Source organism: Sceloporus undulatus, chromosome 6, assembly GCF_019175285.1.
Source record: "Sceloporus undulatus isolate JIND9_A2432 ecotype Alabama chromosome 6, SceUnd_v1.1, whole genome shotgun sequence".
NCBI lineage: Eukaryota > Metazoa > Chordata > Lepidosauria > Squamata > Phrynosomatidae > Sceloporus > Sceloporus undulatus.
Genome location: NC_056527.1, coordinates 105,106,569 through 105,250,747, shown reverse-complemented (window position 1 = coordinate 105,250,747; position 144,179 = coordinate 105,106,569). Strand labels below are relative to the sequence as shown.

The 144,179-nt window shown below is 42.3% G+C and overlaps 4 protein-coding genes across 8 annotated transcripts; 2 read left to right on the top strand and 2 right to left on the bottom strand.

The window, feature by feature from the left end:
- Positions 1-658: 658 nt before the first annotated feature.
- Positions 659-38,874, top strand: LOC121933791 (immunoglobulin superfamily member 1-like). Its single transcript, XM_042473781.1, has 20 exons — positions 659-865; positions 985-1,020; positions 2,233-2,532; positions 4,676-4,966; positions 7,453-7,566; positions 8,704-8,741; positions 10,384-10,524; positions 15,559-15,694; positions 17,263-17,556; positions 19,889-20,173; positions 21,665-21,955; positions 22,773-23,060; positions 24,627-24,731; positions 24,868-24,905; positions 25,406-25,590; positions 29,632-29,669; positions 35,945-36,250; positions 36,879-37,181; positions 37,778-38,080; positions 38,681-38,874. The coding sequence occupies exons 1-20, from the start codon at positions 835-837 to the stop codon at positions 38,857-38,859; spliced, it is 3,702 nt and encodes a 1,233-aa protein (XP_042329715.1). The 5' UTR covers positions 659-834; the 3' UTR covers positions 38,860-38,874.
- Positions 38,875-43,277: 4,403 nt separating this feature from the next.
- On the bottom strand, positions 43,278-63,866 carry KMT5C (lysine methyltransferase 5C). 2 transcript variants are annotated; one of them, XM_042475744.1, is made up of 9 exons: positions 63,819-63,866; positions 57,953-58,100; positions 57,631-57,796; positions 56,671-56,780; positions 55,960-56,123; positions 51,187-51,206; positions 50,286-50,422; positions 49,598-49,782; positions 43,278-49,074 (listed from the first exon to the last, which is right to left on the bottom strand). In XM_042475744.1, exons 2-9 carry the CDS (start codon positions 58,060-58,062, stop codon positions 48,269-48,271), a joined length of 1,698 nt encoding a protein of 565 aa, XP_042331678.1. In that variant the 5' UTR covers positions 58,063-58,100; positions 63,819-63,866; the 3' UTR covers positions 43,278-48,268. The 2 variants fall into 2 exon arrangements, with proteins under 2 accessions (XP_042331678.1, XP_042331679.1); XM_042475745.1 differs by lacking the exon at positions 63,819-63,866 and adding an exon at positions 63,474-63,532.
- A 7,520-nt stretch (positions 63,867-71,386) lies between these two features.
- Positions 71,387-78,466, top strand: TMEM150B (transmembrane protein 150B). Its single transcript, XM_042476915.1, has 6 exons — positions 71,387-71,466; positions 73,014-73,073; positions 74,263-74,330; positions 75,427-75,554; positions 76,501-76,678; positions 77,594-78,466. Exons 1-6 carry the CDS (start codon positions 71,402-71,404, stop codon positions 77,791-77,793), a joined length of 699 nt encoding a protein of 232 aa, XP_042332849.1. The 5' UTR covers positions 71,387-71,401; the 3' UTR covers positions 77,794-78,466.
- A 5,865-nt stretch (positions 78,467-84,331) lies between these two features.
- Positions 84,332-143,503, bottom strand: BRSK1 (BR serine/threonine kinase 1). 4 transcript variants are annotated; one of them, XM_042475685.1, is made up of 20 exons: positions 142,947-143,503; positions 122,343-122,437; positions 119,377-119,462; positions 113,808-113,948; positions 111,636-111,752; positions 108,954-108,987; positions 106,389-106,457; positions 105,079-105,225; positions 103,122-103,153; positions 101,146-101,310; positions 99,064-99,161; positions 97,725-97,875; positions 95,247-95,307; positions 92,658-92,748; positions 92,325-92,558; positions 90,614-90,662; positions 90,090-90,213; positions 89,698-89,878; positions 87,183-87,272; positions 84,332-84,902 (listed from the first exon to the last, which is right to left on the bottom strand). In XM_042475685.1, the coding sequence occupies exons 1-20, from the start codon at positions 143,062-143,064 to the stop codon at positions 84,718-84,720; spliced, it is 2,268 nt and encodes a 755-aa protein (XP_042331619.1). In that variant the 5' UTR covers positions 143,065-143,503; the 3' UTR covers positions 84,332-84,717. The 4 variants fall into 4 exon arrangements, with proteins under 4 accessions (XP_042331619.1, XP_042331616.1, XP_042331618.1 ...); XM_042475682.1 differs by lacking the exon at positions 92,658-92,748 and adding an exon at positions 89,073-89,087 and having other exon boundaries at positions 92,325-92,532; XM_042475684.1 differs by lacking the exons at positions 92,658-92,748; positions 142,947-143,503 and adding exons at positions 89,073-89,087; positions 123,364-123,445 and having other exon boundaries at positions 92,325-92,532.
- Positions 143,504-144,179: the final 676 nt, after the last annotated feature.

Here is a 144,179-nt window from a genome sequence, read left to right as displayed (position 1 = left end):
AGGAGCCTCTGGAGACTATCTGTTCATATCTGAGATGCTACCCTGTCCCCATCCACAGTAGAGGAAAGTCATAGTTATCACCATTTCATGCTTCATTTCCTGCAAAAGGAATTAAAACTAGAAGAAATGGCACACCCATGAATGGTTCCTCTTTTGGTAAAATACTTCCCTTCCCCTGAACTAGAAACTGGATCTATATTTATCCTTCACCACACGCAGCACATTACATCAGCCCCTCAATTTTCTTTGTTAAGTTGCTGACGCCTTCCCAAAAGAATAGCTTCCGTCAGCCAACTTGGTTTGCAGCAACTGAAATAAACTGAGGACAAAGTGGGAAGAGGAAAGAGAAACTGGTGCATTTGAAGAGCAGCTGAAAAAGTGAGACAACAGAATGCAGCTGCCACATTCATTGCCATCACTGAAGGTTATCTTATAGCAGTCATGTGTGTAAGTGTTTAGTCCCATGCCCCACCAACAAATTTGTTGCTTGGAAGTCCTCCTCTTTTTAAAAGAAAACACCAGGTAATTCAGGAGCTGGTCTGAGTTCCAAAGTGCCCCAAATGTAAATGTTCAGAAAGGTTCGTTTTCTTATTTTTGTGTGTGTGTTGTCACTGAAACCCAAAAAGGGATGTGGTTTGTCAGATGACATCGGAGGTATTTTGGACAGCAAGTGCTGCGAAATCACAAATTTTGTACATGACTATGAAGAACTGGCTGGCTAAACACAGTTAGTTGTGTTTCAGAAGCTGGGTCCCTTTGTGGAGATCTTTGCCTGCAGAACACTGGAGATAACCGACGGATGCTGCTGGCAATACAGGCAAGAGACCTCTCAACATGGAACCATCTTTAAAAACCCTCTTTCTTGGTTGGTATCTCATATGAACTAGCAGCAAGACAAGAAATATGCATTGGCAGTAGTGGGACGATCACAAACTTTGTATTAAGTCAGTTGCTGTGCCACTAATGGAATAATTTCCTTTCCAGGATGGTGGATGCTTGGGCAGTTGTGGATGTCTAGAGGTGAGTATGAAATAAATCCTGTTTTGCTCATCATAGGATGTCCCCACACTGCATAATGAGAACAGTTTGATACGACTTTAACTGTCATGGCTCCATCCTGTGGGATCCAGGGATTTGTAGTTTGTTGAGGTATTCAGCCTGGTCTGTCAGAGAGCTCTGGTATATCACCAAACTACAAATCCCAAATTTCTGTAGGATAAAGTCATGACAGTTAAAGTGTTGTCACATGGCTTTCATTCTACAACCTGGATACACCTGTAGTCATTGAAGTGGTGATAATGTTTCCATTTGCCTTGATTTTGTTTTCTCTCCAAAAACCTATTTCCTATTTCCAGCAAGGCAGGTTAAGGATAGGTAAAGACATAGTTTAACACCCCTTCTAACAGGCAGATCCAAAGATTTGCAGAGAGAGGTACCTATGGCAGATACTCAAAGTTCCCAGAGAAAATGATGGGAGGAGGACCATTTAAGATTCAAGTGGTGTGATTACAATACCTAAGAAGCAAATTACAAAATACACCAAGAGCTCCATTCTTTTCCCTTCATTTGACAAAACCAAACTGTGGCTCAGAAATGACATGGAGGTAAAGTCAGAGTGCCATTCCCTTCCACTGAGCCACCAATGTCATCCTTATGTGGCTTCTAGGAAACTACTGTCTCATTGCATTATGTCTTCCAAGAAGCATTAGTAACTCTGTATTACAGCATTTAAAGCAGCAATGCTTTAAATGCTGTAATTCAGTTATGTCAAAGTACAGTATGATTCAAAAGCCCCAAAACAGTGGATACCTCCAAGTAATAGCAAAAGCCACTTGAGATAATGCAAGCCTGTGACTAACATGGTCATTTTATATTTTTTTTCCTATTGTATGATTCTTAACACTTTTGCCTAATGAAGAAGCGAGCGGAGCTACAAAAGCTAGCATTATGTATTTTGTGCATTTTGGTCAGCCAATTAATGGTATCACTGTTTCGTGAATTTTGGATGTTATTGTACTTTGCTATATGGCCAACATGGCTGTCCCTAAATGTGATGCCCAGTCCATCAAACTCTCCAAGGAACACTCAAAATGCATGTGATATTCTTTAGCAGATTTTACCCCTTCCAAGCACCAGATCGAGGGCTACCTTCTTTGTTCCTCCCAGACTTTACCGATGTTTCATCTTCCCTAGCTCACTCTTGATCTATTTCTTTATCTATTTGCCATCCAGGAGAATCATTTTCCAAACCTTCCATCTCTGTTCACCCCAAAGGGATGGTTGCTTTGGGTGGAAATGTCAGCATCCACTGCCAGACACAAAGTGAACAATATGTCGAGTTCTATCTCTCAAAAGATGTAATTTCATCTAAGAGCACAGCAGAAACCAAAGATGCAGATCCACATGAGGTGATATTTCCTATTTTTAATGCCAAGAAAACAGATGGAGGAAAGTACTGGTGTTTATATCACTTCAAGGGAGACCAAATTAAATGGTCACCTCACAGTGACACTGTATATATCAACCTAACAGGTAAGATTGTGGCTTAACTTTCTATACAATGACACAACTAGTTTTCTGCACCAGTTAAGCAAATGGAAGTGTTTCCTTGTTTATGCTATGGAAGAATCCTGGGAATTTGTACCCTTCCAGACGATGTTGAACTACAACATCCATCTCCCTAGTCAGCATAACCAATGGTGAGGAATGCTGGGTGTTGCAGGTCAGTTATATCTGTAAGGCTGTACAAGGCTGTATAATTCTCATCCCTGCTATAGATCACAGTATAATTAGGAAAAGGGACAGAGGGATTATGTTACTGCATTCAGCCACAATAAAATATTTTTCATTTTTTCCTTTTTGTTCACTTTGTTGTTGTGAACCTTCAAGTCACTTCCAACCTAAAGTGATAGAATCAGAGAGTTCAAAGGGACCACAAGGGCCATACAGTCTGACTCTCTGCAATGCATGAATATTGAATTAAAAACAAAAACCCTATCAAGGGCTGAGGCTTGAGGACAAGGAACTGTCAAATTACCAATCTTTAAAATGCTCTGAGAGCCTTTGTGGCTGAAGAGAAGTGTACAAACATTCTCAAATAAATAAATAAATAAATAAATAAATAAAGTGTGTGGCTCACTCAAGCTCACTCAATGGGTTTCCATGTCTGAGCACAGAATTGAACCCTGATCTCCAGAGACGTAGTCCAACTTCCACCAACAACAAAAAATATTTTCCCCCCCTAAAGCTGGATCTCCATAGAAAGGAATTCAATTCTTCCTAGCTCTAGATTCTAAATTCTCCAAACCTGCCATCAAGTTTGAAAGTACGAGAGAATGTGCCCTGCTTTTGAATGTCTCCATGATGTGTCAAGGGCTGGAGAATATTCTGACCTTTGCATACATCAAGGACGCAAATAGCATAGTGGACTGTCAGATGAGGTGGAGATACAGCTCTGTGCCCTTTCTGATCACTTTGAGGTACAGTCAGAGAGACTCTTGTGGCCCCAGAGTAATGGAACTGGTAAAGGGACCCACAGACCCCTGGAGCTAACCTTCTCTTGCTTTAGTATCACAGAATGTCATGTCTCAGTCACCTGTCATAGGGGTGGGAATGGTGGGGTGGGCAAGAAGGACAGAAAGGCTTATTATTGGTAGATGACCCATACAATTAGGACTTTATCACACCACAGCGTTCTGCCCTTAAAATTGCGTTCTTTTCAAAAGTGCTATGTAATCAGGACTACTATCTTCTTTATCCCACATTCATACTCTTCACAATCTTTCTGGCATTACAACCTTGGTTAGAGCTAATACCTTATCACACGCAGCATTTGGCACTGCCTACTCAGTACCACCCAGAACTGACCCATGTGTGCCTAGTTTGTCACACAGACGCACAGACACCCCCCAAAGAAATATATATTAAAAGGAGTCTTACCTTTAAAAGGGCCTTTTTTCCCTGGGAATGAGAAGACCAATCAGGGTAGACTGATGGCAGTTCAAAGTGAAGTGTCGGAGGCAATAAGTATCACCAAAGGTTCTTTTTCTGGCTATAATCACAGTTTAAAAGCCGCATGTAGCAATCTCCTTAAGTTTCTGATATAGAATATCATCTAGAAATCACCATCTTTTTTAAAGCCCTGCATGTATTTGACTTTCCTCAGATATTATTTCTAAGCCCTGCCATCCATTGATGTCATGCTTTCTCTGGTTAATCTTATCTTACTAACTCAGGAATTTACTGGCAGGCAAAAGGCAAGGAATACCTAAAGACCAACCACAGACCACCCAGAATTAAAGCAGAATTGAGTTATTGCCTTACAATTACTAATACCAACAAAGCAAGAAAGCAGGTCATTCATGTAGATTTTGCATGAATGAAAAGAAACATTTCACATCAAGTTAACAACTGATAGGAGGTGACATCATGGGATAGGTCCCAGCAAAAGACGCTATTGCCTGGCTGTTATTGCAGTTTATTGCCTGTGTGTTATAAAAGTGCTTAGTGGAATGAAGCACTGTAGTTTCTCCAATTGTAAAAGAAAAAAAGAAAAAGAAAGAAAGAAAGAAAGAAAGAAAGGCGGGAGGGAGGACTATTTGTGACTGGATTCAGTAGCAACTGTCATTTCTATATTGAACTATATCAAGGCTCATTAAATTCTTTCTACATTTAGATCCCACATTGCCCAAACCCTCCATCAAGATGATACCTACAAGAGAGAATGCTCTGGGGTTGAATGTTACCATCCAGTGCCAAGGGGCAGAGAAAGGTCTGACTTTTGCCCTTCAAAAGGGAAGTATGCAGATAGCATTTCAGGCCACAGATGCTGAGATGGACACCGCTGAGTTTTCTTTTGTCATGTTGAGGATGGAGGATGCAGGGAGCTACACTTGCCAATACCACCACAGAAGCAATCCATTTGTCTGGTCAGAACCAAGTGAGCCTGCAGAGCTGGTCTTGAGAGGTAAGACACCAAACTCCAAATACTTCACTTTCTAACTCTTACTGAAGTACTAAGAATGACAGGTTGGAAAGAAATTCTGGTGGAGTTTATAGCATGGTATATCAGAAGCTGGTGCTTAGGAATCACCTTAGCATGAGCAATCAGCAGCAGCAGCAGCAGCAGAAACAGCAGAATAGAAAGAAAGAAAGAGTCAAACCAGAAATTAACGAGAATGCCTTGAAATGACTTGAAGGCACACAACAGTAACAACAACAACAAACAACAACAGTGTTGTGTACCTGCCTTTCTGCTGGCGTGTTTATTTACATCAGGGATGAAGGAAGTGTATCCTGTGAGCCACAAGCACCTTCTACTCTCACTTTATATCTCCTAATCCCCCCTCCAGCACTAAATTGGTGGAGTTGGGGTGGGCTGGCAACATTTCTTTAAAAAGATTAATAGTACAGACTAGTCTTTTAAATCTCTATCTCCCCAGAACCTCTCCCCAAACCGGAAAGTGTTCCCCTAAACCCAAAAGTCACAACCGGTGTGAAAGTAAGAGTGGTGACCAGACTAAAGCAGGCCACAGTAACTAGCATCTACTAAGAAGAAGTTTGTCACTCTTTAGAGGAACCTGCAGTCAATGTCCTCTTGTTCCAGTTAAGTTGTAAACAAGAATCTGAACTTGGGCTTGTGAATGATCTGTGGTTCTTTGGTACAGTGTGTGCTCATATTAAAGATTATATAGAAAAGCTTGCTGCTATGAGATAAATGTCAAAAGGGCATTGCTAGAAAGATCTTTATTTTCTTGGTAAAGGTGATTGGCCAGGATGAAGATTCAGGGATACTCTGAAAGTTTCACTATTAAGATTAGAAAAGGAACATTCTTTGTTTGATGGTTAGGACTTCTCTTGAAGTTCTTCTCCATGTAGGTGTTTCAAAGAGTGCCTCATTTTCAGTATCAACTTTGACAACTTTGACATTGCAAGGCATGTCTGGGTGTAATTGTTGGCCAACAGGGTTACAACAGGCTCTGAAGTGTGCAAAACTGCTTATAGCCCAGCCTTCTGTTATCAAACAGCTAAACAAGAAGACAAGAAACAAGACAAGAGAATAAAGAGGAAACTAAGGATAGAAAGGAGGGGATGTGGGGGGGGGGAATAAGATTTTTGTATTTCAGCAGGGCAATAGAGAACCAAAATCTTGCTCTTCTAAGACCAAGTTCAGTTTCTTGTTTACAATGTAGCTGGGACAAGAAGACATTAACAGCAGGTTCCTCTAAAGAGGAATCAAAGTCTTCACCAAACCTACAACGTCCAAATGGTTTGAACTATAGCTCCCACTTTCCTCCACCATCATCTGTCAGGGGATGATGCCCACTGTCATCCAATGCCTTGGGATAACAGTGGGGTGGATTAGAATGGCGTCCCAGATCACTGCAATTGCTCTTCAAGGTATATTGTTGTGATCTAGAAAAGTATCCTTTTACAGCCCCTCAAGACCTCTCACTTTTTCATTGTATTTTAGGTCTGAGGGGAATCTCTCCATCTTAAGCTGGGGCAAGACTCCCCTCCCCCCTCAAATAGAAAGTGACATTTGAGCCACTTATAGTTTGAAATTCCTGGCTCTGTAACCAGTGAACCATTAAAGGCCATGGACACAATTCTAGGCCAGCTACTTAGATAAGTATACTTACTGAAGCAGCATCACCTGGTCTGACTCCTTCTGATGCCGACTTACCAATGAGTGACAGAGTTCTTTTCTCCTGTTGATCACAGTGCAAATAAACCTCTAGCCCCCTCCTGCCAGCAATTTCTAGTGCAACAGTCAGTAGCAGGATCCATCTTGCAATTCCTCCTTGTATTGGAGATTGCCCATGAGAGGGTGTGTGTGGAAACATCAGCCTGCTGCATCCTGATCAACATGCTCACAGCGGTTGATGGCGTGTTAGATAGGATTAGGTGACTTTTACAATGTCTACATATTCTCTCACTATTGAATACGCAGTGGTTGAGATTATGAATCAGTTGTATATGTGTAACTGTAGGCTACACATTTGTAACTGCAATTGTGAATTCTGGCCCATGTTCTCAAAATATTGATTCTGGGTATTGGTATCATCTGGCATGGAAGTAGCGGGTTTGGGCACGAAAGGGACAGGCATGATATTGTGGAAGGGAAGGAGAATTGGTGTAAATGTGCTGAGGAAGCGCTGTGAGAGAAGATGAATAGACTGATAGCAGAATCTCTGCAGATAGCCTTTGGGTACTGCCTGGGGTTGATGTGCAGAGATCATAATTCTGTGGCAAGGATTTGCATGCAGAAGGTCCTAGGGTTGGTTCATGTCATCTCCAGATAGGACAGGCAAAGACTCCTGTTCAAAAGCTTAGGGAACTGCTGTGAGTCTGTGTAAAGAGTACTGAGATAGCTGGATCAATGGTACAAGCCAGCTCCTGAGATCTTTAGAGTAGTGAGATTTGAACTCAAAGGTTTCCACAATTTTACAGATCGCTCCACAGCAACTATACCAGCAATCATACCAGTCAGTATTGCTGCAGGCCTTCTCTTCTTGGTTCTCCTCTTGTTGCTTGTCTGTGTACTGCAGAAAAGAAAGAAGAAAGGTAAGTGAAACACCGGATAGGTTAATTTATAATAGCTTAGGTCATAGTTAAAGTGTACCATATAAATATCTTCAATAAATAGTATACTGTAATATACTACCAGCAGTTAATGGGCAGTGTTCATAATAATTGTTGCTAGTACTTTCTGTATTCAATTTCATCCAACTCCCAGCTATGTATATTTGAATCTTGAAGATTATACTCCCTGCATCTGACAAAGTGGATAGTGATCCAGAGAAGGTTGTGGTATAATTAATCTTTTAGTGGTAGAATGTCATGTGACTATTGTTATTGTAATAAAGGTTGAGCCTCCCTCATCCAGAATTTCAAAATCCAAAATTCTCCAGAAATACAAAATTGTCCACATGGTTGCCTGAGATAGTGACACCTTTGCTTTCTGATAGTTCAGTGTATTTGTTTCATGCGCAATTGCCAGTTCATTCATAGGGACAGGTGGGGGACAGGGCAGCTACAGGTGGGTGTTGTTGTTGTGCAATCGCATGGCCAAAGCTGCTTCTTTCAAAGGGAAATTATGGTTTAAAAGGCATGTGTGATAATCTCCTTAAGGGCAAAACAACTAAAACTTAAAAACAATATTGAAGATAATTCTTTATACAGTTTAGGACGTTGCCAGTCAGAGGCCACATACTGAATTGTGCCCAGAAAAAAAACAATGAGAGATTGTTCAGGATGAAGAAATTTTGTTGGAAAGGGGAACTCGAGCCCATAGTTTGGCAGCCCATAATTTGGGAGCTGACAACCAATGCGGGGAGCAGGGCTTGCAGGGATGAAGCCGAAAAGGTACACCCCCTCAACTTGTTGCTGTGCACCATTTTACTTGCAAGTAAACAGGTGTGTGTAAGGGAGGGTTGCACTCAGCCAGGTGTCACCTCTCTTCTGGGGTGTCACCTAGTGTGGTCCCCCCGCATCCCCACCCGTGACACTACTGGGCCCAACATGGTGCAATTTTTTTTTTCTGGCACAGCATTTATCATATCTAAGAGACAGAAAAGCAAGGAACATCTGTCACTGTGACAAGGCATAGTTCTTAGAATATGAATTAGGATGGAGCTGAGTGTACAAATCAAATTTGAAAGAAATTAGCCAAAGATTTAATGTTGTCTCTCTGATCTACAGGCTCCATTGCAGAGGAAAGAAGTCAACCAATGAGCAAAGTAAGAGATTTTCATTTAAAAAACCAAACAAAAGTAAATTCATGAGTATGACTGTCTTGTTATTTTTCTGCCCTACAATATATGCACCCTTGAAACTGGAAAATCTTTCCCTCCCTCCCTCTCTTCTCCTCACATACCTTGATCACCTGAAGAAGAGTATGATTCTGCTGAGAAACACTAGGCAAAGGGATCTTGTAGCACCTTTGAAACTAACTGAAAGAGAGAAGTAGAGCTCTGTCAATAAAGTAGATGTATTCCTGGGCATTACTTTGCTAACAGAAAATTTGGTGCCAGAGGTAGAAATAATAGGGAAATAATTGGAATAGGTTTTTGCACACCAAAAAAGAAAAGTAGATCAACATGTTTCAGTAAACCTTTTATCTAAAACTGACGATATGCACAAAAGAGACGATATGAGATGAAATGGCCAGGGCAGGTAAGCCTTGCAGAAAAAACAGAAAGCCTTTGAATCTTCTCGGGACCATTTGAGGTTCCTCCCAAAATGCACCAAGAATGATTCCTCCACCCTTCACTAGCCTCCACTTTTCCTCCCACAGGGGTGGCAAACCTATGGCATACATGCCCTCTCTGACATGCAGAGTTTTCTCTGTGGGCACATGTGCCATCCATTGCTTCAAGAGGAGTACCATAGCAGCACTACTCTTCTTCCCTGGCCCTCCCATCCATTTAACTGCCTCCCCAAAGAGGAGGAACAGGTGTGCATGCCTCTGGGGAGGCAGTTAAAGGTACAGGAGGGCAGGGGAAGAGCCAGTGCACACCTGTTCCTCCTCTTTCCCCATTCTCCCATCCCTTTAACTGCTAGCCTGAGGCTGAGAGACAGTGCCTTGGTTTTTTTCCCCTGGAAGTCCCACCCCTGGATATCCTGGCCCCAGAAGACAAATGTCCCCTCCCCCCAGAAGTTCCCCCTCCCCAGCACCGGATGACAACCGGTGCAGGAATGCCACTGATTATGGGCATTCGTCTAAAAGGTTTGCCATCCTAGGATTTCCATTTTGGTCTTCAGAACTTTTCTTTACCATGCTGGGAATAATTGGTGAGCCAGACTAATCTCCTTCCTCCTTTCTATTTTGCTGTTCATACATGCTCAGGAAGGTATTCTGGAGGCAGCTATTGCTTACCTTGCCTGGTGTAGGCAAGCACACACAGCTACCAGCAGAATCCTATTTTTCACAGTTCAAGCTTTATTGGCTTGTTTACTGCAGACATTCTGCTCCAACCTGACACTGAAAGCCTGTGTTTCTCCACCCCTCCATCACCATCCTCCCTATGAGGATGCTTTCCAAAAACCTACAGCTTGACTAAAGACAATGAGGAAAATGTGGGGCTGGGTAGGAGTAGATAGATGATCAGGAGTATAAGAGTAGGCTGGGTTGGAGTAAAAAGACTTTGTAAAAAAGGATCTTCTTTGTCAGAGGCTTTGTTAACTGAGATATGCCTGCATTTTGAATAAGGCACAGTGACATATGATTCAGGAAGTCTACCAGAAACCCTACAACTGTGCATGTGATGCTGTAGTTCAAAGGTCTTATTTCTATTGACCATCTCCTCTTGTTTCAGTTGCAACTACTCTGGAGAAAGGAATGGAAGGATTATACCCTAAGAGTTTCTTTTATTTCTGTAGCCCTTACAACCTGATGCTGGAGAAGAGCCTGATGAAGTCTCCTATGCAGTATTGAACCACCAGTCAAAGAAAACCAAGCAAGCATCCAGTCTTCTTGACAGATGTCCCGAGGCCTGCGTCTATGCATCTGTTGCCAAAAATTAGAGTCAAGAAGAGACAACAGTGAGCACTTTTCAGACAGATGGATATTCTGGCACCTTGACATACCCCTGAATTCTGTGGGAATGATTCCTGCATGCATTCCTATTTATTTTCTCCTGAAATGCATTTTAAAAAAAGAATCACATGGCAACTGACTCTTTTTTAAAAGAAAAATGAGGACAAGGAAATTTGTGAATATTTTTAAACATCCCTAACATTGAGGCCCCATTCAGACACATCTATTTGCGCAGGATGGAACTGGGCACATTCAGGCACCCTCCTCCCGAATCCCTCCAGAAGCAAGTGCCCACTTTGAAATACCTTATTCAGGGTTATTTACCCCTGAATGCCATTGCAACTACTTCCAGAGATTTCAAATTTGTGCGACCAGTTTAAAATGAAGACGTCTTTGCTGTCAATCAAATTCAGTTCCGCTGTTGTCAAGGTGATGTTTCCTGCAGCCATTGCGCAACCAGATGTGTGCTTCCTCCCTCCTTTTTTTAAAAAAAAAACAGGCACCAGTATGCGCAGATGCTGTCAAATTTAAAAACTTCCAGGTGTGTGTGTGTGTTGTGTGTATTTTGGTCAATACAGATTATGGATCTTCCCCTGCCTTTGTTTTCAACCCCAAAATGCAATCTAATGCAATCTCTGCATCCTCCCTCCTTGCCACCCCAGAATACCTCATACACATACAATAATAATAATAATAAATAATAATAATTCATTCCTCACCCCAAATGGCATCTATCCTTTTGCTTTCCTTCAGCCACCCTAGTTCCTTACAGACACATACAGTAGCAAAAGCATTCTGTATCAATTTGCCAAATTGAAAGAGAAACATTTGTAACATTCGCATTGTGGCATTTGCATATCAAAATAATTTAGAAAAAAAGTACTGTATCTTGCAAAGTGCCATGCTGGGAGCAAGGAAGTGAAAGGGAAAGTAGCACAAGCAGACACACATTCTATCTGTATATGTATCTACCTGTAGCAAAAAGCATGCGCATAGTCTCTCAAAAATTCAAAAAAAAAGAGGGAGAAAGCTGCCTCCGAGAGCAGAGGCTTACTCAATTCCCTGCCCTCCCTCTGACCTACCCTGAATTGACCCTTTCTCCGGCTCCTTCCTCCTCTGCCTCCTGCTCCCCCATTACCCCGATTCTGCCCTTGGCACCCCCGGCTTCATCGTAACCCCAATTGCCCTCGACACCCATCCTTCAGCTCCTGCCTCCTCCTCCTCCTCCTCCTCCTCCTCCTCCTCCTTCTTCCGATGCTGCCCTCCATGGCCCCATTCTTTCCCCCGGCTTCATCGTCCTCCTCCTCCGTCACCCTGATTCTCTTGGCACCCTTTCTCCAGTTCTGCCCTCCCTCTGACCTAAATCCCTTCTCTGAACTTGCCCCAATCATGATCGGGGACAAGTTCATATTCACCTGACCCTTTTTTAAAAAAGATACAGCTTTTACTCCACTTCCAAATGACCCGCACTAAGGGGCATTTGCCCCTCAATGGGTGTGCAAGCCTCAGATTCACTTGTGGGAGATTCGGAGCCAATATGAACTTCATGTGCATAATTCGGTTCCTGATCTGGGGTAAAAGGTAGTCTGAATGGCCCTTCAGACAGTTCATTACATATAACCATCTTCCAGGAGAAACATAGATGTCCAAAAATGCCAAAAACAAACAGCCAAAAATCAAGACAAAATCCAAACAAATCAGTTTCGAAGAACAGGATTTTTGTTTGTTTGTTATGTTAAACACTATGGAGGTGCAACCTATTTAAAAGGTGAATTATTGTTTTTGCATGGCTTTGGCAGAAAAGGCTGAAGATTTTGTAAAATTACAAATCCCATGGAGCTACAGCATTATCAAATTGCATTATTTCTACAGTGTAGAGGCACCCAAAGACAGGGTGAGTATGTGATAGGTTTGGGAGCAGTGAATGAGGAAAGAGTTCAGAGATTTCTTGTTTTGGATGATAAATCTTGTGTTTACAAGTACACAGAAATCCAAGAGTGTCCTCCATCTGGGAGTGATATTCCTCTGCCAGGGAAATCTTCATTGATTGTTCAATCATTTCCAACTTCCTTTCCCATTCTTCTCTCATGAAAAATCCACTCTAATCCTGAATTCTGCCCTGGAATAGGTTTTACAATATAAACATGCCTGCTTGGACACTACCAATTTGGTCTTGCTTGAGGTCAGACAAACCCTTTTTGTCTGCATCTTACCTGAAAGCTCTGCTTCTGGGAATCGGTATACTATTTAAAATGTATTGTATAGTATGGTGTTGAAAATGTGAAAGGTGTGTGCCGTACTTACATCCCTTTAATATGCTGTATACCACCTTCTATATTGTTCGTTCTTGGATGTGTGCGGCATGGACGGTGACTTCCTTTTGATTAATAAATAAAACTAATTTGAACCTCGTACTCTGGAGTTCTGTTCTTTGAACCGGTGTACACAGGCTAGATCCCCACTTCAGTTGCCCAAGCCTTCTTGCTACTTTGAAATGAGCTAATAAAATTCTCCCATTAAATATACATTGAGGATGCCCTCCTTTAGGCCCTATCTCTAAATACATGTTGCAAACATCCACTGGCTTCTTCATCAGGCAAAGGTGTTAAAAATCATATAGGAGGGGGAAAATATGACAGTCATGGCTCCAAAAACCAGCTCTAAAACAGCTGGCTTCAGAGAAGGCAGCAAACAGTCAAGGAACTCAGCTGAACAGTAGCTTAGGACTCCCAGAAACTCATGTGCACTATTCTATTGTAGAGAAACTGAGGCTGCATACGTACTGCAGAAATAATCTAGTTTGACACTACTTTAATTGCTATGGCTCAGTGCTATGGAATTCTGGGAAGTGTAGCTTTGCGACACATTTCGCTTTCTTTGTGAGAGAGCTCTTCTGCCAAAACAAACTACAAAAACCCTAAATTTTAATTTCCATATAATTATTGAAATAAAAGAAAGTGGGGGGGGGGAGGTGTAACCATTTTGGACAATTTGTGTATAATTTCCTTTAACACTAAGATGGGAGGATATTAAGAAGGGAAATTCCTTTTTCTGTAAGACAGTGAAACAGGACCTCTATTTCTCTTTCACTGAATGCAGAGGAATTTGCATGTCATCATGACTGTTTTTAGAGCACTACTTCCTGTCTCATTCTCATAAAAATGGCTCCTCAAGACACAAAAAAGGGGAAGGGGATTAAAAGTGCAAAGTGAGTCCTTACATAAGGCAAAGTTATGCAGCACACATTGGGTGACAAGTTTTGGAACAAATCCTAGAGTCCATATTGTGTGATGTGACAGCTTTATTTATGCAGTTTTAAACAAGTAACAACTCAAAAACATTAATTTCAGAACTTGAACATTTTATGCCCCATCTATCCATTTTCTTCTTTATCTCTGCCCTCTCTTCAAGTTCCTTCCTCCAAACTGGCCTTGTCTCAATGCTTTGCACATACCTTTTGCCACATACATTTCTGGAATCTTAAAGAAGAGAGGATCACTGTACACTCCAAAGCTACACGGAGTAGTTAGTTTACTTACCCAGCACTTCTCAGTGTAGAAATTAAGCCTGGCATGGGTTGATGGGTGGAAAAAGATATAATAGGGGAGAACAGAGATGGGCCCATTATTAATCATGCTTTTTGCACCATCATTATAACCAAAACCCAACAGATTGTCATTTTGAGGGCAAATAACAAGTTGGGGTTGCGTCTGCATTGCAGAAATAAGGCAATAATGTCACGACTCAATGCTATGGTATTCTTGGATTTGTAGTTTTGCAAGATATTTGTCCTTTTCTGTCAGAGAGCTCTTTGCCACAACAAACTACAGGTTCCTGGATTCCACAAGTTGGAACCATGACAGTTAAAGCAGTGTCAAGCTGCATTATTTTGGCAGTGTTGCTTCTGCTCCATTGCCTCGACAAAGAAAAGAAAGAGAAAATAGCAACTCATTCTGCAAAAAGTTCCTCTTTCATCAAAAGAAGGAAGCAAGGTTTATACTTATCATTCCTGTCAGACACACAGTACAGAACTCTCCTAAAGTCTATTTAATAAACCTCAAAAGCATGACAGCATAAAAAAGTGGCCATTTGTGATTTGTTACTTAAGACCTCATAACTGCTGGAGATTCATATTTACAGCTGCTAACAATCTAATGTGACATCTAAAAACTCCCTTTTCAGTCTAATAGCATCCCAACCAAAATGTTTCTAAGCCACTGAAGATTGGGTGCTGGGGAAAGAGGTCTACAGTGCTCTCCTGGTCACATGGCACACTGAGCCAAGGAGTTGTATCAGGATCCCAAGAGGTGTCTTCGGTTGCCTCTTCTCAATGTGCCCCATGCCCAGGAGAACACTGCAGATGCTATCTCATAAATACGGAACAGGATTGCCCACCAATGTTTGAGATAATGCACGAAATGATTATGATGACCATGCTGAGAGGGCAAAAATTACTGTCCATATCAGATGAAAGCAAGAGCGGAAGAATCACACTAGTAACAGTGAAATCTGAGATTTCTTTACAGTACTGACTACTGGCAAAAGAAGACATTCTTCAATTTAAGTGACTTGTTGGTTATGATGTAAAACCACAGGGGTTTGATAACTGGAGTTTTAACATGTATATTTGTTTTGCTGGTGTTATTCTTTCCAAATACCATTTGAATAAAGAAGGAACAAATCTGTGTTCTGAGAACTGTTAACTTCAGCTGGTTTTTGCATCGTTGCCCTATGATCTGGAGGAGGTTGTGGTTTGTCAGGCGTCATAACAGCACTGAGGTTGCTGAGCTGTGTAGTCAGATCACAACTAAACTGTATGTGAGGGGAAAGAACTGTCACGGAGCATTCTTGTATTTTGGAAACTACCCTAAATGGAGATATATTTTTTTTCATTCTGGAGATAGGATTGCTATGAAGGACTAGGCTGTTCCTGGTTACAACACCTTCAGCATGAGGACTTCGTTCAGCATCATCTTTCTTCTTGGTTAGTGGGATCAGACGGTTGGCAAGAAAGGTAGTGGGATCAGAGGGTTGGCAAGCTTTGTGGGGAAGGATTAGAGATTCAGCATCAGGTTCTGCTGCTCAGATACCTTGCAACTAATGGAGTCATCTTTCTAGGGTGGTGGTTGACCAGGCAGAGATGGATGGCAAGAGGTGAGTATCAAGAGAAAATGAAAACATTTTTCTTGCAGGTGATAGGGGAGGAAGGGAACTGGAATTAAATGCAATGATCTTCTTTGGACGAAATTTCAAAGAAATACTGTACTATATACATAGACATATGCAAAGGAATCTTGTAGCACTTTTGAGACTAACTGGGAGAAAGAAAATTGCAGCATAAGCTTTGGCAGACTCATTCTCAGGGACATCATTTGGAGGGTGTCAGGATTGAGGGCCGCACCAGCTGACATCTTAAAATGGGTGACACCACTGATCCCCAAACAGCTACCTTTGGGCAGGAACAAGCTGTGGCTTTTAAAACACTGGAGCTCAGTGGAAGAGATGGTGTTAATGGGTAACACCTACAGTACTGGATTATGCCAACCTAGTGATGCCACTGCCCAGTCTTCTTGATCTGATGGAGTACATCTTATACTACATATCTTTTAGTCTTAAAGGTACTACAACATCCCTTTGTATTCAACTAAATTTGTGGCATCTATAAAACTTTTCCTGTTCTACAGGAGCCCCCGATTCTTTGCCTCTGATGAGAGATTTGTGAGAGCTTAGTTTCTGAATAAAATTGCTAAAATTTGCAGATTTCTTCATATTTGCCATGGAAAGAACTTGACATCTAAATAAGCAAGAAAGTGAGAGATTCATCTGTTTAGGTCCATCTTAATTCTTAAAGGTTTTGATGCCACCATATGAGAATGTTTGGAAATAGGTTTTTATGGTTTTTTTTAGGCTATGTGGCCATGTTCTGTTTATTCTTGACATTTCACCAGAATGCATTCTCTGAAGATGCCAGCCACAGCTGCTGGCGAAACATTGGGAATAAACTCTCCCAGAACATGGCCACATAGCCCCAAAACCCCACAAAAACCTATGGATGCTGGCCATGAAAGCCTTCAAGTTAACATTGTGGAAAGTTCAGCTAGTTCAAAAGCTGCAACCAATTTTTTAACTAGGGCTGTTTACAGGGAGCACATGACTTCCTTGTTGAACAGCTCTGGTGGCGATTGTTTGGGCATAATTGTGAGTGTTGGTTATGTTCTATAAAGCCCTACATGTCCCAGGTCCAGACCATCTGAAGAACTGTTTCTCCCCACATAAGCTCTTAGATCTTTGATGGCAGGTTCTTCACCAGAATGTTTGGTGGGAATGTGGCACAGGGTCTACTCAGTGCATACTCTCTAACTGTCCTGATTTGGCAGGAACAGTTCCCATTCATCCTCTATCATCCCACTTGTTCAGAAACATTTAAAATACCCCAGTTTCTCCTTCCTCCTCCCTCTTTCCCCCTTTGTCCTCAGCTTACCTCTCTTGCTGCAAAGTGTAAGAATAATTTGCACTCAAGTAACTCCTCAGAAGATATGAGGGGAAATCTTGCCCTTCTCAGTAGGCTCAAGCAAAAGCAAACTGCTGCACATTGACGCAGTTTGTGTCTTCTTCCTCTTTACCATATTGTAATGTTTTCGAGACATACATGTCCTGATTTTAATCAGTGAAATATGGTGTCCCAAATGTTTCAGTTTCTCATATATCGTTTTGTAATCCAGGACAATATTTACTCTGTCCTTCCGTCTCGGTGAGCCCCAGTGCAGTAGTTCCTGTGGGGGGAAATGTCACCATCAGTTGTAAAAGTGAAATGCACCAGCATGTGACATTTGAGTTGGTCAAAGAAGAATCTGCATCATTATCAACACTGAGCAGTAATGTGGCAGAGAAGAACGAGGTGACATTTCTTATTGCCAACGCCAAACACTCAGATGAGGGAACCTACTATTGTATCTACAGAGAACCCTCTCAAGCATGGTCACCTTACAGTAACGAAGTACATATCAATATAAGAGGTGAGGGTCTGGCTCAGTACACATATGTTTTCACTTGCTTCTGTGTGCCTTCCAGTGTTTTCCAGCTTAAAGAAATTTACTCCATGGTTCTGTGATTCTAGGGCCTTGATATGGATATGGATCCAATCTGACTAATGATTTAAAATGCATTTAATAGAGTAGGTACTATGGCCAGTGTGGTGTAGTGATTTAAGCATTGAACGACAACTCTGAAGACCAGGGTTTGAATCTTGGCTTGACCATGTAAACCCACTCTCAACCTCACAGAGGTTTGTAACAATAAATGTCCTCTGAAGAAACTTAGCAAGAAAACCCCATAATAGGGCCGCCTTGGATTCTCCATAAATCGGAAATGACTTGAAAGTACAACAACAACAACTGTGGTTCTTAAGCTCTTCTGGGACCTTTTTAGATTTTGTTCTTACACTAGTGTAGTTCAGGGGTTGATGTGGGAGTGCCTTTGAATAGGCCAGTGATGTATTCAAGTCTTCTACTCCAAGTCTCAAGTCTCTACCTCAAGTCTCAAGTGGTGTCTTAAGTCCTTGCAAGATATTTTCAAGCCGTGTCTCAATCTGAGAGCCTATTTCTAACAGAAAAAAGAGGTGGTGGTGTGGTGCAGTGCGGTGTGGTGCAGGTTTTCTCCCCCCAATAACTAGAATATCAAGATGTGCACAAAGTTAGGTTTAAAAAAATTCTCTGAGCAGAACAGCATACATGTTAGGCAATGGGCTTGAGGTGGAAGGCAGGGCTGGGGAGTAGTGGTGATTTTGGGGTTACTCCTTGTCCTACACTGGAGTAAGATATTTTTTCTTAATGTTACTCCTACTTCTACTCCTTCAAAAACCTCTTCTTCTTTTACTCCTTATTCCTTTCTCCCACTCCTACTCCCCAGCCTTGGGGGAAAGCCCTGGTTGCTTTGCAAGGCTGGCATGTGTGTGTGTGTGTGTGTATGTGTGTGTTTGTAAATGTCTCTCTTTGCCTCTCAGTCCCTACCCCAGTGCAATATAATGTGTGTGTAACTTTATTACGGCCATTTGGCCAGCACAAGTGCAATATAATAAAATTGCTTTTTGATGTTTGTGTGTATAATATAATGACAGGAATAAGGTGTAACAAATATATTTTATTATCCTTTATTCCTACTCCTACTTCTATAAAAACCTCTTAGTCCTTTACTCCTATTCCTCAGCCTTGGTGGAAGGATCCCTCTAAAGCTTTTTCAAAAGCTTGAGAAAGATCCTCTGATGTACACTGGGGACAGGCTGCTGAGTAGACCTCAACCTCCCCCTCACATCCACTACCTAATGTATTTGCTGATTCTGGATTAAGTTAAGACAGCAAGTCAGTCACTAAAAATATGCAAGTCTTGAGTCAAGTTGAGTCAGTGCTTCATTTATTGCCAAATCAAGTCCAGGTCAAGTCATTGCAGTAACTTGAGTCTGACTTGAGTCCACTTGAGTTTACTTGACTAGAAAAGGCTGTTAATGTTTTGACCACAGTTGGTTATCAAGAGGCTATGACTCAGCAGGACCACATGACTGTCCTTTTGCAAGAACTCCAGTCCCTTTTCTCTTTCCTAAACTCAAGGCAAAGTACAGATCATTATATTTGAAGCATAAACAGCTTATTGTTGCATCCTCTCAAACAAGTCTGCTGTTTTTGTCAAGAGGCTCTCTGTCACTTCCTGTTAGGAATACAAAAAAGTCTGCATCAGCACTGTAGTAATAATCTAGTTTGATACCACATTAACTGCCATTGCTCAATGCTATGGAATCCTGGGATTTATTGTTGCACAAGAGCTCTCTGACAGAGAAGGCTAAATTGCTCACAAAACTACAGAACCCAGAATTCCATAGTATGGAACCATGACAGTTAAAGTGGTGTCACCTTGGATTCTTTCTGCAGTGTGGATGCAGCCTCAGTGACATTTTGAAGGGTGACAGGTGAGATCTTTCTCCATAGCTCTGTCTACACTTTAGCAATACCCAGCCTAGGGAGACCTGCCTGACCCCTTCTCTGATGTAAAGAGTCTTCTTTGCTGGTAGTAAAATTCATTATAATTAACACTGGAATTGTTCAACACTAGAATAAATCGACTGAAACAAATGGAAGTTAAATTATTTGTGACTAAGAAACCAACTGATTTGAATATGGTGGACTAGCACTCTATTGGACCCAAAAATTGAAATTTCTATGGTCTGAGAATGTGGATATTGCTCTGTTGATTCAAATATGAGTATGTGAATTTTACCAGAGATATGACATTGTATAGTCAAACCATTGAGAATACCCCAACCTTAAAATGTCACTTTTGTTTTTATTTCACATCCAGAACAAGTTTATCCCAAGCCATCTATTTCACTGAATCCAAACAAAGTAATTGCACTGGGTGAAAATGCTACCATCCGTTGTAAGAGTGAACTGTACCGGCGAGCAGAGTACTCTCTCATTAAGGAAGGGGCTCTTGATATTAGACAAGTCAAAACAGCAGAATGGGAAGACGTTGTATTTTCCATTGCCAATGCTAACCAATTGGATGCAGGAATTTACTGGTGTGAATATGGACTGAACACTCGATATTCCTATTTCAGTGAAATAGTGTACATCAACTTAACAGGTAAGAACAGTATTTAAATACCCTTCAACATTTCACAGATGAAAACTGGGATCTTTATGTCCAAGCAAGATCAGAGTGTGATCAAGATGGCAAAAGTTATTAGTCAGGAAGAAAACACCAACTAGGAAAGGCTGCAGCAGCTTGCTTTTTCCTGAGCCTACTGGGAAGGGTATGATTCTGCCCCTCCTCTGTCTTCCAAACTGAGTTAATTGAGTACAAATTACCTTTGCACTTTGAACTCAGTTTTCAGAATTTGAAATAAGCTGAAGACAAAAGTGAAAAGTGGGAGTCTGAGAGAGAAACTGGGACATTTTAAAAACAACTGTCAAAGTGAAACAACAGACAATTAATTGGGACTATCAATGCCAAATTGCAACAGTTGGAGTTTATGCGCACACTATTCATATATGCTGCTTCTAAGATGACACGCCACTACGTTTTGCATTTGTCATATCCTGAACACACATTATATTAAAATATAAATTCAATTTAACAGACTTTCTGGTAATTTATGCCACACTTGAATATTATGAGCAACATTCAGAAACAATTCATTTTGAACTAAACAAAAGTTTGTCTGCAACAGTGTCTAGCAAGGTATATACAGTGGGCACCCATCGTTGGACAAGCAATCCATGGATTGCAGTGACTGCAGCTCACCATGCCACATATTATTCAGTGGTAATGTGATGAACCCAATGAACAGATGTCACAGCCCACTGAATAATATAGAGCATGACTGTGTCAGAGTGTCAAGGGTTAAAACACAGCACACAGGGAAATGCTTGATGTGTGTGTGTTTGACCATGAGCATTCAGCAGAAGGACAAGGTTGATTAGCACAGCTGATGCTCATTGGCTCAAGGACACTTTAGTGTCTAAGTGCAGGTAGCCATGGATGATGAAACTATGTGTCTGGATTACACAGGGGACACATGACATGGCTGCACACAGGAACTCACTGGGTTTGGGAGACCACATGGTCTGGAGTCTATATAAACCCAGCGGTTGCAAGTGATAGCTTGTAGGTTTGTAGTAGGAGTTGGTTTGGTATGGTTTGGAGTTTTGGAGATCTGTACAGTATTTGTATATAGCACTTTGAATAAAGAGCACTTCGGGAGACTTGGCTTCTCTGGAGGTTTATCACAAGAAGTCTGGCATCGGCTTGCTGTGTGTCCCCGGAGGTTCCTGCGTTGCTTCAGTTCCTGGAAGACATCCAGCTGCTGTTATCTCAACTGCCTTTGGAATCACGGTTCTGCTTCTAAAATTGCTAGCTCTGCTCAAAGGTCTGATTTAACCACAGGGCTCGTTTGAGTTACTGGCAGTGGTTGTTGGACCCCAGCAGTTGTGCTGACAGACTGTCCATGCTTTTTCCCATCCGTGGGGTAAAGGGACTGGAACCAAACCCTCACATATGGAAAGGGTCCACTGTAGATGAATAACAAACTTACACAACACTTTGGATTTCATTTTATTCTTTTCCTACCTCTAGATCACAGTTTCGTCAAACCCACGATCAGAATGAGACCCAAAGGACAGCATGCTCTGGGTGCAAATGTCACAATCCTGTGCCAGGGGCCAGAGAATGATCTGACATTCTTCCTATATAAATCAATGGACCTGAGAGCATCACAGGAAACAGGGCCAGAGAGTAATATGACTAAGTTCTATGTCCTTATGATCAGATTGGAGGATGCAGGGAGCTATACTTGTCAGTACCACAAGAGAGGAAATCCCTTTGTGTGGTCAGTGCCCAGCAAGGCTGCAAGGCTGGTTGTGAGAGGTAAGGAACTGGATTTGGAATTTTTGATGGCACCGCCTTTTAGGTTGGAAACAATTCAAAACATGTTGTTTTTTTACATTGAGAAATTCCAAAGAGACGAATCCTGGACTAATGAGGATCTTTGCAGTTTGGGATTTATTCTGCACAAAATTTGCATGTAGACATTTTACACAGAAAAAAGTACATATATATATACATACACACAGAGGTATTGCATTTTCTGCATGAAAATATTTCTATGCAAAAATATTATTTTCTGCCCAGAAAAAGTTGTTTCATGTGTTGAAAATGCTGCACTTGGGAGATGATTCTATGTAAAATGTGCATGTGGTTGATTTGCACAGAAAACATTTTTGACACAGGACACAGTTTTATTCTGAATAAAGGAAGAGGCTGTTCCCTGCACAGAAAATACCTTTTTCTTTGCAGAACAACCACATGTGAATTTTGTGCCGAATAAGTCCTGAATTTTGAATTCAGCTTCAGACACTACATGGTTTTCATACTTTCTTCCCTTAGGAGGAAAACTGCAGGATTCTAAGTATCTCACAAAACTACAAATCTCAGGATTCCATAGGATGGCGCTATGCCAGTGAAAGTGGTATCAAACTGCAGTAAAAATGGAAACGTAGATCTAAACCCAATGTTTTAAAGAGTAAAACAAGTGTTTCATACTGGGGTTTGTTTCTTTGCCTTGTTTCAAATAAGCAAACAACGAAAACAGACAGGAGCAGCAGATAAAACATGTCAAAATTCCACCAGTACAGAACAAGCAATATATTTCCAATCGTTCTCATTGTGGTTTCCTTTCCTCTAGACGCCAGCCTTTTCAAACCCTCCATCAAGGTAAGATCTACTCAGCAGACCCCTTCAGGCTTCAATGTCACCATTGAATGCCAAGGTCCAGAGACAGATCTGATCTTCTCTTTGCACAAATCCATGGACCAAACGGCACCACAACCAAAGAAACACAGAAACGTGTCTACCTTCCAAGTCTTCATGATCGACTTGGAGGATGCAAGACACTATGCCTGTCAGTATCACCACAAAAGTAATCCTTTTGTGTGGTCAGAGCCAAGTGATCCCCTGGAACTGGTTAAGAAAGGTGAGGACTTGTTTTGCTTTCCTTCTGCCTTTGCATTCCCTAGGTATATTTTAAATTATAGCAGCCAGAGCCAAACACACCCATCAGGGCCTGCAGGGAACAAAGAAAGCAAGTGTCTGGGTTAAACAAAGTGCCATTCCTGGGTTGCATGCAACATCTGAGGCTGCTTTTGCTCCCCGTGATTCTAACCCCCCCTGAAAAAATTCAAAAATTAGGAAACAGCATTTCCCCCAAATCTCCAGGAAGATGCAATTGGCTTTGTCAGAATAATGGTTGTTGTTTGTTTATTGCCTTCACGTTGGCGTTGACTCATTGTGAGCTTGTGAATGAGATACCTCCAAGTCCTCCTGTCCTCTCAGCTGCTCTGCTCAGATCCTGCAAGTTCAGGCCCAGGACCTCCTTGGTTGAGTCTATCCATGTAGCATGCAGTCTTCCTCTCTTTCTAGCATTATTGTCTTTTCTAATGAGTCATTCCTTCTCATGATGTGGCCAAAGTACAAAAGCCTCAATTTCATCATCTTGGCCTCCAGGAAGAGTTCAGGTTTGATCTGCTCTAGGATCCATTTGTTTGTCTTTTTGGCTGTCCATGGTATCTTCAGCACTCTTCTGCAGCACATCTCAAGTGAGATTATTTTATTTTTTATCTACTTTCTTCATTGTCCAGCTCTCACATTTGTACAAAATACTGGGCAGGGGGAGAAATACTACAATCATAAAGTTGGAAGACTCAATCGACTATTGAGTCCAACCTCCTGCTCAACGCAGAATTTCCAGCAAAATCATCCCCAATAGATAGCTATCCAGCCTCTTTCTGAAGAAGTCCTCCCTGGGAATTCCACCATCCCTCTAGGTAATTGGTTCCATTGCCAAATTGCTCTTACTGAGGTATTTCAAGAGTGCATTCATGTCACATCTCATTCTTTCCTTCACCAGAATGAACATGCCCAGCTCCCTCAACCTTTCCTTTTCCTATTTTGTTCTCCATAATTTGTATCATCCTTGTTGCCCTTCTTTGAAGTAACTCCAACTTATCTATATCCTTCTGAAAATGAGGCACTAAACTGAACCAAATAGAGAACTGAACACAGTACTTCAGAATAGGCTTGTTTTGGCCTCATCATGGGGAGGGGGCTTTATTCAAAACTGGAAGTGACCAAACAGTCATTTTTATTTTTGAAAGGGGGTCCTTCCAGCCCTAAAATAGACCTGTACTATCCACTGGAAACTGGAAACAGATGAGGGCTGTGATTGCCATTTTTGGCAAATGGCAAAATGGCTGAAAATGGGAATCCCATCTCTTGGATGTTTCCTGTGGATCCTATTGGACATTCAGGCAGCATTTGTTTTTGCAAAACAATTAGGAGGAAACAATTAGGAGGGAAAATGCAATGTATGGGATGGGTGTGATCCTCTGGGATCCTTTAGGGGACTGATGTGGGGACATTTTTAAAGCAGCTGAAAAAGTGGTACGGCAAGGGATTAATTGGGGCTGTCCTTGACAAATTGGGGCAGTTGGAAGGTAAGCCATTAGCAGCATTCTAACTCTTAACAATTTCTCTATTACAGACAGATTTACCATAATTATGTGGGCGAGTATTGCTGCAGGGTCTCTCCTTCTGGTTCTTCTCCTGCTGTTACTTACCTTCAAACTTTGCAGAAAAAAGATGAAGAGTAAGTGGACTCTCTATGGGCTGCTTTATACTGAATTATATTAAAGCAGGCATAATTGCAGAAACCACAGTATGTGTACCATTGTAATTAAGAAGAGAATGTGTGAAGCATCTCACAAATTCTTCCTGATTTGCAGGGTCTACTGCTGAAGAAGCAAACCAACCAGTGACCATGGTAAGAGACAGTTCTGTAGATAAACAACTCTAATCATGACTATTACCCTCCTGACAAAATTTGATCCATAGATCTGAACCTGTAAAGCACAAGCCAATGTGTTAGCCTTCAGTTTAATTTATTTTTAAAGTTTCTAGACCCTAAGGTTGCAAAGTTTGTATATATGACCAATGGCAGCTGATTAACATTTCAGAAACCATGGGTTTCTGAAACAGATTTCTAAGGGTCAAATTGTCAGCATCTTTAACACTTTTTTCACTAGTCATACACCTAGCAGGAATAGAATAAATCCAGAATGTTGGATTTAGGGGGAAAGAAGAAAAAGAATTCACAATCCACAGTCACCATGAAAGGGATTGTCACCTGGCACATTGGAGAATATCAGACTGAGGAGTGTTGCTATCAAGTACCTTCTTGTTTTTCCACTGAAACAGCATTAGAGCAAGTGGTAACAAGTTTGCACCCTAACTTTATCTTCCCCCCCCCCTCCATCTATGTAGCCCCTTGAGCCAGTAGCTGAAGCAGACCCCAATGAAGTTTCCTATGCTGTATTAAACCACTACTCACTGAAGATCAAACAGGCAGCTGATCCTGACAGGGCCTCTGAACATTGTCTCTATGCATCTGTGGCCAAAGATAGAACCAGGAACCAAGAAGAGCCCATAGGCAGGATTTCTCAAGAATGGTAAACACTGCTGGGATGTTCCTTTGGATTCTGTCGATAGAACATCTTCAGACTGCTTCACAGCAGCAAGCCCTGCTTACTTTCATGACACTTTGATATATGTGTCTGCAGCCACATGAGATGTTGGTATATACTATGGTTCCAGCAGCTGATGACAATCCCTTCATCCATGTTCCAAATGTTACCTCTCAGGCCTCTGACGGAGAGAAGGGCAGCCATACACAGCTCCATTGAGCCTTGGCCCAACAGCTATTGAGAGTCCCTGACTGCAGGCTGCACAACCAAACAAAAAACTGAAGAGAAACGTATGCACCAACTAAAGAAAGTGAAATAAAAAGCTGAAATCAAGGCACAACCTTGGTGGTGTCCCCCTCTGCTGTTCAAATAGATTACAGCCTTAGACACATCCGTTTCTTTCTTTCTTTCAACACCTTCATTTGCTGTTATTATATGCCTTCAAGACAGTTGTCTTGAGTTATGGTGACATGCAAGGAGGGAAGGGTGAAGAGTGCTGATTTTATGCCTGACATTTACTTTACAAGTGTTTGCTTAAGCTAAAAGAAATCTATAAATGCTCAGTGTTTTCAGAATAAAGTTTTCCATCCTGACCACTCTGAGCTCTTGGTTGGACTAGGAGCCTCAGTGACTGGAACTGGAACACTTTGGCTTGTGTGTGTTTGTTGCTAATCAGATTCAGGGCTCATCCCAGCTCCATGTCTTACCTGGGTTAAGTTAATATTTTGGTCTCTACCAACAAAGCCACAGCCTATCTCTGCCAAAAGGCAGATATTTGGGGAGCAGTAGTGTCACTTTCTCTTAGGGTCGTAACTGGTTTGGCCCATAAGTCACACAAAAATCAGTAGCAAAATGCAGTTGATATTATGGCCACTAGCTTAAATAATAATTGTTCTTTTCTTTTTTAAAAAAAAAACTTCATTTTTAACATATCAAAATCTAAAACAATCACTTCTACATATATATAAAACAATTGGATTATTGTATACAATAATCCTAACCAAACAAATACATAATATAGTATTTTAAAGCAAGTTGTTTTGGTTGAACGTATGATCACTGAAAGAGTTGTTTCCAAACGGCATTTCTTACACTATAAAATAAAGTGATTAAAAAGAAGCAACTGACACTGAATGTTGCCAATAAATTATTACAGTTGAAATATTTAAATTCAAACAGTCATTGTTGCTCTAGAAAGAGTATGGAAAATAGTAACAGTAGCCAGAAAAAGAATAGATTTTTAAAATCAGGAGTGTTTTGGGTTTTAAAAAATGTTATATGGCTTAAACCAAATGATGCAACAGGGAGACCAGTGCATACACATCAGTAGCCCCAGAAAGAACTACGAAGATCCAAGAAACATAGGCCCTAAACAGACTGGTAATTTGTGCTGGCCTGGGGCCGAAACTAGGGCTAGATAGAGTTGGGCGTCCAAACAGTGCTCCATGGAAGGGGCATTACCATGGTGCGTAAGTGCACCTGTGATGCCTCTTTAAAGAAGCTGCCTACAGCGGCTTCTTTTTAAGGAGTGGGTCGATGCTGCAGCATGTGGCTGCTGTGGCACCAACCAAGGGCAAAGACAGGCAGCTTTTAGCCGCCTGTCTGTTGAGCCCCATAGTCTCTAAGGTTGCCCATCCCTTCTACAGAGCACTCTCAATTACCCTTAAAATTTCTAGGCTAAAAAGGAGCTTATTGTTTTGAGTGGCTGAAGGAATAGATTTTGCTAAGAGACAAGAGACTTTTGGAACTTGAAGTTCATGATTTAATTAATTAGCATTGAGCCCTGGCAGTTAAAGCCATGTCAAACTGCATTAGTTTTGCAGTGCAGATGCAGCCCCAGGGTAGCCATTAGTCAGAAATGACTTGAAGGCACACAATCACAACAAATAGCAAGACAAAGGAGATAAAAAAGGAGGAACTAGAACGGGAGTGAAGACACCGATGTCCTAACCACACTGTTTAACACTCAAATCCAATGTTGCCATCATTGTGCTGAAGTAATCTGGGAGGAAGTCACATGTTCCATCTGTTTATACTCCATTTCTTCAAAACGAAGGAGTATGAAAAAGACCAAGCTTCTGAGGAGTTCCTCTTTCTACCAACTTAGGAAACAGGTTTCATGAAAAGCAAGAGATTAAAGAAAGTTTGGTCTTGAAGAAACTCGCAGCTATTCATTCCCAACCTCCCCCCTACTGTAACTTGTCCCATAACTAAGCTTAAATAACTTAATATGGAGTATTCCTATATTAACCCAGCTATAGGTGCTTCCAGACTGATCTAAAGAAATGTGAATTCATGTGAATTAGTTCCTTAAATTTTGCCAAGCACTGCCGGTTGTAATTGCCTCCACATTCACTCATCCCATTCTTCCATCCATAAGGCCCTATTTACAGAATTTTTTGATTATTCATTAAGGCTGCATCTGCACTGCAGAAATAATCCGGTTTGACGCCACTTTAACTGCCATGGCTCAGTGCTATGGAATTGTAGAAACTGCTCTGGTGCCACAACAAACAACAATTCCAAGAATTCCATAGCATTGAGCTATTGCAGTTAAAGTGGTGTCAAACCGGATTATTTCTTCAATGAGGATACAGCCTCAGACCCTTCAAAGGTTTTTATTTTTAAAGGCATGTTGAGTTTAGGTATGGTTTAGAAGGACAGTTTCCTCCTTTGAATTTTTAAAAAAACTTTTATCACACGGGGGGAAAGCTGGGATTAAAAACTCATTTTCCAGGCAAAGTCCCGAGATCATAGCAAGACACATCGCTATTAGAGAGGACTTATCCCAGGAATAACCAGGGAATAACCAGCAACAAATCATTCATAGAGAAATGTATCCAGAGAAGGCTTATTGTTGCCTTCTTCTAAGGCTGAGAGAGTGTGACTTGTCCAAGGTCACCCAGTGGGTTTCCATAGCTGAGAGGGGATTTGAACCCTGGTCTCCAAAGTCATAGTGCAGCACTCAAACCACTGCACCACACTAGCTCACGGTTTATCTGTTAGTGGATAATGATAAATGTGTAACTCCTGTTGCAAAGTTTCTTTTCTGTGTTGCTAACATTCATAAAATTATGATTCAGATGTATATTTAATATTTAGGATTTGTCTTATCTTTTTAATTATGTCTGTTATGTTTTGTAAAAAATTAAATAATTGATGAGTTACTCTTGTCTGCAACTGTACAATAAAGATTGATTGATTAATTGATTGGAAAAAAACTTACTTGAATGTGGGGATAAAATTTTGCAGCTGGTGCAGAAAATTGCCAGAAAACAATCCAAGGCCTCATTCCCACTACCTTTTAAAATGGAGTGCAAATCAGTTTGAACCAGTTTAAATGACCCTGGTTCACACTTGAACCAAATCGCTGAAGCAATTCAGAGAGGGGGGCCATACACTAGACCCATTTAACCTAAATCTTTTTGACGCTGATTTTTTCTATGTCTTTTTGGATAAATTGATTCTGCACAAGTGTGAACCAGATGTGAATTGGAATCAATTTAAATTAGCTCTTTGGCCAGCTGGAGCGCAGGGACGTAGCCGGGGTGGGTGGGTTCTGGGGGTCTGGACCCCCCCTTCCATTAGAAAAATGAATGGTGTGTGCTGCTGCGCCGCCGCACTCAAGCCCCATTATAATGGTGGCACTTAGTCAGGACCCCCCCCCTTCCTAAAATCCTAGCTACGTCCCTGTGGAGCAGGTCAATTTTGAATCCATTCATCAATATGAACCACAAATGGGTTATTTTATTTTATTTTGCAGCAAGAAAATATGATTGGTGCAAATGTAATGTCAATCACACTCTGCTGCTGAATCAATCCATTGATTTGGTTCACAAAATGATTTATTTGTAAGTGAGAATGCAGCCCAGGACAGCAGAAGTGTTGTTTGGATGAGATCATGAGAATGTGAGCAATTAATACAACAATTTGTAACCGTTTCTAGAAGACAACCTCTGGAAGAGCCAGAGTGACCAGATATCCTCCTTTTCAAAGACTTCTCCTCTATTTCAACCTTCTCTTCAGGGGAAATTCCAAAAAGTCCTCTATTTTGAGCATGACTAGTAAGAAGCTCATTGAGTAACATGACATTTGCTGTTCCCCTTTGAAAAATGTGTCTATTTGGCAGCCTATCCTTGCGGCACATAGTGGGATGGGATGGATCCTTCTAAAGTTTCTTTTTCCTAGGAGACAAGACTTACTCCCAGAGCTCAGGACACATTCATTTCTTGGAAGGGAAAAGGACAGGAAATACATTAGGCAATGGGCTGGTTGAGGACACAGTGCAAATGTTGAAAGGGCTATTTTCCTTAATTTCAGCACAATGGGAAAATGAAAGGAATAATTTAAATGTCAAGGGCTTGTTGCTGGTAAAGTACAATTTTAAGCATTTGTCTTTCTCGAAGATCTGTAAGTATATTGTAATCCAAAAAGGCATTTTAATGAAAACATGTTCATCTGAAAAATATGGTTGAGTACATAATAACATTCAGTATATGTAATATAGCTGTAAATAAACCATGTGAAACTAATGTATATTTATATGAGTGTTTTACCTTTTACAGTGGTACCCCGGGTTACGAAATTAATTCGTTCCGCGGTTAATTTCGTAACCCGAAATACCTTCGTAAGCCGAATTCCCATAGGCGCTAATGGAAAAATAGCTCTCTGCTGCCCTCCGGTGGCGGAAAATAGCGCCGCGGTTTTTTCGTAACCCGAAGAAACCTTCGTAAGCCGAAGCAATAAATCCCTATGGGATTTTTTCGTATCCCGAAAAATTCGTAACCCGGCGCATTCGTATCCCGGGGTACCACTGTATATTGTAATGTCCTATATGTAATGTACATTTTTCTTGAGTGTCCTGTATTTTGCGGTACCTTGTCCTCCTTTGCAGTTAGGCTATCTGGTCAACCTGGGAAGGGTGGTATATATGGAATATATATGTCCAATTTCTGCATGCCACCATTTCAAATGGCAAAAGGGTTTTGCTTTCTGTGAAGGATGTAAGAAGGTGACTGTTATATCACACACTAATCCAGAGAAAAACTGTAGCATCAACAAACTTCAGCTCCTAAAAGTCACCATTGGGCTTTATTTTATTTTATTTTATTGTCATACGTTATGACAAGAAAGGACTTTCACTGATGAGGAAATGACTTTGGCAACTCTGCCCTTGCCTGTTAAGCCACCAAAACCCATATATCCACATAAGTAAAAGCTAAAAACACTAAAAACAAGAGTTCCTCCCTCCTCCCCTGTGTTACGCATGCTGTAGCTGAAAGGGATGTGGGATTTCCCTCAATGTTGGTAACCACAGCTGTCTCTGCTATCAGAGCAGAGAGAAATCATACATTATGCGGAAGAACTTTGTTGCTGACTGCATTGTTTATGAAGCCACAGCTCTCAAAGAGTATCTTGAAGGGTTCAGCAGAGCTAGGAGCAAACGGACACTGCTGGCTACGGAAACCTCACCATGAGGACCCCTTTCGGCATCCTTTTACTTGGTTGGTATTGTTGCCCAAGGGGCAGAAGGTCTCCCAGGTGTACTGTGGCAGGGTGGCCAGTTTGGACAGCCAGTAGCAGTTTCTATTGCTGATATTTTGCTGCTAATGGAAATATCTCCTTTTCAGGATTGTGGTTCACCAGGCAGTGGCAGTTATGCAGAGGTGAGTTTGCTATTGTGTGCCTTCAAGCTGTTTCTGACCGCATTGTTTCATCCCTAAGGGGAACTTATCACAAGGTTTTCTTGGCAAGATTTGTTCAGAGGGATTTGCCTTTGTCTTTCTCTGAGGCTGAGAAAGTGTGTCTGGCCTAAGGTCTTTCCATGGGTTTCTATGATTGAGTGGGGATTCAAACCCTGGTCCCCAGAGTTGTAGTGTAAGAGAGTGGCAATAACCAGACAAAAGAATAATTAACAAGGGGCCAGAGGGAAAGTTGGAAGCTAACTACTACTTCCCAATCAAGGATTCCAAGAACTACATCATGGAATTACAGAAGAGGACAGGAACTTGAGGGGCTAGTCTACATGATTAAAATACTTTTCATTCCACTCAAATGTGATCTGGCCACACATGATTTGCAGCGTTTCAGGCTTTTTGCACCCACTGGACTTATATTAACTACAAATTCCAAGTCAAACAGTTCTTAGCAATTTTATCCACATAATCCTATGAAAATTTTTCCGTCACCTGTCAAATGGTCTACATTCTCTTCCCAAAGACCACTTTCTTCAGTGCCTTTGAGCAGTCGAGGAAGCTTAGTTTCTTCACCACAATGTAAATTTCCAAGGGTGCTCTAGCCTATATGTGGTCTGACTTGTTCCTATTTTGCACCATCATTGCTGTAGTTGCAATCCCACTCATTTTATCTGTACTGTTTCTCTAGAAAACCATGAGCTAAATTGGCTCTCATCCCATGAGAGGGGACATTCAGGACCGATCATGTCAGAACATTTTCCCAATGCAGAAGTTAACAAGGGCTTCAGCAGAATCACTTGCTGTGATGACTAGAAAATCTCCGAGAGTGGACAGTAAAATAAAACCTCTCTAGTTAGTGATATGTCAATGATAAAACCTCTCTAGCTAGTGATATGTCAATGATGATAAAACCACAGAGAACATCCCTACTCTGGACTCAACATCATTCAGAAAACAAGGTTCAAAGTGTGACCGGGTGGATGAACGGATGGATGGATGGATGGATGGATGGATGGATGGATGGATGGATGAGTGGGGTCAGAAACCAGTTAGGACAGCTGCCATAGCATACATCAAAATCTGTGTCCAAGAGGGCAGCATCAACATGGGTGTTGAAGTCTCCCAGCTCAACATGCTGAGGCCATCCTGCCTAGTTCAGAAATAGTTATGTTGGCTGAAGGAATCCAGCAGCAGTAGTCCTAAAAAGTAACTTTCCCAAGCTCTGGTTCTTATTCACTCTCCTTTCTCACATATCTTGGCTTATTTGAGAAAATGAGCAGCTGAGTAACTAATTCATTGCTGTCAGATGACAGAGATGAGGCAGTTCAAGACCACTTTGGTTCTGACTGAAGCTACATCTACACTGCAGAATCAATATACCACTTTAACTGCCATGGCTCAGTGCTATAGAATTCTGGGGTTTGTAGCAGGATTTCAAGGGAAGGAGCCATGACAGTTAAAGCATTGGAGTTTATCACATGGGAATTTTAGCAAATTAGATCCAGGATGACTGCAGGTCTAACAATGCAAATTCACGTCATAACATGAATGTTTTATCACACCTGGTTGCCCTTCCAAATTGAGGGGGAATTGAATCCAAGGCACGCGATGCAGATTCATGCAAAGCGGAGTGAGTGCACATTGTATTACCACACCGGTGCATACCATGCAGATTCAATGATTTGAATTGGGAGCCTTGCACATGTTCAGTGGGGCTCTGGACGCATCCTGAACCTTTGCACTTCCGGGGTTAAGAAGGGAGCCTGGTTCCACTTTCACCTGAATGCTAGCCGCACATGAAAGACAGCTTCACCATTCTTCCTCCCTTCTATTTTCCCATCCCTGGCAGCCAAATTCAAAGGGGTCCTCCATGCCAAAACCCCCATCCATTTCAGCTTCATCTACATCTATTCTCCTGTCATTCTCCTCATCTATTTCATCTACATCTCTCCTTCTCTTTGTAACAGTTGCCTTCTCTTAGGTTGTATCCACACTGGGGAGATAATCCGGTTTAACTCCACTTTAACTGTCCTGGCTCAGTGCTATGGAATTCTGGGAACTGCAGTGTCGTGAGACATTGAGCCTTCTCTGCCAGAGAGCTCTGGTGCCTCTGCAAATTAATAACTTATTAATATCATTATTATTATTTTAAAATAATAAATTATTATTATTATTATGGGAGTTGGAGTTTGTTGTGAGGTCCTTGGCTCGAGGCTAAACTGCAGTTCTACTTGGAAGTAAATCCTTTGGATCTGAAGGAGGTTGCATTTGCACTGGGAAATAATCCAGTTTGCCTCCACTTTAACTGTCCTGGCTCAGTGCTATGGAATTCTGGGAACTGTAGTGTCCTGAGATATTGAGCCTTCCCTGCCAGAGAGCTCTGGTGCCTCAGCAAACTAAAAGCTTATTGTTGTTGTTGTTATTTTAAAAACAAATTATTATTAATATCATTATTATTATTTTAAAAACAATTTTTAATTATAATTATTATAATTATTCTCCATGCTCTCCCTCCCTTTGTAACAGTTGCCTTCTCTTAGGTTGAATCCGCACTGGAGAAATAATCTGGTTTAACTGCACTTCTCTGTGGAGCCTTCTCTGCCAGAGATCTCTGGTGCCTTAGCAAACTAATAACTTATTATTATTATCATTTTAAAAATTAATTATTATTAATATCATTATTATTTTAAAATAATAAATTATTATAATTATTCTGGGAGTTGGAGTTTGGGGTTCTTGGCTCGAGGCTATGGAATTCTGGGAGTTCCCTCTCTCCCTCCAGCCTCCTGTTTCCTTCCCTTCACACCTGTCATCTATATGTAAATCTACCCTTGGTTTCCTTCTCTCCATCCCTTTCCAGTTTCACATGAATGCTAGCTTCACATAAAAGATAGGGAATGTCACCTATCCCTACAGGCCCGCTGTGTCATCCGAATGTATCACCTTTCTCTAAATGCCCTCTGCTTCATCCCAATGTATCACCGGCAAAAACTGCAGGTCTACTTGGAAGTAAATCCTTTGGCTCTGAAGGAGGTTGCATCTGCACTGGGAAATAATTCTGTTTAACTCCACTTTAACTGTCCTGGCTATGGAATTCTGGGAACTGTAGTGTCCTGAGACATTGACCCTTCTCTGCCAGAGAGTTCTGGTGCCTCAGCAAACTTCTTCTTCTTCTTCTTCTTCTTCTCATTATTATTATTATTATTATGGGAGTTGGAGTTGTGAGGTCCTTGGCTCGAGGCTATGGAATTCTGGGAGTTGGAGCTTCCACCACAGCATCCGATGGCCCCCTCCTTTGCTGCCATCCAGCCTCCTGTTTCTCTTCACACCTGTCATCTGGATCTAAATCCACCCTTCGTTTCATTCCCTCCAACCCTTTCCAGTTTTTCCATGCACACAAACAGCCTTCCCCAACATCGGAAACAGCCGCTTCCTCCCTCCTTGCTAGCATATCTCCTGTTCATGTTAAAAGTGAATACATTCATTCTCCAGTAGCTCTCTTTCTCTTTCCCCAGCAGCATCGGAAACACCTTGGCAGCAATGGAAGGGGGGGGGGGGGGGCGAAGAGACAGAAGCAAAGTTGCATTCCACACCAGACCAATTCGGAGTGAAATTGAAGGGAGCTTGAATGCATATCCTGTGAATTCACTTTTTTAGCAAATTCATTAAAATGAGGAGTCAGTTAGGATTCACTGTGGAAGCACTGCGGAACCGCCACGGAAGGAGCTCCCATAGCAAGGAACCTGGTGTGATAAAACATTCACGTTGTGACATGAATCCGGATTGTTGGACTCACAGTCACCCCGGATCTGAGCTTCTAAAACCCTGTTTGATAAATGCCATGGTCAAACTGCCTTGATTCTGCAATGTGGCACCAGCCTCAGGCAATGGGTAGAATCCTTTGGCTCTAGTTCGGTTCCAGGCCATATTAAACACTGGATAGTAACCAGGGATTTGATTATTTTAAGAACAAATAAGTATTATATTTGCCACTGGTAAATGTTGTAAATAGAGGAAGCACAGTCCAAATGGATACTTATCCTCTATGCTAAACATAGCCTCTTATGTTCTCCCAAATCAAGCACACGTCTCCCACATTCAAGTTAGATTGTTGTAGAATGGTGTGGGTGGGCAAAGAATGGAGGCTAGGGGGTGGCATTAGCCCTCCAAAAAACTTGGGAGAGTTTCACCCCCCAACTCCTCTTGAATTCCCCTTTTAGGTCAAATGGCCTCATATACTCTCCATCTGCCTGGCCTGTTCATGTCAGGTTTCTAAAAATGGCTTCTCCTGGCTCTAAAATGGCCCAAGGGAAACCAGTGTGACAAAGATGCCTCTGGAGGGTTTTAGGGGCAAGAGAAATTTTAGAAGAGGAAAAACCGGGCTCCTGGGGGCCCCAGCAATGGAGCCAGGAGTGGTGCAGCGTGTGAGCAACAGACCTCACTTTGCCCACCTTTGCAATCTTCTCTGAAGATGCCAGCCACAGATGCTGGTGAAACGTCAGGAAGAAACTCTTCTAGAACATGGCCACATAGCCTGAAAAACCCACAAAAACTATGGATGCCAGCCATGAAAGCCTTCGACTTCACTTTGCAATAGATAGTTTGTTTTCCAAGTCTCACTTGCCTTCTTTTCCCTCTTCTAGGACAATACTATTATCCCAAGCCTACTATAGATGTGAGCTCTGGAGAAGTGGTCCTTGGAGGAACTGCCATTATTTACTGTGTAAGGCCTGTGCATTATCAAGAGGCAAAGATATTCAGACTGTTCAAAGTGGTGAATTCCAAGCCAGTTTTACAGAGGGAGGTGCCAGAGGAGTGGAACGTGGTCAACTTTTCAATTCCCAATGCCACCCAATCATTAGAGGGGAGTTATGTTTGTAACTATTGCTCATCAGCCTACAATGGCTATTGCTCTGAGTACAGTGACAGGGTCTCCTTCAAAATAATAGGTGAGGATATGATTCACTCCTCATAAGTCATTTACACAATGTTTATTTAATAAATTAGTTAAGTCTCTAAGGTGCCACAGCACTCTGTATTGGTTTTGCTACAAGACTATCCCATACAATTTTGTATATTTTATATTTTATATACTTGTCAATTAAATAGAAAAATTGCTCTAAGTTAGATACACGTTTGCTTCAAGTTAGATTCTTGAATATCATTAGCTAAAAATGGTGATCTCTAGGTTTAAAGGTATTATGTGTGTCTTATTTCAGCAACTTATGGAGGTTCCGTAACTATATAACAACATGGGCTTCCCTGTATTTTTTCTACCCACTGATTCTGTGTTACTACCCTCCATGGATGTACTTCTGATACCATAGTATAGAAATTTCCTTATCAAATCATAGGTTATAACTGGGACAGAGTAGTTGTGACCTTCCAGATGCTGGGTTGCAGCTTCCATTAATGCTCACCACTATCTGTGCTGCCTGGCATTGATGGGAGCTGCAATACAGCAACATGTGGAAGACAACTTCCCCACCAGTGAATTATAAGAAAGTTTGATTATACTAAAAATCAACATGGAAATAATACTCTAATGTATCATAATGCATTTTCTTTCTTATCCAGGACAACTTTATCCCAAACCTTCCATTGCAGTGATCCCCAATGGTGTGGTCACTGAGGGACAAAAGGTCTCCATCCTCTGTGAGAATCAAGGACACCCACAAGCAGAGTTCTTTCTGCATAAAGGACAGCCTCCTTGGATATATAGGGCAAATGAGCAGAAGGCACAACAAGGAAAGGCTACTTTTTCCTTTTTCAGCATCCAACAATTTCATGCAGGAAACTACCAATGTAAATATTGCTACCAATCAGACACCTATACATTATGCTCAGATTACAGTGAGCAAGTACAGATCAACATGAGAGGTAAGGCTTGGCCTTCATTCCTGTTTAACATTTTCACAAATGACTTTAATTCAATAACCAAGTTATTAGTTTTTAATAGAAATAATGGAATTTACCAAGAATGGCATATTTGTTGTCACCCCTGTCTCTCCTGATTTTGTTACTGGAGCCTTGAATTTTTTTTAAAAAAGTTAGCTTTCCCAGTCTTACACATTCCAGATTCACTGGACTAGTAAAATTTAACCAGTGATGCACCTCTTTGCCAATATGACTTTTCTAAGAGGACTCAACACTTTCCTCCACCAGCCAATGTTAAAAAAATTAAAATAAATCATCAGATACCAATCAGACTGTGGGATTTTATAGGGGCATAATCCACCATTTGGGAATCAAAATACATTTAGGGTGGACTTGTGGGTTTGGTCCTAGGATCCTGCATTTTGAATATTGCTAGCTCAGAATAAACCTAGTCTGGAATATATATGTATACTAGAAGGAAATTTGCTGTGCAACAGATGAGTTTATTGATTTGGGCAGAATTTGCAGAATAAATATCATAGGTTAAATAATGAATGAAGCAATCTAAAATCTTTTCAATGAATTTTCCTTATGTCCAGATCCCAACCTACCCAAACCTGCCATCAAAGTGAGACCAAAGGAGCAGATATTTTTGGGATCAAATATCACCATTGAGTGCTGGGCACCAGAAAGGGATCTCAACTTTTCCCTGTACAATTCCAGTGGCTTGATAGCATCACAAATGACAAAAGCAGGCAGAAACATGACAGAGTTCATTTTCTCCATGGCCGGGTTGGAATATGCAGGAAACTACACTTGTCAATACTATGTCAGAAGAAGACCATTCCTGTGGTCCGAGCCAAGTGACCCTGTGGAGCTGCTTGTGGCAAACCAGACCCAAGGTCAGTTATCTTTCTTTCCACCATGTTACAGATCCCTCTTCCTAAGAGGCAAGAGTTTTGTCCCCCAGTACAATTCCAGCGGGCCCTGAAGCCTCAAGGAAACTGGGCGAACGGACTCCATCCATCCATATATATTTGTATTTGTTGTGTTACTTGAGTTTAATAAAAATGAATTTTAAAAAAAAATGAAAAAGGAAGGTGGATAAATACCAAAGGCCTCCTTGCCTCTCTCTCTTACACACCATGTTAATGGCAAGATCACAGTCACCCTAGGATATAATGGTGAATGAATCAATCACTTGAATGGGACCAGTTATATTGCCATTTCCCACTCACTTCCTGTACTCCCTTTAGTACGATGGTGATTTCTGGCTTCCACATTTGTGGGCAAAGGGCTTGGTCCATGGTGTGTTGGCTAGGTAGCCATAAGCAAGACTTACAGGGAAGGTGCTGCAGTATCATTGGAAGACGATTATATGCAGGTAGATGAACAGAGACATTGGTCCATAAAATGGATGTTCGTAATCTTGGGGCATTGTGGGTGGGCAGAATGATAAAAACTAGCAACTTCCTAACTCAAGATCTTAAATTATTTTGCAGGTATAAATGACTCAGTAGGAACCACAACCATTATACTGGCAAGCACTTCAGCAGGTTTTCTCCTGCTTCTCCTTCTCCTGCTGCCTGCCTTTGTCCTATGCAGGAAAAGAAGGAAGGGTAAGTGGGTCTCTAAGGCATTTTTTAAAGTAACAGAGAGACAATGTGGTATAGTGGATTGAGTGCTAGACTAAGACTCCTGGGAGATCAGGGTTGAAATCCCCGCTTGGCCATGGAAATTTACTGGGTGACTTTGGGCAACTCACATTCTCTCAGTTTCAGAGGAAAGCAAGGGCAAAACCCTTCTGAACGAAATTCTACCAAGCCTTTCTATAGGTGAACTAGATACAGTTCAAGAAATGGGAAGGAAAAGACATCCCTCACAAACAAAAGGGTCTTAGAAGAGAGAATATTTTAAGCAATCTGGTTCCAGTTTGAAAATCTAACACTGTACTTCTGATCTACAGGCTTTAATAACAATGAAAGAAATCAACCAACCAATCTGGTAAGACATTTTCCTATGAGCAAACACTCTTCTCATGATTGTGAACTTCTTGCCAATTCCTAACTGTCCTTTCCAGAAATCACATCAGAAATCAGATCAGGACATCAGCCTTTGATGGACATAGGGAAAGGTCCAGAATTAGGTCCAAGCTATTTGACAGACATTTTCTGTCCATATGAGCTTGCCTGGGCTTTGGGATCATGAGAGGCCCTTCTCTGTCCCACCACCCTCACAAATGTGGTTGTTGGGGAGGTGAGAGAGGACCTTCTCAGTGGCTAGAGGGCTACCATTGCGATGGATGCTGGGAAGCCTTGCCCATCCTTTTTTGAAGCAGCCATTCATAATTTATTAACCCCAAAAGCATCTTTGGCAGGTGTCATGGCTGCCCAGAAGGAAGTGGTTGCAGGGTGGCATTCTTACAACACAAGCTTGTGCGTTTTTCTGATGTTTCACAATGCTCAACAGGCTCAGTGCTGAGTGTACCTAGAACTGGAACTGGAACTGTAACCTCAGCCTCTCTCTCCCTCTCTCTTTTTGTCTCCTTTCCACTGTAGCCCATAGAACTTAATGCGGGAGGAGGAGTAGAAGCTGATGAAATCACCTATGCTGAATTGAGTAGCTGCTCCTTCAAGACCAAACCAATAGAAGTACCTGACAGAGTCAGTGGACCTTGTATCTATGCATCAGTAGCTCAAGATAAAAACAGGGCAAGCCAGGGTGACCAGATGTCATAACTGCAAAGGAGGACGAGGCATTGCAACATGTAGGCCATTACAAAATAAAAGCTAAAAACACTAATAAAAATATACATTCCATAAGGTTTATTTACAGGTATATTGCATATACTGTTATTATATACTCAACCATATTTTTCTAATGAACTTATCTTCATTAAGAAGCCTCGTTGGCTTGCAATATACCATTGGTATCCACTGGGGTTTGGTTCCAGGATCTCCCGTGGATAACAGAATCTGTGGATGCTCCAGTCTCATTAAATACAATGGTATAGTAAAACAGTGTCCCTTATATGAAATGGCAAAATCAAGGTTTGCTGTTGGAATTTATGTTTTGAAATATTTTCAAGCTGTGTATGGGGATAAAAAAAATCTGCGGATACAGAAGGCTGACTATACTTCTAGAACTCTGAACGAGAAGAAAGGCTTAAAAATTATACTTCATTAGGGGTTAAGGAAGGAAGGAATCTAGGGTATAGGAAGGAGGAATTGAAGGTTTTAGAAGAGGAGAAGAGGTGGTAGATAAGAAGAGTGTAGAGGAATGTTGTGAAGAAATGGTTGCTTAATTTGTGGTTATTGATTTGTCGGAAATCTGTACGTATCTGTACGTGTGTAAATTGTATATTGTATATTTGAATGTTGTACGATTGTTACGTTTGTTAGTATGAGTTTTAAGCATCAATAAAATTTATTTTAAAAAATATACTTCATTAGCAACAAAAACTTGACCGACTCTACATTTCAACTGTTGTTGTTGCGTGCTTTCAAGTCATTTCCAACTTATGGAAGCCCTAAGATGAGCCTATCATAACATTTTCTTGGCAAGTTTACTCCTTTCATTTGTCCATTGTGCTGAAATTAAGGAAAAAACCCTTTCAACATTTGTACTGTACCCTCAAGCTGCCCACTGCCTAATGTTTGCTATCCCTTTCCCCTCCGAGAAACAAATGTGCCCTGAGCCCTGGGGCAATATTTTGCCATAAGGGCAGGCTGCCAAGTAGACAAATTTCTTGAAGGGGAACAGCAAACATGGTGTTACTCAGTAGGCTTCTTAGTCATGCTTCAAGTTTTATAGTTTGTAAATTTTAAGTCTGAATGGCTTTAACTTTTGAAATGTTTTTTTTGTAAAACTTTGTATTTTAATGCTGTGTATTGTTTGAGCTTGGACTGTTTTAAATTGTCTTAGCTGCCTTGAGTCCCTGTACCAGGAGGAAGGTAGGATGTAAATAAATAAAATAATAATAATAATAATAATGCTCAAAATGGAGGACATTTTGGAATTACTCCTGGACAGGAGGTTGAAATGTAGGGCATGTTCTGGAAAAGGAGGATGTCTAGTTACCCTGGGGCAAGCTAATGGGCAAGATTTCTCAGGAGTGAAAAGGACTTCTGGGACTGTGGACGTGACATACCCCTGCACTCCATGGTCACACACCTTAAGGAGGGTTTGTATATATGGATCCTCCTCATTTCCTCCACACAGAGTTATGTATTCACATACAAAGCATTAAGACACACCAGAGGACACGAAGACAAAGTAATACCTGTTTGGATGTTACTCCCATATCATTGGAGTGGTGAATCCAGCTTTTAACCCAGTCTTCAGATAACTCCTTTAAAGATAGAACAAATATCAAATGGATTCAATGTTCCATCAACATGGGTTCCTCCAGTCACCATTTTGTTATACTGATTGGATCACAGCAATCACGAGTTACAGGATTCCTGGGGGAGTGAGGGGTAAAGATGATGTGCAACAGGCACTACATGGTCCATCTATAAAATATAGGGAAATGGCTTTTACAAATGAAAATCTGTGCCAAGAATAGGAACAAAATCTCTTCCTTGTTTCCTATGAATTAAGTGTTCCACCTCCCTGCCCCAGCTGGGCAGGGGAGAAATGGCTTTGAGCAATGAAGAATGGCAACGTAAAAGGCAGAAAGAAGAAACAGATTTCATTTCTGTCAGGTAGAGGCTACCTTTGACGTTAAGATTATGTCCTCCCCTAATTGCTGAACCAGTGGTTTTTCAACACCATTTGTACATTTTATGTGGCCATTTAGACAAAAGAAAAAGTCTCCACAGGCCAAATGCGACTAATAAAAGACCATCTTTTCACTATCTTGAAATGTGTCCCATTTTTTTGCTTGTGATTTCACTGGACTCTCCTATTTTTGCTCTTTCTGTATTGGATTAGGATTGCAGGGTACAAGTTGATTATTATGTCCCATAAGTAAGGTACATTTATTCATCACACTTGCGTAACTGTGTACTGTTTTTCCATAGAGCACACCAAGTAGAATACTGTAATTAGATTTTGGTCATTTTTCTTATCATGTACTGGCTAGCATATGGTTTTAGTATCCAATAATACAAGCAACCTTGCTGCAGGTGAAATATCTTTGCTTCATGGACAAATAAATCTTTATGCATGACACATAGGAAAACTAATGCTGTGTTTTAAGATCAAACAGTTCTGTTGCATCATCTACTGGACACCTATGGGTTAACAGAGCTGTCTGTTTTAAGATAAAGAAGGGATTTGGAAACACGTTTTGGAATTAGGAGATTTTAGGAACTAGCTTTCACCATACCTCTGTATGTAGACATTTTATATCATCTTCTCCTGCCTCCCCCCACCCTACATTTGATCCTCCAATATGGAACCATAGATAACAGTTACATGTTTCCTTGCACACCTTTGCCATATACACTTGACTGTAAGTCAACCTCATGTTTATAGATTTTGAGATGACCCATGGAAAAATCAAGCGTAAAGTTAGAGTCAAGTAACAAAGGATCTAAAGAATGAAACAATGGAAAATAAAGCCAAAGAACTTATAGAATTCTAGCAGGCATGGTTCACCCTAAAGATGGATGGATAAGAGAATAGGGGGGGGGGTCAGTGCTTCCAGGTCAGATTACACTCTTGCCTTTCATCAGGGGATGGTTCCTTTTTTCTTTTAATAAGAGTTAAAGTACATACTTACATTGACCCATGGATAAGTTGACTCTGGTTTTTGGGGGGGGGGGGTGTCATTTTTTAACTAAAATTCCTAGACTTATTTATGAATATATACAGTATATTGACACGTGCATGCCTCTCCTAATTTGGGGGTTTACTTTTTGGTCCAGTTTTTCTAACATATATTGATCCCTTCCATTCATCTGTCTCAAAAAAGAGAAATGTTTCTACCACTGTTTTGGAGAGCATATGTGTTATACTTGGGCACACTCTGGGAATGTAATGCTCATGCCAAGTATTTTCCTCTCTTTTGAAGTGACCCAAAACTCAGCAAAATAGATCCACATTTTGCATTTAACTCTTCCATGAACTAAATGGCACACCAAGAAACAGAAATAGCTTTAAAAGACTTTATTCCAATCAAGTATCTTAAAAAGTATTACGCTCCCCCTAACACACACACCATTAAAAATACAAACACAAGGTTTCGCCTTCACCCCCTCTTCAGGATACCGGCCTGATTGTGGGGGCAAAAACTACCCTGGGGCCTCAAAACTCCCACTCCAGGAGCTGAGAGCACCCTCCAACCACCCTCTTCAATATAGCACCATTAAAAAATACCCCCCTCCCTTCCTCCCTCAATTCTTCCCAATTCTCAATCCAAACCAACATACACCCAGGGCTGTGTGCATTCCACCATCATACTGCACAAGTGCAGATTTAAAACTTGATATAGGGCCTTTAATTTTAAAGTTTCCAGCCTTCAAGGCTAAGATGGCAAGTTTGAAATTCTGGGGGCCTCATCACATTTTAAAAGCTAAAAAAGTAAGGTGGACAGGAAGGAGATGATAATTTCCTGTGGTCAAAGCTTAACTACCCTCCCCACCCCAACAAAAGAAACTTAAAAAACAACAACATGAAAACTAGATTAATTTTCCTAATGCATGCAGGTGGAGTTTAGTTTGTGGTGATTTGTATTTTTTTTTAAAAAAAAAGCACAGAGTACACACAGCCCTGGAAGTACATGCCTCAACTGTGGCATCACCCCTTTCCCCTCTCCTTTTTGTGCAAGGAACAGACAGACAGACCTGCCTGGTTTAGTTTTTTAAAAATGTTCCTATTGTGAATGGACAAGTACTGGAATTTTATTATTTAAATAAAGCATAGGGAACATTTAATGAGGGGTGGGGAGCAAAGAACAGTCACATATCCACACCCTAGATCCTGAATATTATGGGCTGATCAACTCAGTGCTTTATAAAGTCAAATCAAATTGAAGTTAGAAGTGAACTTACCACAAAAGGCAAGACTGATGCACTGGGGTCAAAACTGAAAACATCAGGATAGAAGGTGATCCCCTGTAACCCTCCACCTCACCCTTCCCTGAGGAACCCAGCCATCCAGACTTTATTGTGTCCAGTTTCCCTATATTCTCCCTTTGCAAGGGTCAAAAGTACCTCAATTTCCTGAGCATAGCTTTTATGGATTTTTTTTCTCTTCTGAAATGGTGATTGACTGGCTCCAAGAATGCTTTAAAAGCCTCTTACAGTAGATGGAAGTAGCAATGTAACAAACAATGGCATCGTCAGGGAACAGAGACTGGCACATGGAGAGGCAAAAAGGAGGTGGCTGACTTCAAAGGATCAGACTGAAGCTGAGATGATGGTGCAACAAAAAAAGACTAACCCTGAAAAGTTTCTGATCAGGAGAAAAAGAAAAAACATTTAGCCAGGGTGGAAGGACAGAAGACAGCTGGGCTTACTATCCTTCCACTCATGAGAATATGAATGTTTTTAATGTGAGTGATGGAGATGAGGGTGGGAGAAGGAAGGAGAGACTAAACGGACACAGGACTGAAAGCAGATCAAAGACAGAGGCTGGAGAGGTGTCTTGATGCTTTCCTTCCCAAACGAGGTAGCTTACAGTATAAACCCACCTTAAAAGATGGGGAAAACAAGAGGCACAGAAAGGTGAAAACTGAGCCCCAGCCCACCCTTCAACAGGGAGCATTCAGTGTCCTGGCTAGCAACATCCACCCTCCCCACCCACCCCTTCCCCAAAGCCCTCGATCATCTTACCCTCCTCCTCTCCCCACCCCCAAACCACCATAACAGTTACTACCTAAAGGTTGTGCACTAGTCTGCTACTAACAACAAACATGGAACAGCCACAAAACAGATAGAGTAGCAGGCAGGAAAATAAATATGGGCACTCCTAGCAGAAGGGTTCTTGAGCTAGTTAGGAAGAATGAAAAGTTATTTTTAATACAGGTCTTTGTGTTGTACTCAAATGTTGATACATAGGTGAAAATGCATGCCTTGTAATATCTGTCAATACTATTATCACCACTGTTTTGATTTTCTTTCAATGTACTCCCCCCTGCCGCCAAAAATAACACCTAAACAAAAAGGAGATAAACACATTTTCCTAAGTTTGGGTCAAGGCTCTATTGGGATAGGGCTATGCATTGACACAGAATGAATGCCATGTCATATGCACAAGGTGTTGTGCTTAAATGAAAAGGGGTGCACACCTAACAAATAACTGGGCTCATCTGTCTAAAATATATACATTGCTAATAAACTAGAATGTTTAAGAAAAAAGAGAAAAGACTATTTAAAGAAGATATCTTGCAACATAGACATAAATACAAACTTGAGAAGCAGGGAAAGACATGCAGTTTCATTTGTGTATCAACCCTTAGTGAAAAACACACTCATGTGCAGTGGCAAACATTTTCCAACTCTCTTTTGTGAGTGTGGAATGGAATATTTTGGCCATTCTGAAACAACTTTACACACTGTGAAGGTCCTGAAAATGACAGAAATTCCCAGCATAAACTGTGTATTTTCTATCTTGCAGGTTGGTAAGTGAACACCACCAATGGAGGAGACTGCTTTTCACAGCCTACTTGAGCACATTTCTCTGATGCCTTCACTTGAGTATGTACAGTTGTAATCATCCAAGAAAGTACTCCATAACAAAGATTTGTATTCCTTCTACAGTCCATCACAGCAGAATCAGCTATACCAGTAAACATGACTGACTGGGGTCTTTAGAAGGGCAGTGTTGGTAACTGGAACTCTGCAGATTTTCTGTGTTTCTATGAAGGTTATGCTCTTCCAAAATTGTCTCAGTTGTCAGAAAAACTTGGCATAATCACTGACCCTGTTCAAACCTCACAGTAACTGATGAAATTGCAGGAAACCTAGCTCACTGAGGACAAGCAGATATTGCAACATGCCTCTTGGCTGTTCCTACTAACAGCAGGAGCAGGTAAACCCAACAACAGCCAGTGCTTTGGCCTGTTTTCCTAATAACAACAAGCCTCATTTGCCCAGGATTTCTATAGCTTACTGAGAGATATAAACCAGAGCATCTGCTGTCACAATAAATGAACCACAAACTTTAAGACTATAAGTTGTTTAGCTGCTCCGACTGCAAGTGGAAACAAGTAGACAACACATACAATCTTGGTGATCTCTTCATAAACCAGGATTCCAGTGTCCAAATACAGCTGCTATGAAGAAATAAAGTTTAACCGATGCTCCCTGAATAACAGTTTCATTAATGAAAAAGAGTGAATAACTAGAGCCCCTCCTAACTGCAAGCTGTGCCCTTATACCTCTCACAAACTATTGTCTAAAAACCACTTTCAAACACACAAATTACTCAGGAATCAGCACCTACACTTGCAGAGCTGTGTACAGCAGAAGGCCTGAACTACAATACACTGTTCATCTCAGAGCTAAAATGCATGCCAGGCAAACTACAAAGCTTCTCTAAGACTGACTTCTCAACTCAGGGATCAAGGACTTTTTCAGCAGGATCCTATTCAACAGGAGTTAAACTCCACAGATGTATGCATAGGACTGCAGCCTTAAGATACCAGTGTGACTCCCATATGCACATTTATCTTTCTAATGTTATATGGAGAAGCCTTGTTAAGACTGAAATGCATTGAGGTGGGGACCAAACACGAAAGGAGGTGAAAGATTAGAATCAGAGTCTCTGCTATGATTCCAACGTTCTCCATAAAATTGCCACCTGCAAAACAAAGCAACTACTCTCAGAAAACAGTTGGGTACAATTCTCCCATCTGCCCAGTAGCTGTTGGTACCTGAATCTGAACTTACAGCTTGATGCCTAAGCACTGAAATGAGATCCATCTGCTAGATGTCTCAAGAACTGCCAGGACTGAGGCAGTGGATATACAGAAGATCCATTTACTGCAAGTGGTTTTAAACCAAACAGAGCAACCACCAGACAAGCAGAGGCATTTATCCTGCTCAAGCCAACACCTCACAAAAGGAAGGTGCCTTATCACAATGCCCCTGAGCCAAGCAGTCCCTGGACTAGTGCTGAAAAGCATAACTATTTCATTCTCTACCACTTAACTAGTTTGAAATATTTGCATAAATCTGTCTAATGCACTAGTATTCTGAAAACACTATCAAACCTCAACTGTATCAAATATAAAAACCTGAATGCTTTGAGTTTATTAGGAGTCTAAAAATGTCCCAGTATACATTTGTTTAAAAGTCCCAGCAGAGAGAAGAGATAAAGACAGACCTAATACAAAAGTGGCTTGAAAAACTAGAAAATTAGATGTCTTTTAACAGTAGGCACCCAAAAAGAGGTGGGGGAATGGGGAAACAGTTTAATTCCCTAAATAAGCCTGTTTAGCAAGCAGCAGCCGCCATCAGGTTAAATGGGTTGAAGAGCTTGGGTTTCATGCAATTGTGCACTTCTGGTTGCTGGTTTTCTTTAATGGGTTAAAGAGGCTTCCCTGATTGGTAGTAAATTTCCTTCATCCATAAGTCACATGACCTATGTCAGCTTCACAGCTTTGATAGGGTGACAAACAGCAAAAGCACCATGTGAGCCTGTAGAAAAGTCCATGGATGAACTGCTACAAACCAGAGCATGGGCACACCTCGAGTCAAAAGACAGAAGATGTCTTGAGGAGAGAAAGCAGAGCACAAAAAGAAGACAGCATAGGGTGGTAATCCCAAGTATCCATGCAGCCTTTTATATGGCTTGTTTCAAAGGTGTGTAGTAAGGTCTGGCTACATCATGGAATGCACTTTTAAAATGAAAATAGTATGGAACTGATGGGGAAAGCACTCTGAAAACTGAAAAATAATCTGCGTTACGAAAAAAGAGAAATAATGGAACACAGTGTTGTGTCCTTAGCAAAGACACAACCTTGTGCCCTTCATGGATGTCACATCAGAAGAGACAAGAGAAGGCTTCTTGCTCCATGAAAGGTAACTGGGGTGGGGAAGGGGAAAATATATACTGTATGATTTTTGCCCTGGTTTATCAAGAATCAAAGTTGAGTGAGAAGGTACAGTCTCTTCTCAGTACCTGGAGGTACAGTAAGATCAAGACAGCTCCTCACAGGAGCCTGAAGCCACCTCAAGGTTAATGGAGCCATGGCTTACAACCAGTCGCAGCCGTTTGGGTGGAACAAAAGGGGGAAAAGAGACCATTTGCTTGGGAGGATCCTGTTTCTCTACATTTTCCTTCTCCACTGGATCTGGAGGAGGCTGCTTCCAGTGCTGCCTGTATCCTAAGCGGGATCCCCCAAGGCAGACATGAGCATACTGGGAAAGTTTGGGGTCTACTGCTGGTAGAGCCAGCTGAGATTTGGACAAAAGCTGAGCTTGAAGCCTGGCCATGCTCCTTGTTCTGCAGAGTAGCTGGCTGGAGGAGAGAGGGCCTGAAGACCTGAGTGGTGCTTGTTCTCCTGATCCATGGGGCTCTGAGACCTCTGCGTGGCTCTCCACATCTCCTGTGTGATGATCCTCAACTACCTGGCTAAGTTCCCCATTGTTGCTATGTGGTTGTTGCTCCCCATTCTCAAACTGTTTGTTTGTCTGCAACCTTAAACAGTCCAAGGAAACCCTCTCGCCAAGATTCACAACCAAGCTGCGCTGATTTACCCAGCTCTGGTTCAGAGACAAATTGTGCTTTGCTGTGAAGGAATAGTTCCGCTGAGCTCTGGAGCGCTTTGAACGCCGGAGATGTGGTGCAGGTAACATGGAAGTAGGACAGCGAATCAGGCGTACCAGTGGCTGCTTACGGAGCTTACATCTATGCGCACTGCAGGCCAAGCAGTCGTGCACAGGGATGTATAAAGGTTTTAGCATCCTAAAGTACCAGCGAAGACTAGATCTACGTAAAGCACCTGGAGAAAGAAAAAGGAAGTCAGTTTCCAAAATGATGCTCATTTCCCCAGTTTTTGACAGCATCCAGGGCAGTCATTGGCCGCTTTGCCATCATCACACATTCCTCCCTGCCCTAGCAGGGTATTTTCCAAGAGCCCCAAAACCTATTACAAACCTAACACAGCTGCACTGTTCAATCCTTTGATACCAAGGGAGCCGCACCCAAAGGGCTTTTTCTAAGGAAAAGAGAAGCGTGGGACTATCCAGTTGATTCCATTTGCCTTCTGAGGCCAAAGGTGAATCCTAGAATAGCTCTATGGTGCTCTCTTCAATTCAGGGTTAAGTGACAGCACACACTTCACACCCCAAAGGGAACAAATAATTCCAACAGCACTCTCCAATAACAAATACAGAGTAAAGGGAAAATTAAGGGACAAAGGCAGAGGAGAGCAGGCTTATCTCTTTTGCAAGACCAAACTGCCCACCATACAACACTGCAAACTACAAAATCTGCTTTAAGCACATCACCCTTGCACAGCTCACCACGTAATCGTGCCCTCCTGCGCCGGGTTTTATGTCCCACTTTCACACTACGCTGGGCCAACTTGCATGACTTGTTTTTCCACCGCTGTAGACGGCCATCTGTCTCCCTCAGTAGGTATTTCTCATTGACCAAGATAGATGGTGATGGTGTCTGATTGAGGAGGCGGAAGGCTCCGTCTCCCTTTCTAAGAGGCAACAGTTGAAAAAGGGTGAAGGGGACAAACAAGAACTGGCATTAATCAAACACATCTTCACTCTGCTTATTTAACATGTTTAAATGGTTGCTTTCCTGCCAGATAAATCTTCAAGGCAGCTAGTAAAAGAAAAGAAAGTACAGATGAAGAAAGAGGATTATCCACTGATCTAGTGAGGTAAGAAGATGGACAGTATTTTGCTCTAAACCTATAAGATGTTATGCCTTCTCTTTAAAAGATTATGTGATGGCCACAGAAAGACACAAAGAATCCTGTGAAGGTTGTGCTACCTAGCAACCAAGCTCTCCCTTGAGAGTGGAGGTTCTCTCACCTGGGTAGATTGTACTTCCTTTCCACAATTGCGGCTATTGAAGCAACTGTGTGAATGTGCAGAAAATAATGATGTAAAATATCTTCCTGTGCCCTACATCAGTCTCTCTCAGAAATCCACCACAATCCTGGCTACACAAGACACCACTGCCCCCAGTTTTCACCTTTCACAAGTGTAGCACTCGCACAATTCATTATTCTCTCCAAAGAAGCCATCGCCATAGAAGCATGTGATCTCATCGTCTGGCTCAATGTCCCGCAGCACCTTGACACAAGCAATGTTTCCATCCATTGGGACAAACTGCAGCACAAATAAAGGAGAGGAAGGAGAAGTAGGAAATGAAAGAAAGTTGGGGATGCAAATGTACACACCATTTTCTCCTCCCTTCAAAATTCCCAGGGAATCTGGCTCCCAGTCAGAACTCTTGCCTTTCACAAGACTCTGTTTGCTTAGATAGAAATTCACAATATCCAGCATCTAGGACTTTCTACCCCATATTTCCAAGAAACATCATATAGTGGGCCCTTGGTATCCGCTGGGGTTTGGTTCCAGAACCTGCCATGAATATCAAAATCTGGGAATGCTCAAGTTCCATTAAATACAGTGGCATAGCAAAATGATATCCCTTATATAAAATGGCCAAATCAAGCTTTGCTTTTTGGATTTAATTTTTAAAAAAAATATTTTCAAGCTGTGAATGGTTGAATCAGTGGATAAAAAATCCATAATATTGCAGAGCCAACTCTATTAGGTGCTTAAAAAGGCTAGAAGATCTGGTTTCTTCTAACTCTGAGGTATGGAAAGTTAGATCAAGTTTCTAGCTGACATGATGATGAAAAGGTAGGACTGATATGAGGTGGCACCAGAATAAGAAAGTTTTGGAGATTACAAAGCTTCTTGCCTCTCTCAAATGTGTCACAGTCACTTCCTCCTTACTGTGCACACTATTTCAATTGCTCCCGAAATATATTTTATCCAAAGTTTATGGCTTAACCCAAATGCATCATCTGGATACTTTCTACAAGGAGTACTACTTTTCTCAACATTATAAGAAAATGACTTACCTTACAATTCGGCCTGCAGTCTGAGAGGTTCCACAATGACAGACATATTATAGAGAGGAAGCAGAACAGAGAGATAAAAAAGAGATATACACATTACAGAGAAGCCATTGATTCAGTGTTTCCTTTCACATTAGTAACAATGCAGAGTACAGAAAAAATAGTTATTGCCTTTCCAATAATGAATTCTGCTTTCTCTCAAAGCAAGCTCAAGTTTGGGGAATGTTATTTTATTTATATCCCAACTTTCTTCAATCACGGGTTCGTAAATGAGATTCTTAGGCAGACATCCATCCAGGTACTGATTGCACTGAAGCCTTCATAGGGCCTGAACAGACAGGCCAAAATAAAGCTGCTTCAGGTCACTTTGGAGGTATGCTATTTAAATGACACACGCATCTTAAGAGGCCAGAAGCTGCACCAAAGCTGTGCTCTAGTCCTTAGGACTGGAGAATGGCTTTGGTGTGACTTCCATCCTCTTAGGATGCATGCATCATTTAAACAGCATACCTCCAAAGTGACCCGAAGCAACTATTTTGGCCTGTCTGTTCGGACCCTTAACTTCAAGCAAGGGGGCTATACCAAGTGCCATGCCCTGACAAGTATAGGATCTAATATACCACACCAACAATATCTATTTTTGAAGGCATGTTTGTTTGTTTGTTTGTTTGTTTAATATGTATGATACCTTTTCCCCAGAAAGAGACCCAAGGCGGCTCATGGATTAAAAACATTTTTAAAACTTCACAATAAAAATTTAAAAACAATTAAAATCATCTAACTAAAAGCAGTATAAAATTACATTAAAATATACAGAAGTTAAAAAGCATAATTAAAATATACGTTCCAAATAAAAGTCACTCTGATATGTTTATATATTAAAAGCCTGCTTGAATAAAAATGTCTTACTTTGCAAATGAAAAGAAGGCAAAGAAGGGGCCAACCTAGCCTCCCGTGGAAGGGCATTTCAGAGGAGCAACCACTGTGAGGGCTTTCTCATGTCCTCACCAAACAAGCCTGTGATGGTGGAGGGAACAAGAGAAAGCCTTCCCTTGAAGACCTTAGTGTTCTGGCAGGTTCATGTGGAGATATTCTTTAAATAATCTGGATCTAAGATGTATAGGACTTTATAGGTCATAGCCAGCACTTTGAATTGTGCCTGGAAACAAACTGGTAGTCAGTGTAGCTGTTTCAACAATATGCTCCTTATAACTGGCCCCGGTCAGCATTCTGGCTGTAGTATTCTGAACCTGCTGTTTCTGAACAGTTTCCAAAGCCAGCCCCAAGTACAGTGTATTAAAGTAGTCAAACAGGATGTAAACAAGGCATGTGTCACTGTAGCCAGATCTGATGTCTCAAGAAATGGGCAAAGATGATGCACTAGTTTTAACTGTACAAATGCACTCCTGGCCACTACTGAAACCCAAGCATCTAGATTCAGAGTCAAGTCCAGGAGAACACCCAGGCTGCAATCCTGAGATTTCAGGGGGAATGTAAACCCATCCATCACAAGCAAAATCCCTATTCCCTGATCTGCCTTCCAACTGACCAGGAGCCCTATACGTCTTGTCTGGATTAAGTTCAACTTGCTTTCCCTCAACCAGTCTATTATTGACAGCAGATATTGGTTCAGTACAGAGACAGCTTCCTTGGACTCAGATGGAAAGAAGATATAAGAGTCGGGGGTCACCAGCATACTGGTGATGCCACACCCCAAAACTCCAGATGACCTCTCCCAGTGGTTTCACATAGATGCTAAATAACACAAGGAACAAAACACAACCCTGTGAGACACCACAGGCCAACGGCCAAAAGGTCTAACAGGAGTCCCCCCAAACACCACCTTTTAAGTTTGCCCCTCCAAGAAAGACCAGAACTACCGCATAACAGTGCCCTCGAGTCCCATCTAGAGAGGTGGCTGTGGAGAACAGGCAGGATTATGCTGGCAACAGCCACTCAGGAGTCAGTTGGTGACGGAATGTTGGCTGGTTAGAGGATAAACAGTCAGTTGCTGACAGTTAGAAGTCAGATAGGGTTCAGTTGAATCCAGAGAGACAGTTTAGTGAAAGTTCCAGGGAAGAGCCGGGTTAAAGTCTAGGAGTGAGGGACTTAAAACCCATATGGAACTCCAAGTGAGAGAGTTAATATAGGAAAATATCCTGTGAAATAGAGATAGCCGGAGAGGCAGGTCTATTAATTAGGTTCAGGGGAAATGAGCCAAAAGAAGGACTGTGTGAGGGTCCTTGGAAACAGTAATGTTTATTCTCTGAGGCGAGTGGTAGAAAGGAAACTGTCAAAGTAACAAAGTTGAAACCAAGAAAGTAAAACTTCCAAATGAAACAAGTAAAAGTAATACGTGAAGAAACCAATGTCTTATTTACACATATTTAAGTATCTTTTGTTTGAAACATCTGCTTAATAAAGTTTTGTTATTATTTTGATAAAAGCTTGTCTGCCAGTTGTATATATCCACACTACTGATGTAAGACCTTTTAAAATGAAGATTTTAAAAAGGGTCTGCGTCAACTTGGTGGCCGCAAGGGAATAGGAAAACTCCTTTGGGTTGCCCAATAGGAAAGTAGTTGGATGAGAGAGGAGTCTCACTTTCACAGTGGCCGAGAAGGATACTATGGTTGGTGGCAGCAAAAGTCACCAAGAGGTCCAGCAAGACCAACAGCGACATACTTCCCCATACCAGTTCACTGAGTAGGTCATCCACCAAGTTGACCAAAGCTGTCTCTGTCCCATAACCAGACCTGAAGCCAAACTGAAATGTATCTAGATAATCCGTCTCATCCAGAAACCCCTGGAGGAGGCAGGCCACCACTTGCTCCAGAACCTTGCCCACAAATGGAATACAGTATTAGAAACTGGCCTGTTTCAAGCCTTACAATTGGGGAAAAGCCTGACAGCCTGGTAAAATCTCATTAATTCTGGGGAGAAGGGAAATGTTTCGTGGAATTTGTGGAATGGTGAAGTAGCAGAAGTCTAGGAACAACTTCTTTCATTCTGTAGCTGGGTTAAGAGATGCAATTATCCATCATATGGTCATGATAGTAATAATATTATTATAGTCTCTAAATAAACAAATTGTCTTTTTAGAAAACAGTATGTATATACTCATGTATAAGTCTAGAAATTTAGGTCAAAAATTGACCCAATAAACCTGAGCTGACTTATCCACAGGTCAATGTAAGTACTGTACCTTAACCTTTATTTAAAAGAAGGAATCATCTCCTGATAAAAAGCAAGAGTATAATATGTGAAGCACTGACCCCCCCCATCTCTCATCCATCCAGTCGTAACAATAAGCACAAAGAATTATGTCTGATGAAATGTTATAAGTTCTTTGACATTGTTTTGCTTGATCCCTTAGATCTTTTCGGTATGCCCCTAAATTTTACCCTCGACTTATCTACAGGTCATAGCAAAATCTGTAATTTTGGCCCCAAAACTTGCCCTCGACTTATACATGAGGTTGACTTATAGTTGAGTATATACGGTAACACGAGAGGTGGCCAGATAAAAAGCTTACTTATAAGAGCACCACCATACAAATGGGTTGGTAACTAAGGCTCAGAAAAGTTTATTCTTAAGGTTTTTTGATTCGGTGCAGTCCATGACAGATCATACACTCAACTTACAGAATGTCTCACGTTCAGTCCCTATCATCTCAGAGTTGAAGAATCAGGATGAAGAAGATGGAACAGTTCTATGCCTAAGACCACAGAAAGCTGCTGCCTGTCAGAACAGACTATGTCCATCCAAGATAGTAAATGTACCTGAAATGGCATCAGATAACTCATGGGTCACTTGCCTTCTTGCTACCTTATTAAGTTCTTTGATTTACTTAAAAGCATGAAATCAAACAAATCATACACAACATAATACTATCAAAAACATATGGCATAAATATTCTTAACTGCCATAGGTACCTAGAGCACCACTGTTGTTATATTCAATGCTCGCCTTCTTTCCATCTTCCTGTACTTACCAAAATATTCAAAAATCCTTAGAAAATCTGTCATCAAGTGAGAAAAGCATAAAGGAACCTTTCAATAGCAAAAACAGTCTGAGATGGGAAATTCTCTTTAACCTTGCATTAGCACAAGTGACTCCATGAGACTGCCAAGATGGTGAGCGACAGATTTCACTACAGAAATAAAGTTTCTGTTATACTTTCTATTTTAAATGAGCATCCTTAAATATTTGAAAGGATGCCATATTAAGGAGGGAGCAAGCTTGTTTTCTGCTGTTCCAGAGACTAGAACATGGAACAATGGATGCAAACTACAGGAAAAGAGATTTTATCTTAACATTAGGAGGAACTTCCTAACCATAAGGGCTGTTCGACAGTGGAACACACTTCCTTGGAGAGTGGTGGAGTCTCCTTCCTTGGAGGTCTTCAAACAGAGGCTGGATGGCCATCTGTCTGGGATGCTTTGATTGAGAGTTCCTGAAGGACAGGGGGTTGGACTCGATGGCTCTTGTGGTCTCTTCCAACTCTACAATTCTATGATCTTTTATTCATTATTGGAATGTTCACCATTAAAGTTATATTATATTGGGAAGACATTAGTTTTTGTCATTACTATTCTTTCATAAAAATGGGGGGGGGGAGGGAATCTGCAACAGCACAAAATTTTCTCAGCACACAAACTAAGTCTGGGGCTGAAAGGTTTTAGTAGTACTGTGAGAGGTAGGGAAAGTCAGCTGAAGACCTTTGGAACAAGGACTGAGGGGCACAGCTAGCACTAGCTGGAAGCTTCCACATACCATGATTAATGAAGGCTGCAGGACCCAGCCACAGCTGGGCACACTGCTTCCGTGTAGAATACATGATGCTGAAGTCGTTTTCTCCTGACCGCAGGAGGCTTTCATCTTGTTCTGTCAGCTCTGCAATGTAACCTTCCAGGAGCTCCAACTTATCATTCTTTCTCCTAATAGGCAAGGGGAAAAGAAATAACCTTGTAAATCAGCAGAGTTCCTACTGTCACCATGTAGGACAGCAGGAAAGGGAGACTGATAAATGAAAGCCTGCTTTGCCAAATATCCATTTCTTTCTGTGAAGGTTTGATAGAGAACTTTCATGGGGATGATGGCCTGCCTGTGAATGCTTCCCCAGAGAGCTTCCATGGGCACCTCCTTTGTAAGTCTTTCTTGCACCAGATGGGAGACCTTTTAATTTTTCCAGGCCTTTTAAAAACTTACAGAACTTTAAAATATTGTTGCCATTCCTCGGGTTTGAAAATGCCTCCTCTCCACACTCCTGGAGTGTTTATGCTACATTATATATTCATGCTTTTATGATTTATAATTGTATTTCATTGTTTCTAATCCTGCTATAAGCCAGCTAAAGACCTTGATTATTAAGCAGCATATGAACACATGTATAAATTACTTTTTTATTTATAGATTTACATAAAAAGATAAAGTGAATTATATGTGAAAATAGAATAAGAGAAAGTCACAACATCGTGAGCCTACCATGATTTTGTAGAGACCACCCGAGCACCATTTATTTCCAGGGAATATCGGCTACAGCGTTTGATGGCAAAGCCACTCTCAGGAAGGAAAATACGAAGGTAACGAAATATCTGGGAAACCAAGATAAAGAGCAGATCCCATTAATCTGGGTTTGGAGACTGTCTATCCAACCAGACATATAGTCATCTTGCCTTCCAGCACAACTTCTCTCAGAATACAAATAAGTTCTTGTTCTTTATAAAAACCAAAGAATTTTATCTTAGCCCCCCTGCTCCACCTGCTGAAGTTCTCTGACCTTCTATCATCCCCCAACTGTGTTTCTGCAGTAGATATGAAGCAAAGTTGCTGACAACAGAGAGAGAGAGAGCACAATTAGTACCCTGTCTGCCAGTCAGACCAGTTTCTATGCTGGATGTACAATGTACATAAGGGAGCTCTGCCTCCAGTGTCCATGGTTTAAATACAGTAAACTATCAATGGAGGGACAGAGCCTCATACATGTTTACTTCCAACCCACTGGTTTTCTTTCTCCCTCTGCCATTCCTTCCTATGACTAAGAAACATGTTTCTTTTTTTTGGGGGGGGGGGGCAGCCCAGCAACATGTGGGGCCATTGCAAGGTTGTTGTATGGAATATGGCTTTCCACACCTGCTTTATATGATAACAAAGCAAGCCTGTTTTAAGATATATACATTTGCCCCACACATTTAGTCTAGCTAGAGCAGAGGACAGAAAAAGAGAGATTTTTTTCAGTTCTCATAATCTGAGAATTTGAAGTTAATTAATGCTACCTCATTAACACAAGATATTTATTGTTTAGCTCTTCAATCATTATTTATAATTTTTGATGATAACTATCTTTCATATGACTACAGAAAAATTACTTCCCAAACCACCTTTTCACCTTCTGACACATTCCCCACCCACTCTACCCAGAACAGGAAGCAGAAGAAATTGTACATGAGTCTTGAAGGCAGCCTCCTGCTGACGGCTCCTGTTTGCAAAGTAGTGGCAGGCCCATCCGCCCTGCATTAAGGCCTGGTATGCTGCTTCTAGGTCCTTGCGCTTCCGGAAAGCTTCCACTGCTTCGCGCAAATGGTGCTTCCTTCTGATGGCTGGGAGTGGGCTGCAATGATGGAACAGAGAAAGAGAGGGATCACCTGTGAAAAACATTCCTCTTCTTACTCCTCTCAGCCTCAACCCTTTTATGCCCCAAACCGTATAACTCCTGTCCCATGTTGAACTCTAAGGCTTCCAAGTCGTTCGGATCTCAGCCCCTTACCTGACGTTCATCTTATGTGTCTTAAAACCGAGGTAGGAGTCAAGAATTAGTGTTGTTGCCAGGTCATCATTCTCACACAGCTCCTTTGCAGTCACCCGAGTGGAACCCATCTTCCTTCCAGAACCATGCTGTACCCAGACCTGCTTGCCTGTAGGAAAGAGACAACAAATGGTTCAAGTCACAGTCTCAGGGAAGTGGGAACTCAAAAATTATGCTGTATCCCTAGTTACAACTAGAAAAATGTATTATGAATTTTGCAGACACAATCCTCTCTCATTCATCTCACTGCCTTTTTTAAAATATGATCTCTTTTGGCTCCCTACAAACCTGGCTTTGTTTTTAAAATACATCAGAACTGTCCCAATACACTCAAAGCTATGAGAATAACATAACAAAGGTTCTCAATCACATTCATACACCACTCTTCCAGTACATACCACTGAACCACAAGCACAGTAGTACCTTTTTAGCCTGAAGAAAGAGGCTCCTCCCTCCTTAACTGTCATCTTTCGGCCTATGAGGGAGAGAATAGGCTGGCCCAGCTCCACCAGGGCTAGCCTGGAAGAAGAGACTCCTCCCTCCATAACAGCCACCTTTTGGCCTATGAGGGAGTTGACCGGCAGGCCCAGCTCCATCAGGGCTAGCCTGAAGAAGAAGACCCCTCCCTCCGGTCCATCTGCCTTGGTCCAGGCCTCAGAGAGAAGAATGCTGGACCTGATCCTCTCCCCTCCTCACCATTCCCTTCTCCTTTTGTGTCGTGTCTTTTTAGATTGTAAGCCTGAGGGCAGGAAACTGTCTATTATCCCCTCTGTTGTAAGCCGCCTGGATTCCCAGTGATTGGGCGGCAGATAAATAAATCCTATTATTATTATTACCTTCATTATATTTGTAAATAATCACTAATTTACTCAAACTGTAATCAGCTAATCAAGAAATCATTGACAATTTCTAAAAATTGCCTTTTTATAATAGAATGTTAGCTGTTTGTAATTTTTCTAAGAAGACCTGATCACTACCCCGATCTAATCCACCATGCCATTATTTTTAAGTATGCGAAGGAATGGGGACTGTGTGTGCTGTATAGACATATGAAATTCAAATCCAAGATACATGTCTTGCCATTAAGAAGACTGCCATCTTCTTCAAAAAAGTGCCATGGCCCTTTTCTGATTGTGAATTCACAGTTGTGGCTCCTCTTGTTTTGGAGATTCTAGAACTTTCCCAATCTTTCCCAGCTTATTATCTTCCACAAGTGTTGGACTGCAATTTCCAACTCCCCAGGCTTTCCCTAGCCAGCACACCCAGAAAGATTTTAGTCACTACCAGAAAATCAATTGGGCAGGACTCCCCAGCTCAGGGACTCAACAAAGGGGGCCCCATAGTCTCCTAACCAGTATCAATTCCATCTTACAACAGAAACAAATCTCAGCTGGAATTCAGCATTACCTTGACATGCTTGCCAGTCTTGCTTTGTTCATTCTACCAGTCTGCTCTTTCTCTCTCTACCTGAGTCCTCTGGCAAATCCAGAGTGCTCAAAATGTCATTTCCATGTGAAAGAGGAAGATAGTTGAAGTGCTACTGTTCCCTTTTGTTTTTTCTCTAAAGCACATTTCAGCAGGAGATATAAGGGACTGAATGTATTTTTAAAACAATAGCCAGGATGCTGATTTGGAGATACTGTCATTATTCAATTGCTGGAAAGTGAGCCCAGCACAGTCACTTACCAGCCAGACCAAGAGGCAAGACTGGAAAATAAGCAGAGGTTCAAGGGACCACTGCTGGGAGTCCCTCTCTTTCCCAAACAACAGCTCTGCTCAGAATAGGTTGCTTAAAATCCATAGGTGCTAATACCAAGTGTTTACAATTTCAGGAATCCAGGACTTTTCCAGCCATGAAAAATAGACACAGATGACTCTAATGGAGTCATGGTGGTTATTGTTCTTTTAGCATGAATCCTTATGGGGGGGGGAAAGGTAAGCTTCTGTGCCACCCATTTGGTTCCCAGTTGCAGATCAAGGACATGACTCAGAAAGGGATGGACCTAGGGTAACCTTATTTCATTGCTTTGCTCAGACAGAGACATAACTCCGCTTTCGAAGAAGTGAACCCCAGCTAGGTCAACACTAAGCAAACCTTAGCCAGGCCTTACTACAGACTTATTGCAGTCAGTAAGTCTTAAGGCAAGAAACTGGAACTCTCTTAGATCCTAATTCTAAGTTTGACAGCAGATTAACTTCTTCCCACCCCATTTTTGTGTAGTAATACTAAGATGGTTAACATCACAAGAACACCTGGCACATTTCAAAGCACAGCCCCTGAAAACATTGAACAATTAAAGCCCTGCTTTCAAGTTGTGCCACGGGAAGAACATGCACCTCATGCATGAAAAACACTATCTACTGCGACATCTCCAGAGTCCTTACCTTGCTCCTTATTTTGGCAGGAAAGGCAACCGTGAGGCAAGCCAAATTGTATGGAATTTATGTTTCTCCCTACTGATTAGTGGAAATCAACTAACACTAGAATAACCCAGTGCATATTACCAGCTGCCACCACCTACTGAATTAACAGATCCAATGTGCATTTCCCCCCACAAGAAGTGATCTGGATGGAGTCTGGCTGCAACAAAAGATGAGAAGCCTTCACAAATTATCCAAGACGGCTACAGTGTTATTCTTTACATCCCATCTGAGTCCCCCACAGACACAACATATGCAGAGATGAGGATGCTTCACCGGATGTAGATTTATTCACACTGATCCTGGTCTATTCAACTACTCATAACATACATACAAAACTGATTAGGAAAAAAAAATATGTAGACTGTCAAGATCTGCTTGAAGGTTTTAGCTAATCTTGTAGCAAACAGCAAGACGACAACACCAACACATAGATAGGGCTGACATTTCTCTTGCAGACATGTAAAGCACATGTTCAGCCGGGCTAAAGCTACGCTCCTTAAGACTGGAGTGTGGCTTCCGGACTCTTAGGACGCATGCATCATTTAAACAGCATACCTCCAAAGTGACCCGAAGCAGCTTTATTTTGGCCTGTCTCTATGGGGCCAGAGTTAGCACTAAGGCCTGGCCTTCTTTTCCTGAAAAAAGGTTCCTCTGCCCCATAAGCCGTAAAGTTCAATGCTACAATTTCTCTATAAAGCTGCCTTTGGTGAATGCTCTTTTATGAACCATTTGCATGCAATTTTCTGCCTCCCCATACTGTGTTTAACAATTGCCACATTTCCGTTTTGTAGTAACAGGGTAGCACCAATTCTCAGTTTGCTTCATACTTCCTTCCTGCCCCATCTTCCAGCACTGATTTAGAAAGACTATTAGGTCCCGATGACCTTGTTACATCCAGCTTCTCCACTCAGGAGAGCAGTATCACCTCAATTGAACTCAGCTGCTGGACATTTCTATGCAAAAGGAAGACTCATTATACTTTTAAGTAAGTAGGAAAAGAAAAAGACCAAAGAGCTCTCCTTCTTTCCCAGATGATGAGGTTTTAACCTGTACTTTGCAACAGTGCTCAGAAAAGGCCACTCAGGTGCATGCTTTATAGTTATAATGACCTTTTTTCTTATGAAGTAAGAAAGGTACACTGTAAGAAAGTCCTGAAATAAACTGAGGTCCAAAACACACTGCAGAAATAATTCGGTTTGAGGCCACTTTAACTGCCCTCAGGGCTCAATGCTGGGAACTGTAGTTCTGTGAGACATTGAGCCTTCCCAGTCTGGTGCTGCAACAAACTACATTTCCCAGGATTCCCTACCACTGAGCCAAGGCTGTTAAAGTGGTCACAGATGGAATTATTTCTGCACCGTGTTTTGGACCTAAGAGATGAAAGAAACAAATTGTTTCCTAGGAAATTTAGATTATGGGCCAAAGCATACTGCAGAACTAATCCAGTTTGAGGCCGTTTTAACCGCCTTCAGGGCTCAGTGCTAAGGAATCTTGGGAACTGTAGTTTTGTGAGACACTGAGCCTTATCTGTCTAGTGCCACAACAAACTACAACTCCCAGGATTCCCTAGCACTGAAGCCAGGGCAGTTAAAAGCAGTCTTGAACTGGATTATTTCTGAAGTGTGTTTTGGATCTAAGAAAGAAATTGTTTCCCAGGAAACCTAGATTAAGACAGGTATGGCTTCTTTCTTTGCAGTCTGTCACTGTAAAACACAGGACAAGAAAGATCCTAGAGGAAAAGCCTCGGCCAGGTCCCACTTACGTTACATTTGTATCAGCAGGACCAGAGAAATAACGTTTCATGTATACAGCAGTTTGGATGGTGAACTACTGTTGTCGCTTAGGCATTTTACATTTACTACACTAAAAGCGGCCTCAAACTGGATTATTCCAGCAGTGTGTTTTGGAAACATCGTTCATTTTGCTGCAGCGTTCCCAGAGGAAATACATCCAAATTACTGGTGCCCTGCTTCCAAGGCGAACGAAGCTTTTATAGTACTTTGAACAAAGGAAACTACAAACCACATTTTCATTGGTTTCTTTTGAATTAAACATTTACACTCCTGCAGAGTCACTGGATACTCTTTAACATTACACCTGGCATACATCTCTATCCCTTGTGGGGAACCCATCAATTGATTGAACTACATGCATCCCTCCATATTTGTAGCTTTGATTATTCATGGATTTGATTAATATGATGCCATATTGAGGAGGGAGCAAGCTTGTTTTCTGCTGCTCCAGAAACTAGGACCCGGAGCAATGGATGCAAGAGACAGGAAAAGAGATTCTGGCTCAACCTTAGGAGGAACTTCCTGAGAGTAAGGGCTGTTTGACAGTGGAACAAACTCCTTCCTCGGAGTGCAGTGGAGTCTCCTTCCTTAGAGGTCTTTAAGCAGAGGCTGGATGGCCATCTGTCAATGGGGATGCTTTGACTGAGAGTTCCTGCATGGCAGAATAAAGGGGTTGGGCTGCATGGCCCTTGCGGTCTTTTCCAACTCTAGGATTCTCTCTAGGGATCTCTAGGTCCTCCAGTGCAACTCTATGATCAACTTTAACTAAAGGTTGCACTGAAAGACCTAGATTGCTAGAGAGAATGCTCTGCTAGGCCTTTGTCGCTCCTCCAATGCAACTCTATGGCCAGTTTCAGTCATCCAAGTTACTGGGAGCCCCGAATTCAAAGGGTTTTTAATAGCATTTTGAACGAAGTAAAGTACAAACCGCATTTTCATCGGCTGCATTTGAAGTAAAACATCTACACAATGTGTGTGTATGTGTGTGTGTGTGTATATATATATATATATATATATATATATATCCCTTGGATATGGTGGCATATGGTGTCTCCATCCCTGGCTAAGCCACCAACCAGCCAGTCCTTCTGATCTCTCTGCCTTCTCCAAAGTCTCTCTTCTAAGGCCTTCCTTTTATTTGGGTTAAAAACAACCATTCTCCAGCTAGCAGCCATTTCCAAAGGGTGCTTTAGGAGTTCCTAAGCCGAGGAGGGCGTTTCGGCCTGACCTGGGAGAATCCCTTTTGCTCTTGTTTCACAACTCACCATCTTTAGCTCCTGAGGAGCAATGGGTGGGATTGTGAGTTTTAAGCACAAAAAACTACATTTCCCAGAATTCCCTAGCGCGGAGGGCAGCCAAAGCGGTCTGGAAGTGGGTTATGCTTGGAACGTTCGGGTGACCGCCTCTCTTCTCGCGAGAGTTCCGCCCGCGCGCGCATCCCCCTCCCTCCCTCCCTCCTTTTCCCGCGCGCCACCTGCCTCCGCTCCCTCCCTCCCTCCCTCCCTCTCCCACCAACGGTCCCAACGGACCTTTCCCCCCTCAGAGGCTCCCCTTTCCCTCCATCCCTCCCTTCGAGGTTGGACTCCTTTCTCTCCCCGCCGCGTGCATACCTCCCTCCACGCTCTCGCTCTCCTCCGCTTTCTCTCCCGCCCTAGCCGGCCTCGCGCGCCCGCCCGCCCTTCTCTTTTCCCCTCTTCCCATTGGCTCCTCTCAAAGCCTGTCACAGTCCCCGCTCGGCGCTATTGGCAAACGCTACTGTCAATCAAACCTAGTCCCGCCTTCCAACCCGCCCACCCCCGTTGTCCCTTCCCCTCCATTGTTGCCCTCTCAGCCTCATCTCCCTCCCTCCTCTCTCATCCAATATTCATCCCGGTTTGCTATTGGATGCGTGGGATCATCACCCCGCCTCTCTCACGTCACACCTTCAATCTTACTGGGCAAGTCCGGTGTCAGTCCTATGTTACTCCCGCCTTCAGGAGTCGAATGAGGACGCGGCCCGCTTGAGAGGCACCCGATTGGAGGGATTTAGCGTAGCCACGCCCTTTTAAGAGAGTCTAGTCCCACCCAACTCCGTGCCTATATTCTGGCCTTTCCCATTGGATGTAAAAGGTCTGGTCCCGCCCCTAGCCTGAAGGCTCAACCCATTTTTCTCTTCTCATTGGTCGAAAAAGACGCTTCTCATACTTAAAGCCCGCCTCCAGCATCCATTGGACCATTAGTTGCTCTTGAAAGCGATTTTTTTCTCCACTTTCTCGTTTCCTATTGGATCGCTGCTACTCGTCATTTGAACAGTCGCGGGGGCGGAACAGCACTGATGGATGCCATTGGTTCATTAGAGTGTCAGTTATATGGATTCCTCCAGTCACTATTTCCCGCCACCCTTTTATTGGCCACTTCAGCTGTCACTTACAGAGATCCTCCTCGTGTTTTGCTCTGGTCCATCAGGTCCCGCCTACTCCATGGCTCCATAGAGATAGGAAATGCAGCACTCTTATACTGGTCACTTATCTGTCACTCCCTCCCTGAGATCCTATTATTTTTCTCTGCTCTATCAGAGTCCAATGGAGAGAGATGGTTCCATAAAGCTAGGAAATGTACCACTCTTTTATTGGTCATTCTAGCTGCCACTCATATAGATCCTCCTCGTGTTTTGCTCTGCTCCCGCCTACCAATGAAGAGATGTCTCCATAGAGATAGAAAGTCTAGACTACCTCATCTCATGCAGACATTTGGGCCACTATCAGGCTTTCTGTCCCCAGGGCTCTTTTGGAAGGGATGACAATGACAGCCACAGTCACTCTGGTCACAAAAGGGCAGGAGAAGGGGACAGTCATTCAAAAAGGGTGGCAAGCTGCCACTGAAAACAGAGTTTGATGTAAAATAGCTCCTAATCATTCCTCTTCTTTCTTTTTTGTTACCTTTTTGGAACTGCAACACTTAAAACCCTGCCAAGGAAGAGACATTGTCTTTAGGCTGCAGGTATTAACAGTAACTACTACTCTGTGGGCCTTTGGAGTTACAGTTTCATGGGAAACCTGTCAGTGTAGCTTTTTGCTTTTCAGAGTCAAGAATGTAGCAAAGAATGTGAACATTACTTACAGCTCAGCATGATGAGTAGTGAATGGCTCTTTATTATGGGAACTCATTGCTGTCATTAAAGATCCAGCATGAGGTGTACTATTAGTTTGAGCATTGGACTTTTTCCTTTTGGGATTTCCCCAAAAGTAAAAAGGGGCCAATTTCGACCACTTTCTGTGGAGGATTTGAATCCCATTTCTGTACAGGATTTGGGCACTTAGGGCCCCAACAGACAGGCCAAGATTAAGCTGCTTTGGGTCACTTTGGAGGTATGCTCTTTAAATGATGCATGCATCCTAAGGACCGGAGCGCATGTGTCATTTAAACAGCATACCTCCAAAGTGACCCAAAGCAGCTTTATCTTACCCTGCCTCTTTGGGCCCATAGGTCTGTTACAGACTGCCAAAATAAAGCTGCTTCGGGTCTCTTTGGAGGTATGCTATTTAAATGATGCCTGGGTTCTAAGAGTCCAGAGGTCGCGCCAAAGCCACACTCCATTCCTAAGCACTGGAGGGCAGCTTTGGTGCAGCTTCCGGATTCTTGGGATGCATGAATCATTTAAACAGCATACCTCCAAAGAGACCCAAAGCAGCTTTATTTTGGCAGTCTGTAACAGGCCTTAGTCTCCTGTGTGTTAAACTTCTACGTTTCAGGAGACCAGGGTTGAAATCCATGCTCAGCCATGGAAACCCTCTGGGTGACCATGGGCAATTCACACTCTGTGATCAGCTTCCAGATAAGTCATGATGGAGGCCCCAGAGATTCCTAGAGAGAGCATATCAATTAAATCCACAAATAATCAAAATTGGTCCAAATGCATCTGAGGAAGTAGACTGAAGGCTGCAAAAGCTCATGCTGTCAATTTCTTTCTTTCAGGTAGTCTCAAAGGTGCTACAAGATCTCTCTACTACTTACTGATCCTACATCTTTGAATTCTCCCATTGATTCAGTAATGGGTCTATGGCAACTGGAGTTAACAATTAGGTTTAGGGCAATGTTCCTATTCAGAGGACTTCATCACAAAGAGGAGGAAGGAGGGAATAGGAAGGTGTGCAAACACAAACGTGCACATTGACATATATCACCCCACATCACGGTATGCAGGCAGTGTGGCATGACAAATGTCAGCTTTTCAGGTTACACAACCATTTGCTTCCAGAGTCATAAAATGCATAGCTGTTGTGAAGACAGGATGATCAATGGTGTAATTGGAACCAATGCTCCAGGGCTCTCAGGGGCTACAAGCATCTGGTATCACACAGAGAGAGACACACAAATGTGCACACTCCCACATTTCTTATTTAGCCTAGTATTTGGTTGGTCTTTTTAATCATTTGGTGGGATACTGCTGATAGTGATATATGGTGTGTATTTCTTTATTATGTTTTAAATGTAATTTAAACTGTTTTTAATACTTGTATAGTGTGCCTTCAAGTTGGTTCTGACTTATGACAACCCTAAGACCAGCCCATCACAGGGTTTTCTTGGCAAGATTTGTTCACTGCGGGGGGGGGGGGGGGTTGCCTTTGCCTTTGCCTGAGGCTGAAAGAGTGGCCAAGTGGGGAGTCAAATCCTGGTCTCCAGAGTTAATGCTCAAGCTACTACATCATACATCATGATATTTAATGTTATTTAATTTTACTGTTATTTAATCATTCTTTCCATGCTGATGCTGCTAAAGATTTTCTATCCAGACAAGGGACCGGGGGGAGCGACAAAGGCCTAGCAAAGCATTCTCCCTAGCAGTCTCTAGGTCTTTCAGTGCAACCTTTAGTTAAAGTTGATCATAGAGTAATGCTCCCCTTAGCACTCAGCAATAAAGGAGTCCACAAGACACAATGTTAAATTCCTACCATGCCCCTGAGTTGATCCAAGGCAACATGGAGGATTTTAAGTGGCAGCTTCCAATCCGAATAGGTGTTAATTGGAATATGGAATTTGAGCAAAAGCAAACTGCTGCAGCCTCTCCTAGCTTCTGTGTTCATCCGCCTTAATAACATGTGCCATCTTGACTACACTCTGATTTTGCTTAGCCAGACATTTCCCAATTTTTATCTGTAAAATGTTGGAGGATATTAAGGTTGCTCCCCTCTAATCTGGGGAACACACAAGTACAATAGTAGAGATAGGCACAAAGACACAGATGCAGATGTTAAGAACAATTTACATTTTGCTTCATCATGGAAAACAGAATAAATATTAGCCATTGCTTATATTGCTAATGTTTAACAGCATGAGACATTAGCATTATAAGGAACCGTTAATATTCATTCTGTTTTCCATGATAAATCTAAGCGTATGGAGAGCCAGCATGGTGCATGGTTGAATGTTGGACTACAACTCTGGAAACAGAGTTCGATTGACAGTGTAGCCATGAAACCCACTGGGTACTTTGGGCAAGACACATGCTCTCAGCCTCAGGGGAAGGCAATGGCAAATCTCATCTGAACAAATCTTGTCAAGAAACTCCCATGATATGGCCTTATGTATTTAGGGTTGCCGTAAGTCAAAAAATGACCTGAAGGCACACAAGAACAACACCAGCCTCACAACACAACAGAAGTCACACAGGCCATCTTATCTCAAATTACAGAGTTTCACTTCACCAGTCATAAAATATATAATTAAAGCTGCTTTTTGATCCCTAGGTTTACCTGGATCGGCCTGTTTACCTGGATCGGCCTTCCAGAAATTCCTGCAAAAGTGGTCCTTCTCAAGTTTCTTCAAGATTCCTATCATTTTTCCAAACAACTTCATCCTTCAAGTAAATTGCAGGTTGCATCAAACCTGTAACCAATTCCAAAGCGCAGTTCAACCTGTCATAGTAACAGAACATGGAAGACAATGGAAGGTCCTACTTTACTTCTGGAGTAATATATAGATATATCCTACAGCTCCCAGTATCTTTTAGCCAGCATAGCTTGTGGCTGCTGCTCCTGATATTCATGAATCTATGCCTTCAAATCACCTGTAAACTTATGGTGCCCCCCCCCACCCCATGGATTTCATAGGATTTTCTTGGAAAGATAACCTTCAAAGCTGGTTTGCTATTGGCTTTCTCCAAACCTTCCAATATTTCACAGTTAAAAACTGGGACATCTATGGCTGAGCAGCATCAGAGGGTGGTCAAGCAAAGTTATTCATGAGGAAGACCTGAAAATCCAGGAGAGGCTGTAGCAGTTTGCTTTTGCCTGAGCCGCCTGGGAAGGGTAGGATTCAGCTGCCGCCTCCTGCTGAGTTAAGTGCAAACGCCTTTGCACTTTGAACCCATTTTGCAGCAATGGAAGTAAGTTGAGAGCAAAAGGGGGGAAATGGGGGAAGGAGTGACAAACTAGGACATTTAAAAGCATTTGAAAATGTAGGATGACAGAATATTAACTGGACTGTCCCTGTCCCAGTTGGAGAGTATGCTCACCATGTCTAGCAACTCAGGATGCCTTAAGAGTGTTTACTGCTGTTTGTTTCTCATCTTCACTGCCATTTTATTTTAACATGAGAAAAGGGCAGGGGTAACCAGTGTGCCCCTCTGCCATCCAAAAGGAGGTGTGCTGGGCTTTAGATACAATTTCGTTGTTCAGCTTGTGGGTCCCCGACATTGAGGCCACCAGTGTTGTTGGATTTCATTTCCCAAGAAGACACATCAGGATGTGTTTGTTGCAGCTCCAGAGTCCTCAGACAGAGAAGGCTAAGTATCTCACAAAAAATCCCAGAATTCCAAAGCATTGAGCCATGGCATTGGAAGTTAAAGCAGTGTCAAACTGCACTATTTCTGCGATGCAGATGAGATCTCAGCCTCAGAGGAAGGCAATGACAAACTTACTCTAAATAAATTTTGCCAAAAAAAACCCCAAAACAAAACCCTATTATAGGGTCACCATAAGATGGGGTCAAACTGAAGGCACATCACAACAACAACAACAACAAAGCTATTCTAGAAGTGGTGGCATGGAAATAAAATAAACAAATACACTATAAATAAAGCACAAAAACACAACAGAGAGCAAGCAGAAAAATCTGCCTGAATGTAGCCATTTTCAGCCCTGAAATTGGTGAGACTAGCAGGCTGATCTCAAACATATTTATTTAGTTATTTAATGAACATAAAAACATTGCAAATAACAAAAACATTGGGAAATCCAGTAAATGACTGGTTGTACTTTTTCCTGCCGCACTAAGCAATGAGAGGCCTAGAATAATTGTATCAATGGGGAATCTGGCTCTGGTTGCAGCAGAAATAATGAAAGTTTTGCGGCCCTTTAAACATTAGCAATTTTTATTGGACATATGCATTCATTGCATCGGTTGATTGACCGCATTTATATGGTGCTTTTCTCCTAATGTGGATAACAATAAAACAAAATTAGCTACAAAGGTAGCAATAAAATCAAAGCACAATGAAAAGATTGTCATTGTTAAAATTATAAATTAAGCAATATAGAATCATTTTAAAAAGCATTCAAAAGTTAAAACAAGAGTACCCATCCATCCCCATGAGAAGGCTCCTTGCATGGAATTACAGTAGTCCATAAAAACCTGCTGGAACTAGAAGGTCTGTGCTCATCATTAAAGGAGCGCAAAGAGAGGACCAGGCTAGCCTTCCATGGGAGGGGATTCCAGAGGATGGGAGCAGCCACTGAGATGTCCTGACCAAAGGAGCCTGTGATGGTGATGGGACCAGAAGATACAGAGATAATGGTCTTTCAAAGACATAAGCCACACGTGAAGAAGTAGCCTGAAATCTACAAAAGTTTATATTCCCAATAAAAGGTGCTCATCTTTAATTTGCTGCAAGACTGTGTGCAGCTTCAACATCTCTTTTCTTTCCAGGTCCATACTGCTCTTTGGGGACAAAAGTCTCATGCTAATGGCACTGTCACTATGCCCTTTGCCCGATATCAGGAGCAACCGGAGTTGGGGAAGGATTATTGGACGGCACCCTCCTGGCACACTATGCTTTCTACCTGCTGGAAAGAAAGCTGTGTTCCTGAACAAGGGACACAGACGGCACAGGTAGCCGATCGCACCAGGGTAAGGAAACCCCATTTATTACCTAGCTCCAAAGACTCAGGAAATAAGCCATAATTCCTGATGACCAAACTCTCTGAGTGTCCTGGAAGAAACCTCAGATTTTGCAGGTTCCCAAGTGGTAAAAGTTTACCAGACTTTTGCCAGTCCCCCAAACTTCAGGGCATGCTGCCTGTAGCGTGGGAATCATGCAGCCCTCCAGATGTGGTTGGATTGCACTTCCCAGCATTCATCATTGGCTGTGCTGGCTAAGGGCTGCTGGGAGTTGCAGTACTAGTGCAACTGGAGGGCCACATAACCCAATAGCCTCTAGATCAGTGGTTCCCAAACTTTGATCCTCCAGATGTTTTGGACTTCAGCTTCCAGAATTCCTGACTGTTGATCAAGCTGCACAAGGCTTCTGGTAGTTGAGGTCCAAAACACCTGGAGGACCAAAGCCTGAGAATTACAGCTCTAGATCAGAGATGGTATCTCTTAGCATCCCTCACCCTTTGCAATGGTCTCTAGGGCTAATGGGAGTTGCAGTCTCATTACCAATGGAGGGCTACAGGTTCTCCCATGTTTGCCTGAGCAGACATTAGATGGGAGTCTTTTGCTTTAATTGCTACCAGAAGCCCCAGTCATTTGGCTGGCTGGTGAGGAGGAGAGGTGTGGCTGGGAAAGTTTACAAGTACACCTTTAGGGGAAATCTTTCATTTCCCCCTCTCTTATCTTTCATCCCACCAGCACAGAGAAAGGCAGGGACTTTCTGGAGAAGAAAGATGACAGCTCCTGGTCTTAGCAGAGTTTTGAGAATATCTTGTCCATGGGCCTAGCCAAGGAACCCAAGGAGACTGGGCTGGGTACTTCCTAACCTATTAGCCTGTATCCTCCTTCGAAAAAGAAAGAGTGAGAGAAAAAGAAAGAAGAAAACCACCACCTCAGGCTCAATGTTGCCCATGCTGTCACCATGGGAGACTAGTATTCAGGGATCCAGCATCTTCCACAGCCTCCTTTTGCCTTTATCCCATTGGACCCAAGAATTGTGGCTCCCAAGGCTTTTCTTGATGCTCTCCCTGTATTTTTCACTCTCTTTAGGTGTCCTGCCACCATGTGGTTTTGGGTGCTGCTTCCCGTGCTACTGGCTGCAGGCGGTATCATTGGCTTCTGGGTTGTGTGAGTAATATGGTACCAGGTTGGGCTCCACGGTTTCCTTTGTTTTGGTTCATTTCATGGTTGGGTTGTGTTTCAATTGAAATTGAAATGAAATTTGAAATTTAAATTTGAAATGAAATGAAATGAAATTTAATTTCATGGTTGTATGAGGATGAGTGCGGGAGGAATGATTCTGGCTTGAGACTTGGCTGAGTTGGGGAGATGCCTGCTCAGATCTGGTTTGAGAATGGTAATGGAGAGGGGCTCTCTGGGACCTGTGTGACCAGATGTTCTCCTTTGCCAGGATATGCCCTACATTTCAGCCTTCTATCAAGGAGGATTTCCTAAATGTCCTCCATTTGGAGCATGACTAAGAAGCACGAATTAATATTTATATGAGTCTTTGTAGCATTTCATTGGTAATGCCCTCCATTTCCTGGGTGCTTTGTCCTCCTTTGCAGTTAGGATACCTGGTCACCCTGTCTGGGATATGCATGCAGAAGGTGCCAAGCTCAACCCCTGGCATTGGCCTTTCTGGTTTTTCTTTTAAAAAATGGAACAGGTGAAAGAAATAGTATATCTTATCTGATCTCTGAGAGAACTGCTCCCACTCAAAGTATCCAATATAGGACTAGGTAGATCTTAAAACACAAAACTGATCTGATGTTAAGCAGCCTCATATTCCTTTTGTTTTCTTGTTTTTAGCAATATATGTTAAATTTGTTGTTGTGTTCCTTTGAGTCATTTCTGACTTAGGTTTGCCTTAGATAGCACCATTATCACAGGATTTACCTGGTAAATTTTTGTTCAGAGGGGTTTTGAAGCTGAGAAAGTGTGACTTATGCAAGGTAACCCAATGGGTTTCTATGGTAGAGTGGGGATTCGAACCCTGGTCTCCAGAGTCATTGTCTAATGCTCAAACCACTACATTATGCAGACTATACATTTAATTACAGTCTAACAAAGAACTCATCAGCCCTAGCCAGTGTGGCCAATGGTAGCTGCAATCTGACAACATTTGGGGTAGCACAAATTGCGCATCCCTGATTTAACAGCATTCAAAGACAAAGCCATGTTAGTCTGAATCAGCATAAAAAGATGTAAAAGAATCCTGTAGTACTTTTGAGAGGAACTGAGAGAAAGACATTTCTAGTATAAACCTTTTAGACTTCATTCCATCAGATACAAGATCAGATGCACCTGATGGAGCAGACTGGAGTCCTTGAAAGCTTGTGCTAGAAATTCCTTTGTTAGTCTCAGAGGTGCTACAGGATTCTTTTATATCATTTAAGAGCAATCTGACCTGCAGGTGATTCCTATCTTGTTAAGTATGCTAGAGTCACATTCAGTGGTCTGTTGGTGATGCCAGGAAAGAAGGAAGGTAAGCTTAAAATTTCCAAGATTTTCTTTTCGCAAGGAAACTGACTCTGGAGATCAGTTTGGTATCAAGGCTGTGGGAGGATGGCAGTGAAGTGTGACAGTACTATTACTATGTGAAGTTACTTGAAATAATGAAAGTTGGTTTGGCAACCCTAGGTGTCTCACATGTGGGATTCCTGTTCCCTCAGGTTTGCCATGGCGGTTGAAAATGGTTCTGTAAACATCACAAAAGTATTTCCATATATCAGGTACAGCTTGAATAGATTTCTAAGACCTGAAACACATGAATCTACGTGCATGTGCATGTGCGAGTACATGCTTGCATATGTTTGCCCCCCAACCCAAACAACAACAAAATACACAACAATAACCCATTTTAGGGTCATCTTCATGGGCTATCTTCTAAAAGTCAGCTTGTCTGTAAGGATCATAGCCTTTTGGGTGATTGCCTGTTTTACAGAATAGCCTCTACAGTACTAAGAAGTATGTTTCATCCTCTTGTTTTTTTTTAATATATTGGGCAAGGAAGTCTTATCTGTTTCCAAAAACCATTTGACAGCCTGATGAAGGGATGTGGTATCCAAGGTGGTAGAGCCTACAAGGCTTAACTGAAGGCAGCCTTCCAGATATAATGGGACCTCTCCTTTAACTACTTATATAAGCCCTAATGCTTTCTGGGACTTCTCCTTTAACTGCTAATATAAGCCCTAATGCTTTCTGGCATATAGACAGAGCTATTGACACTGTAGCCCAACTCTGAACCACTTTAAACCATATTCAGAGGTTGCTGTGTTGGCCAGACAGCAAAATACAACAAATGCTGCATGATGTATTTGTGCATTTTATTTGCTTCCATAAAGGTATCACTGTGGTGTGGATTTTTGAATGTGTTGTAGTCTGAACTTCTTTGTTTTCTTTTCATTTTTAGCAAGTAAATGTGCTGTTAATGTGTTTGTGTATGCATGCCTGTATGCATTAAAAATATTGACTTGGGCAAATTGGGATTAATATGTTTTAAAATAGTTATGTTTTAAATAAAATGCATTTCAGTTAGGCTTCCATCCTTGGGGATAATTTTGTACAAAAACCACCCAAAACTGTTTTGAAATGGAGGGTGGGGGGTGGAGAAACACAGGGCAAATGGGCACCTTAAGGGTCCAGCTTCAAAAAGGACTCATAGGCCTGTTACAGACTGCCAAAATAAAGCTGCTTCAGATCTCTTTGGAGGTATACTATTTAAATGATGCATGGGTCCTAAGAGTCCAGAGGTCGTGCCAAAGCCACACTCCATTCCTAAGCACCGGAGTGCAACTTCCGGATTCTTTGGACGCATGCATCATTTAAATAGCATACCTCCAAAGAGACCCGAAGCAGCTTTATTTTGGCAGTCTGTAACAGGCCACAGCTTATGAAATATCCCACCTTGTCTCTCCTCAGCACCTGTGGCGCCTACCCACCCCAGAGCTGCCTGTTTGGTCAAGTTCTTAATCTAGGAGCATTTCTAGGTAAACCTGGTCTCTTGTATAACTTTGCTACTGATATCAGAAGCACTTCCCATGGCCCTTCTGATAAGGGAACTGGCCTGAACTTTTGAGTCATTGTGAAATCATGAGACTGGCTTTGTGAGCCTGTCCTTTTCCCAGCGCTGGAGTTGTATTCAGAGTTCATGTCCCTCTTTAGGCATTTCATCTCTGAAGGGAGACCAGGCAGGTTTAACACATAGTGGTTGCAATTCTGCCTCCAGCCGCCTCCTGTCAACAGTGCAACAAATCCACACAGTGCCTCAGTGGCAGGAGGGGGCTGGAAGTGTCATCAGTCAGGGCCCTGTCTCCAGCATCACAGAATTCCTTTAGCTGATGTGGTCACCTGGATCCATACCTGAGGTGAGTTTGTGTGTGTCTGTCTATTGTGGTCATTGTAATTGTGTTGCCACTATAAATGTGAGTTGCAATATTTACAAAGTCACAAGTCTGGCATATGACATCTCAAATATTCTTTCCAAACTTTGTGTATGCCAGCGCATGGCACATGATTGCAAACAATGACAATAAGTGCTTTAGGAGTTGGTTTAAAAAAAGAAAATACTTGAAGTTCTTAGGTAATCAGATTCTTTGTCCATTCCCCAGTTTTTGCCATCATAACAGCCTCATTGTATGCTACAGTGGGCCCTTGGTATCTGCTGGGATTTGGTTCCAAGACTACCCACCCAGGATACCAAAATCCATGGATGATCAAGTACCATTATATACAGTGAGATAGTAAAATGGTGTCATTTACATAAAATGGCAAGATCAAGGTTGGCTTTTGGGGATTTATATATTTTTAAAAATATTTTCAAGCTGAGGATGGTTGGATGAATGAATGAAGAATCTGTGGATACGGAGGGCCAATGCATATTCTTTATTTCCATACAAAACAAACTTTATTTGGTTTAACCTTCATGGATGGTAGGGGAGGGCAAGTGAAGATATAGTAGTCATATCCTTAAGAAGCAGGAGATAGGTACAGAACAGGGGATAGGCTGGGGAATAGATGATTAAACATTAAATGTACCAAGCTCAGTGATTTCATGGATTAAAGTCAATATGATGTCTCTTCCAGGTGTAGTCATCTGCTTCCTAAAGTACCAACAAGTGCGGGATTATGGCTGTCACTCCCGTTTAAATATAATTGGGCTTGTTCTAGGCCTACTCTGTGCCCTTGGAGCATCTATTGTGGGCAACTTCCAGGTAAGAGGTTGCCAGAAAAGGGACATGGTGATCATAGAATAAAGAAATGGGGCAGATCTTAAAGGGGGCTATGCTAATATTACAAGGAGCAAGCATCAAAGGCTCACACCTTACCTTTCTTAAGTATCACCTTAGCATTAGAATTGGAAAGAGCTTGTGTCTCCTTTTCAGTAAAAAAAAAATCCCTAATTCCACTCTAGTTGAAAGCTGTTTGATTCAAGTATAGTTTAAAGATAAATAGCCACAAGAAGAGGGAAGCCTGTAGGAAGCGGGAAGTCGCCCATCAACAGTACATTCATTGCATTTTTATTTAAATGACAGACAGCCATTGCTTCTAACTCTGCATCTTTACCTGTAATATGTACATTTTCTACAACTCTCTGTTCTCATTTGTTCTCTTTATTAACAGTGATGCATTTCTTGTTTTGGGGCAAAAGAAGACTGGCCATCTTAGCTGGGGAGTAGGGCTTGTGAATTTAATTTCTAGGGAGCCAATGTGACATAGTGGTTTGAGTGCTGGACTAGGACTCTGGGAGATCAAAGTTCAAATCCCTGCCCAGCGAAAACCCACTAGGTAACCTTGACTAGTCACACTCAACCTAAGGGTGTGTATTCATTGAAAAGCAAACCTCTTCCAAACAAGACTTGACATGAAAACCCTATGATAGTCACCATAAGTGGCAACTGAGTTAAAGGCACGCAGTAGCAACAATAACTAGTTATCTTTGCAAGACCTAAGCAGAGCAGTTGATGACTGAGGCTCATTGTGTGAATAACTTCTCTGATTCATAGGGCCATAGGTTGAAGGAGACTTGACAATAAATAACAATTTCCCTCTACAGTATTCCTACAAGCCTGTTAACTTGAGCACTGAATGGTTTTGGTGGGGGAAATGTCCCTGCACTATGACGTTTCTTCCTTCTCTTCCCCCTCTCACCCTCCACAGCAATACAACCAGCTGGAAACCCATCTGTTTGGGGCCTTCTTGGCTTTTGTGGGGGGAATCCTTTATTTCTGGATCCAGACATTTCTGACCAATCAAGTGAAACCAAGACATGGAGGACCATGGATTGCATCTCTTCGGTTCTCTCTCAGCTTTTGTGGCTCTGCCTTCCTCATTGCTAGTATCCTCAACATGGCATTTAGAGAAATAGGGAAAGTGGAGGGAAAGAACTGTTGGCTAGGATTTAGTATTATATGTGGTGCTAGCAGGATAGAGTTCAAGGTTAGTGGGCAGTATTGTGTCGGGAAGGAGGTTGAAGGACATGGAACAGATGGCATTTCAACTATCTGAACTTTTCTTTAGAAGAGCTGCTAACCGTGTGTGCTGGTGAGGTGCTGTAAAGCAGTGCAGCTCAAAATGGTGCTGCATAGGCTGGTGCCAGTCCACAAGCCATGGGCTGCCAGTCCTTGTGGAGTTTCCAGGAAATAAACAATGGTAGCAAACAGGAAAATGGTCCCAGTCCCTGGCACATTGGGGAATAAATTGTTGACTTCCTACATCAGATAACCATAGGGAAGCACTACTCAAAATGGTAGTCCCTGGACTGGTACCAGTCTGTAAGTAATCAGTGGTTGGTCTATGGAGAGTTTCGTGGAAGCAAAGAAACAGTTGCAGCCAATGGGAAGAAATATGGTATGAGTCCCTGGGGAAGAAGTGAAAAATAGTTGCCAGTTTCCCTACATCAGCCTGAGAAGCAGAGAACTGTGGGAAAAAAACATTTAAATCCCTAGTGTTTAGCATCACATAGTTTCAAATAATTTAATATTAGTGGAGAGCACAGGCAATCCAGGTTTAGAAGGATGGTGTCAAAGTTGGCATAAGTTGGCACCCAGAAAGCCTCCTCTTAGGTGTGTATTAGACCTGTTGTTGCTTGAGCAAATTAGGATGATGAGACCTACAGGTAGCATATTTCCCAAGACCCACCCTCCTCCCAAAAGGTCTTAAGCCAACACTGGCCAATTCCCAGCCCTATTTTGGATCTAGGTTGGTATTGACAAGCACTGGCTGGTCCTTCTCCTTGACTCTTTAACCCCAGCGGTTGCACTCTTTTACCTGGAACTAGATTCTGAGGCAGCGCATTGTGAATGGGCTCTGGCCATGGACTTGTTCCTGCTTTTTGGCCTCTTCTCTGTGGATTTCTGGCATATAGGGACCTGCTCAGTCCATGTGCATCATCAACGGGCAGACCGAGAAACATCAGGCACCCAGGCGTCCACACAGACTCTATCGCTCTGATATCTATATGGGGACAAATGCTCTCCGTGAATCGCTCTCTCACGGATGGATCTCCAAGTTCACTTTTCTAGTGAGAAAAGTCGTTCCTCCTTTACTTTGACTTTTCATTGGCAGAGAAAGTAATTCCAACTTTCTGTTACAAGGGGGAAAGAATCTAAAATGAAGCAGATGGCCTAGCCATGTCCTTCTGCCACTCCAAAGAAAAGTGTCTCTGACTGTGACTCCTCATATCAGACCAGGTTAATTCTGCAAAGGAGCAGAAACACTCCCAACTGTCATTTGTAACATTTCAACTGTGTTCTTCCACTGACCATTTCATGCAGGTTGTTTGCCTTCACTTAAAGAAGGAACCACTAACAGCCCTCTCTAAGCCAATATCTTTACACGTCCATGTTATTTTTTGGTAGTGTCAGCAAAGTGAGGCAAATCCTGCCTCAAACTCCATGTCAAATTCCTTGGCTGTAGAAAACCAGTGTGGCAGAAAGATATTGGTTACTATTATTCCTTGTGTGACCTAGTTGGCTATACGCACAACTCAGTTGGTAGGACCAGCCTTTGGATTTGTCTGGTTTTTTATCTCATGGAGACGCCTAGTAACTGCAGTTTGTATGAGATAATGATGGGGTTATTCCTTCTAGTCTTTGGATCCACCACATTGTTGTGTAGGTGAAGAAGCAGTGGAAGAAAAATCCTTTTCCACAGACTTATTGAGTTCAATGGATCTTGGTTCCAATTATGATCTAGCCAACTGTGCAGGTGAATTTGTGAATATTTTACACCAGTTTACTAGTATCCAAGACAGTGGTTGTGTCATCCTACCTACCACTCTAAACACCCATAAATATGCACTATTACCAGTTGAAGCTGCCAGGAGGAAACAATTGGGCCCGAACAGACAGGCCAAAATAAAGCTGCTTCGGGCCACTTTTAAAGTGTGCTGTTTAAATGATGCATGCATCCTAAGAGGCCATAACCGTGCCAAAGCCATGCTCCAGTCCTATGGACTGGAGTGCAGCTTTGGCGCAGCTTCCGGCCTCTTAAGATGCATATGTCATTTAAACCGCATACCTTCAAAGTGACCCGAAGCAGCTTTATTTTGGCCTGTCTGTTCAGGTCCAATTATTATGTTGTGCTATGAAACCCAGACTCGAAGACAAGCACACACATCCTCTCTCATTTTTATATCCCCATTCGTCTTCTGTGGATGGATCCATTCTTCCCTTCCCAGCTCTGGCAGTGCCAGATCAACAACTCTTGTAGTACCAGTTTCCCTACTCTGTACAAAAGAAAATTAGTTTAATTGTCACATCGTAGGGATGAACACTGTATTCAGAGTCTCTTTTTTATGTGCTCCCTTAGGGGATTTCCTCAAACTGTCTCTTCCATAGGTGGTTAAACATTGGCTTTTCCCTGCCAATCTCAGCTTTTAACTTTGTCCTAACAGGATTTTTTTTTTCTTGTCCAATCTCATTTGTTTCATGGGAGGCACATTAATAAACCGAAAGTCTCAGACTGCTATCCTGTCCATGGAGGAGTGTATTTTGTTGCCCCAAACCAGAACATATAATGAACTAAAGTCATTGCAGTTTTCAATGCAGTGTGACTACCATCTTTACCTAGTGTTTGCTTACAAGCTTTACTGAAAGATGGTTGAATGAGAGCTAAAATCAGTTGTCGGGTTCTCTGACAAGATTTCTAGGACATGACAAAGGAATCTGGGTTGAGAAGGAAGTAATTCCACATGGGATCTGGATGGGAGAGAGCAAGGTGGAATCCTGTGTTCAGGATCAGGACTGAGAAATATATAAGGGTCGTGATGTCTCCATGTTTTACCAGAGAGCAGGCAGCAAGGAGAATTAATCAGAGTGTGTCCAAGTCCAAGCATGTTGAGCAAGTGCTAAACTCATGCCTTTTAACAGAAAACGTTTCATGTATAGTCTCCAACATACACATTTTTCCCCCAACTCATTCAGCTGCTTGTTCCAGTGTGTCCATGTTTGCTTTCATTTCTCATATATGACAGTCAACCTACACTTGTAACTTTCTTCATGTACGTGCATGCAAAGTACACAAGCTCTGTATATTTGTATGCATTCATTCAAATGCACAAACCCAGGCCCTTTGACTCTCACCATGGACACTTGAACATGCACTGAGTTCCCAATGCTAATTCTGTATGGCCTGTGTCATACATCTCTTCTTTGTCATTGCTTTCTATGTCTCTTCACATGCTGATGTTGCCTTTCCTTTGGACCCTTGACAAAGAAAGGCACCAGAGCATTTGCTCTATCCCATAGTCCCACCATCCGGACACTACTTGAAGAAGTCGTCACAGGAAACTAGTTCCTGCAATATTGAAGTAACACATAGATCAGGTCTCTGTTGCTCCTACATGCTTTGTTTCTCTCCCTCCCACCCAGAGTTACACCCACCCAATTGCTGCAATATCCACAGGACATCCTGTTCTGTCAGAGCACCTATCTATCCTACCTGCCACCCATGCTTCTGTATAAAATGTCGCTTTATTCATACACGCCATCTGCTCTCATTTATGTAGTGTCCAGTTCAAAACTGTAGATACCCACACAGCCATGAACCCACTCACAAGCACCTGCAGATCTAATTTCCACAAGTACAGTCTCTTTTACACATCCAAACATTCCCATATCAGTGCATAAAGAACCCCATCTGGGCACTCGACTAAAACCTAAAGGGTTTAGTCACTTCTGGAGCTTTTCTTTTGGTGATGGGGTATGTGAGCATTAAAGCAAGCTTTCCCACTTGCAACTACAAATAGTTATGTGTGCGGATTTCGGTGGTAGGGGATATGAGCGTTAAGACAAACTTTCCCACTAGCAACTACAAATTATGTGTGGAATTCATTGGGCTCCTACCCTTGTAATGATAGCCTCCTGACCCAGTCAGAACCATCTCTCCTTAAAAAAAGGGACCCAGTTTCCTCCTGTTGTCTCTGTCCATATAGACCAGCTGGAAACGAAGACAGCCACTCCCAATAGTTGACCAGAAATGACACTTAGTGGAACTCTGCATCAAGGGAACGCTTGAGTGATTGTTTGTATTTTTTTTTCTGAGCAATAATTAGACCCCGGAGATGACAGGACATAGGAGGGGGTTGGACAGTCAGATGGAAGGACAGGGAGAAGGGCAGTGGGATGTGGTTTGTGTTTGCGTGTGCATGAAAAGGCTGGATTCATGAAAGGGAGAGAGAGAATAAGACAGACACAAGTCCAGAAAATGGGGGGGGGGGGGTTACATACAGTTATCTCCTGTTCATGTGCACGCCCGCATGCGCCATCGCCCACATCTTGTGCCACCCCTTCCAAGTGAGAGAAGGGGACCACCCAAAGCAGGACAGAGAAGGAGGAGGAATGGGAGAGAGAAGCAAGATTGCTTTGTTGGATTTTCACTCATACACACACACCTTAGCTCACAGCTGCCTTTTTTGCAATGTCCGAAGCTGGACTCTTGTTCCAAGATCTGTTGATATCCATTGGTCTGCTGTTGCTTCTATAGTAGTATTGCACTAGCCTCCCTATGTCCTGCAACTTGATCCTGCGAATGCCATCCAAGGTCCAAAAGGAATCCTGTCCTCAGACTTGTGCCTTTGATGATGTCCAGGTCAAAATTTAGGCCCCAGATCTTAGGCCTGATATCACTGGGGCTCCTCCGCCTTCTGTCAAGACCCCAAGTCTTTCAAAATGTAGTTGAGCAGTCTCTTGTCTCCAACACTCTTTCACACACACACAAACGCATGCCAGACTGCCTTGTTGCAGATGGAAGCAGAACCTTAGGAAAAAGGAGTAGGGACTTGGAAAGGGAGATGAGCCATGAACTCACTGAAGCCCTTTTGACAGAGCTACCAAAATTACAGAGACAGAGCCAGTTAAGAAGCTAAAGGCTGATGCCAACAGCTAAATGGAAATCCTTTGATATTTTACAAGCCAGCAAGAGATTTTGAAAAAATGCCAAAGAATGCTGAATCTATAACCATGCTGGCTGAGTAAAAGTTGTAGCCCATACATCTGAAGGACAGCAGTTTGGAGGCTAGAATTGGGATGTTATTTTACTAAACTATTTCCTTTTTTTCTTAGAAACAAATACTTGTTGGTTTTTTAAAAAAACTCTAAAAAGTAATGTTTCCCCCTTAATACGGACAAGAAAAATAAGTTTTAAGTCTGACTTCTTTTTTCTAATTAACATTTGGGGGAGTGTTCATATTTTTAAACTTTTGAAACTACTGTAAGTGGTGTGTGTGTTTTAGGAAACAGGTAAACACATTCCTCACCCCATTGGAAGAAGTGGGCTGCAGGTAAATGCTAAAATAAACTGCTTAATTTTAAAGATGTTTTATTTTTCCACTTTTTATCTTTAGAGGAAATTATCTAATGCACTAGCATGTACTATTATTTGGGACTTCTCTTTGCCGCTACTTATAATTTCACAATTTTTAAAGTCTTCCACTGTTACTGAGGCCTGTTCTCATGCAGTGTCACTTTTGTACGATTTATGAAACATTATCGTCATGATTTATATTTACAAAATGTGATGAGTAATTGTGGAAGTTAGATATTTAAGGGTATTTAAGAACATACAAAGAGGCCTAGCTGGTTCTGTTCACACAGTGAACAGTTTTCTCATAGAAGTCCATAAACAGGACGTGAGTGCAACAGCATCCTCATCCTTATACCCCCTGGCAAATGATATATTGGGATGCTGGAGGTAATGTATATCTGTCATGTCTGTGAGTCACTGATTCTTATTCTCCATAAACCTGTCCAATGATTCTTGTTCTCCATACATCTATCCAATGCCTTTTTTAAGATGCCTAGATTGGAGGCCATCATTATATATTGGAATAGATAATTCCATAGTTTAACTATATACTGTAAGTTATTCCTTTTATTTGTCCCACATAATCAATTGCTTAAACCTTATGTAAACATAGCCTCCAACTTTCCTAATTTGACAGGGACAGTCCTGATTAATCATCTCTAATCCCACTTTTTCAGCTGCTTTAAAAAAATGTCCCAGTTTCTCTCTCCTCCCCACCCCTCCCCTTAGGTTATTTCAATTGCAGCAAACTGAGTTCAAAGTGCAAAGGTAAACTGATGCAGCCTCTCTGTTCTTCCTCATTACCATCTTGCCCACACTCTGTTGTTGTTGCTTGTTGCTGTGTGCTTTCAAGTCATTTCCAACTTACAACAACCATAAGGCAAACCTTTTGTGGCAAGATTAGTTCAGAGAGGGTTTTGCCTTTGAGGCTGAGCGAGTGTCACTCAGTGGGTTTCCATGGCCAAGCAGGGATCTGAACTCTAATCTATTGGAATCGTAGTCCAACACTCAAATATGTCACACCGACTCTCCTCCACAAGATTATTAATTTCCATAGCCAAGCAGGGACTCAAACCCAGGCCTCCAAGAGTCATAGTCCAGTGCTGAAACCACTACACCATGCTGGCTTTAACTCAGATGTTGCTTGGCCTCAAGTGTCTTAGTTTTCATCTGTGAAACTTTGGTGGGTATGAGTAAATCCCAGTGACTCAGTAAGTCACTGCTAGTTGGGACTAGCAACTGGGTTTACATCTTATCATCAGTGTTTCCAAACAAAGGGCTCTTTATGCTACCAACTCAAAAACGGTGCACAGCCATTCCATCTTTCCTTTGTTAATGGAAGTTCTGCAGAAAGCAATAAGATAGAAGCAACCATCCACACCAATCCAAATCAAAACTTGTTCGCATGTGAATGGAAAATATAAACACATTATTTTGCAACTACTTTACTAACTCAATTTTTCCTCACGTCGTTGATCATTTGTGGGGAAACAGGCTGCCACCTTCCAGAACCTGCACTGGATCACTTTTCCTTTCACTGCTTTCAAATTATTTTTGGCTTTCAGTACATTTCTCAAACCTCTTTTTCTCCCCCAAGTATACCTGCAAAATGTCAGCACTTACAGAATTGCTTTTATGTATTCACATGTAGTTTAATTTCATTATATTTATGTGGATTTCCATTTTGTTTGATACTCAGATTTGGTTTCTTTCTGACATCACACTTCAGGGGAGAATTTTGCAATTTTTTTAAAAAAATTGACAAACTGATTATTAGAATTCTGATAGGCATTTTAATTTTAACCTGTACTGGAAATAATGCTTTAAAAAACAAAAACTAATTTCTTCAAAACAGAAAAAAATTAAAAGAAGGGAATAGAAATTCCTCCATTTTTCTCCCACAACAAGAAATCTTCGGACTAGCTCTGTCTTGCAATTTTAGCTGATGCTGCTATGACACCATAAATAAATTGGTACCTTACAGACCACAGAAGGAAAATGAGGAGAAAGTGGATGTCTTGTGGCGAGGACCAAACTGAAATCAGGAGGGAGTTTGTGAAAAGGGCACACATAAAGAAAGACGCCCCCCACCCCGAAAAGGAATCAGACTAAACCCCCCATCCCTCACCGGCTCCTGCCCGGTTTCTCCTCCTCTTCCTCCTCCTCCGGTTTTTTTTTTGTTTCGGGTTTTTTTTTTCAGTCTGCCATTTTCCTTTGTTTTTGTTTACAGTTTATGTTCTTTCCCCCCTTCTGTTCTTCTGTGGATCTGTTTTTGTTTTCTGGTTGTTGTTGTTGTTGTTGTTAACTATTTACAAGTTCACAGTATGGGCTGCTCCCAAGATGGCAACTTTCTGGTCCAGGGGTGAGATGGGGTTGTCAAAATTCAAACCAATCCCCACCCGCCACCCTGCCCCTGTGCATCTCCGGTGGGGCCTTTACCCATCCGTATGGTTCACTGGTTGCTTCTGTCCATCTGGGGCAGCTGTGCAGCTATTTCCAGGGGGGTGGGGTTGGCTTCCTTCGGCTGCTTTTCCCCCTGGCTGCTCTTCCACTGCCCCGCTGAGCCGTACGTCATGGCTGCTGTGGGGACGGGGGTGGTGGTTGCTGGACTTGAGTCCCATTGGACGAGACAAGCTTCTTGTCCTTGGAGCCACGTCGATGGTGTTCAGACGAGACGTCAGATTCAGAGCGCCGAGATGGTTGGCAGCTGCGGGTTGGGGTGCCTGGCATACGGGGCTGCTGCCCATTCTTCTCATCTGGAAAGGGAGAGAAATTCAAATTTCAGGAATGTTTCACAGTCAGATATCCTTTTCCCATCCAATCTCTGGTTCACAGTAATGTCAAAGAAAGGCATTTCTTTTGGACTATGTACATAGTCCCACCAGACATGCTCCCTGGAGGATCCAACTTAGGCGAGTTCAACCCCAGGGCTCCAAGGCTGACTCAGCCTTCCATTCTTTCATAGATAGGGAAAATGAGTACCCAGCTTGTTGGGGGCAATTGGCTTACAGACTGTAAACCACTTAGAGAGTGCTTAGTTCACTATTAAGTGGTATAGAAATGTAAATGCTATTGTTATTGCTATTACTCTATCCTAAGGCCATTACTCTTCAACATTCTTATCAATGACAGAGATGATGGGGTGGAGAAAATCTTTATCAAGTTTGCAGATGATACAAAACTGGGAGGAGCAGCAAATATGTTGGAAGATACAAAAAGAATTTTAAAGAACCTTGATGATCTAGAAAACTGGACAGAGATTAAGAAAATGAAATTCAATAGAGACACATTCACTATTCTACATGTGGACCACAAAAACCAAACATGGGACAAGGGAACAGGGTGGCTCAGCAATACTACATGCAAAAAGGAATTACTGTTGATCATACTGTTGAACCAGTAGTGTGATGCTGCAGCAAAAAGGTGGAATGCTATTTTAGCCTGCATTGATACAAGCATAGTTTCAAAGTCAAGGGAAGTAATACCGGTAGTCTCACGATATTCTGTGTTGGTCAGGCTTCATGTGGAGTACTGTGTTTAGTTCTGGGCATCTCATTTAAAGAAGGGCACAGACAAGTTGGAGCAGGTTCAGAGAATGGCAATCACAACGATAAGAGGTATGGAGATTAAAACATATGAGGAAAGGTTAAAGGAGTTGGGCATGTTCAGCTTGGTGAATAGAAGACTGAGAGATGACATGATTGTACTTTTTAAGTACCTCAAAGGCTGCCACAAAGAGGAGGGTACAGAATTGTTCTTTGCTGCCCAGAGGGTAGGACCAGGGATAATGGTCAGTAAATTTCAACAACATTAGAAGGAGCTTCTTGACAGTCAGAGTGGTTCAGGAATGGAATCAGTTGTCCACAGAGGTGGAGGGTTCTCCTTCTCTGGATTCTGGTTTTCAAAAAGAGGCTGGAAAGCTACCTGCTGGGGATGCTTTAGCTGGTGATTCTGCACTGAGCAGAGAGTTGAACTGGTTGGCCCATTAGGTCCCTTCAAGCACTATGATTCTATGACTCCCTGACTCTACATAAGAGGGTCTCTCTGAACAGGTTCATAATAGCAGAAATGGTCACCTATATAACTAGGACCTAAACCATTTATGCTTTCGAAGTTAGATGCCCTGAATCCAATCACAGTACAGGTCTTTCAATGTTAGCAAAATATATTCTTGATACCACATATCATTTAGCTACTGAGCTCCACAGAGAAGCTCCCGGATACCCTATGGGCAATTCTTAAACTGTTACGTATCTGTTTTTTTCTTTTTCTGCTCTGACTTGTGGATTTTGGAGGTGCTGATAAACACACACAAAGCAGATCAAAACCAAACCAAACCCTGGAGTCTGTCCACTACTGCAGTACAGATCTCTGTAATACCACTGAATAGATGCAGAATACAGAAAACAGAAACGAGAGGGAGGGAACAACAGTTAGAGTGCCTCTTGTGAAGCAAAGAGGAAAAAGCTCACATATTAGAGACCCTCTTGTGAAACAAGGGAGAAAACAATCAGATTGCCTCTTCTGAAAATAGGCAGTCAGAGATCCCAGTGGTCACAATCTTGCATGGCTCAGCATAGCGTGGTTATTCTGCACCCAGAACTAACTGTGCTGAGTCATTTACCAGCCCCCAGATCTCCCATAAAGCCTCTGATGCTCCCTTCCATGGCAATTCTGTGCCTGATAGAGAGCAGTGGGATCACAGACATGGCTGACTATGTCCCTGTAGCAATTCACTAAGGTTCACCAGGCCCTCTCATGTAATTATTTCACATCTGGCTACAGGAACACAGTCAGACACTTCTACAATCCCATCTGCTCTCCACCAGGCATAAAATGGTGATTGAGGGGAGCTTCAGTGGCTCTACAGTAGGGGGACTGTGTTCACAATGGAGGGAACAAAGGAATACCACCCTCTGCACAACCAGAAATAGACATATAGGTGTAAGGTTAATTTATGCCTGCATATATCACTAACAGTATGCCAGCCTGCAAGTGCTTGTACTGAGTAAAGGATGGTACAGAGTAATCCTTACCTGCGAGGGCTTGCACAGATGGCTGGTCATGTGTGCTGAGCAGTTGCGCCTGAATCGTTTCCACAACCCGTTTAAACCGGCGGCTGGGACCTAAGCAGGCAAATATAGACAAACAGATCAGGAAGGAAACTTGATCTTCTGTGATAGATCCTAGAAGAGGGATTCCCAGAATAGGATAGTGCTACAGCTAGAGTCTCAACAGTAGGAAGGGAGAAGGGTAAATTATCAGTGCTATATAAAAGGGTTCTGCAGATCTCATAGCCAGATTTGTACTGGCCTGTTCACATACTTTGTTCCTTCATGATTATGTATTTAACCACATTTCTCCAGTGACAGTTGGGAGGAGATCCCTGAGGCACATGCTGGGATCCCTGAGGCACATGCCTATGCCTTTTTAAATCTTGGGGCAGATGCCACATTGCCTCGAAGGACTAGTTCTAGGGTAATATCTGGTAAAATCTGGTCTTTCCAGCAAGGAAAATGGCACTGACACGTCCACAGTGTGCTTATATACACCTCAATCAAACTTCATTCAATTTGAGAGCAACCGTCTTTCCTTAGTTACTTGTACTTAGAACTAAGATAGCCATAGGGGACTTGACAGTGGAATGCCATGCAGATGCTGGAGCTTATTGGCATTAGAGGAGTGGGGTTCTCCAAGCCTTCTCTATATAAGCACACCGTGGATGTGTCAGTTAGAGAAGGGATAGCACCTGCTGTGCCCTACCAAAATGCTTGTCCGTCTTGCAAAAGTCTTGTAGGTTTTATGGGATTCACAAGGTTGCTGCAGTCTCAAAAACAGAGATGTAAAGGGCCAGCAAAGAATACTTTTTCCCTGGCTGGTCCTTCTCAAGAGAGACACCTGAGGTCTAATCTTGGCATTCCACAAACAGACTCCATGTGACAGGCTCTCCAGTAGACATGGATATATTAAAATCTACTTGCAAATATTAAAACAGGGTGAGGAAGGTGTGACCTTGGGGTTGCATGTGGTGCCATGGCAGTTTTTGTGGGCTCTAACATCCTCAGTCTTTCGTTTTTGGGCAAAAAAAGATTGACTGCCTCTTCTGAAAATGTCCAGAAACACTGATACATTTTCTTTTAGAAAAGATGCAAGATTCCTCCTGTCCACTCTGCTTAACTTATGAAAATCCATTTTTCAAAACCAGAATTGGGCTTCCATTTCCATCAAATTATTTATTTAGACATTTTTAGACATGACCCCCAGATGTTCCTATGAGAAGAAAATTGGCCCCTGGACCTAAAACATGATTTTTTTAAAAAAACAAACAAACCAGGATCTGCTCTCAACATTTATGGAAATTATCATTATCATTATTATTATTATTAATACTTTATTATTTGCTATTTTGCAAAATTTTCTATGCAATTTCCTGTTTTTATTAAATTATAAATTCAATAAAAATAAATTTAATACATTAATATATCAATAAAAATTAATATAAATTAATTAGCATTTTAAAAAATAATAGCTTTTAAAAAATATCATCATCAACAACAACAAGAACAACAACAACAACAAGATGATGATGATGATGGTGATGATGATGATGATGATTCCCCAAGGTTATAGGGATGGTTCTGGTCTTCCCAATAACAATGTTAATATCCCACAAAGTTATAAATAAAATCAGATAACAAGCTAGTAAAATAATGATAAAATAATGAAATCCTTCCTTAAAATTGCCAGGAAGAATTGACAAAGTTAACAATCAGGAAACAATCTAATGAGCAAAGAAATAAGTCTTTATTTGGTGGCAGAAATGGCTGATTCTGGTAGCCTGCCCTATCTCAATGAGAAAACTAAGCATAACAATCAGGACCATCTATACACATGTATCTATAGAATTCACCAACAGAATGCATTACCCATCTTGTCAGCCTCTAGGGATTGCAAACATGGAATCAGGAACCAGCTGTTAGCTTCACCTTGCACGAAGGGTTGGCAGATTCAAAGATGGAGAACATGCAGGTAAAGAGGCAAGTTACAGGGCCAAATATAACAGCCGTTTGGCAATGACAATGGCTAGAAACTTGTTTTGACAGAGATTATTCTGATAATACCCCAGGACATACTACATTTCTTTCTCTACAGGGGCTGGGATCTCTTTATCCAGTATGAACATAATCTACACCTCAGGCCCAAATAAGTTTAACAGCTATTCTCCTCCCCACAAGGAAATGAGGGCTGCTATTGTACTAAAACAATAGTTTCTTCTCCCCAGAGAATCTGGAGATCTGCAGCCCATGTTAACAAAACATCTGAAAGTATTGTGGTTCCCCCCCCCCCATTTAAATCTTGGGGTCAGCAAATGTTGCCTTGCTTTAATACCTATCCTGAATTTGTGGCCATCACCCCATCTGCCCCTGAGTACGTGGCCATCTCCAAGAGGCTGATGGGAAATTTAGTCTCTCTATCTGAAAATAGATGGGGTGTCCCATAATTTTTTATGAATCCCAAACTCCAATCAGAGGAGGATTCCAGGGCACCCACCTGAGATGAGGGTGAAGGTGACTGAGTAGATCCCGCTGTCCTTGTGCGCCTCCCCACCCTCGGAGTAGCTGATGTCAACTTGGAACTTGACAGGTTTCTGGAAGACGGAAGGGCCGCCTGACGACTTATATTCGGCCCGGAAGCTTGTTTGGGATACAACACTGTGACTCAGGCTGGGGATCTACGGAGGTGAGGGAAGGCAGGAGACATCAACTCACAGGACATTCAATGGATGGGCTCTTCTTCCATCGTCCAGCTAACTCCATCATCTCCAACATCCAGGAGGGATTGTCCTACTACCTTTCCTTATACAGTCCATCACAATTCCCTTGCAACCCACCAAACGCGTGCTCCTCTCCCTCCCTCCCTCCCCCCCGACGCACAGAACTTACTGAGAGGAAGGCATGTACAATATCAGCCTTAATGGAGCTCAGGGGTTTGTCTTTGATGACCACAAAAATTTGTTCCTCTTTGTCCAGGTTGATAAAATTCCCAAACCAGGATTTCTTGGCTAGCCTGGAAGGAGGAAAACAGAGCAAGGTTACAAAACCTTGTCAGAAAATGCAGTGAGGACTGGATAATGTGTTGATTATTGCCACTGATATCACAGGAACTCTCCAAGAGACAGAGCACTGAGGGCGAAATGTGCTCCCAAAAGTAACTCTTCCATGCTCTGCCAAAAGGCGCCTGCGATGTTTATGCAACTACATTGCTCAATCACAGCAGTGGTGAACGTGAAGAATATTGCTCACTGGAATGAGGGAGAGATACTGGGCAATCCATAATGATAACAACACATTAATTGTGAAAGAAAATTATTATCTGGAAAAGCACTTGAGTAAAACAAAACAAGGAGGTGAGGGAAAGGGATTGGATTCTCCCCTCCCTTCTGCTGTCTCCATCATCTAATACTCACTCAGGGGATGATTCAGGAGTAAGACTGGACATTTCTTCTGGTGTAGGAACTGCAGGGGTGGAAAAAAAATAACATACATAAAATAAGTTTGATCCATTTCTCATCCTCTCTACCCTTAAAAGCACTGGCCGCATATTTGCTACCAGATGCCAAGGATAAATGCAGGGTGTGAAACGGTCACCCCTCTGTTTGGGGAAGGGAACATGTTTTGCATGCAGAAAAGATTCCAGGTTAATTCCTAGGGAGTTCTAGGAAGGCTGAGGAAAAGTCATCTTTCAAACCACAGACTGCAGGAGTTCCCAACCTTTTTGACTCATAGTACCTTTATTTCTATGACAGAGCCCCTAAGAGGCCTACCCTATGTCTTACATGTTAATGGTGTTTAGGAGTATATATAAGAATATATTCTTATTCTTTAATTTCATTCAATTTTTATTTCTTTCATTTTCCTGGAGTGGTCGCGGAGCACCTAGGAAGTGCATGCACAGCTTGTTCAAAAGCTGGAAATCAGTAAATGTTATTGGGGAGGGCTATAACCTCTGGAGCTCTCCAAGAGGGCCAGACTCAGTCAAAAAGATGGGACCAAAAATACCAGCATCTTTTAGCTGAAAGCTCTTGCAACCAGAAACTAAGGGTTGGGGGAACCAATTTAGCTTTTTAGAATGGGGAAAAAACTGGTTCAAAATCTGGCAACTGCTAAATGTCATTGGAGCATCTGGAACACACCAAGAGGGCAAGATTCAGCCCCATTGGCTTCTGATAATAAATGAGCTGAGTGAACCAGCAATCTGATTTGGCCTAAGGTGGCTTCGTAGATTCCTATTCCAGAAACTCCCAAGCTCTTATATATTGAGCTGGTATACTTTTTACACACATAAACACAACCATTACAAAAAACACCTCTTTTCCCATGGACACATTTCTGCTCTTTGGAACCTCTCTTGCTTGCATTTCCTTTATTTCCATCCCATCTTTCTTTGCTCAGCAGCAGTCAATTACACACAAGCCAGATGCAGATTTGCCCCTTGAATGCTCCAGCTCCAGTAAAAAAATTAATCTCTTTTGCACACCTTCCACTGACAGGAGCACTCTAGAGAGGCTTACTCCATCTATGGGGTGGAACAGATGGGCATGAAAGAGCAGCCTAACTCCGCTCCAGCCAGAAGTAGGTTGGAGCCCTGCTGAGCATGGCCCACTCATAAGGTGGGTCGTGAACATAGGGACCGGAGTATCCCAGCTCCTTTTTGCTCTGGTCATAAGGACTAAAGCACAGCTTTGGTGCGGTTTCCAGTCACTTTGGAGGCATGCATCATTTAGGAAGTATGCCTTCAAAGCATCTGGAAGCCACTTCATTTGACCTGCCTGTTTGGGCTTATCTTACACTATGACACTGATGACAAACGTTTTAGAGGCCGGGTGCCCAAACTCCAACTGAAAACTCACTTATCATCACAAAGTGCTATGTCCCTCTGGCTTTCTAGTAATGAACTCTGACAAACTCTGTGGTGGGGCGATGGCACACGTGCCCACAGAGAGGGCTCTGAGTGCCACCTCTGGTATGTGTGCCATAAGTTAGCCACCACTGCACTATGGCCATGTGTACCCTAGATTCATGCAAGTAACTATCCTCCTGCTAAACTTTCATATGTCCCTGTACAGTCCTGGCCCCTACATACACACATGTACACACTGTACAGTACTGGGCACTCACCTTGCAGTTTCCGGCGGTGAAAGCGTGGGGAGCCAAGGAAGCTGTTCTTGATTGAGTTCAGGCGGGTTTTCCAGGCCACACCAGCCACGCCAGGGCTGCTTGGTGGCGTCCCACCGGGAGTGCCGCTGGGGCTCTCTTTGGGCGTGTGCACCGGGGTGCCGAGCGGAGTGGGGAGGGGGCTTCCCCGAGGGGAGGGGTGGGGAGTGACCTGCAGCACAGATTTGGGTGGGGGTTTAGTAGAGGGGAAAAAGCAACGGGGAGAGGAGGGCGGGTGAGGGGGCGGAGAGTTGGGGGGCAAGGGGAAAGGAGCGGAGCATCGGCTCTGCAGGGCCCGCTCCCCCGCCGGGCTTCCCTTGGCTGGAAGCGTCTGAGTCTTCGCAGGGGCAGAGGGAGGCGAAGGGAGAGAGAAGCTGAAGATGGGGCTCTGGGTGTGAGGAGAAGTGGGGGGGGGGGGAAAAAGGGGAGGGGGGGAGAGCCGTGAGATGGGGGTGAGTAATGGCAAGTGACAGTACCACAGTCTGGTCCCAAAGAAAGTCTTGCTGAGAAGTTTGACCTCTTCGAGTTTGACCTCCTGTGGCTCTGTCTATCCCATGAAAAACTTGCCCCAAGCCCTTTGGTGAGAATCCAAAATGACCAAAGGGTGCTTGCCTCCCACCACCTAGTGTACACTTCAACAAGTCTGGCATCCAGTGTGCCACTATCTTCAGGCTTTCTCTCTCTCTTTTTCCCCACAAAAGGTGGTGTTTCAGCATCAAGTACTTCCCTGCCTGAGTCACTCTCACAGTGAGATCAACCATCTGATGTCTTCTCCTACTCACCCCACCTGACCATCCTTTCCACCAGGTTTTTCAAACATCCTACCCCAAGCCACTGATTCCCAATCTGGTGCTTTTCGGATGAGTCAGATGATATCTTCCATCATGCCCAGCCAGCACAGGCTAACCTGGTTGAGGATTATAGGAAATGTAGCCCAGCACATCTAGAGGATGCTAAGCTGGAGATGGCTTTCCTAAACAGGGAATGTGCACCCATAGAAAAACAGTCCTAAACAGCTGAAAGGCCTGCTGCCCAAGGGATTTCTTGTCTCCTGAAGGGAGTTCTTCCCTCTCCCTGTTCCACACACTTCCATGGAGGGACATAAATTCATGGAGTGGAACCACTGCCAGTATGGATGTAGCATACTGGTACACAGCAACACAGGCTTGCATTTTTCATTTGTTCCCACTGCCTTTTTTTCTTCTTCACTTGCCTCAGCAAAGATTCTGCTCATTACTCCAATACATAAGAAACGTAGATATGTCTCCAAGTGTTCTGCTGATGGTCTTATAAAAATAGCAGCAGAAATTTATGGAGCTGAAAAACTCATTCCATTTGCTGGACTGTCCAAAAAAAAAAAAAAAAAAAAAAAGGGGGGGGGAGTTGAGCTCCAGAAATTTCTGCTACTTGTTTCATATATTGCCCCTGAAAAAACCCATTGAAATATCTGCATAGGACAAAATATGTTGGGCTTGCTTCAAAATAAGAAAATAAACACCATCTACAATGCATTTGGAGACTTATCTCCCCTTTTTTTCTTGTGGGTTCCATTGTGTGGCAAGGGGTAACTTCTCTTCCATTGCTGCAATAGCTAACATTCTGCACTGCCAAGCTCTATTGAGTCATAGGCTTGGGACCCTCCAACATTTTGCTTCAAACTACATGAGATATGAAATTCAGTAGACCTTTAAGTGCTTGGGTTTTGTTCCCTAAAATGACCATTCAAGGACATGTAGAATAAAAACAAAAAGAATACTATAGTGGTTCCTCCACATTTGCTGGGGTTAGAGGTGAAGGACCCCATGAATGTGGGAAAATGGCAAATTAAAAAAAAAACTATTCTTTTTACCTGAGAGAACACCATTCTATGAATCTCCAGTTCAACTCTGTTGTCAAAATCTGCCAGATTTTGATCACAGAAACATGCTGGAGGACCTACAAAGGCCTAGAGAAGTGTTTTCTCTAGGAACCTCTATGTTATCCAGCACAACTCTGTGTCAAGTTCTGAAAGAGTTGCACAGGAGGACCTAGACATTCCTAGAGAGAACATATCAATCAAAACCACAAATAATCAAATGTGCAAAAGTCTAAGCCATAAATGTGGGGAACCAATTGTATTTCCAAGCTCTCTATTTAGCCCAACTGCCTACTGTTCAGACATCTCTCTCTGTGTGTCTCTACCTTCCTTCATCAAAAGTCTATATGACCATTTATTCTCCATTCCTGCATAGACTCATTATCATTTTTCTCTGACAGAGTCTAGATGCCTTTGAATGCTCCACTTGTTGTTGTGTGCCTTCAAGTCGTTTCTGACTTATGGCGACCCTAAGGTGAACCTATCACAGGGTTATCTTGGCAATATTTGTTTAGAGGGGGCTTGCCTTCCTCTGAGGCTGAGAGATTTTGACTTGTACAGGTGACCCAGTGGGTTTCCATGGCTGAGTGAAGATCTGAACCCTGGTCTCTAAAACTGTATGCCAAAGCTCAAACCACTACACCATGCTAGCTGTCTCTTGAATGTTCCACACCAGGTGGAAATTCAATGGGCTTGCCTTTTCCTTGACATGGAAATGTAACAATGGAGGTGAGAGGGTGAAAAGTGACCTGCACTTGATTATTTCTCTGCCTCTCTTTCATGCAATTGTGAAAAGGCATAACACCTCTGTCAGGAAAAACTGTGGTGATATATTCAGTACCTCCATCTTTCCCCTCAAAGCTTTAGCTAAGTGCAAGATGGAATGCAAATGAAGCTGCTGGGTCTATGGATATGTTTCCAACCCCAACCCCTTCAAAGTCCACCCTGTTCCATCCCTGTGTCCCATATCTACTTTCCCTCACCAGTTACAGCTGTCACCCCCTGCTACCCACAATCCCTCTTATACTCACCCTGGGGCTACTGAGGGGACTAGACGATAAGCCAGTAGAGGCACCGCTCACAGATCGAGACCTGTTCGTTAGGGGGAAAAACATGGTGGGGGATTAGTGCAATTTTGGGATGGAGGGTGGAGATGAAAAGATTTTTAAAAATGTAGTTATCAGCAGGGTGTAGCAACACATCTACTTTTATATCCCAGCACAAGCAGCAGAAGTGGGCAAAATAAAAATGAATTACAGTAGGTCTCCATATTTCCTGGGGTTAGAGGCATAGGACCCCCGTGAAAGTGAAAGAAATGTAAACTAAAAAAACAAACCTTATTTTAAACTTGAGGCAACACCTCTCTAAGTCCTCAAGTGCAATTCTATTGTCAACATCCAGCAGTAGTTGACCATAGAATTGCATGGGAGGACCTACAAATGCCTAGAGAAAATGGCCACATAGCCCGAAAAACCCACAAAAAACTAAGCCTAGAGAAGTGTTTCCTCTAGGATTCTCTAGGGTCCTCCAATGTGACTGTGTCAGTTTCTAGCAGAGTCACGCTGGAGGACCTAAAGATTTCTAAAGATAACATATTAGTCAAATCCATGAGTAATCAAATCTGCAAAAGTAAAAGGTGCTAATGTGGGAGGAAGGCAATTGTAAATTCTATTTTAAAAATTGGCTCAGAATCTACAATACTGCTGTCTATGATCTTTTAAGTTATTCAGCTGGTCCTGAATGATTTTGAATTGTTCTTTAATTTTTAATTGTAAGTCACATTGGGACTATTTGGACCAAAAGATACCTCATAACTGTGTATGCACGTATATAAGTGTGTGTGTTTATCACAACATACAAGCATATATGCAATTCCCAGAACAGAAGAACAAGACTAGAAAATATGCTGGGGTAGTTGTGTTGGCCATTTAGCAAATTCAAACACCCACCAAACAGAGATACCTTTACTGGCCAACCAAAATGCACAATATACTTGTTGCAAGCTTGTTACAGCTTTGAAAGCTTGTAACAAGTATACTGTGCATTTTGGTTGGCCAATAAAGACTAGAAAATGTTAAACATACAATGAGTCCTTCCAAATCAGGCAGGAGCAAAGCATTAAATAAACAACTCCCACTTTTAGGACAGCCAGTTAAAGTTGGGATAAAGAACTGAATGCACATGCAGCTTTTGACATCATTAGCAGAGGGCAGCAATGTCTTGTGTGTTTGTTGTTAATTGCCTTCAAGTCAATCTCAACTCATGGTGCCCCTATGGATGAGACATCTCCAAGACCCCCTATCATCCACTGCTCTACTTAATTCCTGCAAGGCCATACCCACGACCTCCTTAATAGAATGCATCCATCTAGCATGTGGTCTTCCTCTCTTCCTACTTCCCTCTACCTTTCCTGAATCTTGCTTGAACCTCTGTAATCTCTCTTCATGTACGGCTGGAGTCTATGTTGCAAAATTCTGAGCATGATTTTGCTTGCATGTGAGATCAGTGCTATGGTCCTATAGTTACTGCAGTCTCTTGTATCTCCATTTTTGTGGATTGGGATGTATATTAATTGCTTCCAATCTGTTGGTCATTGTTTTGTTTTCCATATCTGTTGACATATGTTGATTAGCACTAGAGTTGACTCTGTCAATGTGGATTGAAGCAGTTCAATTGGAATATCATCTCTACTCCTGGTGATTTGTTTTTTGCTTTGCAGTTATTATTTTAGTACAGTAAAAGTAAATGTAATTCCTGTTGTAGGTATTTGAGGGCAGCAGAAGATTAAAATACTGGCAATTCCAGCTGCACTGAGAAGGTACCAGGATGGAAAAGTAACAGCTCCTCTGAAACTCTGCAGAAGTATTTTGCCCCTGTTAAATGCATGATATACACAGGCGGAAAGAAAGGCCAAGGCAATTTTAGACTGCATCAATATAGTGTCTAGATCAAGAGAAGAAATAGTGCCACAGTATTCTGCTTTGATCAAGTCCCACCTGAAACAGTGTGTCTAGTTCTGGGCAGAACAATTTTAAAAGGACATTGAGAAACTGGAGTGTGTCCAAAGGAGGGCAACTAAAATGGTGAAGGGTCTGGAAACCATGTCTTATGAGGAACGACTTAGGGAGCTGGGGACGTTTAGCCTGGAGAAGAGAAGGATAAGAGGTGATATGATAGCTCTGTTTAAATATTTGAAGGGCTGTCATATTGAGGAGGGAGCTAGCTTGTTATCTGCTGATCCAGAGACTAGGACCTGGAACAATGGATGCAAGCTACAGGAAAAGTTTCTTCTAAACATTAGGAGAAACTTGCTGACAGTAAGGGCTGTTCGACAGTGGAACACACTCCTTTGGAGAGTGGTGGAAGCTCCCTCCTTGGAAGTCTTTAAACAGAGGCTGGATGGCCATCTATTGGATATGCTTTGATTGAGAGTTCCTGCATGGCAGGGAGTTGGACAGGGCCCTTGTGGTCTCTTTCAACTCTAGGATTCTATGATTCTATGAACTTGCCTCTGGCTATGTTGTGCCATCTCTATAGCTCTTCGGGCAGGGACTGGGGAACCACCATCTGTGACACTCAAAACTTCCATGGACTTCCGCTCAGGTCGGCGCTTCCCATGTCGGTTCAGCATGGGTGAGTCAACTCGCTTCCGTGGTGGGTCTGAAACAAATGAGAAAGAAGTGACCCCACTGTGACTAGCTTTGGAGTACACCTGCAGCTGTTGCTGATTATACAGGGTTAAACATTAATCAATAGAAAAGAACAAAGCATTCAAATATTCTAACGGCATCTCTCTCTCTCTCTCTCTCACTGAAAATTTCCCACAAACCGACAACCATACACATACCTATACACAATACCCTCCAGCATTTCACAGATAAAAACTGAGACATTTGGCCAAGCATCATCAGATGTGGTCAAGATGGCAAAAGTTATTAGTGAGGAAGAATATGCAAGGTAGTAGAGGCTGCAGCAATGTGCCTATGCTAGTGCCTCCTGGGAAGGGCAAAATTCTGCCCCTTCCTCTCATCTTACCCCTGCTGAGGTAACTGAGAGTAAATGACTTTTGCACTTTGAATTCAGTTTGCTGCAGTTGAAGTAAGCTGAGGACAAAGGGGAAAATAGGAGAAAGAGAGAAAAAACGGGACATTTTAAAAGCGGCTGAAAAAAATGGGATGGCAGAGGATTAATCAGAACTGTCCCTGTTAAACTGGAACAGTTGTAGGGCATCTCACACAGTATTTTGCTTAGGCCAGAGAACAGAAATGAAAGGGAAGAGGAATTATGACATTCAGTTCTCAGGATGATCAGCAAAGAAGGTAATCCGTTGCTGAACATTCTCAGCACACCTGCCTTTCAGCACCCAGGTAGCAATACTGCTGTAGGTTGCATGTGCCCCTCCAAGTCCATTTTTGAGCCACTGCCCCCCACCAAGGACTGCCCTAGCCTCACTAAAATATATTATCTAAAATACATTTTGTATTAAGAAGGTCCTCCCATACCTCCTAGGAAGCATAGGGAATAACTTCTCCATCCCCACACCAGCCATTTTAAACCAAGGAGATACCTTCTGTCAACCAGGAAGAAAGCCAAATGTTGTTTATTATCTCTCTGTTTTCCCCAGTGTACAGGACATTGCCAAATGAAAAGAAAGAAGCGTTTGACAGTCACCAACCAACTCAGCTGACAAGTCCTAGCTTAGGGGCTTTCTTAACAAAGGAGATCTAAGGTATTCTGAAAACCTGTTCTGTAGATTTCTCAACCAAATTATGTCCCTGAGAGCTTTATCAGATTCCATAATAATGCTAAACAAGTGTTTGGAGAAAGGTTTTCATAAAAGACTCTCACCAACATCATTGCGTGGAGGCAGGTCCTCATCCTCACAGCTGGGATACCGCTCCTTGCGATCCAACAGAAGGTAGTAGATCATTTTCTCCTGGTTTTCCCTTAAGTGGAAAAGGGAACAAGTGAGGGGAAACAAGGGACGTTATTACACAGGAGGAATCTCTCTTCATTTTGAATGAAAAGAAAGTGGGGCCAGAACGCATTCATGTGAATTCACTAGTTCAGCGAATTTGCGTGAATTTGAATTGCATTTGAACTGACCTCCCAATGCCCCAAAATAGCTTGCCATTGCCCAAAATTGTGTGTGATCACCTCTCATGCAATAACGTGAAACCCCATGATTGTGTTCGGACTGACTTCCCATTGCCCGAAATTGCGTGTGGTGGTCTATCACACAATAAGGTTAAACCCCATGATTGCATTTGGATTGCCATTAGATTATACTTCCAATTGCCCTTGTCTGATAAACTCCAAGGTGAGGACTGCACTTGCTGCCTTGGACTGCAGTATTCCTCTGTTTTCCCTCACAATGCAACTATTTAAAGAACTTTCCCCCTCCTTCTTGATTCTTTGGGGTTTCTACCCTGTTTCTTCCTTCATGGGACAAAACCATGCTGCAAACTCTCCTAAAGAACCCCAGGAACTATAGTTCCATGGTAGGGTTGAGACTACTTTGAAACAATCTTCCCTGACCTGGCTGGGGATGATGGAAGTTGTAACCCAACACATCTAGTGGGCTGCAACTTTTCACAGTTGTACAATTCTTAATTTTCAAATAGACAGCCATGTTAGTCTGTTTCTATATACAAATAAGAGGTAAGTGGGGAAAAAGGGAGAGTCTTTTAATCAAGATTATTTTATCATGAACTTTTATAGATTGCAACCTACTTCCTCAGGTGAATTGAAGGAGTACAATATTAAAGTCTCAGGTAGATCTGCACAGTTCCACAGTTGTGGGTATAAGATATGCATGAGATGGGATACAGAAAATGACCATTAGTAACACTGGAAGTGGGTTGCAATGCATGAAATCTTGTGCTAAAATAAATCTGTTAATGTTGAAGCTGTTACAAGACTTCTCCTTTCAGGTTTAACTACAGTGGAATAACAAAATGAAGGCATTTGCCCCTCAAGTAAGAATTCTGCTTCTTCCCCTGCCATGAAATATTCCTTGACTCTCCAAATTTCTAGTCCTGCAGTCACTTAAAACTTCACTTAACACAGTTTAGGCAGCCAAAGAAAAGAGGCAAGCAAAGTTATGAAGGGAATGAAAACACAGCAAACAGCAGAGTTCCAGGTGTGAACCATTTTCAGTCTCACTCTGTGGAATGTTAGAAATTTGGCAACTGGAAGAAAATTTTACTTCGGGAGGCAGAATTCGTAAGGCGGAGAAATGTCCCCATTTTGCCTTCCTGGTAGTTATACCTCTGGTTCCCTCGTATTCTTTTTCCTCCGCCATTTCTTTCTGTGCAATTCCTCTGGTTCTTTGCAGGCAGGACCTGGGTCTAATTTGCACTGCAGAAATAATGCAGTTTGACACCACTTTAATATGGCTTAATGCTGTGGAATCTTAGGATTTGTAGTTTCTTGTGACACCTGAGCTCTCTGAGAAATGGCTAAATATCTCACAAAACTATAGATCCCAAACTTCCACAGCACTGAGCCTTGGAAGTTAAATATATGTCAAACTGCATTATTACTGTAGTGCAGATAAGACTCCAGGGCCCCATACAGAGACAGGCCAAAATAAAGCTGCTTTGGGTCACTTTGGAGGTATGCTGTTTCAATGATGCATGCCTCCCAAGAGTCTGGAAGCTGCGCCAAAGCTACACTCTAGTCCTTAGGACTGGATCGTGGCTTTGGCATGGCTTCCGGACACTTAGTATGCTTGCATCATTGAAACAGCATACCTCCAAAGTGACCCGAAGCAGCCTTATTTTGGCCTGTCTGTATGGGGCCATGGCTTGTCCACCATCTCTTTAAAACTTCCTGAAATTACCCCTTGCCCAGTAAGCTGCATTCCCCACAGTGCAATGGGCAAAATCAGAGACACCCTCTCATTGCTCCTTTCTTCCAGGTGCTTACCCCTCATTCTGCAGCTCCTGCTTCAGCTTGTTCTTGTCACGGAAACAGCCCAGCGAATGCATGCTCTCAAGTACATCAGGATCTAGCTCACTGACTGACTGAATCCGCCGGATTGCCACCTTACGAGGAATTGGCTGCTCTGGTTCGGGTTCGTTCTTACCTCCCCTAAGAAAGAAGGATCAAATGCATCTGGTAAAAGGAAAGCAGCTATACTTCATTATTAAGGCAGTGAAATGCGAGGATAATTGGAAACTCTGTTGTCTTGCACATAGCATGACATTTGGAACACGACCATTAATATGAAAATCAAGTCACTGCGGTGAGGGTGGAATCTCACAAAAGTGTGGGTTATTTTCTTGTTTAACTTAAAAAAAACTTTATATGTTCTCCTATCAAAAATGTGTAGCAGCAAACAAGCAATAAACCAAATAAAACCTACAGAAGAATAAGTAATTAAGGTATTCTTAAACTAACAGTGATACAAAAGATGAGGATAAGTTAAACAATCTCATTAAAATTCAAAACAAGAAGCATAAACTCAGAAAATTACAGAACCATTCAAAACCCTCAGTTCTATTATTTCATAATTAAGACATGTTCCTTTACATTTATGTAAAGAAAACAAAGTGCATTTTTTCTATTACAGATATATTAATGGACATTGCTCCTGTTAGGGAAGGCTATCCTACAAGTGGGGTGCCAATACTGAGAAAAGCCCTGACATAGGAGTTTATCACACAGCATGGATCCCGTGCAGAAACGGGATTTAAAAATCCAGAAAAAAACCCCGCAAAAGCGAGTTCATTTTCAGACACATTGGGGTTAATAAGCAATAACAGACCATTAATCCAAATGGAAAGTCAACAAAGCCCACTCCTTTTTACTTTCAGGATTTTTGCTGGGTTTGTCCACTTTCTGTTCGGGTTAAACCCCAACGTTGTCTGAAAATCTACCATCTAGGGTTTTTCCAGTTGAAATTCAGTTTGTGCATGGGATCCGTTCTGTGTAATAAACTACATACCTGGAGACACTGGAGATTATTGGAAACCTTTTTCTCCCGAGCTGGGTATGGGCTTAAATCATTTGAAAATGGATGTTATTGCACGCCTCCGTGCCCAGCTCAGAGGCACTGTGTACCCAATCCGAACTTCTACCAAACTTTGCAAAGAATGGGAAAGTCCTGTTCTTTACAAAATCAGGAGATGTCCAGATCAGGTATGTGATGTCTCTGAGCTGGGCACAGAGGCATGTAATAACTTCCATTTTTAAATGGTTTAAGCCCATGCCCAGCCCGGGAGAAAAAGACATGCGATAATCTCCAAAGAGGATTGTACCCAAGCCCACATGTGCTCCATCACTGAACTACTGCCCTTTCCCATGACAGCAATAAATATCCAACATGAAAGGTGGAGCAGAGTATATGCATCACAGGTATTTGGCGTCCCCCCCTCTGCATGTATTTTAATGTGTGGACAAAGTTCAGTCCATGGTTTGCGTGCATTTCCTCCTCCACTGCCATTTTTCCTCCACTGCCTGGTGCTCCAGGCTCCTTGGGGCAACTCACTGTGACCAATGCCCTTGTATAACAGTTTTTCAAGTTGTTAAACAGTCTTTTGTCTCTTACAGTATCTCTGACTACTTATCATCTATAACAATACAAAAAGCTTGTGGGCCAGACAGAGAACCCCACTGGCTGCAACTAGACCACAGAAATGAAGAAAATGCCCCACAGTAGTCCAGGTGGCTTTAGAACCTTAGTACTTGCCCTTCTCCTTAGTAGCTTAAGTGCAGAGCTTGGAAACATTACTTTTTATGAGTATGGTACCCAGAATCCCCAGGCAACATGGACAGTGAGCATGTTGGCTAGAGGAATTCTCAGAACTATAGTGCTAAAAAGTAACATTTCCAGGGTCTGGTCAAACTGAGACAAAGAATGAGGGTGAGGATCAAACAAAATAAAATCTGGAGATACTTACAAGAACCACGGATGTTTCTGAATCTGTTCCAGCTAAAGTCACCACATGGAAAAATAAAACAACATTAAACTCTTTTATTTCCACCAGACATCTTAAAAACAGCCACATAAACACCACCACCACTACCTAATCATCATGATCAGTAATAATAAAAAGGGTGCTTTATTAGTAAATTGCCCTTATCTTCAGACACTCAGTTATTACAATAAACCTATGTAAGCACCAATTAAAATAGATTTGCTTTTTAAGCCAGAAGAAAAGGGATAAGGAAAGGGAAACTACACTGTAAGGAAACACAAGCTTAGAATCTATGGGCCCAAAGGGACAGGCCAAAGTAAAGCTGCTTCAAGTCACTTTGGAAGTATGCTGTTTAAATTATGCATGCGTCCTAAGAGGCCAGAAGCCACACCAAAGCCATGCTTCACTCCTAAGGACCAGAGCGCAACTTTGTCACAGCTTCCGGTTTCTTAGGATGCAAGCATCATTTAAATAACATATCTCCAAAGTGACCAGAAGTAGCTTTATTTTGGCTTGTATGTTGAGGCCCTATGAAAATTATAGCCTGCTCTGCTCCTACCTTTCCCTTGCCCTCACTGACTCCCAGCTTGCCAGTCTCCTTTACCACAATGAATAAAGACAATAAAATGCATGCAGAATCCAGCCACAGAAAAAGGTGCCTGGAGTATCATTCCTTCACTACTCTAGATGCCTGCAGTCTGTGGCTGACCTGCAGACAGACATGCACTCATGTAACCCAGCCACAGAGTGCATGTGCTTGCAGCATGATAGTAAGCATGATATAGGCTGGGTGGCATTTTCCTGCTGAGCTGGACCCTCAGTCTGATCCAGTAGGATGTTTGGCTTTTCAGTCCAGCTAGAAACCTATCCAATTGTCATTATAACAGAGGTTGATGATTTATCCCAGGTCAAAAATCATTGTCTCTCCATCTCACTCAAAAGTAGAGACTAGCAATTTCCCCCCTTGACTTGTACTAATCTCAGAGTTAAAGATGGATACTGGAGGGAGAAGCAGCTGAAGAAGTAGTGTGTGGCAGCAGAAAGGGCTCTCAGCCTATGCTTTCCAATGTTACACCAGGCAAAATGGAACATCTTCTTTCACACCAAGGAACACTCTTCAACATCTCTCTCCCTCTCTTCATTCATGGTATAATAAAATCATGACTCAGAAGGTCAAAGCAATGTTTCATAAATTTCTTATGCCTTCAATGCCTGGACTGAAACTGACTCACTTAGGGATCACAGATGACACCTGGGGACTGGACAGGTAGCTCTGCATTTGGGCTCAATGGACCACCACTATCTTTTACACCCCCTCCCCAAATGGATTGTTATCAAAATCAGTTCTTATCTAAGGCCTAGTTATCACTAAGATCATACATCTTTGCCTGGGCTGTAACATTTAAAGCTGAAGATGAGGATCAATATGATGAAATGGTTGTTTATGCCCAATGTTACCAAGTCCTATAACATGCCACCAAGAAGGATTTTGCCCTTACATTTCCCCTCATATGTTTGTGTTTTATATGCTGGAAGGAAGAGGAACATGGGTATTTAATATGTACAGAGATCTTGTAGCACCTTTGAGACTAACTAAAGAAAGAAGTGGGCAGCATGAGCTTTTGTAGACTTACGTCTACTTCCTCAGATGCATTTGGCGATACAGTTTTTTATGCAATGGACGGAGGATGCTAGAAAATTACCATATCACTGTTATTGTTATTATTTTAATTACTTTCCATCACCATGTGATATCCCCATCTGTGGTCACCAATGGTACAACCCATCACAGGGAGAACTCAGGGAGAACTTGGTTCAGAGGCACAGAACAGTAGCTGCAAGGAGACTGCAGTGACTAAGAGCTCAGTGCCCCTCTGCCCACAATCAGCCACACTCCTGCCTCACTTGCTCCAGTGTTTGCAAAGGCAGGATAACTCACACTGAGCCGCTTCTCAGGCTCCACCTCGATCATGCCCCGCAAGAGGTTCTGACAATCAGGTGGGATGAAGTGAGGCATGTGGAAGATCCCACGTTTCACTTTTTCCAAAAGCTGTCGTAGGTTGTCGTCATCAAAGGGTAGGGCCCCCTGAAGAATGAAGGGCAAAAGAAACTCAGCAATAAGTAAAAGTTAACAGAAATACACTCAGGTATGCAAATCTGAAATTCCAAATCTTGACATTTTGGGTTCAAATCTAAGTACTTGATATTGAGCTGAGGACAATCACTTTTAACTCTTCAGTCTATTCCTTCTCTCCCTTAGAGAGAAATCTTAATCTATGACTATAATATTTTGTTAATGAGATTCTCCCATGGAGGAGGCAAGCGTACTCCTCCCATCATTAAATAATTTCATTTGTGCGATAGGGGGAAGATTATCACACCCCGCAAGCTTATCCTGTTCTTATTCCATCGATAAACAGTAATAGATGAGCCATTGGGTATTAACGGGAGTTTCCGTTAAAGCAGGAGACAGATCTGTGGATCATTTGCAGTAAATCGGAAAGGATTTCTGACTCTCAAGTTCTTTTAACCTTGGCAGAAACAAGATGTCTTCCTTGCCACAACTACCTTAGATGATACTGCTAAAATTAAGTAAACTCAGAGGAACAAGAGTAGATTCCTATGGACTCCATTTAGCGCTCAGAACAAATCCCCGGGCTCAGAGGCCTAAATCCAGCTGTTACTCCCAACAAGAGACCCATTTAACCAGTAGGAACTTGATAAGACACGCTCAAGACATAGTTGCAAATTCTACTGATCTTGTGGGTGTATAGGATTTACAGTTAGACTGAGATCATAATTTACTTTCAAGTTTATGTCTTCTGCACAGGACTCTGCTTGGTGGATCTCAGGGAGCTAGTTGACAATGAAGTAGACTAATCCTATTGTCCGACTCTGTCCTAAAATGGCATACACGGTGAGGATGAAAACAATGTCAGCAACAATAATAGCTTTCCTTTTCAGGAGGGCCCATTCCTATCTGAAGAGAGAACCAGACATCAGGTAGCTGATTTCTGGTGCCCCTAAAGAGAGGGGAAAAGATTAAAAATTCAGATATTTAATTTATGACATAAACAAATATATGTATTAGCAGCCTTTCAAAATAGTAAGGGTGTTTGTATGGCCTGTCTCAGAAACTAATGCAGCTGACTTGGGAACCAGAGAGCACTGAATGGAGACTTGGAACCACACTGGCAAGAGTAAGCAGGGACTGGTGCATAGAGCTTAGTAATACATGAGGAGTCTTACCACCAGCAGGGCAAAGAGGATGACTCCACAACTCCACATGTCAGCTCGACGTCCATCATACTTCTCACCCTACGAAGCAAAGAGCACAAATATTTGGGAGTTGGTAATTGGCAAGGGCAGGATTGGCTTGGCTTGGCTTGGTTTAGGATGTGATGGGAAGCTTTGTTGGGAATGACAGACAATAAGATATTAGACTTAAGGGCAGGAGGCTTTTTTTCTGTGTTAATAGCAGACTAGGGGTATCAGAGGGTGGTAGGAGTATATTTATTACTACCGAATGAAACTCTAGTCTCCTCATCCTGTCCCAGCCTTGGACAGGAAATCCAAGCAAAAGAGAATAAATGTCCTAATGAACAGGGAAAGAGTTATAAAGTCCAAACAAATTGTTCAGTTAATGGTTGCTTTGTGCATTATAAGAGTGTAAAGTTTCATCATAAAGTGCCCCAAAAAGGTTTCATTCTGAAACACACTGAACTTTATAACCCTTTCTCTATAAAGCTGGAGGTTTCTCCCCCTTTTCTCCCTGTGACTTGTGCCTTTGCATTTGTTTTTCCCATTTGGGATAGACTCAAGCAAAGTTAAGCAATAAGCATATTGTGTTCCAATGGATGGCTACCAGTATTTTCTATCCAACAAAACTGAGTGGAATTTCCCTTCCCTAACAAACCCCTCAAGAGAACAGAAGTCTTTCTCTTTCGTCTTGTTCTCAAAAGGTGGGATCATTGTACAGGAAGGAGGAGCATACTCAGTCTTCCAGTCCACCACTTGAACAGATTCAGACTTAATGGATCCACAATGGGGATCACTGTACATTAGGAGAGGGGACCTTTTTCTTTCCTGATCTTTAAATATCACCTTCCCCAAGATGGGGCCATTCAGATATGTTGAAGTACAACTGCCATCATTGACAGGATGAAGGAATGTGTAGTGTAACATATCTGCATATTAGGGAACACTAGACTAAAAGCTTAAAATATATTGACAAAGACTTTAGAAAGCAGGGGTATGCGTTCTGGCAACCTCCCTATGTTTTTAACTGCAACTCCCTTAATGCCTGGCCATGTGAGCTGGGGTGGCTAGGAGTTGTAGTCCAAAATATCTAGAGGATACCAGATTGCCTACCTGGAATAACTGGTGTATGGAATGACAGGCAAACCCACCACATTTAAACTTAGGTATAAACTAGAGCGTTTAGCAAAAAATAAAATCTTAGAATCTACATTGTATTTGACTGATTAATTGATAATCAATGACATTTACAAACACATGCATATGAAAGAAGAAGGAAAACAGTTCTGATAGGAAAGAAAAGGCTCTAAATCCAGTTTTTAATCATGCTTAAAGTAGACCCACTGAAATAAATGGTACAAACTGCAACCAAATTATACATCATGCAGCTCCTTGGAGGGTCACACTGGACTCTGTGCTAAATAGCTAAGCTTGGATCCAACCTAATTTCTTTACTTGTTCTGAAATGATGCATATCTGTATCACACCTTGTACCATCTCTGAGAACCATTCACATGTAATAAGGAATGCCTCTTTGAACAACTGCATGTTGTATCTGTAGTTTTTGTAAGTAAATGATATAAAAAATAAATGAGCCAGATCCAGTCTAGTGTGGCTTACTTCTGTGTAGACATGGGTAGAAGTGCACTGTAAATTAGTTGCCTTTGAATCCCATTGAAATAAATGGTAAGTTAGTCTTTAATACTGGTGCCAAAATGTAAGGAACTTAGCTTGAACCAAAGCTGTTGTTGTTACCTGCTGAGCTATTAATCAGTGTCAATCATTCACTCAATGAAGTATCTTTTAATTATTTTAAGAAAGTAATTAATTATTCTGTGTATGTCTATTCAGAAATGATTCCTACTGAGTTCAATGGAGCTTGTTTCCAGATAAGTGGCCATAAGACCATAGGTCAGTGGTTCTCAAACTGTGGGTCAGGACCCCCAGGGGAGCACAAGAGCTGGCCAAGGGAGTGCAAGATTTAGAGACTCTGATCCCCCTTCCTCCTCTTCCCAAACCTTTTCTGTCCTGGAAGGGAAGAGAAAAGGCAAGGAGGGCACTTGGAGCCACTGCCCAAGGAAGAGAAGAGCTATTTTATAAGATATTAAAATATGAATACACATGAATGTGTGAATGGAAATACGCACACTGAACAAAATATTTTTATTCCTATGCTATGTTGATAGAGGATGTGGAAAGTCTGGACGTAAATGTAAAGGGGGGGTCACAAAGGTAAAAAGTGTGAGAACCGCCTGCATGCAGATTTATCTACATGTACCATACATATATTCCTATATTTACATATTTTAAGTGTCATCTAGATAGGATAAACAGATGTGTGAATAAATCAATTCTCCCATTCCTATAATTCCTCCTGATACTGACTTTCTCAAACAATTAGTATATTTTTGCAATACAGTTATTGCCCCTACGAAGCGACCAGGATGAAGTGTGAAGGCTCAACTGATGGACCCATTGGTCTGTTCCTCTTGGCAACAGGGAAGGGAAGGAGATACCAATAGGGATGAATGGTGGGCACTAGGCCAGAATCCTTACCTTGATCACCTCAGGACATGCATAGTGAGGAGAACTGCAGCCCAGCATTGGGGGCAGAAAAGAAAGAGAAAGACAGAGAGACAGAGGAAGCATGAAACACAGAAGAAAGTTGATCTATAGGGCCATAGCCTTCAACATTTCACAGGTGAAAACTGGAAAACATGGGGCCATGCAATACAAGAGTGCGGTCAAGATAGCAAAAATTATTAATTAGGAAGAACAGACAAGATACTGCCATGTAGACTCAGGCTGCATACACACTACAGAAATAATCCAGTTTGCCACCACTTTGCTTGCCATGACTCAATGCTAAAGAATCCTTGGAATTGTTGTTTTGTGAGACATTTAGCCTTCTCTGTCAGAGAGCTCTGGTGCCACAACAAATTATAAATCCCAGGATTCCATAACATTGAGCCATAGCACTTAAAGTGGTGTGAAACTGGATTATTTCTGCAGTGTAGATGCAGACTCAGACTCCTTTTACCTGAATCTACAGGGAAGGGCAAGATTCTGCTTCCTCCTGTCCTTTCTTCTTGCTGAGTTAACCAAGTACAACTGAGTTCTTGCTGAGTTAACTGAGTATTTTTGTATTTCAGCTCATGTTTGTAGCAATTGTATTATGCTGCAGAGGAAGTGCAAACTGAAAGAAGGAACGGAAAAAAACAGGACATTTTAAAAGTAGCTAAAAAAATGAGATGGCAGAGGATTAACTGGGACTACCCCTGCCAAATCGGGACAGTTGGAGGGTATGTAGAGCCACCGCAGGTTCAACAAGCATATGATGTGAAGCCTAGAAAATCCCCTGTTCCTCCTTGCCCTTGAGGTGCTTGCCTATTGCATTTCCCTGGCTGTGCTGCTTTTTGACATGACAATTATGTCTTTGAGGAAGGATCTACATGGGACACTGTGAAGCAAGGCACTGGAAGCCCCACTCCCTCCAAATTATTCTAGGAAGTACAGAATGGAAGTGTTTTGAGCAGAGGTGGAAAACCAATAGTAGACCATATGTATGTACAGTGGGCCCTCCCCATATGTGGGGGATCTGTTCCGGACCACCACCACCTCATGTATGGGGGAAATGTGTACGCTCAACCCCCATTTGTTTTAATGGGGGAACGCTCCCCTGTGCAGCACGGCATGGCACATGCGCCATTATATCTCCCATGGCTTAACCTTCCACATAAGGTTAAAGCTACGTATGGTGCACCTGTGTATGACGCAGGCGCACTGTATGTATGTATGTATGTATGTATGTATGTATGTGTGTATGTATATGCCACCACTGGTCACACTTCCCAAAGGCTATGTAATACAACCATATCTGCAGGACCCCCAGCCCAGGTTTTGATGCTTCATTATCTATTTACGGTATTTAAAAGGTTGGTGAAGAGCTTATGCCGATTTCCCATTAAACAAAGTGAAGCAGTTTACAAAAAATTAGAAAGCAATACATAGAGCTAAAACAAACATAAATAAAGAACACACACTCAAAACAACTACCTAACAGCACTAAACATATTCATTTTTAAATGTGTCATTCAGGATGAAATCCTGGTAATTACTTTTGTCAATTTTTGCTTTTCACTGAGCGCCAGGCCAATAAGTTTTTCCTCAGTGAAATAACCTGGACAGAAAAGCCCCTGTTTTTGGAAACTATTTTTGCAGGTGTGGTTTTCCAGAGTTGAGCTTGCATGGACAAGACAGTGTTTCTAGGGTAGCCATCACAAGGCTATTTCCCCCCACAAATATGATGGACTACAGTGCCCATTGCCACTAGCCAGCTGGGGTTATGGGAGATGTAGTCCAACATATCTGGGAAATAGTGGGTTGGGAAAGACTGGTTTCAGTAATTCCTTTATTTTACCATGTTCAAGTTGCTTTCTCAGCAACTTCATCCAGTTCAAGTTGCTTTCTCAGCAACTCCATAGAAGGCCACCTTCAAATTTCCTTCATGGAATTGGCACCCCAATACACACATGTGTACACATTTTGAGGCTGAGGAACAAAATAAATTTACATTTCCCAACTGATGAGTATGTAAATTGAATCAAATAAACTGGTGATTATGAACATGGTATTTTAAAAAGACATGGTAGTGGTGGAAGGAGTGAAGGTAATCTGGAACTATGACATGATGTTAGTGAAGGACAGTAACTATTGTAGCTAAGGGGACATGATTTATATCCTTCATTGGATGGGAACTCTGTGCTGTTTAATTTTTAGGTTTGGTAAATTCCTTCATAAATCAGTCCCTCCACCATAACCATAGGAGTGATTCACATACTAAGTACCACAGTGATGGGGAAACTTGAGGACTCTAAATGTTTTGATCTAAAACGTCATCTTTAGCCAGTATAGCTAATAGTAAGCAATTGTGGGAGATATTGTCTAAAAACATCTGGAGGACCAAAGGTTCCCCATCACTGAAGTAGCAGTTGCTTCTGCTTCATGCACATTCTAGTAGATAGCACAATGTGTGAAGAGGGAACATATCTCTCCGAAGACATGAGCCATCTCACTCTAGTTTCCAGACATGTATTCACATTTTGCACCATAACAAACACTGCTGTCCCTGAAGTAACCCATGAATCAGCCCGCACAAGGAGCAATGTGCTTGATTCATTATTTTTTTCAGTGTAGCATACCACCCTCTTCATCAGCCCTTCACAGATGTCGACTCACCCACAACTTGTTTCCAGCAGGCTATCTCCGACCTGCAGGGAGGCCATGCCGAAATCTGCAATCCGGATGTTGTTCTTCTCATCCAGCAATAAATTTTCTGGTTTCAAGTCTCGGTGGCTGGGGAGGTCCAAACAAAATGTATGGAGGTTAACTGGCCAATGGGAAACAAAGTACATACAGAAAGGCACCAGAACTGGGAAATGCAGTGGACTCTTGGTATCCACCGGGGTTTGAATCAAGGACCCCTCATGGATACCAAAATCTGTGGATGCTCAAGTCTCATTAAATACAATGGTGCAGCAAACTGGTGTCCCTCATATAAAATGGCAAAATCAAAGTTTGCTTTTGGGAATATATAGTATATAAAATATTTTGAAGCTGCAAATGGTTGAATCTGCAGATAAAGACTCCATGGAAGTGGAGGGCCAACTGTACTCCTCTTTTGGATTACAGATCTCAGAATCTCTTAACCAGAGTGGCCAGAGTGGTTTTTAAGTATGTTTTATATTTTAAATTCTACATTGTTTAGTTGTATTTTAAGGGGGGGGGGGTTGAGGGTTCGGACTGTATATTTTTAATCTTGTAAGCCACCTCGATTGCATTTTGTAGAGAGACAGGATATAAATTATTATTATTATTATTATTATTATTATTATTATTATTACTACTACTACTACTACTACTACAGTGGCTGTAGTCCCAATAAAGTAATTTTCCATGCTCTCAAACACACATCCAAACTCAATTTTGTCCCTGAATCTCTTGCAGTCTGTAGGTGAATGTATATATCAGAATGAAGGAAATGTAGTACAAACAGAGATTTCCCCCCTGCCCCATCTTTTGGTCAGTGCTGATGTACATAGTTTTTTTTTAATGGCCAGTGGAAGTACTAAACATAAAGGAATCTGACTTGTGATGCAAAAGATAAGGAATCCACTGGTGCTTAGAAACCCAAGAGGAAAGTAGAGTCCATTTTCCAGTTCCCCTGTTCACGGAAATGGACTTTGTGCTATGGCGTTAAGATTTGCTCCCTTGAATTGCCACTCTAGAAGAAAGAAACATCCTATGCACACAAGGAACTTCAGCTACACCCCCTTTCTGACTCTTCTGGGTCATTTACAGCTCACTGTTTCCCTCTCACACTGAGAAATCATCCTAACATATTCATCACCCATAATCAAAGATAAATGAACAGGGAACTCCTGAGATGGGGGGGAGGAGTGGCAGAACTCACGTCATCCTTTTTAATGAATCTGGAAATTATTAGTTTCAGAATTGGCTGAAACCCTTTAGTTTGCACAGGATGTGCATGCAGCACTGACTATTGCTGCGATTATTTCTTTTAAAATATTTATAAGCTGCTTTTCCGTTTCCTCTCAAGAAAGTATAAAGGAAGAAATTATCCAGATGCAATAGCTATGTTGGCACACAGAAGGCTGTATCCAGCAGCTAAGAAAGCTGCTATGTCTTAGTAAAATATAACTGTGAAAAGACTTGAACATCAGTACCAAAGAACTTGACTTGAACATCAGTACCAAAGAAGCCAATTGGAAGGGAGTTCCAAAGCTATGGGGTTACTACTGAGAAAGCCCTGTCCCTCACTCCTGCCAGTCTAGCTGACCTTACTCATGGTCTCCTGAGCCAGGTTTGGCTTGTGAACCCATTGCCACGAGGGCAGTGGACCAACTCTTGATTTTACTGCTGTTCCTCCAAGTTGTACAGAGCTCTCCCAATGCTGGATTCTCTTTCTTCAAAGGATGGGCATGAGGAATGCTCCCATATATCTCAAAACAGCTGCAGGGAAAATCAAGGATGGATTTGCCTTCCCACAGCAGATTCACCAACCATCCCTGTCATTAGCAGGACCTTTGAAGCAAATCTTAAAGTCCAGACAGGATCATATAGGGAGGGACAGTCCTTTAATTGCCAATTTGTACCACCCTCTGTTTTTGTGCATTGTATAGTAGACTGATGTGCAGATATTACAAGATGCTAGCACTTATCTCCATGCCAGTGAGATCGTCACCTGCTGATATCACAGCATGAAAAGAAACCATAAGAAAAATCATTTTCCTTTCCCTGAAGAAAAAAATGGACTACCTGTATATCAACACCACAATCAATCAGTTGAAGAGGGGAGGGAGAGATAATGATGAGGAAGGTGAAACTCACCATATAGAATAACTGTGACAGAAGTCCAAAGCTGAGACAATTTGCCGGAAAAACTTTCTAGCTTCTTTGGGTGTGAGCCGTCCCTTCTTCACTAGGTAGTCAAAGAGTTCTCCTCCTGAGACATGTTCCAAAACCAAGTATCTGATGCAGGAATCCAGAGGTAATAGGACCAAGAAGCAGAAAAAATGAGAAGGAAACATTGAGAATGTGTCAGAATACATTCGTTGGGTTAATTCAAAGCAGGAATCATTGCAAACCAGGCTGAAAGGAAAGAGCACCAAACACTGTGATAGAGAGAGAACAAGGATCAATCATTCCCAAAAATTTAAAAACTGCTTTTCGGCAGGCTGCCATTGAATCTCTGGCTGTTGTACAATTCAAAACCTGGTATAGACACCAAAATAAAAGACAGAAGTCACTGAACTGTTTCTAACATGACAATATTCCCTCATGGAAAGCACTTCAGTGCAGAGCTTGAAAAATTTCGCTTTTGAGGTAGAGTGTAACTCTCAGAATCCCGTAGCCAATATGGCCACAGTTCTTCTGTTTTGTGTAATACAAACTGTGCAGTGTACACATGGAAGATGGGTGCACACTTCCACAGGGAAAAGGCAGTGAAACCTAGCTTGCCAGCAGGTGCACAACATGCAGCCCAATACAAGCTTTTACATAGAGATTCCTGCATGCCCTCCAATATTTCACAGATGCAAACTGGGGCATGTGTGACCATGTAACATCAGTGCGTGGTCAATATTGCAAAAGTTACTGATGAGGAAGAACACTCAAGCTAAGAAAGGCTACACCAATTTGCTTTTGACTGATCCTACTAGGAACGGCAAGATTCTGCCTCCTATTCTCTATTGAGTTAATTGAGTGAAAACTACTTTCCCACTTTGAACTTAGTTTGCAGCAATTGAAATATGCTGAAGAGAAAAGGGGAAAGTGGGCAGAGGAGAAAGAAACTACGACATTTTAAAAGGACCTTAAAAAATGGAATAAGAAATGATGAATTGGGACTGTCACTGCCAAATTGGAACTGTTAGATTATATGTATGCTATTGTTGTGTTCCTTCAAGTCATTTCTGACTTATGGTGGCCCTAAAGCGACCATATAACGGGTTTTCTTGGAAAGAGTTGTTCAGAGAAAGTTTGCCATTGCCTTCCCCTAAGGCTGAGAACATGTGACATGCTCAAGGTCAGCTAGTGGGTTTCATGACTGAGCAGGAATCGAACCCTGGTCTCCAGAGTCATAGTCCTACACTCAAACCACTACACCTGTTTGCCAAACATGAAAGTGCTTAACCTATTTGAAGTGATTCTTAGCACTCTAGCATGTTTCACCAATTTGCAACTGCAGGATCTTAAACCCATCCTTTCTAGGAATTAAGTTCTATTAAACTCTATTGAACTAACGCTGAGTGAACACAGCTCCTTCTTTCCTCTGCCCAGTTTATACTGTATTGCATATATCCTTTCTCATCACAAACACACACACACACACACTGGGGTAACCAAATTTGGCTAGGGCAGAAAAATGAAATGAATAGCTATAGGATGGGCGGCACCTGGCTTAATGTGACTATGTATGAAAGAGATCTAGGGGTCCTAGTAGACCACAAGTTGAACATGAGTCAACTGTGTGATGTGGCAGCTGAAAAGGCCAATGCAACTTCAATAGAAGTACAGTGTCTAGATCAAGAGAAATAATAATGCCACTCTACTCTGCTTTGGTTAGGCCTCACCTGGAATACTGTTTCCAGTTCTGGGCACCACAATTCAAAAAGGATGTTGAGAAGCTGGACCATGTCCAGAGGAGAGTGATCAAAATGGTGAAGGGTCTGGAAACTATACCTTATAGGAAACACTTAGGAAGCTGGGTATGTTTAGCCTGGAGAAGAGACAGTTAAGAGGTGATATGATAGCCCTGTTTAAGTATTTTGTCACATTGAGGATAGAGCAAGCTTGTTTTCTGCTGCTCCAGTGAATAGAACACGGAGCAATGGATGCAAGCTACAGGAAAAGAGATTCCACTTCAACATTAGGAGGAACTTCTTGACAGTAAGAACTGTTGGACAGCAGAACACACTCCCTTGGAGAGTGATGGGGTCTCCTTTTTAGAGGTCTTTAAACAGAGGCTGGATGGCCCATCTGTCAAGGGTGCTTTGATTGTGATTTCCTGGATGGCAGGGAGTTGGACTGGATGGCCCCTTGGAGTCTTTCCGACTCTATGATTCTATGAGCTTTTCTAGAATTGATGCATGTCAGAAAGTAGGCTCAAATATACAAAAGCTCATGCTCCCAACTTCTATCTTTCAGTTAGTTTCAAAGGTGCTGTAAGATCTTGTTGCATACATTTTCCAGACTAACACAGCCATGCCTTTTAATGGTTGTGTAGAAGGGGGAATTTCAGAGATGTTGCTTGTCATTCAGCCTGCTGAAATTTCCTCTTTTACACTACAGTTAAAAATGAAAGAATTCTCTCCAGTTTTCAATCTGACAATCCTATGTGTCTATACACATATATGTATACATATATACACATACACGTCTGTTCTAAATATTTCTTCAGGGCAGCCTCCTCTGCCTTTTTCCATCTTTGTCTCTCTCCACACCTCCTCCCATTGTGTCACCAGAGGAAGATGACAAAGAGAGCTTATGTGTAGAGATTGCCAGTTGTCTGACACCGACTGGTATTCTGGATGGCCTTCTCTTTCTCTTTTTCTCTCTCAGTCTTTTCTCTCTCTCACACACACACACATGTTCACAGAAGCCAAGCCGCTCTGTCAGTGTTCAGATGCAGAGAAACAGAGATAACCTCTACCTAGGAAACCACCATTCTGTGCCAGGAATTTCAGAACCAGATGGGATCTTCAACCTTTTTATTTCATGGGCCTTGCCCCTCTGCCTTTAACAGCAGACGGGCATGCTGAAATCAAGCTTTTATTTCATCATACCCTTCTGTCCATAAAGGAAGGTTTTAGTTGCACACACCCCGGTCCCCCGCCAAGTTAATGTTTAACAGCAGACAAAATGGTTGGTTTGTACAATCTGTCCATTAAGAGACATCAAAAGGGGGGCTACTGGATTTGGGAAGAAAGGGAACATGATGAGATGACCACAGAGAAAAAGTGTATTCTTGAGCAGAACAGTGATGCCAACTTGTTCATAAAAGAGAGCCAAGTTGAATCAGACCAAAGACCTACCTAGTTCAGTAGTCCAAAAACAGAGAACTATAAGCCTCTGGGAACCTCAGTAAAAGACTATGAGTACAACAGCATCTTCTCACTTGTTTTGCAAAAACTGGTACTAACAGTCGTACCGCCTTTGGTTATATCTCTCGAGAATTGCAGTGTAAACTTATTTCATAAGCATATTCTACCCTTATTGTTACTTATTACATTCATCCTGCCCTGCCCTCAGGGACAGTACCTAATAGTTTTCCAGAGTATTCTGGCCTGTGTGGACCCATCCTATGAAGACTCTGCAATGTAGGCCTTGTTTGCATGGGCCAAACAGGCTTGTTTCACACACACACACACACACACACACACACACACACACACACACACACTTACTTTCTAGCATCATCCTATTTAGATAGCACACAGCCCAAACCCAAGTTCTGGTGAAAGCAGTCAGAATGACATCCAGCAAATTCTGCACCAGAAACAGAGTATAACTACATTAACATGAATTTTTAAATGCTATCTGTCCCTATAGATCTTCTGGGAAGATCCATAGAATCATAGGGTTGGAACAGACCACAAGGGCCATCTAGTTCAACCCCCTGCCATGCAGGAACCCACAATCAAAGCATCCTCGACAAATGGCCATCCAGCCTCTGTTTAGAAACTTTCAAAGAAGGAGACTCCACCATACTCTGAGGGTTTGTGTTCCACTGTTGAACAGCTCTTACTGTCAGGAAGATCCTCCTAATGTTTAGATGGAATCTCTTTTCCTATGGTTGAATTCATTGCTCTGAGTCCTATTCTCTGAAGCAGCAGAAAACAAGCTTGCTCCATCCTCAATATGACACCCCTTCAAATACTTAAACAGGGCTATCATATCACTTCTTAACCTTCTCCTCTCCAGACTAAACATACTCGACTCCCTAAGTCTCTCCTCATAAGGCATGGTTTCCAGACCTTTCACAATTTTGGTCGCCGTCTTCTGGACACGCTCCAGCTTCTGAACATCCTTTTTCAACTGTGGTGCCCAGAAGTGGATACAATATTCTAGTGATCAAAGCAGAATTCAGAGCCCTCTGTCTCTGCACCATAGAGGCTGTTTCCATAGCCATCCTGCTTGGCTGCTGGTGCATATAGGCATCATTATTTTGAAATCAGAAGCAAGCAACCTGTGGCAACTGCAGATGCATCCGGTGGCCTGGTTGGACATCCATGCAGACAGCTGTTGCAGCGTGAAAACAGAGGCCAAGGTAACAGGGGAAGGTTGGTGCAACTACAGGATCAGGATACTCCAGGCTGCCCCAGAGTATCCAAGGCTGCAGTTCACTGTTATTATCCAGCCTCTTGGTATACTGGATTCCCCCCCCCCTCCCAGGAAATGTAGTGGGGAAACACTGGAGGGGATGAAGCCTCCAATTGTCCCTGTTTGTCTGGGACAATCTCATTTAATCCTCTGCCATCCCACTTTTTCAGCTGCTTTTAAAATGTCCCATTCCTCTCTCCTCTTCCCACTTTACTGCACTGTCCTCAGCTTACTTTCTTTGGAGCAAGCCAAAGTTGAAGTGCAAAAGTAGTCTACGCTCAATCGACTCAGCAGGAAGAGAAGTCAGGAGGGGGCAGACTCTTGCCCTTTCTGGTGGAGGAGACTCAGGCAAAAACAAACTTCTGCAGCCTCTCTTAGCTTGTAGTAATTCTGGATGAATAACTTTTACATCTTGATCACACTCTGATGTCGCTTGGCCACATGTGTCCTGGTTTTCATCTCTGGAATGTTGAAAGGTATGGAACTGGGTAAAAAGTTGTTATTCAGATACCAGTTATACCTGTGAGGAACACCAGGTCTATCCACAGAAAAACAAGAGAAGAATTCACTTAGTTTACAAAAAGATTAAAAAGTTTTGTAGCACAATCCAGACCAATAAATTTATTATAGCATAAACTTTCATGGACTAAAGTTACTGAGAGGGGAAATATACCCCGTTCAGTAGACCTAGTGCCAGGTCCTGCTGCTTGCTCAATGAGCAGATCTACTAGAAATGCTCCTAAGCCTGTTCTTTGATATTAGATATATATATGTCCTTTCCCATCGAAAAAGTCTTGCACACAATTAAAGAAAGCTGAACATTTAGGGACAAAGATGTGTTACCTCCCACGCCCACATATACACACACCAATGCCAGAAGCAATAGCTAACAGAAAGCTCCCCCAAAACCAGCCCTGGCATGGAAAACCTTCAGTTGGCAGGAAAATCAAGGAGGAAAGAATTCCCTAGGTTGCTATGAGCAATGGCTAGCACATAGAAAGCGCTGCTCCATTCTGATGGTGGAGTGATGTAAGGAGGTACAAGAGAGCTAGGAGACCATCTGCAAATAAATACCTACAAATATTTTTTGTTCTCGTAGACATCATGGAGTTTCAGTACATGGGGATGTTCAATCAGCTTCAGAATGGCAATTTCCCGTTCCACCTAGAATGGTGGGGAGAAAGAAAGAGAAAGAAAGAAAGGAGGTGATTGTTTATAGCAGTCTTCCTCATCTTTCCTGATACGTTGGATTTACAGTTGTGAGATCTCAGAGCCTGGTCCTTAAACTACAGGTTTTGTGGGTCCTCTTCAGGATAGAGACAAGGATGCAAATTCTCCAGTATTAGTGGACTCAGTTCCTGGTGAGAAGAAAGGGCTATGTGCATATCTCCAGCTCAGCTAATAGAGCAGCAGTATGATACAACTGGCAAGGCTTAATTGATTTGTTGCTGCAATTTGCAAAGATTCTTCAAGTGGGTCTATGTATTGACTTAAGGCTTTACAGCACAAGTCCCATTGTCGCCCCAGTTGTGCTTGTCAATGAAAATGGAATTATACCTGTTTGTATTACAGCCATCACCACACTTCTTTGCAACTGCATGACTGTTGCTATTGTGTCCCCTTAACCCCACACATTTCCTTATATCAAAACTAAACAGAGAATTACCACCTCCAGAATCCCCCGAGGCAACATGGTCATGGGTATTCAGGGAGTTGTAGGGCAACTCTGTGAACAGATCAGTAGTTCCCAACCTTTTCTATTTCCCACAACCCTAGGAAATGTTTAATCAATGTTCACACCCCCTACAAAAGTAATATCACATTTGAAGATGAAGATGTCTGATTTTTGAACCATAAATTGAACCGCATATAATCCTGTGGTGAACAAACCAAACTTTAAAAATGAGCATAAAATGAAGCAGTGCATAAAATTCAGCTATTAAATTCTAATTTATTTAGAAAAAATGAGTGATGACTTGTCACTCATCACTCAACAACATAAGCCATTCTTTGTTGCACCCCCTGAGGGTGCGGGCACTCCAGACTGGGAATTTAGGGTGCCATAAGATTTAAAAAAGCTCTGTAGAGAATACTAATCTTCATAAGGCTTTTGATGCTAGAAGTATGACAGCCTGTGATCCTTCTGGCCCTGGAAATCCGGTAATGCTGGATGGTTAATCAGACCCTATTGAGGAATATAAAGCCTTGCAAGCCTACTGATTTCATTTTGTCTGGCAAGACGTTGCCACCTGGTTCCTTCTGGGCCTCCAGTTTTTTTATTCCTTACTTGCTGCCAGGCAGTTCCTAGTCTATCTGCCTCCAGGCATCAGTCTGACTCCATGGTATACCTGCTAGGGTACTGCCTAATGTTGGCAAACACAACCCACTATGTTTGTCACCAGCAATCCCAGAAGGCTTTGCTAAACATTTCATTCTGGTCTTAACAAGCATCAGGTAAGAGTCTGCAGAGAAGCATCTTCTTCAAGCTTCAAGCTCTCTTTATCCAGTGGCCTGGCAAAGGGATGGTTTTTCCACGTTATAACTGCCGTAACAAACCTGCATGAAATTGCTCCACATTGTGGCTATTAACCCACAGCCCATGTAACACTCATCATTCAGCAGGAAGGTTTTTCTCCACATCAGCACAAACTTCTAAACGGAAAAATGTGCACTGCTGTGGTGGGGAAATACTCCAGGTGAGCCACTCTGCACAGCATGATAACAGGTGCCATGTGGAGTGAGCCAAAGGCCCAATACACAGAGGAAGGCTGACATAGGATTGCCATATTCCTGTCCCTCATATCCAGGCATCTAATTTGCATATTACGGTAACCAAGTTGTCATAGTTATGCATATTATTAATTTGGATTCTTATTATGCAAGTTCAACACATTTATCATTGCACTTTTTCTACCATTATGTTTCAAACTCAGAACCAGTAACAAACTAACAGCTCATTTTTTACTTCTTTTCCCCCATAGCTGGTGAGAAAAGGTGGCAATGCTAGCAGCTGGAATCTGCAGGGTGGGATGAGGCTCCTGCCAGTGCCAGCTTTTTTGCACAGTTTCCTGCTTCAGCACTGCTGCCACATTTTAACCTACCTATCAGCTTGCAATGAAGAATAAATCTGCTTCAACTGGCCCGGCCAGCCGGGACATTTTTTAATCTCTTCAGTTTGGGATTTTCCAGGTTTTCTGGGACAAATGGCAACCCTAGGCTGGCAAGATTCACCCTGGACTCTGCTTAAACTTAGCAAAAGGTGAGAAACAATGCATGCATTCTGGATTATTAGGATATCTGGCAAAATAAGTCACTTGGCCAAGAACACTGGAACCGTTCATGTTCATCTCTGTATCTACTTTGTGGTTTCTTTTATCTTTCATTTTGGCTAAGGAATCTAGAGGGTAAATCTGTTTTTTAAACATCTTCTCTTAGTTCTTTTGCGCCCAACATTTCCACAAATGCATATACAGTGGGCCATTGGTATCCGCTGGGGTTTGGTTCCAGGACCCCTCATGGATAGCAAAATCCATGGATATTCAAGTCCCATTAAACATAACAGCACAATAAGATTGTGTCCCTTGTATAAAATGGCAAAATCAAGGTTTGCTTTTTGGAATTTATTTATTTTAAAAACATTTTCACACCATGAATGCTTGAATATACAGACAAAAAAAATCCGTGGATATGGAGGGCTAACTGTACACAGAGAGGGAGGATTTCTAGGAATTGAACAGTGAATTTCCTTCTTTAAGCCTGTCAATTTCTAAAATTGGTGGGAGTCTGCCTATATTTTGCACATCTCTTTGCAGTGATGTGTCTGCTGACAAATTCATTCTGGCCACACATTCTCTGATAAGTTTTCTTTAGTTTGGCAAGACAACTTGGTTTGACCTTCCTATGGGGATGAAGGTGACAGCCAGAGATTGGATCTATAGAAAGCACAGCATGCATTTTCTGTCTCTTTACAGATTGTAGCTCCACACCTTTTTTATATTCACCTTCTCTGGTGCCCCCACCCCCCAAATAAAGACACAGACTCACCTTCATCAGTACTGACTCAGAAAGCTTTTCCCGGTTCACAATCTTTATTGCAACTTTCTGCCCTGTGATGCAGTGCACACCCAGCTTCACCAGACCTAAAGAAAGAAAAGAAGCACATGAAATCCATCATTATACTATAAACCATAACCATAAATGTATTTACACTGCAGAAATAATCCAGCTGGATACCACTTTAACTGCCATGACTCAATGCTATGCAGTTCTCAGATTTGTAGTTTTCTGTGGCACCAGAGCTCTCTGACAGAGGCGGCTAAATGTCTCACAAAACAACAGTTGCCAGAATCCCACAGCATTGAGCCATGGCTGTTAAAGCAGTGTCAAACTGAATTATTTCTGCAGTGCAGATGAAGCCCAGGTGAAATGGGTTAACCATAATAAAAGTCAAACTGCCTCTTCTTTGACATCACTTTTTCCAAATTTTATAATTATAAATATACAAACCATAAGCAGATAGGAAAGTTAGAGAAACAGGTATCTTCAGTTCCCACACATGTACACACACACACACACACGCACACACATGAGGTAGGTGTGTTGGCAACATAATACGACAAAACTCAAACACACACATTACAGTGGTACTTTTATTACAACAAACAAAAGTTGCAAAATACATGATGCATTGCATTATGTTTTCATGAGAAAGGATTAACCCAAAGTTAATGGTTCATAAATTAAAAATCTAATTCAGTTGCAGTTCATTGTTAATAAATTAAAGAGTTAATTGTTAATAAAATAAAAATCAAATTCAGCTGCATTTAAGTCGAAATGTGACAATTTAACAAGTAAATTAATTTTAAATCCACATTTCAATTTATGTTACATTGGCCCTGTCCACACAGGCCAAAGGGTCTATTTTCCCCTGTTCTTGCATTGTCCTATTTGGATGATGCACAGTCCAACCCCCGGTTCTGGTGATAGTTGTCAGGATGACCAGACAACATCAGTTCCACACAATAACCAGAGGATAACACCCTTAAAACGGTTTTTAAAAACTTACCTATTACTCCAGATTTTCAAGGAAGATCCAGCAGCTTCCATTCCTGCCACAGCTTTCCTCATCCCTAATATTTTCATCCCCCACCTTTTAATGGTATTGGCACCCAAATAGATCCAGAAAAACCTCTGCAGCTAAGAGTTTCACAATTCTGTTTCATTGGACAGAGGAAGAATCTCTGGTGAATCCAATGTAGAAGAAGACCATTTGTGTGCAAAGAAGACCACCAAACTTTCCAAACTGCCTTTCATGTTTGTGACCTAACCTTATACTAAGGATTGTTTTTTAAAAAATTAGAGTTTTGCAAAAATCTAAAACAACTAGGCCTTGCATAAAGAACTACATTAACCATTTAGCCCTGTAGCTCATTTAATTAATTAATAACTCAGTTGTTAATTTAAGTCTGGAGAAACCTTAATCCTTTAATTCTAATTTAAGACATTCGCTTTAGTTTTTAAAAGGATGTAATTAAGCCATCTCTTTCCATTGGCAAATTCCCAACTTAATTCATAATTTCATTCTTTTGTTCCTATCACTGCAGTTTTGTATTATACATCCGGAGCCAGCATGGCGTAGTGGTTTGAGTGTTGGACTAAGACTCTGGAGACCAGGGTTCGATTCCCAGCTCAGCCATGAAACCTACTTGGTGACTTTGGGCAACTCACACACACTCAGTCTCAGGGGAAGGTAATGGCAAACCTCCTCTGAACAAATCTTGCCAAGAAAACCCCAACATAGGATCATCTTAGGGTCAACATAAGTCAGAAATGACTTGAAGGCACACAACAACAACAACAACAACAACAATGAACTGGATGCAGGTGAGTGAGGGCACTGGCAGAAGAGAGGCATAGCACTTCACCCTTCCTTTTTGCTCAGTCACAGAGGTTGGGAAAAGTTAGTTATGGACTATAACTCCCAGAATACAATAGTCAGAATGGACATTGGCCATGCTGGCTCGGTGAAATTCCAGCAGTTGTAAACCAAAAATGTAACTTTCCCAAGCTCTGCTGGGTATAGATATGCAAGGAGCTGCTGGAGGAGAAATCTTCCAAACCACTGCAGGCTAATACATATTTTTTGCAGGTTAGTCACTTTTATGAAACTGTATACAATACAGTGTAAAAAACCGATGCTCACAGCTCATGTATATAGGTTCCCCAAGCTTTCTGAACTGCTGTCTAATCACTGGAATGCAGTTGGTTATCACACCATTTTCCAACTTCCTTGGGCATTGGATCCCAAAATACAGTTCATACTTGATACTAATATTTTATTACATCGAGAGCAGATTGTACTATAATAATAAAAATGTGTGCACAAAATGATGCCCCCGTCAAAGCACGCACACATGGTATGCCTCACTGAACAAAGTGGGCATACATGTAACTAGGGTTGCCATCCTGGGGGACCTCAAAACTGGGAAAAAATGTAGGACAAGGCTTAAAATGTAGGACATTTTTTTACAAATTTCCTGGCCAGGAAATTAACCAAAAAAAAAGGTCCTACATTTTTAAACCTTCTCCAAGGCCTTGCTGGGCCTGGGAGACAGCCTCTCCCAAGCCCCAACGAGGCCTTGGAGGACTCTAGGGCCCCGCTGGGTCCTGGGAGACTCTGTAGGCAAGAGGTGCACCATGTTAAGAACTGCATTAAGCAAACTTAGGCTGCTGGCACACTGCTTTCACTCTCATCACTCCATCCTATGGAATCCTGGGATTTGTAGTTTGTTGTGGTGCCAGGGCTGGGCTTTGAAACCAGACATAAGAGGCAAAAGGCTTGGGCTGCATCTACACTGGAGAAATCATCTGGTTTGAGACCACTTTACTATCTGCCCCATGAATGCTATGGAATTCTGGGAATGGTGGTCTTTTCCAGCACCACAGCAGAATGGCAGTTAAACCCCTGGAAAGCTATCTGACCAAGGTTGGACCAATGCCCTCACCCCAAAATGTAGGGCACCCAAGCCAAAAAATGTAGGACATGGCCAAAAATAAAAGCTAAAAACACCATGTAATTATAAATCCATGCTTCTTAGCCATGCAAATGGAGGAATGTCCTGGAAAAGGAGGAGGAGCTGGTCACCTTGTCTCTAATCCAAATTCACTGCAGAAATAAAACAATGCTGGACTGAAATGCCCAGAGTTCCTCACCAAAGCTGCATCCACACTGAGGAAAGAATCCAGTTGAGACTGCTCAGTCGGGGGAATCTGGGAATTGTAGTCTATTGTGGCACCGAGCTCTCGCAGAGAAGCCAAATGCCTCAGACACCAGAATTCCAGAGCATTGAGCTTTGGCAGTTAAAGGGGTCTCAAAGTGCAGGGGGGGGGAGAGAAAAGCCTGGGAGTGTGACTGAGCTTGGCTGTGGGGCTCTCCGAGAGGAGGGGGAAGGAGGGAGGAGAGAGGGACCAAGAAGTGCCAGGGCCATCCAGCAGCCTCCTCTCTCCACCGCAGCCCCCCAGGCAACGCCTCCTCTGTGGATTATTCAGGCTCCTTTTGTCAAAGAGCTCTGGTGCCACAAGAACATACACTCATTCCCAAATGCCTGACTGAGCCATGGATGTTTAAGGGGAGTCAAACTATTTCTGCAGCCTTTGCTACCCCAAAGCGCTTCCTATTTACAAGCAAGGCAAAAGCTCTCTTCCTTTACAAGCCATTGAAAACCAACCCAGCAGGAGGGCTGATTGCTTCTTTCCCATTGGTCAGCTTCGGGAGAAATTTGCATATTACAATTAAAGGTGTTTAGGGCCTCAAAAACTCCGTGATAACGAATTACAAGATACTGACGCGGTTTACATTTAAAATGAGGCAATTAAATCCCAGTGAAACATGAACGATTATGGCCTTTTTTCTTTGCTCACTGTAACCTGGAAAGTAAGGCTTCCTGAGGGGTCACTTGGTATATAATAGCTGCAGGTGGCAGATGTTTTAAAGAGCTGCTCTCTAGGCTACGCCAGTGCACCAAGTGGGGAGAGTGGCGCACAGCCGGCGCGAGGAGCGGACCCCGAACCAGGAACAAGGCGTGGGGGCCCCAAACGGGCCTGTGACCATGAGGGGCCCCCAAAAGCGTGATTGCCACGGGGCCGCCGGTTATGGCATCCCTACTGTAACTGAGGTGGCTGGTAGCTCCAGGGCAGGAAGTGCCGGAAACCCATGTGGCTTTATTCCAGAGTTAAAAGGAGATATCCAAGACACTGAACCTATTTTGGGAGCACCTTGGATGCTGCCTTTAAAGTCTAGAAAAAAAACCAAGTGTGTCTTTTCCACACCACTGACGTTAGCGGCCTATGATGCCATTCTGCTTTTCAAGTAAAGATCCACTCGCCTGGCTGGCACATGGGCGAATTTGTGGCTTGAACTTCATTCTCCTTTCTCCACAATGGATGGTTGAATTTCTCCAGCAGCATTGGAGATAGCTGGGAAGCCCCTGTATGATTAATGAGATACCAAACAGCCTGTGGAAGATCCTCTCACACTAATACATGCACATACAGAGGAACAATCGTATTGAGTGTGTGTGTTCATGGGAGAGGCATAGAGAGAGAAATGCAGGAATGGTGTCAGTGGGGCACCTACCAAAACCCCAGCAACCCCAGTAGAGCTAAAAATATTGGTGCTCCCCCCCATTTTAATCTCCCAATAGCGCTAAAAATATTGATCCCCCCCCCCCCCCCATTTTAATCTCCCAATACTCCAAGCATCATGAAACAGCTGCACTTGGCTGAGCAGTATGAAGTCCTGCACACACCTCCATCTGCTACTTGAGGCTATTATCTCACTTTTCCTAATGGTAGGGGCTGGTCCAGTTGTTCTCCTTAGATGCAAGCTTCTTTTCTGTTGCTCCAGAGAATAAGACAAAGAGCAATGGATTCAAACTACAGGAAAAGAGATTCCACCTAAATATTAGGGGAACTTCCTGACAGTAAGAGCTGTTCGACTGTAAAACACACTCCCTCGGAGTGTGGTGGAGTCCTTTTCTTTGGAGGTTTTCAAACAGAGGCTGAATGGCCTCTGTCGGGGATGCTTTGGTTGTGGGTTCCTGCATGGCAGGTGGTTGGATTGGATAGCCCTTGTGGTCTCTTCCAAACTCTCTGAGTCTATGGGCCTTACCGCACAAGCCCTGTTCTTGCAGCAGTCATGCTATTTTAAAAAGGGCAGGGGACATACTGCTTGTAGAGAAGCCATCACATCACCTCTTCTCAATGGTGCAACTGGGGATGCTTCCCTCATCACACTTGTTTCCTGATTGTTCCTTAACCCTATATCCCTGCCTTATGCATGCCTTTTAACGTTGTTGTTGTTTTTAATTCACTTTTTTGAACAATTCTGGGGCTCTGCTATTGTGACTCAAGTTAAAATAAATAGAAAAATTAATAAATCAAGGTAATCAGAGTGATTGGGAATAGCAAGGGAGAGGGGGACACCATGTGAAGGGTGATTGCACAACTGCGCCATCAGTGACATTTTGCACCTGAGGACTTGTATGCTTGCCAGGTCATTGACAGGTTTCTCTCATCAATGAAAAGGGACAGGTTGGGGACAGAGCGAGAGCCGGTGTGGTGTAGTGGTTTGAGCATGGGATGATGACTCTGGAGAGCAGGATTCAAACCTCAACTGGACCATGAAAACCCACTTAGTGACCTTGGGCAAGTCACATGCTCTCAGCTCAAAGGATGGAAAGGGCAAACTCCCTCTGAAGAAATTTGCCAAGAAAACCCTGTAATAGGTTTGGAAACAACTTGAAGACACATCACACGCACACACATATGGACAAAGCAGCTACAAGTTGGAGGTGGCATCCTGCGATGAACATGGCTAATGCCACTTCTTTCTTGATGTAATCACGGTTTAAAAGCCACGTGTAGTAATGTCCTATGAGTCCATGTATTTGTAAAAGCAATGATAAGAAAGATACCTTTATGGTGCACTACTAAGCATGTTTACCTGGAAGAAATCTCCCTTGTGTTCAGAGGACCTTACTTTTTCCAGGTAAATGTGCATAGCACTATGACCTAATCTCTAATGTGCTTGTCCTCCAAACAAAACTCTAATGCTTTTGTCATACAAACAAAACCTTGCAGGATGGCTCCCTGGAACTTCCCACTGCTCAGGGAAGTCAGGAGCACAGCCTAATCTTTACTGCTGGCTTGTAGGGAAATACTTACATTCTGAAGTCAACATGTTTCAAGATTATGTTGGAAGATCATGCCCCCAATTCCCTTGGAAGTGTCTTTCTCATTATTATTATAGCTCTGTGTGCCTCCCCACTTCCCTGAGCAGTGCAAAGTTCCAGCAGCAGCTCAAATGGGGTCAGTTGGCCTCTCCCTCCCTGTTCACCATCCTTAGGCCACCCTGATTGTGAACGAAACAGTTGCATGTTAACGATTGTTAATAAGGGGTAATGATGAATCTGCCTGGATTATTGAAGGACAGACCCAGAGATCAGTGGCCCAGTTCATGCTCTGCATGCAGAATGGCATTCCCTGGCACCTCCAGTTTAAATAATCATGTGGAAAAGAGACAGTGTGACAGAATTTTGAGCATTGGATTATGACCCCCCAGTAGTGTGTGTGTGTGTGTGTGTGTCGTGTGCCTTCAAATCATTTTTGACTTATGGTGACCCAAAGGCAAACCTATCGTAGGGTTTGACTCCAGTAGACCATGTTCAAATCCCTGCTTGGCCATGGAAATTCATTGGGTGGCACTGGGCAGCTCACACTCTCTCAGAGCAATATTCAACCCTCCCTGAACAAATCTTGCAGAGACAACCCCATGATAGGTTGGCCTTAAGGTTGCCAGAAGTAAGAAGCAGCTTGAAAGCACACAATAACAACAAAGCAGCTGGTGTTGGGTGTGAAAGACAAGCTACTTAAGATCATGGTTTGGAAGTGTTACTTTTCAAGACTACATCCAACTCTTCATCCCAACTAGACTAAACCCAGTTGAATCTATGGAATTTGCAATGTTGGCCAATTCCCAAGTGTCCAGCTCCTCGAACCTCCTCAACCATGATGGTCATTAGCCAGAGAATTCTTGGAATTGTAGTCCACAAAAGAAACTTTTGCCAAGTTGTCTGAGACCCTGGCATGTCTCAGACATGTTTGAGGATATGTTTACAGGCACTTGTCCCTCCATCTCATTCCAGGTATCTCTCTAAACCCGCCCTTTTCTGTGGCCTCAGCTCATCCAGATCCAACCATACTCAGCCAAAGACCTCATGTTCCCTCAAATGACTCTGCCCATTTTCTCTTCTCACTAAATCAAAGGATGTATAATTGAAATAATAATCACATATTCTTCCCCTGCATCTGTTCCCAACCTCCACTGCCATTCCTTTGTTGTTTCCCTATGCCAACTTTAGATTGAAAACCCACTGGGATAGAGAGCTATGGTCATGCATATTATTTGTAGAGCTTGGAAAAGTTAACTTTTTCCTTGGGACATTCTGGGAATTACAGTGCAAAACGTTTCCTAAGCTCTGGTTACTTTTAAAGTACAAATAGATTCTGTTTTGGACTCCACCCCAAGTGGATGAAAAAAATCGAGGGACCTCAGATTTCGTAGGTTGGTAAAATGAGTACCAAGCTTTTTGGAGACAACTGGCTTACAGATTGTAAACTGCTTAGAGAGTGCTGAGTTCACTATTAAACGTAACAGAACTGTAAATACTATTGCTAATGCTATTGCTACTTTCAATAGCAGTGCGTGTGCATGCACTTGCTCTGCCGTGGCCGTATGCATGTGTGGCCATTAGCAGCAATGGAGCTTGCCATTGCGGGTGCTTAAATCTGCGGATGGCAAGCCCGCAGTTGGAGAGGGCGGGCTGTAGATGTTTCCATATACAATAACAATGAAAATAAGATAAATGATTGCAACAATAGATGCATCCAGTGGTATCACTAGCTAGGGGATGGAGGATGTCACCCAGTGTGGAGAGTGTCATCCGGGAAGAGTGTGCGTTTGCCCTCCTGCTGCTCCATCGCAAGGCTTTCCTCACCCCGGGAGAAGGCCTGGCAATGGAGCAGCTGAGAAGGCAACAGTTTTTGTGATTTTGTGAGGTAGAATGAAAGATTTGTCTGTAGTGTGAGAGCAGCAATGTGGCAGTCAGTATCCGACAAACGTGCACATGTAAACCAACACAAAGGATCCATGGCTAAGCACAGCCAGCATGGTGTTGGACTACAACTCTGGAGCCCAGTGTTCAATTTCTGGCTCGGCAATGAAACTCACTTCATGACCCTGGGCAAGTCACACTCTCTCAGCCTCAGAGGAAGGCAATGGCAAACCTCTGAACAAATCTTGCCAAGAAACTCCATAATAGGGTCACCTTAGGGTCGCCACAAGAAGAAGAGAGTTAAAACCCAGTCCAAGTGTGAAACAACACTAGGAATGGAGGAGATGTTTGTAGTCCACATTTTGAAGCAAGCTGTACTAACTTTCACTTCACAGAGCAATATTCAGATCAAAACATAGTTATTCTTCAGACTGCTCACTTTTCTGGGTATGTGCTGCCGTGCGCTTCTCAGTTCAAAAACTGCATACAAATTGTATATGTCACCAAAAGATACATACAAAAAAAGTATTCATGTTAAAAACATATTTTTGAAAAACAGAGTTTATGGTGAGTCCCACTTGACCTCATTCTATAACATCAAGATAATGTATGTGTATATTTTGTTTTAACAATGGATGTCGCTTTCAAATTCTTGGAGCTAAGTGATATATCTGTATTTGTAAGCAAACAATCAAATAATGTGGATGCAAAATGTACACATTAGGGGAATTTTTGTACAACATGCAAAATTGGGGGAAAGTATTCTTATAGTACAATTTCCAGGATCCATTTGGGATTCTGTGAACTGAAAGTCCAAAACAGAGGTTTCCAAGTTGTGCAGCTGCCAAAAAGCATATGTTAGGGGAAAGGTATATAAAAAATGTGACTGTTTATCTTTCCTTTTTTTCCAATTTAAAAAACTGCATACTTGTGCAGAAATGGGATGGAACCAATTTATGACTGAACAAGTGTGACATGGACGTGGACTGGAAATAGATTGATTTGTCCATCCCTACAAAACAAAACAATGCTAAGGCTCTGCCATACTACAAAATAGTTTTTTTGTGGTAAGGATTATTTTTATTTTTATTTATTTTTACATAAATATATAGTATGCAACATACATGATGACAAGTATAGATTGGTACCTTCTGCAGCACAAAAGAAATATCCAACACATTTGCTATTTCTTATAATTCAAGAAGCTAAGAAGGAATTCCCGATCAATTCAACATACTTTCTCACATTTTATATGAAATAAACCATAGTAAATGTTTAAAAAATTAAGACTCCCAAGCATACCCTATAAAGAAACGCCTGCCCCTAAAACATTCTAAACCAGGTCATACCCTACAGCTCCACAATCCATCTTGTGTTTGAAATTGGCATCAGATATAATGATATTACTGGAACAGTGCTATAAAATTGTGTCACAGGCTAGATCTAGCCCAAAGGCTGTCAGATAGCCACCAAGATCCAGTTCGTCACTCTTCCCTAACAATGGATGCTGTCTTTCAGTCTTATTTATTTGTTTTATTTATTCTCACCTTTTTTCCAATGCTCAAACCAGCATATATGACTGTCCTCTTCCACACATTTATCCTCACAACAACCCAGTGTGACTGGCTAAAACCAGCCAGTAACTTCTATGGGTCAATGGGACCCTGAAGCAGGATCTCCCAAGTCCCAATCCACCACTGTAATTACTACGGCTGCATCTGCACTGGAGAAATAATCCAGTTTGACACCACTTTAACTGCCATGGGTCAGTGGTATGGAATTCCAGAATTACAGATTTGTGAGATATTTAGCCTTCTCTGTCAGAGAGCTAACCAAACCACAAATCTCAGAATTCCATAGCATTGAGCCATGGAAGTTAAAGTGGTATCAAAGTGGATTATTTCTACAATGCAGAGGCAGAAGTAGTAATTACATTGGTGGACTGGGATACCCCTGGCTGGCTCTACAGCCTTGCAAACAACCCTACCAGAGTTATTAACCTACATTATTTTGTTTCTAACCCATAAAATTAGTTCCTTTCCCCCTCACAAACCAATTCCATTTCAATTCCAGGTAACAACAGGCATCTTTCCTGATAACATGGATGGCATGTAGAATATAGGCAAGTGAACTTCACAGGGATTTTCCACTTTAAAAACTTTTTGACTGCCATTCATGCATCCCAAGCTGAATCAAAACCAAAGAGATACAGAGCACAGGATCCTACCAGGGTTTTTTAAAAGTCACCTCCCTGCTTCCATTTTGCAAACACCCTTTTGTAAAGAGAAAATTCTTTTGTAAAGAATTTTTGTAAGGAGGCCTCTTTGCTGGACAGCTCTTGGTCGCATGGGGTGTTCTAGGAAAAGCAACGTGACAGTCACCAACCAAAGGTGTGCCTTCACATTTCTCATGGGATATGAAAATACTGAAATACAACCACCCTGCAGAGAGAGAGAGAGAGAGAGCTTTGCAGCCTACAAATATCACTGGACAGAAATATAGCTAAGACCGGACTCTTCCTTGGCCCAGTGATTCTCTCTGCAGAAAGGTTTCCACTTTCTTACATCGCAGATACTAACTCAATATGTCTGTTTATATGGTTGTCCCATATAAACACATACAAGTATGAATAGGGATTGTATACTTCCATAAAATTGAGAGCAAATACTTTCCTGTGTCTGGGGAAACTCCTTTTTGGATTATAATGTTTTAGACTACAGAAAACACCACAGACCAACTACTGTACTACAACAGCTCCCAAGGAAGATCAAAGAAGAAAGTGTAAGGCTTACTGCTGAACATAAAGGAAACAAAAATAATGACCACTGAGAATCTACACAAATTCAATCGAGACAATGAGGAAATAAAAATAGTAAAAAAGTTATCATACCTTGGATCAAACACTGATCCGAATGGGGACTGGAGTCAAGAAATCAGAAGAAGACTAAGAATGGGGAAGGCAGAACTAGAAAAAAATCCTAAAGAGCAAAGATATACAACTGAGCACGAAAATTAGAATTATACAACCATTGTATTCCATTACCATGTATTCTAGATCAAGGGAAGTAATAGTACCACTCTATTCTGCTTTGGTCAAGTCTCTGACCATTTCTGGGCACCACAATTCAAAAAGGATGTTGAGAAGCTGGAGCATGTCCAGAAGAGGGCGAACAAATGTTGAAAAGTCTGGAAACCATACCTTATGAGGAGAGACTCGGGGAGCTGGGTATGTTTAGTCTGGAGAAGAGAAGGTTAAGAGGTGATATGATAACCCTTTATAAGTATTTGAATGGGTGTCCTTCTTGAGGCTAGAGCAAGCTTGTTTTCTGCTGCTCCAGAGAATAGGACCTGGAGCAATAGATGCAAGCTACAGGAAAAGAGATTCCACCTCAACATTAGGAAGAACTTCCTGACAGTAAGAGCTGTTTGACAGTAGAACATATTCCCATGTAGTGTGATGGAGTCCCCTTCTTTGGAGGTTTTTTAAACAGAGGCTGGATAGCCATCTGTTGGGAATGCTTTGATTATGATTTTCTGCAAGGCAGGGGGTTGGACTGGATGCCTTTGTGGTGTCTTTCAAATCTGTGATTCTATGATTCTATGGATGCAAGAGCTGAACAATTAAAAAAGCTGATAGGAAGAAAATCAATTCATTTGAGATATGGTGCTGGAGAATAGTGCTGAGGATTCTATGGACAGTCAAAAAGCCAAGCAAATGGGCCCTTGAGAACAGATCAAGTCAGAAATCTCCCTGGAGGCCAAGATGATTAAACTAAAGCTGCCATACTTTGGCCACAGCATGAGAAGACACAACTCATTGGAAAAAATGCTAGGAAAGGTGGAGGGAAACAGAAAGAGAGGAAGATCACATGCCAGATGGTAGACTCTATTAAGGAGGTCACGGATATGAATTTGCAGGACCTACGCAAAGCAGTGGAGGATGTAGCCATGATTTTGGGATGGGAGGGGAGTCCAGACTAAGTGCCACCATTATAATGGGGCTTGGGCACACACCATTCATTGTATCTAATGGAAGGGGGAGGGTCCGGACCCCATGGACCCCCCCCCCTTGGCTACGTCCTTGGGAGGACAGGGAGTCTTGGAGATGTTTCATCCACAGGGTTGTTATGAGTTGAGATCTATTCGAAGGCAGTTAACAACAGCAACAAACTGACTGGGGAATGCTGATAGTCCTAAAGAGAAACTTTTCCAAGCTCTGAGAGAGAAAAAATATCTGCCTTTCTGCTTTACCTTGCTATGCTTCACTGGTTTTAAGCAGACTTCCCCCTGCTTGCCTCTCTGATGCTGAGAAAAAAGCAAATTCCTTTAGGCTACAGATTCTATAGAGTAGAGCATGGTGAGTTTGGGTTGAAGACAAAACGGTTTTTGCTCCTGCACATACACACACACACCTTTTTGTTCAAAGTAGATGTCACCACTGCTGTGTATACTGACAGAGCAAAGATGTCTTTAACGTATACCCAATCACCCAAGAAATCTAGTTGGGGCCTAAAAGCAATGGCAATTACTGCAGACCCATTGCACAGTGCTTTTGTGTTCATCTGCAGTTCTTTTCCCCTCTTAAGCAATGCCTAAACTAGCAGCCGTATATTGTTTCTTTCGTCCCAAGAGATTCAGAGGCCTCAGCAGCATCTATGAATGTATATTGACAAGGGCCCAGAATCCTCTAGAATCCAGTCGCTGCTCTCTCTAACCTAGGGTGGCCACTTACAAATTGCCAAAAAAGAGGAAATGCCAAAAATGTCCTTTGAAAAGGAAGAAAACAAGGTGCCGATTCATCGAAATGCTCTTCCTGTGTTGATCTACATTCAGATCCAAGTTTAGAAATTGTTACTGTAACGTACTCAGAAAGCCAGGTATAGTGGTTTGAGTGTTGAATTACGACTCTGGAGACCAGGGTTTGATTCCCGGCTTGGCCATGAAATCCACTGGGTGACCTTTGGCAAGTTACAGGCTCTCAGCTTCAGAGGAAGGCAATGGCAAACTTTGTCTGAACAAATCTTGCAAGAAAACCCTATAATAGGTTTGCCTTAGGGGCACCATTAATTGGAAATGACTTGAAGGTACACAACAACAATGTAATCAGAAAGACATTCTATCTCGCCATAGTAAGGAATTCTGTGACCAACCAACTTCTATGGCTGCTCTGTCAGGTATCCAAGTATTAATTGCTGGGGAGCAACTTTGTGGTCCCTGCTCTGTCTTCTTATGAAACTGGAATTGGACTGGACTGGACTAGACCAGTGGGTCTTAGGAGAGCCAATGTGGCATAGTTATTTGGGTGTCAGACTATGACTCTCGAAACCAGGGTTTGATTCCCAGCTCGCCTATGGAAATCCACTGGAAGGTCCTGGGCAAGTCACACTCTCTAGCCTCAGGGGAGGGTACTGACAATAGCAACAGCAATAGCACTTACATTTATATACTGCTTAATAGTGAACTCAGCACTCTAAGAGGTTTATAAAGTGTAAGCCAATTGCCCCCAACAAGCTGGGTACTCATTTTACTGACCTACGAAAGGATGGAAGGCTGAGTCAACCTTCGAGCCCTGCAAGACTGAACTCACAACCTTGTGGCTGCAATACCAGCATTTAACTATTGTGCCACCACGGCTCCCTATCCTCTTCTGAACAAATCTTGCCAAGAAAACCCTATGATAGGGTGGCCTAAATGTTGTCATAAATCAGAAATTATTAGAAGACACACAACAATAACGATATGGAAAACCAGACATCCCGGAACTAAGGTAATAGTTTACTCCACTAAACCATCCTAGATTATAGGTGTTTGGGTATCAGCATCTTTTTAAGACCTGACATGAAGTTCAAACGTCATTATTTTTAACCAGCAAGCAGTGAGCAGTTTCTAGATTAGTTAATGTGGAAGATCATTCTGTTTTGCTGCCTAAGATGTACCAGTAAATGGCACCCCATCACCCACCACTTATATCAAGGTCTGTTCTACTTAAAGGCACCCTGGCCAAAATGCTAAAATGACTGATTGAGAGCCAGCGTGGTATAGTGGTTTGAATATTGGGCTACAACTCTAAAGATCAGGGTTTGAATCCCTGTTTAGCCATGAAACCCACTGGGTTGGCCTTGGGCAAGTCACATGCTCTCAGCCTCTGAGGAAGGCAATGACAAATTTCCTCTGAACGAATCTTGCCAAGAAAACGTCATCATAGGTTCATCTTACATTTGCCATAGACCTGAAATGACTTGAAGGCACAAACAACAACAATTAAAGCTCTCCAGCTTTAAGGCCATTAAAGCCTCCCTGGTTTTAAGTCTGGCAACTCTACAAATGTAATCTGGTTTAGCACTTTTCCACATAGTTTTCCACACAGTTTTCCAAATAGTTATATGGTCTTATATAAAGATGGGATGAGACAGATCAGCAAATTGATTCCCTTACAAACACATCCCTCAGTTAAGGTGCATAGTACCTAAACTCAGTGAAATGATTTGGGACCTCGAAGCACCTCTCCAGACCTCTGTACCTCTCCAGACCTCTGGTATTAAAAATAATAAGAGTACCAAAACCTTTTGTTACCCTTTCCTGATACCCTAGACTTATCACCTAAGGTGTTTGCCTCACTCTGCTTGATGGTAGGGGTTGGTCCTGGCATTAAGAAACCAGATTTTGGGATGAATTTGTTGTTGTTGTGTGCTTTCAAGAAGTTTCTGGCTTTTGGCAACCCTATCGTGGGATTTCTTGGCAAGATTTGTTCAGAGGAGGTATGTCATTGCTTTCCCCTGAGGCTGAGACTATGTGACCTGTCCAAGGCCACCCAGCTGGTTCTATGGCCAAGCAGGGAATTGAACCTTTTGGTTTTCAGAGTCACAATCCAACACAAACCACGACTGGGATTTCTTATTCATATCTGAAAGAGTAACTCAATCTGCTACCTTTTAGTAACACATTCCTTTGTAGTTATTTCTGGGGCAAAAAAACTTTTTAAAAGTACAAAAGTGACCCCATATACTCTACAATAAAGCCCCCAAACGAATGGTTTAGGAATAACAAGTAAATCTAATTCATTACATTAAAAAAAATAATGTTAGGATCTTATTGCTTGGTTTACTAATTTGGCTTACCAAATTACCTCTCCCAGTTTAAATTTCAATTCGGGCTGCATCCTGATCTTATCAGAAGGTTTTTGCCATCAAATTTGCTGCTCAAATCCAGCCAGGGGCCATCCCTGCTCCCAGGAGTGCTCCGTGCGGCTCTTTTCGGATCCAGGAGTTTTCTGGCTTAAGGAAAAGGACGCCGGAGCGCTCCTGGAAGCAGGGATGGATCCGGGCTATATTCGGGCGGCACATTCGGTGGCAAAAAACTTCTGATAAGATCAGGATGCAGCTCAAATTGAAATTTAAACTAGGAGAGGTAAGCCAAATCAATAAGCCAAGCGATAAGCTCCTTAGATTGCTTTTTAAAGACCAACATCTTTACCCCAAAAGTAATGTGTTAGGAGTCTGTGTCATTATTTGTAATGCATCATTTCCAAGCTTAGTTTGAAATTGTGTATTATAACACTATGTACTAGGAACACCCCAATTGTCAGACCAAGGATTACTCCCCGAGCTGCACACATACTCACACACTATGACACATTACTGAAAGCTCTACTCAGCTTGCTGCATGCTGTGTTTGTGTATTCTACAATAACCACTTATTTAAAAGCCAAGAAGGTGTTTGTTCTTTTGGCTAAAGGACTATTTTATAAACATTATCGTCTACAATATGTTATAACAGTTCAAAATATACCTCAGCAGCAGGAGTAATATAAAATATCACTCTGTGGAGCCTTTGTGACTGGCCCTACTATTAAATAGATTGAGGTGACAGCCTCAGACAGCAGATTTTGGGTGTCATGAAAGGGCAGCAAATTGTTCATTATTTACTAAGTTATTATGTGAAGTTGAAGTTATTATATTTGTTACAGCCACAGATGGGAATAAGTGCTTGAGGGATTTGCTGTCTCAAGTGGCAAAATACCTTGCCTGGCAGTTGGGTACTACGCACTTTGACTCGGATGAGTTGAGGGTGCCATTTGCTACTTCACCTCAGGCTGCAAAATGTCTTGGGTTATCCTGTATGTTACAGATATTCAGAGATTTAACGGTGGGGTTGCCAGCTGAAATGTGAAGAATGACAGGTGCTCAAGCAACTCAGCTATGAAAATTATAATGCTCGGTCTTCAAAAAAAAAAAAAGAAGAGGGATAAAAGAAGGCAAATGGTTTATGAAGAGCAGATACTAGAAATCAAAGATATAGTCTGTAGAATCAGTATGCAGAGAGATCTTGTAGCACATCTGAGACGTACTTTTGGCCCCAAAACCTGCCCTCGACTTATACATGAGATTGATACTAGAAAGGATAGCCTATCCCTGATAAATAGGAACAGTTGGCATATATGGACTTTTACAACATGTTCTTGTTATTGTTGCATGCCCTCAAGTTGTTTAGACTTATGGCAACCCTAAGGCAAACCTATCATGGGGTTTTCTTGACAAGACCTTTTCAGAGGTTTTCCACTGCCTTCCCCTGAGGCTGAGAGCAAGTGACTTGCCCAAGATCACACAATAGGTTTCTGTGGCCAAGTCAGGAATTGAACCCTAGTCTCCAGAGTCATAGTCCAACACATATACCATTATGCCACACTGGTTCTCACAGCATTTCCTAGCTGACTGCAATAGGAATTAATTTGCAAGATTGGTAATGTCATCTGAGCAGGGCACGAGTTCAGACATCCAGGGCTCCACTCAGGAGAGTGAGCAGAAGGGACCCAAATTATGCTTACCATAATTTGAAATGAAATAATACATTTTACCATCTCAGCTCTGTCTATAGATCATTCATTCCAGAGTCTTAAATTTAACTACATGCAATGCTGGGTATCAGGTTTCATGTTTTAGGGAAGAATGGTGAATTAGATCAAGGACTGCCAATTGAAAGTGCATCGTGTGGATCCAATAGTTTTATCTGATCTCTCGTGACCCCGCTACATATAATCAAACAGTGTATCTGTATGGACTGGTGAGGGGATCTGCATGTTTTTTTTTCTGTCAAAGAAAGTTAGTGGTATTTCCACATGTTCAGTGTTACAGCTCTCTTTGGGCTTTCTAAGCAACTATTAATCCTAATTCCACGAACAAAGGTTATCTAAATGTTATTGTTAATCTCTTAATGTGAAATAGATCTCTCAACATCTACGAGGTAAACTCAATTACAGCCTTTTAAAGACAGTAAGTATAAATTGAGAGAGCCAGCATGGTGTAGTGGTTTGAGTATGTAGAGAGACCAGGGTTCAATTCTCCGTTCAGTCATGGAAACCCACTGGGTGACCTTGGGTGAGGAGTCACATACTCTCAGCCTTAGAAAAGCCTATGAGAGGACCACCATAAATTGGAAACAACTTGAAGGCAAATAGCAACAACAACCAAGTATCAATTAAAAGCAGAGCTTGGACAAGTTTATTGTTTGTATTATAAATCAGCTTTGGTTGAGGGTTCCCATGAGTAAAGGTCCAAAAACTAAAACTTTCAACCTCTTTATGAGACAGAAAGGGGGGGTGTACTACTCAGTAATGCCAATTCTTTTTTAAAAAGAAAATATTCAGGACCATTATTTGAGAGTAAGATTTAAAAATTTTAAACAGTGGTAAGAATTCTACAACTGTCAGACATGCTTGCAGTTTGGAGGAATTCAGCCACACTTTTGTTCCTTTGGAAGCAATAGGAGAAATTACTGAGGACTAACTTGAGTCCCATTGACTGTCATTGGGTTCAATGGCACTAAAGGGTTACTAACTTCTAGATCCAGCCTGCTAAAATTTCAAACACAGCTTTCCAGGGTTGATGGTCACCAACACTATCCATCAGAGCAGAGGTGTAAATCATATGGCTTTCCAGATGTTGTTGAGCTGCAGCTACCAGCATTCCTTAACACTGTCCATGCTGGGAGTTGTGGGACAATCCCACAACATCCATAGGGCCAGATGGTTCCCACCCCAGCTATACAATCTACTGTCTAAGTTTTACCATTCCTAAATAGAAGTGCAAAAAAGCTGCAAAAATTATTCCACCAACAGAATTTAAGATTTCTGACCACTGCTTGTCCAATCTTCTAGAACACCCTTCTCATCTCTTTTCAAACTCACATTAAAGTGGCCATGCGTATTAAACATGTCAGTTACAATTTTTTTCCATTTAGTGATACTTAAAATAATAAAACGTAGGGTTTTACCGATTTGTATATGTTTCTTCATTACATAGGTATATATGTTATTCGTCACACACACACACACACACACACACACACACACACACACACACCAGGCCAGCACTTTCACTTTGGAAAAAAGAAAGCTGAACAAGATAGTTAAGGAGGGAATGGGGATCTGTACCACTGTTGCTTTCTGCCTCTGCCACGAACATCCCTTGGGTGACCTTGGGCACATCACTTCTGCATGGGGTTTAGTTATTTCCTAGCAACATATCTGACCACCCTAAAAATTCTCATAATAGTAACAATACTCCTTTCAAAATAGGAAATTATAGTGCTAGAAAACATCAACAAAATCACCTAAGTGAACAAGAAAACTCTATTTGGGGTGATACATCCATTTGCTCCATTGCTCCTGCTTTCCACTTAATTCTGGGGTCCAGAAAACAACTAGGCCTTTTCCTACTCTTCTGCCTCAACAACCTCCCTTGCTCCATCTCTAGCCATTCAGTCTGATGTTCCTGAAGCATCTTTGCATTAACCGCTTGCCGCCACAGTAAAGAAATGATTATTCAGCAAAATTCCACCCTGCCTTATCCCCTGATGTTTTCCTCTGTCTCTTTCAACTACCTGTTTCAGATCCTTATAATTGCATTAATTTTTAAAAAATTATTATTATTAAATATTGCAAACATACAGTCTCCCTCTCTCTTTTTCACACATACACACATAGATAGATATCCAAGTCCCTTCTTCCTCTGTCATGGTATCTTTTTCTGCCACTGCAGTATAACCATCCCCATTTCAAGCCACAATACTCATTCTACACACAGAGACACACACAAATTGAGGGACCGAGAGAGGAAAAGAGAGGCCTTGTGGTTTGGGTTTTCCTGCATCATTGCAGAGATGGATGGATTTCCCCCCTCCCCATCCTCAACCTTCCAACCAGTGACTGACCGTCACAGAGAAAGAAGAGACAGAAAGAGCGAAAGAAGACTGGGTTTTTCCATATGGCCCAGCCTTTGGTGTTTTATACAGGCAATCTTGCTCGTAACCAAGCCCAATAATCTAAACCGCACAATCAAATCAGCATCCCTGCAGAGAGTAAAAAAAAAAATCCACTCTTCCATTCATCCAGAGTGCTGCAGCAGCAGAAGATGGGGGGGGGGGGGGGAAAAATTTATAGGGCCCCCCCCAACACACACTCCCACAACCCCCCCCAGCGCCCCCCCCCCCCCCCCCCCCCCAGAAATGCAGAATCTCAAAAAAGCAGAGATGGAGAAGTGAAACAGAAAAGGATGCTTGCCCCATGGGATTATTTGGGGCATAAATCTGGACCAGTTTGTTCCTCTGTCCCCCCCCCCCCCAAACTAGCCTTGGTCATTGCAGCCGCATTTTTGTCAACGCTGTCACTGTCTTCACCCTACATATTTTCTGCTTCAGGACCCAATTGCCTGAAGGGACACCCATCCAGGAAATATGGGTGACCCACTGCTGCCTTCCCCTTTCTAGACTTCACTGGGTATTTTGTCTGCATGTACACACATATACACACACATCTCTCTACTATCACATAAACAATGTGGTACTTAATAACTACCTCCCAAAAAAAGCATTTGCTGCTGAGTAGTAATGGAATAGTATGTCTTTCAAACTTAAATCTTAAAAAAAATATTTTTTCACATGTCATAATTGGCATATCTGGAATAGAAAACAATTCACTGCCAAGCACATGCACCCCAAATAAACTCTGGCTGGGTAAACATCTCCAGTGTCCTCCTCTTTTTAGCACTTCTTTCTTGCTCAGAGACCATCTCCCAAAAATGTCAGAGAGAGATGTAGTTTCCTCAACATCCACAGTGCAATCCCCTTCTCCTGACAGCCTACCTATCTATCCTCCAAGCTCCTATTTGTCCCAAGTAGGAGTCTCCCCCAAAAAAACCTCCAAGAACCCCATCTTCCCTTCAACACCCCCAACACCCATTTCTTTCCATGGGGGGGGGCAGTATCTCACTTTCTTGTCCTTATTGTGCAATAGGACAAATGTTTCTTTACCTTTACTACATACACATCTTGTCTTCATCACAATAGGGCAATATACCCTTGATCATCCTCCCAAACCATTCCTTGTCACCCACCACTGTATTCAGAGGAGGAGGAAGAGAAATGCAATGGCTTGAAGAGGGGGATTCTCTTTTGGTGGGGTTGTCTCATCATATTCATCCCCATGGCCTACACACCTACATCCCCACCCCCTAAAAAACCCCTCAGCATCTCTACTCACCGGTCTGCCCTTTGCCTAGGGTTTTTTCCAGCCTGTAGGGCCCCACGTACTGAGCATGCTGTTGGCTCTGTTGAGGTTGGTAGGGATGGACCCCACCTGCTTCTTTGCCACCGGACATAGCTTTTGTCTGTCACCCTTCTGAGCAACCAGAGGAAACAAGAGGGGGCTGGGGTGGGGGTGGGGAGGTTGGGGAGGGGAGGAGGGTGGGGAGAGGCAAGAAAGGCCTCCTTGATATCCCCCTATAGGGACAATACAGGGGCCAGCATCCTGGCAGATTTAACAGGAGGGGGATGCTCTGGGCATCCGGAAAGGAGGGAGGGAGGGATGGAGAAGGAGGAGGGAAAGGAGGAGGGAGAAGAAGGAGGATGTTACAGTCCAGGTACCAGCATCATCCAGCTGGTCCAGCCAAGGCTGCTGCTGCTGCTGCTGCTGTTAGTGATGCTGATGCTGCTAAGGATGAAGGATGCTGCTGTGAGGGAAGATGCTCTTGTACTCTGGTCCTTTGCCTCCCCTCTCACTGCAATCTGAAGGGATCTCTCCAGCTCTCCCCTTACATCAGCATCCGGGCAACTGGGTGACAGACACAATCCGGGTTAACCCTTGGAGGAACAAAGGCAGCGCCTCCTCCCCAGGCTGCCAGGGGAAAGGGGTGGGGATTAGGGGGCGGGGATGGGGGGGAAGAGGGAAAGGGTTTTGACCAGGGCCAGGACCAAGACCAGGACCAGGAGGGATGCAGCAGCTGGTTGGGAGGGGTTAATCAGGGATAGGACCTCTGGGGTTGAAGGGGGACCTTGGAGGGTGTGCAAGGTTTTGTAGGGGATGGAAGGATGTGCATGGAAGGGTTTGTGTGTGTGTGAGAGAAAGAGAGACAGAGCGAGAGAGGGAATCTGTAGCTGTGGTTTTGTACCAATTGTGGCACCCAATGTGTGTGAAATCAATTGAGTCTCCTTTTTCGTTTTTTACAGGAAGGCGTTTGACTATTTGTGTGAATGCACGAGGGATTTGGTGGCATGAAATGCATGAAGACTTCCATTGTGTGTAAAAGGAGTCAGGTAGAGCCACTGGAGACGGAAAAAGAGGTTGAGATGTAAATGAAGATCTCTCCCTCCCTCTCACAGGCACACACACTGAATGCATACTGCGAGAGCCTGAAAGACACACCAAAAATCCCTGTCCACCCAACAGTTTTACATAACCACTGATGATTCTTATCTCCTCTTTTGTGACTGGACT

Coding starts and splice junctions, on each gene's coding strand:
- LOC121933791 (XM_042473781.1), top strand. CDS start 835: ATGGAACCATCTTTAAAAACCCTCTTTCTTG. Junction 866..984: donor TTTAAAAACCCTCTTTCTTG/GTTGGTATCTCA, acceptor TTTCCTTTCCAG/GATGGTGGATGCTTGGGCAG. Junction 15,695..17,262: donor GCAGAGATGGATGGCAAGAG/GTGAGTATCAAG, acceptor TTTGTAATCCAG/GACAATATTTACTCTGTCCT.
- KMT5C (XM_042475744.1), bottom strand. CDS start 58,062: ATGGGTTCCACTCGGGTGACTGCAAAGGAGCTGTGTGAGAATGATGAC. Junction 50,423..51,186: donor ACTGCAGGCCGAATTGTAAG/GTAAGTCATTTT, acceptor TTTGTGCTGCAG/TTTGTCCCAATGGATGGAAA. Junction 49,783..50,285: donor GAGTGCTACACTTGTGAAAG/GTGAAAACTGGG, acceptor GTTGCCTCTTAG/AAAGGGAGACGGAGCCTTCC.
- TMEM150B (XM_042476915.1), top strand. CDS start 71,402: ATGTGGTTTTGGGTGCTGCTTCCCGTGCTACTGGCTGCAGGCGGTATC. Junction 71,467..73,013: donor ATCATTGGCTTCTGGGTTGT/GTGAGTAATATG, acceptor CTGTTCCCTCAG/GTTTGCCATGGCGGTTGAAA. Junction 73,074..74,262: donor AAAGTATTTCCATATATCAG/GTACAGCTTGAA, acceptor GTCTCTCCTCAG/CACCTGTGGCGCCTACCCAC.
- BRSK1 (XM_042475685.1), bottom strand. CDS start 143,064: ATGTCCGGTGGCAAAGAAGCAGGTGGGGTCCATCCCTACCAACCTCAA. Junction 101,311..103,121: donor CAGAAACATCCGTGGTTCTT/GTAAGTATCTCC, acceptor CTTCTTTCTTAG/GGGAGGTAAGAACGAACCCG. Junction 92,749..95,246: donor GTCCCCTCAGTAGCCCCAGG/GTGAGTATAAGA, acceptor CCTCACACCCAG/AGCCCCATCTTCAGCTTCTC.